Raw genomic sequence first — 134653 nt, forward strand, 5'->3', positions numbered from 1 at the left:
GACCTCTGGAGACTGCTGCTTCAGAGTGCCGGGTCTCGATACACGGTGTGCTCAGCGTCCAGAACGCTTTACCTATTTCACTTAGTGTATGGAACTAGCCAATAGGACCCCACTTCAAACAAACCGAACTATCCCTTTAACAGCTCTCTGGTAGACAGAAAAACATTCACGTAAACTTTCTGGGAGACGTGGAGCCTGTCTTTTTTCTATATAACGGATAGTTCCGGTCCTTGATTATAATTGGCTGAGCCGCGTTGGAAGCCGTTGTAAAATACTCTATATACGATACGGTAAACACACACTAGTGACTGCATCACATACTTCAGTATTACTGCGCCATTCTCAAACTCTGGCTGTGTTGCTTGGCGACCATTCTGCTAAATGGCGCTGAAGAGAACTACATTGCTTGGTGGTAGAATGATTATTTGTTATCAATAAATTATTGCATATTTTGTTGCTGTGTGTTTATTTTATGAAATCTTCCCAGGTATGTAGTAACCGTTTTATTAAAGCTTTGCATTGTGCCTAAGAACGTCCCTTAGCTCTTGTAAAACCACTGTAAACCACGGCCTCTTAGGGGCTTATTGCTTTAGTTACACCAAACTCTCTAGTATGAGAGTTAATATTTTATCGTTTAAGTAATCATGTTTCAGCGCTGCAACCTGCATTCAAATTATAATTCGGGTCGAAAATGGAGTCTTAACTAAAACGCCAAAAGCATCACGGGCACAGCTACACAAAGCAGAAGAAACACTCTCACATACAGTACAGAGACAATTTCGAGGGAATGGAGTGATATATCTACCTGTATTGTTATTGTTATGAGTGTTGCTGTCAGGAGCTGAAGCAGCTGTGTCTCTCTCTGTCAGGAGGAGGCTCGCAGACATTTTAACTGTCCGATCCTGGAGGGGATGGAGCTGGAGAACCAGGGAGGGATGGGAACCCAACTCAACCACTGGGAGAAGAGATTGCTGGAGGTAAACACACCCTGTGTGTGTGTGTGTGTGTGTGTGTGTGTGTGTGTATGTGTATGTGTGTGTGTGTGTCTGTGTCTGTGTCTGTGTCTGTGTCTGTGTCTGTGTCTGTGTGTGTGTGTGTGGGTGTGGGTGTGGGTGTGTGTGTGTGTGTGTGGTTCACTGTGTTAGTGTGGTTCACTGTGCGTGTGTGGTTCACTGTGCGTGTGTGTGTGGTTCACTGTGTGTGTGTGTGTGGTTCACTGTGTGTGTGTGGTTCACTGTGCGTGTGTGGTTCACTGTGTGTGTGTGGTTCACTGTGTGTGTGTGGTTCACTGTGTGTGTGGTTCACCCAAAAATGAAACTTCTGTCCTAACCTCTCATGCGGCAGAAACACAGGTGAAATGTGTTAGTCCAAATAACATACAGGGAGGTAGGACTGTGACTTTTTCTTCGAAATTCAAAAGTCACTTCGAACATGGGGGAAAAAAACATTTGGGCTGGTACTTGCCTGTTCGAATAAAACAATTGCAAATTGAATAATAAAAAGGCCAACTCCACTCAACCACTATATATATACTGTGTATATACTATATATATATATATATATATATATATATATATATATATATATATATATATATATATAATGTATATATATATATAGTATATATATATACATATATATACAGTATATACGACATTATGATGATACAAAGTGGGTTGATAATCGGCAAAGCCATCCTTTAAGTAGTTTTGACTCAGTTAACTGAGTTATCAATATAATGTGATGCTATTACACTGGTAATACACTGGTGGTACACAGCAAGTTGTATTATCAGCTCTATTTTTAGGTTTTCAGTAAATTATGTAGTGTATTGCAATATGTTTCGTATCGCAATATATCATAATACAGTCATATGTATTGTATTGTGAGGTCCTCCTTGCCAATACCCAGCCCTAGTCCGCAAGGCTGCTATGGAGTTGTCCCTGTGTGTTATATGGACAAACTTCACCTGTGTTTCAACTGGCATAATATGTTCTGTTATCACCATATTATGGTGATAACAGAATTTTCATTTTGGGTGAACTATTCCTTTAGCATGTGATTCAACGTGTTAAATAAAATCTTATTTTTAACATGTGTATCCTATGCATTAGCCAATAAATAATAAAGGGTTTGTGCCTTGGATACATTCTTTCTGCTGAATCATATTCTCATCCTGAGCTGTGATGGAACAAAATCCTGAAAATCGAATAATAATATGGGAGCTTTTGTGTGTCAGAACGAGGCCATGACGGGCTCCCACACGCAGAACCGCGTGTTCTCCCGCCTGACGCTGGCCATCATGGAGGACAGCGGCTGGTACCGAGCCAACTACAGCCTGGCCCAGCGGCTGGCCTGGGGCCAAGGCCTGGGCTGTGACTTCGTCATGAAGAGCTGCAAGTTCTGGATGGACAGACAGAGGCAGAGGTCTCACCCTGTTTGTTAGCCTCCATGCTCACCAAGCTAGTTGCACTAAGCAGACACTTGTGGGACGTTGGCCATGGCTTCTGTTGTTACTGTTAAATTGAATGGGCTTTTACTGGCATGACATGCATGTGTACATATTGCCAAGCATACAACAACAAATACAACAAATGTAGGACAAGATACAAGACTTTTTTTTTTATAAATTATACTACAGAATAGAGTCTTCTTTATACTATAGAACTATAGAAAATGTATGTAGAAGTGCGGCTCTCTTTCGCGTAAACTTTAAATTCTTGTAATTTCTCTGAGTTCCACAAATCTGCTGAGGTTTCAGCTGAGCCAAATGTGATATGAAGTGAAATAAAATCACTGCTGGTCTGATTTTGACAAAACTTTGCATCTTTGCAGTGTATTGCGGTGTTTAAAAAAAGTGACACAGATTGTTCTAGAGGGGGTGCTACAATTCAAGGCATAAGTGTGATTTTGATGATAGGGATGATGCACCTTTTTACTGATTGGCTCAAGGGGAGCCTGCATTATTCGTGTGGGACAACATGTTTACTTGTTTCACTTGAGTAGTTTTAGAAGTTCAGAGAGATGATATAGAAAGACAAAAGTGCAGTGAAGTACATTAATGTTCCTAAAATATTTGTGATCATTCTCATTTGAGAATTGAGCATTGTTTTCAGGACGCTGAGTTCAGTTGTGTGTGTCTGTGCGTGCGTGCGTGTGTGTGTGTGCGTGTGTGTGTGTGTGTGTGCGTGCAGACGGCATGCGGTGACACCGTACTGTGACACGGTGAGAGCCTCTCCGCTGCAGCTCACCTGCAGACAGGACCAGCTGGCTGTGGCTGTCTGCAACCTGCAGAGATACCAGCAAGAGCTGCCACTGGAGTACCAGGTACACACACACACACAGTCAATTAAAGACTTGTTTTTATATAATTGTTTTTCTTGTTCCTTTGAATGTTTGCGCTTCACTGTGCAGATTGATAGCCTGGTAAACTGCCCGTCACGTGAACTCACATTTCATTTGGTTCTCCGTGACGGTCTGGACCCGCACAGGCAGTTAAGATGATTGGTCGAGCCATGCCGGCCCGACGAATCAGCGGCAGCCGTAGGCGGGCTCAGGCTCGTCTGGGCAAGTAGTGGGTACATGGTCTTTGTAGTTCTTTTCACTCGTCAACATGGCTGCCGCCGCGGAAGCGACAGGCAGTCTGAATGAAATTGAATGTAACGTTCCCAATTCTATGTATTCAATTCTAAAAAACGACCCTCAACATTTGGGAAGGCTAAGCCACACAACTAGTTCGTTATAATCTAACTAAATGCTTCGAAGGTGACTTTACGACCGTGAGGACTCAATCAATGAATACCACGGAGATCATCCACAGGCACCTTCGGCGATCTGATTGGTTGAAGTTAACACCCACCAGCAGTGATAGACAGATGGGTCATCCAATCACCTGCCAAGTAGCTTGGAAAAAGTGACCGCCTCCGTCAGCGGGTCTGGTTACTTCATTCCCAGATCGACTGGTTTAGTGAAACCTATGTGGAGCTATACCGTCCATCTGGCAGCGTCAGGTTAGCAGATTGATGTCTGTGCAGAGTTTGACACTAGAAGGCTGTTTTCACAATCGTCTGCTGAAAGTGGAAGGTTTATCTGTTCACTGAAAAGGCGATTTCCTACAAGCGTGATTTATGACATCACAAATACATGGAGCCAATCCCTGTCCAGTATTCAGCAGTTAAACTTTAAAAATCAACAATATTTGCATCTTTACAGATTCTGGCATTTTTAATGCGGGAGGAGGAGGGGAAGTAATTTTAAGGATTTTAAAGAAGTACGGAAGTATGACACTCGAGCAAGCCAACTCTCGCCCACGATACGGTACCCTTGATATAGGGCTGGGAGATATGATGATATATTTCATCTGGACGATAGAAAATTTATTCCGTCTGATATGATGCTCTATCGTTTATATCGTTGTGTTGTAAATCACACTCTTTACGGCAATATTGTCCGTCATTTGGATGACGCTGTGCTTTCTTCATTCTGTTTTATTTTTTACTCACGTCCACAGTCCACACACGCAGCAGACTCTGTGTCAACAAGCCCCTTGCGTCCCTTTATAAGTGGCACAAATCAGCCGGTGAGTAGGCTAAAGAGCAGGGAGATGTTACCTCCACTCCGTCCGCCTAGCCTACCCAGGCATTTGCGCTGTGTTAAGTCCGCGTTTGATCCATATTTGCGTGTGTCCTCCTAACATTAAACCTGGCAAAACATCTCCTCTCATCCCAAGGGCCGACAACAACAAAACGTCTATGGTTAGCTTTAGCTTTTAGCTTTCCCTGGGTGAGTTGTGTTGGTTAACGTTGTTCTTCTTCTACCATTTTATTCTGCTTCTAGTGAACATGTAGGTATTTTGACATTGACTAAAGAAATACTGCCGCCTAGTGGCCGCTTTTAGATATGATTCCAAATTAGTGCTTAAATCAAACACATCAATAGCAAATGCTAGTGTCCTCTTTGAAAATCGAACTGGTGGTGTGGTTCAGTTTGTGTTTCATTCTACTGCCCTGCAACTAATTATTATTATTTGTGTTGTAAAGAATAGCCATGCTTATCTGTATTCTGAATGCATGTATCCTTTGTGAGGTTTGACAACATTTTAACTGGTTTAACTGCTACATAAATAAATGGCCATGTGGTCATTTTATATAAACTATAAATAGAATTTACAGAAAATATGCTATATCGTGATATATCTCGGTATCGGGATATGAAATTACCTATATCGGGATATGAGATTTTGGTCATATCGCCCAGCCCTACCATGATACGGTACCCACGATACGGTACCCACGGTCAAAACACAATCAAGATCTCTGGTGCCCTTTTGTGGAATGCCCTGCCAGCGAGCATTCACTCGCTGTCAACTTTTAGAATAAAAGTTTTTTAAAAATTGCTCAACCAGACTGTCCTATAAGATAGGACTTTTGCCTTCCAGCTGCTAGAAATTATCATTTTGTGTTTGTGTATTGTTATTAATATTTGTAGTGGCTGCCATGCAGCTTCCTATCTTTAAACGTATTTGTTACAGATGACTTGTTTTTATGTTTTTATGTTTCTATGTATACACTGTGCTCCCCTTCCCCCTCCCCTCAACACACACCCAACTGCCCACGGCACATGCACACATGCACTTACGCTGCACGCACACACGCACCTTACCACACACCAGCACACTTTTAAGGACCACAATGGAAATAAGTCCTCGGGCTTTTTTGTGTTTTTATCCTTTTGATTCTATTACTGAATCTTGTACGAATGTACCTGTACTTGTACTGTGTAAATGAGTCAATATATGTCATCAATCAATCAATCAATAAGATAATAAAAAAAAGTGGGGAAAATTCAGACAAAAAATTATTAGTCAAAGTGGAGTATATTTATATATATATATCTTAACACATGACTTTAGGAGGCTCTGCATGGTTTGAAATAGAAGCCTCTGACAGTATCGTGTGTGTGTGTGTGTGTGTGTGTGTGTGTGTGTGTGTGTGTGTGTCAGTATTTTGACCAGATCCCAGGCGTGGCTGCAGATCAGCTGTCATCGTACGGCGGTGCAGTGGAGATTGCTGACTACTGTCCCTTCAGCCAGGAGTTCAGCTGGCACCTGAGTGGAGAATATCAGAGAAACTCCTACTGCAGAGTGTCTGAGAACCAACCAGGTAGCAATGCTACTAATACTACTACTACTACTACTACTACTACTTATATTACTGTTTAAGTGGGGTTCTATATGAGGTACTAATCAATAGACAGTGTATAGAGACAGTCGGCATGTGTGGAAACGCCCACAAAATGTTATACGGCTGGCGCGGGAGTGGGGTAAAACCGCCCATATATCTCAATGGGGCTGACTCACCAAAGGAGGGTGCTGCGGCACTAACTACAGTTTTGGGGATTCTAGAGCAGAACACAAGACGTCTATTCAGATGTGCGTTTACTGCGGTGGTTGAATCCCTGAGTGTGTCTGCCTTTCTAACTTCTTTCTAACTTTGCTGACTGGATCGAATGGGGGATTTACCCCACCCTGACCACGCCCCCAGCCAGGCTGAGCCAGCTAACCCAGCGTCTATGACGAGACATCGCCTCAACCTATTGCATGCAGTAGATGGGTAGACCATAGAACTTCCCAAACAGCTGCTCTGCAGCGTAATACAGTGATGGCACAGTTGCGCTTATGTGTAGGAATACAGAAGTTCTACGGTTGAGAAAATGTAGTGCCAATGGAAAGAGCTGTCTGACGGCAAGGTAAAGCGCTGGAAGATTCTAAATATAGCATATACTTAAACTGATATTTATTTGCTTAGGTGGGCCTTCTTTAGGTGGCTAATTATATGTTTTGCTGCTGACCCCTTCACGTCCATCCATATTTGTATACAGTCTATGCTTCTAGTATCCACCTTATTCCAAGCTGCCATGATGCCTTATGTGAAATATGGGCGCTTCTTCCGGTGTAATCCTCCCAGGCCCCTCCGCCCGTTACGTTGCTGACATGGACACAACATAGCCCATCTGCATCTGTAAACGATGTTTCAAAGCTGCAGGCAAAGGGAGCAAATTATGTCCAGCTTGGCCAAACATCTCGCCGATAAATATCCCGAGTTGTTCAAAGAGCAACAGGTTAGCCGATGTGATAGATAACATTATTACATTCCCTCAAATAAGTCGTCAAACGAGTGTTATTTCTTTGTGACAAGCGACTTTTTTTTCAGCGTCGGTAGTTTGATGAGGACATTCGACAGCTGCAACAATCAGTCACGTTCTAGACTGGACCTTGCACCCATGATCATTTTACAGCGGGGCATTCAAAAATAAGGTGGATAAAGTCTCTCTGTCTGTGTATCTAGAGGGCTGGAGGAACTACGGAGCAGAGCAGTACGGACCGGACTCTGTGTGTCTGTATCAGAAGTCCGCCTTCGTTATGGAGCAGTGCACCAAGAAGATGACCTATCCTGACTGGGGCTCCGGCTGCTACAAGGTTACAGACGCACGCACGCATGCACACTCACTCACTCACTCACTCACTGTTGGAGAGATCTGACTGGGCGATGTGGAGCCCGGAGCGAGTTGGAGAACCAATCGTCTCCTCTTGTAGGAATGAGCTTTGCTCGTTGTCTCTAGCTTGCATTGTCTCAGGCATGCCAATTTACGGCACGTTGGAGGTCCCACCACCTAGCCCGCTCATGACCTGGATGGTCTTGTCTGTGAGCACCTCCTGCGGTCTCTTCATCTTGGCCTGGACATCAGCCTGGAGTATCACCTCGGTGGGGGGGGGGGGCGATATAGATCTTGGCCTGGACATCAGCCTGGGGTATCATTACACCATGTGGGACTCCGTGTTTGTGACATTGAACTGGTTCTCCTCAACAGAGATCGCTGGGATGCGTATCTCGTTGATAGAGTCCATAGAGAGTGGATCGTATCGTGAGTCGTATCGTATCGTATCGTATCATGGCTTGTGCTGTCATACGCTCTTGATATAGCCTCATCGTTTGCGGCGTATGACATCACCGCTGATGATATAACACGTCGGCACTGATTATGTCATATTGCCGTCTGGATGGTTATGACATACATCATTGGTCATCATTGAAACGTCACATCTGATGATGTTGTAGGTCACATTGTGATGTCATCGGTGATGATGGCATCACTCTCGATAGATCCAGGAATAGTTTCCAGGGAGCTGGCTGGGCCCGGAGACCCAGAATAGACCCCCGGGGCGGTCATCCGGCCTCGAATTGACATCGGCGCGGGAACCTTTCTAACACTCACTCACTCTCTCTCTCTCAAGCCTTCAAAAACATGAAATGTGTACTTGTGTCAGTTGTGTGTAGGGTAGTGATATAAAATATGGACAAATATGGACAAAATTAAATATCACAATATGTTTGACCAAATACATCGATATCTATATTGCGACAATATTGTAGGGATGACTATTGGTGCTTTCACAAAATATTTACACAATGAGATTTTTGATAAATATCACTAATGTGGATAATATAATAGAACAGTCTGGTAAGTTCAGAAAATGACATCACTTTACTGTAATGTAGCCTTTAAAACCAGGAAAATAACCTTCCACTTATGCCATATTAAAATATCCTAAATCTAAGATGATATCTAGTCTCATATCACGATATGGATATAATATCGTTATATTGGCCAGCTCTACTTGTGTGTGTAAACCGGTGTGTGTTGTAGGTGTGGTGCTCGGCTCAGGGCCTGACGGTGTACGTTCAGGATCGTTGGTTCCACTGCGCTCGTAAAGGCCAGCTGCTGAGCGTGAGTGTCCAGATCAACGACTGGGTCTACAACGGCGTCCTGGTCTGCCCCTCCTGCGATGACTTCTGCCATGACTGCCCGCCCCCACACCAGCTCCCGCCCCTCAACACCTCCAGGAGTGCTCCCATTGGTCAGTGTCTCCTCTCATCCTTTTTACATTTACATTACGTTTAACTGAGGCTCTGCGTCCATCTCATATGGGAAAGATGGGAGATAGTACCTGAAATTGCTGTTCATTTTGGCTGTCAGTTGGTAAGAATTAAGTGGGTTGTGTTGTTGGAACCTAGCGGAGCTGTGTCCTGAGTCAAACTCTATTGGGCACACTATGGGAACACTATTGAGTCCGCCACATCCGGTCTGACACATTTTCCGGTCTTTTCATGGGGATTTTCATTTCAGTGAACCAGCGTCCTGGTGTTATGGAATTCATTTAGACATATCTAAGAATCTACACGTCAAATTTCATATGAATACTGGACATTTAAATGTCCAATTACTTTAACAAAGTGACTTTGATGAGAGAAAGCCATAGGATGCACTTGGGCGACGTTCGACAAGCGATTGTTAATGCCTTAACTTAGTTAGTGTATCGTTAGCGTGAACAGAGTTTTCTCACTCTGGTGATGACAAATCTAAAGTAAATGATTAAACGATATATCGCTAGAAAGTAGGGGTGTCACGATACACTCAGTTCACGATACGATACGTATCACGATACTGGGTTCACGATAACGATACGATACGATACGATTTTAACAATATTTTTTTTAACTTGAATAATGACAATATATGACTGGAAAAGTAGTATTTTATTTGAAATGCACAAATACAAAACATGCTGTTGTGGGAAATTGTTATTACAATAACAACTAGAAAAAACATGAGATTGGAGATAAGGCTTATCTTGAAATAGAATGAGTTACACCGTCACTTAGATTTACTTTGAACTAAAAGGTTTCTCAGCAGTATAAATTCTCATTATGCATCTTCAGTTTTTCTTCAAACTCAAACAACAAGACTTTTCTTAGTCTATTTTTTATGCATCTTCAGTTTTTCCTGTCAAGTAAACAGTTTTGCCAGAAACTCAATTGAATGGTTTCTCTCCTGTATAACTTCTCATGTGTCTCTTCAGAGACTTGTTCAACTGAACTACTTTCCACACATTGAACTTCAACAAACAAAGAAGTTTCTTTGTCTACTTTTGGAAAAAAGAAAAAAAGATTTTTTTTTTTTTTTTTTTTTTTTTCCACGATATGAGATTTCATCTCAACGATACATATCGTGACGTTTTACTATCGCGAAATTTCGTGGGACGATATATTGTGACACCCCTACTAGAAAGATAAGAAGTTATACTTGACTTTTACGTCATGAAACTAGTTGCAAACATTATACTGTATGGTCATGTTTAACACATTGAGTGCCAAGGACGTCTGTGGACGTCCTAAAAAAAAGTAACGAGAAGTGCCAAGGACGTCTGTGGACGTCCTAAAATCATAATTCATATTATTCCATAATTCTGCTGTTTAAGGTCGTACCCAGCCAGTGAGCATGAATCCCTTCAAGGGATCACACGGCGCCACCTTAAACATCTACACGGGAGCTGCGCCACCCACCTCAGATCCTTTGTGCAGGAGAAAGCGGAGAAAGCCGTGATCAAAGCGAAACCGATGCATGCTGCAGCCAGAGCCATATAGATTGCTCTGTCTGCAGCTGACAGTTGGCTGCGATCCGCGCCCACAACTGAGCTCTTCTGCTTCTGTCTATCTGTCTGCATATAGTTTATCCACACGATTCCCTGCCAGAAAGGCAGCACCCGAAGCCGAACGGCCAAACCTTTTCCTTCAGTCCCGTTTGCCATTTCCTTGTTGCGCTGGGATCCGCCCGGGGCAAAAACGAGGCTGCGAAAACAGACTGTGTGCGTGTGGGGAGGAGCCCGCAGCTCAGGGGTGGAGAGGGGGGGAGAGGGGGGTGGGGCACGCAGGCTGCACAGAACTACACCATGTCACTACATCAGAAAATAGTAGCTAGAGTCAGTGAATGTGCTTGAAATTAGAGTGCAAAAAGTATTCATAAAAGTGACTTTATCTTGAAAAGTAAAAAAAGACAGCAGAAAACCCTTGAAAGTGCTCTTCTTTCAGAGGCTGTCATTTCATAATGGAACTGTCTAGAAACAAAATTTCTTCTTTGAAAGAAGCAGGAGTGTCCAATGTTTCATTAGAGTCCAGTCCTGTCCATATAGCCCTAATAGAAAAAATTCTATAGCTGTTTTCAACTGAATGGAAGTGAATCTGGCACAGGCTCCAGACAATTTTACTGAAGCGCTGTGGCACTCAATGTGTTAACAGTAACTAAAGTTGTCCGAGTTAGGACAAGAGCAGCAAAAGTGTCACAATGACGGTTAATTCTTCTGACGTACTGATTTCTGACATTAGCAGCAATGAAATACCTGCAGTCAAGTGTAGGGAAAGATATATTCAATGTAGAAGGAATCTCTTTGTGCTTCAGACCCTCCACAAAGGGAGGTTGGTGCTCTCAGAATAGGACAAAATATTGAATAACAGTTCAATGGGCCACTTCTCAGTGACTGAAACCAAAGAGAAGACTGAGGAGACATCTTATTTAATAAGGTTACTAAGTTGCCAGTGAATCGTGCGCTCCAGTCTTCTCTTTGGGTTCAGTCACTGAGAAGTGGCCATTGAACTGTTTTTCAATGATATATTAATTTCAAATAAAACAAAACATATTTTGTGATCACAACTCCCAATGGGCAGGAAACAAATACTCGCTGTATTTTTATTTTGTGCATGTTACTGACATTGCTGTAAAACATGAAGTCAAATGCAGAATTTCCTGATCATCCTTCTGGACGTGTTGTATCTAAGTTATTCAAACATCAGTGATGGGAGGTGATTATACCCCCCAATGACATACCTGTCAGATAAAACATCACATAGTTTTTGAATAGTCCATCAAATAAAACTGCCTTAGTCTACCTGACTGATTTTCTATTGGGTTGAATGATCCCTCCGTGGCTTATCTCCTGTCCCAACATCCTGTTTCAGCGTGAAAAACCTCAAATGAAGGAAGTAAAAATGTCTTAAACGTGTGAGTCATTTTGTGTTTTGCTTTCAGACCCCTGCTCCAGTTCTCCAAGCCTGGCCGTCACTCTGTGGCTCCTGCTGCTCAACCTGCTCCCCCTAGTGGTTGGAATACTGCTGTGCCACTGCAGCTGATGAAGTGCATGTGTGTGTGTGTGTGTGTGTGCGCGCACACACACATGCACTCACACACACACACACACACACACACTCACACACTGGAAGCACACAGACACACACACAGGTATATGCAAACACAACGCACATACACACAGCTTAGTGGTGGGTTGGAAGCGTGGACCATAAGGAAAAAATAGAGATAATTTACTGGCTGAATTTACTGACTGAATTTACTGACTGCTCTCAGTTTAAAACTCTAATCTGTAGCCCACCATGTGGGTTTGAGCTCCAGGCTTCTCCTTCCTTCCTTCCTTCTTTCCCTCCATCCTTTCTTCTTTTGTCTTAACTTCATCATCATTTCTTCCTCAGGACCTTACAGCATAAGTTGTTTTATTCCTCTGTTCATCAGTTCATCCATTCCTTCCAGAAACTTTCCTCCTCTCCCACCACTGTCACCTTTGTGCTAAAACTCATTTAAATTCAGTCAATGCAGTGGTACATTTGTAGTGGTGGAACCAACATTATGGGCTGGGCGATATGGACAAAATCAAATATAGCAATATTTTTGACCAAATCCCTCGATATTGATAATGCGACAGTATTGTAGGGATAACTATTGGTGCTTTCACAAAAGAGATTTTTGATAAATAATCAGTCATGTGGATATAATGACTAGGTGTTTAAAGGCAAAAAATAGAGCAGCTAGAACAGTCTGGTAGCTTCACAAAATTGCATCACTTTATTGTAGTTCAGCCTTTAAAACCAGGGAAAGACAACACTTATGCCATATCATATCTTGTGCATTTCTTGATCTAACATCCTTCTTCTTCCTCTTAGAAAAAAACTACTTTCTACAAATGCTTAGCTGACATAGACTGTGTTGCACAGTTGATCTCACTACTGTTGACAACATGTGCTATTGTAAGTCGCTTTGGATAAAAGCGTCTGCTAAATGACAAAATGTAATTTGATGTCACAATATTACAATATCCCAAATGTAAGAAGATATCTAGTCTCATATCACCATATCGATATAATATCGTTATATTGCCCAGCCCTAACAAACATATTTTGGAACAACAAAAACAAATCCGATAATTTCACCAGAACCATATATACAATCTCTCCCCAAAGACAACAAACCTGATACCTGTCGATGTTGGACCATGATGAAGCACAAAGCCTAATGGTCTTGAGTAGCAATCCAGAGACACGTCACATGACTTCATGGGGAAAGAGAAGATTTCTGTCAGTGGGATTTACCCGAGCATCTTCTTGCCAGAGTGCCCAACTTATGCAGTCATATTTTACTTTAACTCAGGATCATTCTGTATCCTCAAATTTTACTTTTTTGCTGATGATCCAAGAGGGGGGATTTGTCTTTTCGCCCACACAACGCGACAGGCGGGATGGAGTGAATCCTTGTCACCCTTGATTGCTCAAAGACACTGTAGCAGGACAGAGACTTCAGGACATGAGGGATTGACCGAGGGACATTCCAGTCAACACTGCTCCTCCCTGCCATCTCCAACTAACACAAACACTAACCAGGATGGGGGCAGAAGAGTTGCTGCTGGCTGAAACTGTAACATCCGATGGGAATGCGGAGGATTTAGGATTGACGATTTAGTTACTAATAAGTCATAAAAGTCTGTGACTGCTCTGCATGGGCCAAAATGTTTTCTTCTTAATGTCTGGTTGATATTCCACCAGGGACCGGACACCTGAAATTAATTTGGGCAAATGGAGTAAAACATCTCCGTTAGTGGGGAAGGGATGCTGTTCATTTTGCAGTCCCCGATTGTGATTCAGGCTTATCAGACAAGTGGATTTTCATGTAAAAATCTTGTCCAGTTCAACTATTAAGTATTCCTGTCAATAAGTGTATTGCCCTGCAAAGGCAAGCAGCAGCACTTGTGTGTTTTGAGGGCCAACAGTCATACTGTAGCTAGAGTTTAGCTTTAATACTGACTAGAATTATGCCAATAAATGGTGTTAAATGTTTTTTTTTTTTTTTTATCCAGGGAAGGTCCCATTGCATGCATGTATATATATATATATATATATATATATATACTGTATATATAGATAGAGTACTTTATTCATCCCCGTAGGGAAATTCTGGCATTACAGCAGCAGTAGCATCAATGGCATCAACAACTAATTAAATAATAAAAAGTTACACAAATTCCCGTAGGTAAGGTGCAGAGCAAAAACAGCAGTATCAACATATTGCTATAAAAAAGCAAGAAACAATACAATACGTAAATATGCAAACTACAAAACAACTTTACTTCCACCGCGGTTACATCTTTCGTTTCCTGGAAACTAAGTATATTAAATAATACTATTATTTATATGACTAAAGCTGTACACTGTTTGATTATTTATATTATAATTGCAATGACTATGCCGTACCCTGTATGGCGTATTGTATTACATGGTAATATAGCTATGACTATGCATTGTGAGTGTGCAAAGTGCAACGTGTGCATGAGTGTGCACTGTGCATGTGCAGTATGGATTCAACATTCAGGAGGGTCATTATAGGAGGAGGAGGGGTAGGGAGAGGAGGGCCCTCCTCTCTCGGCATGTCCAGGATATATATACTGTATATATATATATATACACACACATACAGTACATACATACATACACACACACATTATATACATATATAGTACATATACTGTATATGCAATGGGATATATATATTGCATTGCATATATATGTATATATACATAGATATGCAATGCAATATATATCCCATTGCATATACAGTGTATATATATATACTGTATGTATATACCGTATGTATATATATATACTGTATGTATATACCGTATGTATATATATATACTGTATGTATATATATATATATATACTGTATGTATATGTATATATATATATATATATATATACATACAGTGTATATATATATATAGAGAGAGAGAGAGAGCACTTCTGCACCAACACCACTTGTCAGACTGAACTGAAGCAAACTTCAGCAAACTGAAGCAATTTTTCTCAGTTTGCCTAAGAGCACACTTACTGCTGCTTGGCTTTGTAGAGCAGTGTAGGTTTCTGGGACTGAGGAAGCAGACTCTTTAGATTTTAATAAGTGAAAACAGGAAACAGACTGCTGTTAGAGAAAAGGAAGAACAAGCCATCTACATCTGTAGGGAAGACATTACAAGTTTTCCTGCTAGCTGCCAATCAAACAACAATGAAATGAAACTGAACAAGCCATACTTTAATGATGATGATGGTGTTGTCACGATAACTGATTTTTTTATTATTATTATTTTTTCTCCGTTTTTCTCCCCAATTGTATTTGGCCAAGTCCCCTTGTGGTCCCGGTCATTGCTCCACCCCCTCTGCTGATCTGGGGAGAGTTGTAGACTAGCACATGCTTCCTCCGATACATGTGCAGTCGCCAGCCACTTCTTTCACCTGAACGCGAGGCGTTTCACCAGCAGGATGCATTGCGTGGGGGGATCACGCTATTCTCCCCATGAGCAGGTGTCCCAACCGACCAGAGGAGGTACTAGTGCAGCGACCAGGACACATACCCTTATTCTGGCTTCCCACCCGCAGACATGGCCAATTGGCCAATCCAGAAAGCCTCCAGGCTTTCCGGACCTGCGACCCTCGCGGTGGTAGGCAGGGAATCTACTGCTGCACTACCCGGATGCTTTGTCCACCACATCTTGAACTGGATCCCAGTCCACCTAAACTGGTAGACAAAGGAGAGACATATCGAAACATTTTACTCGTGGAGCGGACAAACGTGAACATCCAACAGACATCAAAACCCGTCGACAAAAGTTGCTGCAAAGCTGACCAGGTCAGGTTTTCAAGTCAAAATTCTGGTATCGTGACAACACTAGGTGATAGCGATGATTATATGAATACGATTGATTTAATGAGGATAATCTGTAAGGAGGTACTAACCTTTCTGTCTGCTGTCACCCTCCTCTTCATCTTCCTCTAGGGTTGTGGGATTGTCTGCAGCTCTTGTCCAGGTGGCAGAGGTTTGGCTCGTTTTCCAATATTCATTGTAGTGTGTACTTACTGTACTGCAAACCAGCGGGATCATCATCTGCTCCTTTTCAGTGCAACACCACGTCAGTGCCACAGTGTTGTTGGGAATGCTTTGGAGGAGGCTGTATTTTGAAGGGGACATGGCACAGTAGGCATACTGGCAGGATCCCAATGGTGCTTAATATTGAGTAGGCCATTTTAAAGGCATACTATGCAAGAATTGTCCGATGCTGTTTGTAAACACACAGCATTCAAAGTTGGCCCTGGCTCCACGAGCGGGGGAGGAGCGGACTGCTTTTTTTGAATGCAGTCCGCTGCGGCTCTGCTCTGCAGACACACCAACAGCAACATGCTATTGTGGTTCAACTGCCCAAAGGCTGCTGCCCAGAACAGTCCCTAGAGTAGACCACCAAAACAATACGAAAATACAGGCTGAGGCCAGGGTCTCTGTAGACCACCCAAACAATACGAAAATACAGGCTGAGGGCAGGGTCTCTGTAGACCACCCAAACAATATGAAAATACAGGCAGAGGGCAGGGTCTCTGTAGACCACCCAAACAATATGAAAATACAGGCAGAGGGCAGGGTCTCTGTAGACCACCAAAACAATATGAAAATACAGGCAGAGGGCAGGGTCTCTGTAGACCACCATAACAATACGAAAATACAGGCAGAGGGCAGGGTCTCTGTAGACCACCCAAACAATACGAAAATACAGGCAGAGCGCAGGGTCTCTGTAGACCACCAAAACAATACGAAAATACAGGCAGAGGGCAGGGTCTCTGTAGACCACCAAAACAATACGAAAATACAGGCTGAGGGCAGGGTCTCTGTAGACCACCCAAACAATACGAAAATACAGGCAGAGGGCAGGGTCTCTGTAGACCACCAAAACAATACGAAAATACAGGCAGAGGGCAGGGTCTCTGTAGACCACCAAAACAATACGAAAATACAGGCAGAGGGCAGGGTCTCTGTAGACCACCAAAACAATACGAAAATACAGGCTGAGGGCAGGGTCTCTGTAGACCACCCAAACAATACGAAAATACAGGCAGAGGGCAGGGTCTCTGTAGACCACCCAAACAATATGAAAATACAGGCAGAGGGCAGGGTCTCTGTAGACCACCATAACAATAAGGAGATGCAGGCAGAGGGCAGGGTCTCTGTAGACCACCATAACAATAAGGAGATGCAGGCAGAGGGCAGGGTCTCTGTAGACCACCATAACAATAAGGAGATACAGGCAGAGGGCAGGGTCTCTGTAGACCACCCAAACAATATGAAAATACAGGCAGAGGGCAGGGTCTCTGTAGACCACCATAACAATAAGGAGATGCAGGCAGAGGGCAGGGTCTCTGTAGACCACCATAACAATACAAAAATACAGGCAGAGGGCAGGGTCTCTGTAGACCACCATAACAATACAAAAATACAGGCAGAGGGCAGGGTCTCTGTAGACCACCATAACAATACAAAAATACAGGCAGAGGGCAGGGTCTCTGTAGATCACCATAACAATAAGGAAATACAGGCAGAGGGCAGGCTCTCTGTAGATCACCAAAACAATACGAAAATACAGGCAGAGGGCAGGCTCCCTGGAGAGAAATACACTGCCACACACTTCTGGGGTCATAAGTGATGATCGAGAGGGATTCTTTTTTATGAGTCTATACATTGTTTTTTAGGAAAAAGCTGCATAGTGCGCCTTTAAACAGTTCAAATATATTATTTGAAAGTTTTTTTTAATAGTGTTTAAACTGATGTAGTATTTAAGAAAAATATTTTATTGGTCATTTTTACGATGTAGGAAGTCTCTGATTCCCACAATGTTCATTGTGTTCATGAGCTCCGAGTGCTGCTCGGAGCCAGTATTTTCTGTCCCATTTGCACCTTGGCAACATACATATTGCATCAAATTTGTTTGGTTTTACAGCGCAGTGACATTTTTGATGTCCCCCTCCCAGTGTGGTCTCTTGTCTAAATTTAAGGCCTTAAAAAGTAATGTATGAAAATGTAAGTCCAGTTATGAGAAGTCTTATTTTTCTCCCTCACTATGAAATTAAGGGAGGGGTTATGGATCGGCCTTGGTCTTGTCCGTTGTGTCACACCCTTTATTTCGGATGCCTCTGATTGGATTTTTGGGGAATGGCTTGTGTCATGGAATTTTCAAAATTGCATTGGTTGGCCTGAGGGGACACTAGAACATCTGTTTACTTGTTGGTCCATGTGTCACAGCTACAGGTCAACACAAGGAGACATTGGTCCCTGATTGGTATATCATGAGGGTCAAGATTCACTGCTGCCTTGTTTGTGGTCTCTCACCCAGAACTTATTCAAATAGATTGCTACTCTTGTCGTGTGGTGACTAAATGTAGTCTTACAGTGGAACTCTGAGTCATTAGGAGTTGCCAGTGTAGTGCGGGAACAGGCCCCATACTACTGATGTTTTAATAATTTAACAGACATATTTCCTTCCATTGTGGATGAGAGGTAGAAACAGATTTTCCTATTGATGTCCATGCTGTTTTTGTTTATTTATTGTAGCGCACTCAGGCTCAGCTCCTCAGTGATGATACATTTTAATATTAGGCAACATTTAAATATGTTGATAGTGATACAGTATAAATATATATTTCACTTTATACATTATTCAATAGTTGAAAAATATTAATAAACTACGTTGGTGTGTCTTGTTCCAGATGCTGGATTTCTGGTTTTGGGTTGAAACTTTCTTCTTCATCATTTTTATCCTTTTGCAGCAGTAATTTAGGTCTTCATTCATATTGAAGTGCAGCTAGATATCGGCTAGTGAAATTATTTTGGAGTAAAACACTTTCCACTTCTGTCCAATGTTTGCACTAAACCAATCGAATTGGCCTTAATGTTGTAGAAGGTTTCTGTTTGGTTGCATTGAAAGGAAGAAGTGACTGAATGCAAGAGGTGTTATTTTATTTTATGTTGTTTTATTGAAACACTTGGATCTTTGATGGGTTTTCTAGTGTGTGAGTTTGAACAGTTCTCTCATGACTACTAGATCTGTATCTGTTTTCACATTTTCCAAAAGTTTTATTTTTTCTCAAACCAATATTTATGGACAGTAGCCTATATAGTGACAGATTGTGCAAGACGACTGGAGCATTCATGAATTGCCTGCCTTCAGTTCGTTTGGAGTTGAGTAGTGAACATTTTTTATTAATAGAAAAATTATATTGTAAGGTTTCGGTTGGACAAATGGAATCATTATTATTATATTACTACTGTTTGATTCCTTTTTGAGAGCATTGTACTGCATGGTTTATGCTCTGTAGAGCTGTGTTAGGTAGACAGTCTGTGGAGGCAGAGAGCAGAGTCTGACTTCTGTCCCTGTTGTGAACATGTTAAGAGGGGATTCCACCAAAATTGACTATTCGGTTCTTATTCTACATTGGTTTTTTCGCATTTTAGATGTTGAATTTAGGTGTAAGGAAGCTTAACTCCCCATAAAATTCCCTTTCAACATTCTGATGCAAGCTAATGTCATTGCGTTTTGCTTCATCTTGACAACTTGATGCAAGCTAATGTCATTGCATTTTGCTTCATCTTGACAACTTAAGACATTTGAGCAAAATGGCTGTTTTTTTGCAGAGTAACAATTTGTAAGCCTTATATATATTACACATTGCTCTTTCTCCCAGCACCCATGTCTGCATTTGTCAGGTGTCTATTGCAGAGTAACAAGCTAAAAGATCATCTTGATGGAATTCTGTGATATGTGTAAATATGAATGGACACCAAAGATATTTCTATACAGAAATATTCAAGGCTTTCCTGTTCTGTTCAGCAACACGACCGGCTCATTCAGTGAAATACTCTCCTGGACCCAACTTTGTCTTGATTTTATTTTGTTTTTAGAAGAAGGGCTGCTTTTTAAGACCAATCAAGAAGACTCAAATACATTTGTGTATCAAAATAAATGCTGCCTGTAACCCGGATGTACTGTATCTCAACTTTATCTTGTTCAAAAACTGAACTTGACTGTAGGGCTGCCTCTACTGTCTTTACTGACACATATTAGATTTATACTGGAGCATTTCACCAAATCTGACCTATAAACTGTTCTCACGGAATTGTGTTGCTATAGGGAACAGTTTGGAACCTATAGCTTATGTACTGTCAGTGTCAGTTATTATACTAGCAAACCCTGTAACAGGAGGTAAGCTGGGGCAATTTAGAATGTTTATGTTGTCGAGTTAAAACCATCTATAGAATGTAAATCTGCAAAAGTAGACCTTTTCCTAATTGTTTTATGAATTCACAATGTATGAAAATGTAATGCTTTGACATCATTAAATTATATTTCCTAAGATTCTCATATTATGTTTAATATAGCCTACTGTACAGGCATCCCCCCCTAACTGCAATTTGACTGTTATTTCCTGCCAAAATCTGTTGGTTGGTTTTCAGTGAAATATGAATATTAATAAAATTGTATTGGTTATTCTACTGTATGACTGAAATTAAACTTTGCAACAGAAAAGAAAACAGGGTAACACTTTACAATAACGTACACAAATACTATAGTAGTTACTAATAAACTAACCATTAACTAATAGCCAGTTAATGAGTAGCTAATGAAAAATTTGGCATTAGTCAATCACTAGTTAATCATAGTTAATGAGTAGGTAGTCATTAGTTAATGATTAGTATCTAATTTCCTGAGTAGAGTAGTTAATCATTACCTAATGATTACTAAATGTCAGCTTGTGAATAGAGTAGTTAATCATTACTTAATGATTCCAAAATGTCAGTGCGTGAATGTATTAGTTAATCATTAGTTAAGGTCACATTGTGAGTATAGTAGTTAATCATTAGTTCATGATTAGTTGTTAGTTCCTTAGTAGAGTAATTACTCATTAGTTAATGGTTAGTCAATGGTCAGTTTGGGAGTATATAGTTAATTGTTAGTTATTCATTACTTAATTACTTAATTATTACCTGTCCATTAGTTACTCTTTTTGTGTACCCTATTGTAAAGTGGTGCATCATACTCAGTAGTTTATGAATACTGAATCATTACTTAATTATTACCTGTCCATTAGTTACTCTTTTTGTGTACCCTATTGTAAAGTGGTACATCATACTCTGTAGTTTATGAGTACTGAATGATTACCTGTCCATTTGTTACTCTTTTCGCACCCTAATATAAAGTGAAAGATATCCTTATCAAATAAACACTCGCTCCAGGTGAGATTCGAACCCTGAACCCCAAGATTGTTAAATTGTAAGTGTGGTTCGCTACCATCTGAGCTAACCAGCCTCTTATTTGGTAGAGCCATACTATAGGTCTGTAGAGTCAGAGACTAAGTATTATGTCCTATCCACATACTACTTTCTGTTCAAGTACTTATAGTTTTTAAGATATATTCCACCCAAATACTACCTTCTCTCCAAATACTTATAGTTTTAAAGGTATATTCCATCCAAATACTACTTCATGTCCAAGTACTTAGGTATGTTTCAGCCAAATACTACTTATGTCTAAGTAATTGTAAGTACTTGGAGAGAAAGTAGTATTTGGGTGGAATATACCTTTAAACTATAATACTTGGTCTCCTGCTCTACATTCAATAGTATGGCTCCAACAAGCAACAGGCTGGTTAGCTCAGATGGTAGAGAACCAGACTTACAATTTAACAATCTTGGGGTTCAGGGTTCGAATCTCACCTGGAGGGAGTGTTTATTTGATAAGGATATCTTTCACTTTATATTAGGGTGCAAAAAGAGTAACAAATGGACAGGTAATGATTCAGTACTCATAAACTACAGAGTATGATGCACCACTTTATAATAGGGTACACAAAAAGATTAACTAATGGACAGGTAATAATTAAGTAATGATTAAGTATTCATAAACTACTGAGTATGATGCACCACTTTACAATAGGGTACACAAAAAGACTAACTAATAGACAGATAATAATTAAGTAATGATTCAGTATTCATAAACTACTGAGTATGATGCACCACTTTACAATAGGGTACACAAAAAGAGTAACTAATGGACAAGTAATAATTAAGTAATTAAGTAATGAATAACTAACAATTAACTACTGTATATACTCCCAAACTGACCATTGACTAACCATTAACTAAGGAGTAATTACTCTACTAAGGAACTAACAACTAATCATGAACTAAAGATTAACTACTATACTCACAATGTGACCTTAACTAATGATTAACTAATGATTAACTAATACATTCACGCACTGACATTTTGGAATCATTAAGTAATGATTAACTACTCTATTCACGAGCTGACATTTAGTAATCATTAGGTAATGATTAACTACTCTACTCAGGAAATTAGATACTAATCATTAACTAATGACTACCTACTCATTAACTATGATTAACTAGTGATTGACTAATGCCAAATTTTTCATTAGCTACTCATTAACTGGCTATTAGTTAATGGTTAGTTTACTAGTAACTACTATAGTATTTGTGTACGTTATTGTAAAGTGTTACCGAAAACAGTCCTAACTGTCCTCCAAAAATAAAGACTTATCAAACTGCTGAATTACAAATATATATAGTGTAGCTATGTAATACACTCATCCATTAATACATCCATGCTCCCACCACCCACACCCTTTAGCCACTCCCCCCTCAAATCCCGACTGTCTACGACCATCCTATCACTAGCTATGGCCCCTTTTACCTAGCGCTGCCCCCTTCCTTGATGGAACGGACGTGAAGTCACAGTGACCTTGAACTTTGACTACAAAATCGAATCAGTTCAAGTCCAAGTGGATGTTTGAGCCAAATTTGAAGAAATTCCCTCGATGCATTCCTGAGATATCGCGTTAACGAGAATGGAGCTCTGAGCGATCCCCCGCTGGTTGAATGCCATTATTGACTGCCTGCTATGCTCCCGCAGCCGTACCGCACATGCACCTCAGAGGCAAAGCAAATACATTTAGTGCCAGATCTCCATGTACGTATGGACGGACGGACGAACAACCCAAAGACATAATGCCTCCGGCCACGGCTATCGCCGGCCTAGGCATAATAAACAGAGACACAAGTAGAGTCTGTTAAAACATTTACTTAGTAATTTCACTTATTTCCTTCTTACAAAAAGGACAATGTGCTTTCAATCCTGGGAAAAGTAGAAAGCTTCGTCAGACAGGAAGCCACTGCAGATGGAGAGCAGAGTAAAGGGTTCGAACCCCACTTAGAAACTGACTGTTTCCACTATTTCTGTTGTGAGATCAGACAAAGAGTATAGTGAAGACAAGAGGAGACGCTCTTCTGCTTCTTTTACAACAGCGCCTGCAGTCAAATTGTGTTGCATTGGAACAAACTAGCAGCTGGGATCTGCTTTTTTTTATCAAGCAGCAGCCGTTTTTGCCAGAATTCTGGGGATCTAGTCCCCCTTAAGGCCCAATTATGCTCAACGTTAAATACGGATATGCATACGGACGGAGCTTTCTGTCCGTACGCTGCGTTCATTTTGTGTTTTCTGAAAGCTTACGGATACGGATGAAACGGAGCAGTACCACACACACTCACACATTTGACTCTCTACTGCCCACTAGTGGATGTATTTCTTAACATGATACCAACGTGAAAGACGCACAGAGGTATGTGGCCACTGGGCAGTTTAAATCATTTGAAATGGATGCATTTATATTCGTATGAAAATGGAGCATAATTTGGCCATTAACAGTTAACATTGACCCCACCCACCAGGCTCCTGCAAGTCACAGAGACATGAGAGTGGGAGGATTTTCACTCTCTTACCTCGTTTTTCTCACGGAGCTTCAGTCTGATGTTACTGAGACAGAAAACTGTGGTTCTTTGGCTCTGCCCACTGAATATTTGTTTCAGAGAAATATTGTAAAACTAAAACTACAACCTGCATCAAGTGTCAGGTGACGCTGTTATCTAGCCGACCCTGACCTCAAAAACGCTAACTTTCTTCTCTGGGATCAACAGAGAATCATGAAATATTAAGCTCAGAAAACAGACATTGTACTGCTATACAGCCCCAGCGCCACGAGCGGGCACTAGGGGGCAGTGCCCGCTCACTTCTCCACTGTGCCTGCCCACTTCCATGAGAGGGAATTCGCATATTTCTCCCAGCATGCCTTGTTGCTTCCAAACTTTTGACATGAAAGTAACTAACCAAATTAAATTAGTGGTGGGTGGAAATAATCATTAGCCTATTCTTAGTTAAACATGCAGTTTTGAAGCATTCAATAAAGACTAATTAAAAATAGACTATGACTCGACACCCTAAGTGATACACACATGTTATGAGAGTGGTATATATACCCATTACATCAATATCCGTGTTAGTGTAGAATGGTTAGTTCCTTGGTCTGCTCTCCCCTAGGAGTGCTGGCTCCGTATCGCGCAGTAAAGCTGTTTTCTTTCTTTTTTTACATCAATTTATTGGGAAGGGGGGGGGGACACATTTTATCAGTGCTCCCCTGCTTAAGGCTTGTGCCCCCTCTGGATATCTGGTCTGGCACCGGGACTGCTGCTATATCAAAATAACCACAATGTGCAGGGTTATACATCACACCAGTGGTGTCAATCTGGCATACTCTGATTTTAGGGTGAAATGCTTCTTTAATAACACTCGGAAACACAAGGAAACACTGTTTTCAGGTCCACGGTCACTTCAGCCAGCAATGAAACAGAGGCAACCAAAGGGAAAGGTTTGGTTCATCCTGGGTTTGCTTTGCATAATAAAATATACTACACAACACACACACACACACACACACACACACACACACACACACACACACACACACACAACGTATGGCACAAAATATCCATCGACCATCTGAGTTCACACAGGACCTCTGTTAAAGGGCTAATACAACCAAAAACCACTAAATAAAACATCACACCTCTGTAATGGTCAAATATAGAGTAAAGCAAGACGTGAAATAACAAATACAAAAATAATACTAAAACATTGTGTAATAAAAACATCAGTTATATCAAGCATGCAGTCAAAGTTTCAGCAATGTAAACTCAAACAAAATCTCCACCAGGTGGTTGGGTTAGGTCCACTTCACTTCACAATACTGAGGCAGCAAAACCACTAAGAAATGAAAATGCTCAAAGATAGATACTGTATATTAGGGTTAGACTGATATTTCAGCTTGCCGATACCTGGTGCCGATATCAGTCTTTTATTTAAAATGTGATGTAGCCCAGCCTGATATGATGGAGTTTGGTTGATTACATATTTATGGTGGAATTACTCAAAATTACACTGGTTGTCTATGGGAAGAGCTGAACCTGAATTGATTCTCAAGAGGCATTTTGTATATATCAATGTATGTATCAATCCTAATATTAATATTGTGGGTTTCAATGCAGAGTTTTTGTGTCCCATGAGGGTCTAAAAGTTGTTTCAGACTCCTCCCCCCTGACAAGAAGAAACTTCTGGTCAAATTTAAAGACAGTGGATATCGGCACAAAATATCGGCTATCAGCAGCTTCAGTCCCAAAACCAGCCTTCAAACCAACATCAGCCGAACCATCATTTATATCACTGCAAATTTCATTGTGATGACAGCCATGGTGACGAGGTTTGATGGCCTCTTGTGAGCTTACCAGTCTACGGGAAACTTATTTTTTTATTTGCACTCCAGAACTCATAAAATGGCACAAAGTAAAGCATAAAAAAATAGAATGGTTTTTGCGACTGTAATATATATATATATATATATATATATATATACCCACACACATATCTATATCTATATCTTGCAGTAACGTGTCATCACAACTAATTTCACAGTTAAATACAGTATGTATAAGAATATCCTACATGTAGATGCGGAAACATTAAGGTTATATTTGCTTCATTCCTGCAGCCACCAGCAAACAAGAGTCGACTTAGAAACTTCACAAGCGATGCATGAAGTCAGTAAAACCGTTCAGCCGTCAATGCTGAACATTTCTACCGTTACCGTCCATCACAGCGGTACGACATCCTCTTTATAGTCTTTCTGTAGTTCTTTCATCTATTGTACTTCTTTAGTGTTGATGTGACGAGACATTGCGAGCTCTTCCTTTCACGTCTCCTTTGTTTTACAGAGTGCTCAGTCCTTCCTGTTTCTCTTTATTCCTTCCATCCACAGATCCGAGGAAGATGAGGCTCTTGAAGGAGGAAGGTGGCTGGACTTTTACTTCATAGTTAACTGTAGGGCATTGAAGGGCAGTGATGAGGGCCGGGAGTCTTTGTTAAGGCAGGGAAATGCTAATACTCTGACATGGTAGTGGGTAGATGTAGCGGACTAGCGGTCACCTGGGTCACAAATTCCAAATGGCCACAGCAGCTGGTTACATCCCAAAATTCCCCAGCCATGTTCACTATTTCAGCAGCAATTGAGCTGGTTAAACTAGTTTAGGACTCAAAATGACTGGCTGCTTACCTGTAGAGCAGACTAACTCACTAGCCACTTTCATTATCAGCCCACTAGATTCTGAAAATAGCACTCCAAATGATGGCTAGTTACCAAATATACCAGCATTTGGTTGTTCCCACACTTCATAAGATGAGAAAGGGGAGATTGGGGGGGGTTAAGAGCAGGAGGGGAGAGATGAGGCAAAACAACTTGTCTTCAAACAGTAGGAGAAAGAAGAGATAGCAGGCAGGGAGGGAGGGTATCTCTTTGGTTTCAGGTAGGAGAGGAGGTCAAGAGGATTGAAAACAAACTTTACCCTTGAAGGTGCCTACTACCGTACTTACTTACTGCTGGTTCATGTTTCATGGGTTAGTGCCCGGTTAAGATGATGTAACTGCGGACAAAGCGACTGGTCCGTTTGGGTGTTGCGTTGTGTGCAAAGTCATGACCATCGGAAATAGGGATGTGCGCGACTAGTCGGTTAAACGTTTAAACGGTAACAAAACGCTAGTCGACAGCAGAAAACACTAGTCAGTTAAACTAATAATTAAATGAACAATGTAAAACACCGGTAACTATTGCGTCTTTACGCAGCCACCAGCCACTACGGTAGGCGAGAAGCCCTTCCCCGCTAATGCCCGGATGTAAACAAACCAGCGATAATGTGAATAGGTCGCTTTCACATAATATAAGCTGTTTAGTCCGCTTTAAACGCGCCAGAGTTTGTTTCCTCGGACAGTGCGGTTCGTTTGGGATGGTGTGAAAGCGCAAACAAACTCTGTGGCGGAACAAACAAACAAACTCTGGTCCGCTTGAAAACGTGGGTCTCGGTTCGCTTCCAAGTGAACCCTGGCGCAGTTCGTTTGTTGTGTGAAAGCAAAACAGACTAAACACAAGAGTGCCAGTGCATCTGATGCACTCATGCAGTGCATCATGAGTAGAAGACGGTAGAAGGGAGCAAAACAAACACTGCGGCGTGCACACGTGTACAGTACCTGCACGCTGCGTCGTGACGTACGTCGTCATAACAACATCACATTTCTCAGCAGCTGGCCAGCTTGCCTATCTCCTTTGGTACGTAGGCTACTCTCATCTGCAGAATGAAATGTTCAACAGCTTGCTGCCTCATCTGTTGCTCATATTGGGCACATTCTTGTTAAATAATTATTTGATATTAACAACCAAAGTAAAACCAGAAATCCCAATATCGCAGGTGGTGTTGCTCCATGGTTTGTGTTTTGCGGATTCACTTGTGTTGTTCAGTCAGCCCTCAGCCAGTCAAGAAGCCTGCTGAAGAGAGGAGAGATTTCCCTTCTCTATTCTGTCCAATAGACGAGTGACCGTTTCGACCACGTGACATTGTTTAGAAAGTTTGGTGCCCTTGTGACAAATTGCTGTGTGAAAGAGAACCAGACCAAATGAAAATCGCAACAATGTTGCAACTTCACCCCCCCGAATCGCACCGAGTCCACCAGCGAGTTCACCATGTGAAAGCGACCTTAGTGGAAGTGGACCATTGACTGTAGTCAATGGAGTGGTCAATGACATGTTGTAAAACCAGTGCAGTTTGGCAGTATTTAAATGAAAATAAGGTTATATGTAGGCTCTGTCTGAATAAACTGGCATAACAACTCAACCATAGCTATAGCAATGCGTAACTACATTCAGCACATCCACAGACATGTGGATGTAACCTGCAAGGGCAGCAGGGCCTGATGCTAGCTATGCTAACGTGTTAGCCACACAAGATACTAGCAACTCATCACGGCAAAGACTGGCAAAATATGCTTCCATTAAACTTTGTTGAAGGCAAAGGCTTCCAAAAGTGAATGGGCTATTGAGCCTGAATACACGGTGATTTGTAATGTGCAGTGTTCATAATAAAGGCCACAAAGTGCCACACACGATTTAGAGTGTAATTAACGGTTTCAAATGGCTCTTAAAGGCTCTTAAATCAGTAAGATTTTTGACATTTTTTACTGTAATATAAGAGCTTTTTAGTCTTAGGACATGGTAGATTGACTTGTAATAGGGAGACTCTCGGCTTTATTTATCCCACACCGCCCTCCATTGGCCAGCACTGGGACTAAGCAGTTTGCTGCCAGCGTCCCGTGTCAATAAAAAAGAAAAAAGAAAAGGATGCGCGCATGTGCTGTACAGCGTAAGCGCTGTCTGCATGAAAGCAAGGAAGTAACTCGATTCGGATTTGCTACGAAAATGATGTTTCACGGAACTATGGATTATTATTTCATCACGTGGTGAGTACCCGATGTCACAACATGTACATAGAGCTTTCTGGCGCTGTGTTTTGTTGACTTTGAACGGCGATATCGTTACCGATACTAATGCACGCAGAGGGCGCAGTTGGAAAACTTACTGAATGGGGCTTTAAACCTTGTAGATTAAATTGTGCTCAATTTTGACTGTTTTCTGAGTGTTTTCTTACTTATAGACTAGCCGATTAGTCTATAATAAATTGAAACTAGTTGACAGGGAAATTAGCGGCTTTTGGAACATCCCTGTTGAGGGATTTTGGAGAGCTGAACTTTCCTGCAACGCCACTGAAGTACTGAATAGAGGGTATGCACACCCACTGGAACACGCCCCCTCAATCGGGAACGAGTGTCAAAATGAGTGTCAAATTCCTCCCTGAGCAGCAGGTGTCAGTTATCTAGGCTGATTACTGCATTCAAGCTCAGTCTTGCTGTGACTCAGTGGGCGTGACCCCACAGTGACTTCTGCCTCTGTGACATCACATGCATACCCTCTATAGACCCTTTTCACGGGGGCCATTTTGTGTCGAAATGGCAGGGTAAACACAGGTGCAAGCAAAACAGTAACGAGGGTTTCCAACTTCCATGATTGGAAGCTGGAAACCCTCATTACTGTTTTGCTTGCACATGTGTTTACCCTGCCTTTTCGACACAAAATATCCCCAGTGAAAAGGGTCTATTGTTTTTAAGTCATGGATGCCATGAGGAGGTTGTCGTGACAACGAGGAATGCCAAGGACGGTGTGCGAGCTTCAATCCAAACAGAAACCATGAACCAGTCAGTAAAATGAGAGAGGATGGAAGGGAGGGGGCGTTCTATGGCTTGGCTTAGTGTTTAGTGCACAACTGACTCTTGCATAGCTTCCATTGAATCTGGTTGATTAAAATATGGGATTGAACCCAAAACCTGTCATAAGATGGCGACTGTACGAGGGGGGAGAGGGTAAACGATCAGAAATTTCACACCCTACTCTGAACTCTGTAGTGTTTCCTGCTTCAGTTCAGTTGGTTTGTCCAGATGAGAACAATGACCTGATGCTCATAATCAGCTCTTTCTCCACGTGTTCTCAACTGGTATGAACACCACAGGAGAAGAGACAGACAAGTCTGTCATATTCTATAAAGTTACAGGAGCTGGACTCAGATTTGTTTCGTCTCGCTGCCAAAATTTCAAAAGAAAACGAGCTGCAGAGACACAAGGGGCCACGGACAAAGAGATGGAAAACTGAAACTAAAACTAAAAGGCAGACTCTTGTTCTTGCGGTCAGTCGGCATAGTGCATGATGGACTCGACATAGTTCCCGGGGAAGAGGCCGGTGGTGGTGTTCATCACTCCTTCATACCAGCCGTCTTCGTTCTTCTTGATGACGTAGATGATCGCCCCCTCCTGGAAGGACAGCTCATCCTCCTTATCGGCTGCATAGTCGTAGATGGCAACCACTAGAGGGAGACAACACACCTACATATTAATGAGGGTTTGGTTTTTGGAAAAGCTTCTGTACCAATTAATAAGAATATATCATTATTATCATTAATAATAACATGCTTTCAAAAAACAAATACATATATAACAATTCTAATCAGATTTGATCATTGAGTATAAGTGAAAGCTTCCCTGACACCACTGGTAAAATTGTGTGAAAACAAATTAAAATCTTTATGCTACAAATTCTGAAAACTCACTTAAAGCAGCTATGACTGAGGAACTTTCATTTTGTGTTGATTTTAGCAGGCCCTGTGGACAAAAGTGGTAGTGTGACTACAATTCCTGAACACCGAGTCTCCTCCTGCAGTGACCAGCGGGTCGGCCGAGCTGCAACAGTCCAGCCAGGGCTTCTTGAACATCGAGTTTTATTTACTGCATAAGGTTGATGTTATTGGTTCATTTGCCGGCCGGAAAACAAAAGTTACAACCAGTTTCACACGGTCGTGAACACAGGAAGTACAGGCATTTAAAATAACTACATTATGTATACATCACCAATGATGTACGTAGGTAAGATGTGAGGCATCAGTATTACATTTAGACTTTCATAAAAGTTCTCGTAGCTGCTTTAAATGTGATTAAACATCATGGATATATGTTATATATGAAGGGCTTCAATCCAAAACACTAGACATCCTTTTTGGAAAAACCTTACTACAAGAAATCTATCAGTCACAACACACAAAGCAGCATTCCTTTTCCTCTATACCATTTCTATTCACCAGTCAGTGTTTCAGACCCACAGAAAACATCTTCAAAAACAGCTCTTGGCAGAAAAGATGTGGACTTGATCATCAATAACTCATATTAGCCTTTATGTTCATGCCAGCAATCATTTTGGACTGTAACTAATTTTCCCAAAATGGTGCACATCTGGTTTTGGATTATGTATTCACCTTTCTCCCGGTAGGTCCTCGGGGCCCAGGGTGGGTCTTCCTCAGCGTACGGGTCGTTGTACTCTACCACCGATGACTCCTCTTCTTCCTGTCCATCCTCCAATGGCTGAGCAGCAGGCTGGGGCTCCTCAGGCTCTGATTGGCTCTCGACAGCTGGGGGAGGAGCATCTGAGACTGGGGGTGGGTGAAGAAGATAAAAGGTAAAAACAGACAGGCACATGTAATGTTGTAATGTACACATTACAGTACATGCAAGGTGTACAGTACACACGTCCTGTACACACGACACATGTAATAAACTTTATTTGCATAGCCCTAGAGTTGACAAAGTGCTATACACGCACGCACACACACACTAATGTAGAGGAAGCCAGGTGCAGACATACACACGCAATTACAAAAGAAAAAACAACACAAGCAAACGTTCATAATGGTGCCTGCAAAAATAAAATAAAAAATCACACCAACAGGTGTTGAAGTAAGCAGTGCAGGTTTTTGCACAGGTCGGGCTCTTCTCCCCCACCCCTCTCTTTGGCACTGTGTGCGTGCACACACGTGTGTGTGTGTGTGTGTGTGTGTGTGTGTGTGTGTGTGTGTGTGTGTGTGTGTGTGTGTGTGCGTGCGCGTGCGTGCATGCATGCATGCGTGTTTCACCGGCTTTGAGCCATGGCGCTTTCTGTGTCCACTCTCGCTTCCTTGTAGAGCCAGGGGGAGGGGCCTAGTCTACATCTTTTGCGCACATCTCAGCTCAAACGGACAGAAGGACACACATGTCACTTATAGAAGTGGCTGCACCACTTAAAAACATGTTGCCAACTGAACCCACAGACAATACCTATATCAGCAACATGCACAAACACACACAATATCTATGGCACTACTTACTGGACTCTTGAACTCGAGCAACGAAGCCCATCAGAGGAAGCTGGGGAGTGAACTGGAGGAGGGAGGGCGGAGGGGGGGAGGCTGTGCACACACAAACACACACACAAACAGAGAATGAGACAGACTGAAATAGAGAGATAAAATGTCATCTATGCTGCACTCAGCAACTTTGCGCGTTGGCAGCTCCAAGTGGCAGCAAGAAGACGTAACAGTTTGAAAGATGTTTGAACTTTAAAATCCTGCACAGTGAGGTCAGTTAACCGTGCACTGTAGCCAGTCTGTGATGCGTTATATGGAAGGAAACCAAAAGAGAGTGTTAACCTGTACAGTTGAGTCTGTCTCTGCTGCTGCAAGACCTACTTTAGTAATTTAGAACGAGAAGACTCGATCTTATTATGAAAATCTTACCTAGTAAAGTTTTTAAGAAAATCAAGCAGATCCTGTCTTCCTCTAGTGCAACACTGGACCTTTTGGTAAATGGTAAATGGTCTGCATTTATATAGCGCTTTTATCCAAAGTGCTTTACAATGTGCCTACATTCACCCATCGAGGGTGGCAGGCTGCCACGCAGGGTGCTGGCACAGCCATCGGGAGCAATTTGGGGTTCAGTGTCTTGGCCAAGGACACTTTGACATGCGGACTGGAGGAGCCGGGGATCGAACCACCAACCTTCTGATTAGTGGATGACCCGCTCTACCTCCTGAGCCACAGCCGCCCCTTTTATGTATCGTCAAATATCCAGACCATGATCTTTTAGGATTCAGAGGCCTGATTTCACAAAAGCTTCTTAAAGAAAGGGGGGTGGGTTGATCAAGTGACATTTTTTCATAACTTTAGTCTCTTTAGTTAAAATTGGGTCTTCTTCTTTTTGGTGTTTTATGGCAGTTGGCATCCTTGATGTCATCAGTGATCGAACTGTGATGTCACTCAGGCAGTTGTGATGTCATCAGTCATGTCACTTGAGCAACTTGCACGATGGCGCCTAGGTGGGTGGACGGTGTCTGTCTGTCTGTCTGTCATGATTTTGGGAGCCCGCGGAGTGGGAGATATCCATAACTGCAGCCATGACGCATCAGCTCCAGAGTCTCCACCCTAGGAATCGAGCGCGCGTAACACGCGAGATTCCTAGTAAGAGAAAAAATATGAAATAATGCTATTCTCAAAAACAGTTCTTATGTATTTTCTTAAAGGAGAATTTCGGTTTTTTACACCACGGTCCTCATTTCCAGCTTAAAATATTATGTTTTACTCACCAAAATAGTTTGGCTTCATTCGGATGCCCACGGAAGATTTTAGCTCCGAGTAGTCTCCTCAAACAGGCTATAACGAGAGCCTGCGGCGAGTGCGGGGCATGCTGCACACGCTCTCTAAATGACACTTTTTCTGTCAGATCACGGTTCATTATGGTTGTAAATATAATTATTTAGCTAATAGCTAGAAGCTAAGCTAACATCAACACAACAGTCAACGTTGATCTGCCCCGGATGGAGTTACAGTGCCCATCTTCCCCCTGTGAAACCACACTTCTTCAGAAGAACCACAGAAGGGGGAAGATACGCACTGTAACCCCATCCGGGGCAGATCAACGCCGACTGCTGTGTTGATGTTAGCTTAGCTTCTAGCTATTAGCTAAATAATTATATTTACAACCATAATGAACCGTGATCTGACAGAAAAAGTGTCATTTAGAGAGCGTGTGCAGCATGCCCCGCACTGGCCGCAGGCTCTCGTTATAGCCTGTTTGAGGAGACTACTCGGAGCTAAAATCTTCCGTGGGCATCCGAATGAAGCCAAACTATTTTGGTGAGTAAAACATAATATTTTAAGCTGGAAATGAGGACCGTGGTGTAAAAAACCGAAATTCTCCTTTAACCTTCGTATGTCTTCCCAAGAAAAAACTTGAAATGAAAGTTCTCAAAATTTGAGGGGAAAAAAATCAATAACTAATTTAATTTGTTATAGATTTTTTTTTTTAACCACACCCCTTCTTCATCTGTTATGTCTTCAAGAAGATTCAAGATTCACTTTAATAGCCACAGTAAGTAATTAGATTACAAATGAGGAATTCAACTTAGTGCAAGTATGCATCTTGGGGGTGTTTACACCTGTAGTTTCAAGTGGTCAAGCACTATCCAATTGCAATCTGATCACAGAAAAAATGCATGTTAGTGCCAAGTGTAAATGGCCTCCAAGTCTCATCATATGGTGGTCCGTGGCTCCAATGTGGACTAGATTAGGGTTCTTGATGTAAAAAAAACATTGGGAATACATACTGTACACTACCAGTCCAGTCTCGACCACCTGACTGAATGTTCTGTGTTTCTCAATCTCTTAAAGCCATTTGTCTATTGTTAGTGTTATAGTAGGTACCTGGGCTTTGGTTGTAGTAAGGCCCACCGTTGATCTGGTTCTGCGGTGTGATTGGCTGCCCGGTCACAGAAGGGGGGCGGCGGTATGGCAGGGACCCGCCCACCTGGGGAGCCTGCAGTCTGGGCTGAGGCCGGTTCATACTGTAGAACTGAGAGACCATACCACCTAGGACAGAACCGGGGGTTGGTCTAATTGTAACACAATTTTGATGAGTTTTATATTTTAAGATTCTTTTATAGGCACTTTGCATTTGACAGTTACAAGTAGAGAGAGACAGGAAAGAGAGACAGGGAAGACAGGAGAGAGAGAGCGATAGACAGAGAGAATGGGATGAGGGGATGAGGTGCACATTTAGTCACAGACTTATTCCCCTCAACACACCATAAAGCACTTGGGACAGTCCTTTGTGCCAGTAGCCATCAGGCTTTACAACAAGAACTGACCTGTATGGGCTGTATGCACTTTTGCACATGCATTCTTGCACATGGTTCTGTCAGCTATATTATTCTAGCACATTCAGAAAGCTACAAACTACAACTGGAAAAAACGATAAATGAGTAAATATACCATTTACCCACAGTGAGAAGAGCACAAGTTCTACAGTTCAGAGGCGAAATTGTAGGTTTGGTGTGAGGGGAAAGGTGAAAGGAAGGCTTGGTGGAGTTGGTGATTGATGGAGGTGATGGAGGCGGAGTTACTGGACGGAAGGGAGGAGACACTCACCTTCAGCGGGGGAGGAGGAGGAGGAAGAGGAGGAGAGAGGAGGGGAGGGAAGGAGCGGCGATGACTCCCCGGAAGAGGTGGCCGATTGGACCGCAGACGTGTCGGGGGCAGGGTTAAGCGGCGGGGAGGTGTCGACGGGTGCATTTGGTTGAGTGGGTGGAGGGGGAGAGGAGCCGGGGGGTGAGGGGGAGTTTGGTTGAGTGGGTGGAGGGGGAGAGGAGCCGGGGGGTGAGGGGGAGTTTGGTTGCGTTAAGGTCGCGCTGGACGAGGAGGTGGAGGGAGGGGAGGGGGAAGAGTTAGGAGCAGAGGAGGAGGAGCCAGCTGGTCCAGCAGTTGGAGAAACTGCTTGAGGGAGGGAGGGAGGGAGGAAGGAAAGAAGGAAGGAAGGAGTGAAAGAAAGAAGGAAAAAGCAGGCAAGTTTCCACTGCTAATCATAAATATTTCAAGTAAAATAATTACTTGGAACATCCTCAAATATCTGACAGACAAAATGATGTATATTTACGTACATGCATGTTTGTTCATGTATGTGTGTGTGTGTGTGTGTGTGTGTGTGTGTGTGTGTGTGTGTGTGTGTGTGTGTGTGTGTGTGTGTGTGTGTAGGTGTGTGTGTATGTATGTTTGTGTATGTGGAGGGGGAAGGAAAGATGGAAGGAAGCACATAGGGAAGGAAGGTAAGGTGGAAAGAAAAGACAGCAGATGGGAAGGAGAAAAGAAAGGAAAAGGGGAGGGACCATAGACTGTATAAAATATATGGACGTACAGTAGCCACCATGACACCATGTTTTTGTTTGTTTTTGTTAGCCATAGTACAGAACTGCCTGCTAATTGGTCTGTGAATGGTGAGCTGTCAATCATGCCCCCAAAGCATAGTCTGCTTTATTATCTAATTACTCTAAATGGGACCATCATTTACCAAATGAACATCATGGTGTACTGAAGAAGACTTGAAACTAGTGATTGAGACCATAGACTCATTAGGAAAGTGTTTACTGATGTCATAAATCAAGTAAGAAGTAGGGTCATTTCCCCATTGACTTCCATACAATCAGACTTCTTTTTGCAGCCATAGACTTTATAAATGCGAGTTATTTAAAAATTCACCCCCGTACATTTGTCATAAATGGTGAAATTAGCTATAGACACCAAAACTTTTTGTTTGTTTGTACCAGGCTGTAAACATGTTTATTTCTGCTGTAACGTTGGGCATTTTTGCAGCCAGCCTCAACTGGCCATTCAAGGAACTGCAGCTTTTGGCACTTCTGCGTTGACTTCATTTTTCCAAGATGGAGGTTGCCGCTTGGGAGCAAGTGAACGGAAAGGGAGGAGACAAGGAAGGGAGGAAGGGATGAACAGATGAAGGAGGGAAATTAAGAGGAAAGAAAAGAAGTGTGTGTGTGTGTGTGTGTGTGTGTGTGTGTGTGTGTGTGTGTGTGTGTCACCTGGGAAGGCTGCGGGTGGCGAGGGCGTCGGCACAGCGATGGGAACGCCCACGCTGCCGCTCCCGCTGTTCTCCCTGCTGCTGCTGCGGCTGCTGCTGCTGAGGTGACTGCCTCCACTGCTGCCACTGCAGTGCACACACACACGCACGCACGCACGCACGCACGCACACACACACACACACACACACACACACACACACACACACACACACACACACACACACACACACACATATGCAAACATGCATGCACACACACAGCAGGATGATCAACGCACTGTCAGTGACGATAAAGTTTAGACATCAACTGGAAGTCAAGGCTTTGACTTTGAGAGACGGGAGAGAGAAAAATGACAGTAACACAACTAATAGTAGAGGAGAGAGAGAGAGACAGACAGACGGAGAGAGAAAGAGACAGAGAGAGACAGACAGACAGACGGAGAGAGAGAGAGAGACAGACAGACAGACAGACGGAGAGAGAGAGAGAGACAGACAGACAGACAGACAGACGGAGAGAGAGACAGACAGACAGACAGACAGACAGACAGAGAGAGAGAGAGACAGACAGACAGACAGACAGACAGACGGAGAGAGAGAGAGAGACAGACAGACAGACAGATGGAGAGAGAGAGACAGACAGACAGACAGACAGACAGATGGAGAGAGAGACAGACAGACAGACAGACGGAGAGAGAGAGACAGACAGACAGACAGACGGAGAGAGAGACAGACAGACAGACAGACAGACAGACGGAGAGAGAGACAGACAGACAGACAGACAGACAGACAGACAGACAGACAGACAGACAGACAGACGGAGAGACAGACAGATAGTCAGACAGCTGGGTATGAATTCCCTACTGAGTGGCAGCAGTGAGTCGGTTAGTAGGAAGCTGGATGGAAAAAGCAGAACACAAAATCTGATTGGCCAGAGATTCCAGAGTGGCAGAAGCGAAGCTGGTGATTGGATAGAATGGTTCTAGAACCTTCTGCAGCAGAGCTGTGATTGGACAGTGGAGGTGATCTTTGCTACCACACGTTCTGGGTTTCAGGGTTTTTACATATGTTTTTTTTCTCCCTCCAATCAAGCACAAAATATATTACAGACTGATTTTTTTTGTGTTATTTTTAAAGCTTTAAACTTAAAATGAAAATAATGACATGTACAGTGTAATGCAAAACTCAAAATTATTAATAGCTGATTTCAAAATGTTTCTTCTTTTCTCATCCAGAGTGCAACAAAACCCAGAAGCTGGGCTTAGGAGGAGAGAAGCAACAAAACCCAGAAGCTGGGCTTAGGAGGAGAGAAGCAACAAAACCCAGAAGCTGGGCTTAGGAGGAGAGAAGCAACAAAACCCAGAAGCTGGGCTTAGGAAGAGAGAAGCAACAAAACCCAGAAGCTGGGCTTAGGAGGAGAGAAGCAACAAAACCCAGAAGCTGGGCTTTGGAGGAGAGAAGCAACAAAACCCAGAAGCTGGGCTTAGGAGGAGAGAAGCAACAAAACCCAGAAGCTGGGCTTTGGAGGAGAGAAGCAACAAAACCCAGAAGCTGGGCTTAGGAGGAGAGAAGCAACAAAACCCAGAAGCTGGGCTTTGGAGGAGAGAAGCAACAAAACCCAGAAGCTGGGCTTAGGAGGAGAGAAGCAACAAAACCCAGAAGCTGGGCTTTGGAGGAGAGAAGCAACAAAACCCAGAAGCTGGGCTTTGGAGGAGAGAAGCAACAAAACCCAGAAGCTGGGCTTTGGAGGAGAGAAGCAAAGCAATGACTGAGAAAAATGAGAGAATGAGGAGAAAACTGGTCAGTCAATGCTGTGAGGATGGGAGGATGTTACTGAGGAGACACAGGCAGTCTGTCCCTGCTTTCATCCAGCAGTGTTTGGACCTGAACCCGGCTACCTGTATGTTCGGGGCCGGTGGTTCAGAGTGGCCGTGCGTGCCGGACTGGGAAGCTGCCCGGCGGCCATATTGTTTCTGGTTGGGCTGGAGACATAGTCGTTGGGCACGACAGGTGGGCGCACCGGCTCCAGTGTCCTGTAGGGGGAGTTCTTCCTGCACATGCAAGAAGTGAGGGTGGGAAGAGGGTTATGTTACAGTTACAGGGAGACATGTCTGTTTCTGGTGTCTGTGTCATTAAGCAGCGCCTCCAGTGTCCTGCAGGGGGAGCGCATCCTGTAAGGGACATGGTTCACATAGTCTCGCTGCTCAGCCTCCCCTCACTTCAGTGAGAGTCTGGCCCTCACCTGCTCTACAGCTGTAGAGCAATATAGAAAAAACAAACATTACAGTATGTTTCGCTCTAACCAAACAGAATGTGACTTCACCTGATCACATGGTTTACCAGGCTACAAATAATGGGCAGTACGGTATGTGTATGTGTTGGTGCTTAGTGCCAGCAGCCACCAGAGGGTGCTCTGCTGCTGCCCACAGCCTCCTGACTGCCTGCCCTACAGCAAGCACAACAGTTGGTGTATTTTTAGTACTGTATCAACTGTTCTGCTGTTCTGTTCTGTGAGGCCATAGGGAATTAAAATCGAATTAAATTACTTGTGACATGAGAAGGTCATGAGTTTCAAAGGAGCACGGCACACAAATATAATTCCATTATTACTTCTTCATATAAAAGGGAGTAAGTAGGTTGTGTCTGTTTGTCTGTCTGCGATTTTTGTCCCACATTTCACACTTTTTTTCTGTTTTCAACATTCAAATCGTGGAAATATGACAGAATCGGGTAAAACCTTGAAAACGTGTTTACAAGAGCGAAAAACACAAATGAGTGACACAACACCACAGTCACCTCAAAAACAGCTGATTAGGATAACAAAGAAAGCACATTTTACTGTGTGTGTGTGTGTGTGTGTGTGTGTGTGTGTGTGTGTATGGCTTCAACCCACCACTAAGCTGTGTATGTGCGTGCGTTGTGTTTGCATATACCTGTGTGTGTCTGTGTGCTTCCTGTGTGTGTGTGTGTGTGTGTGTGTGTGTGTGTGTGTGTGTGTGTGTGTGTGTGTGTGTGTGTGTGTGTGTGTGTAATGACAGAAGGACTTGGTCTTTTGACCACAGCTTGGTTCCAACTCATTGCTAAGCTGCTTGTTATGGAGCCCAGCTGGAGTGTCAACTTGGAGGGAAAAGTGTTATATTGAGTCCACGATTTACTGTAATATGCACATGTTTTAGTCCATTCGTGCACAAGATCAAATTTGTTCCCTCAATTTTGTTTAACTGTGCAGTTAAGGAAAAATGCAACTTAAAATGTATTGCAGATAGACCTAGTAAGTATTTGGTATGTTAATATCCATTGTCTGTTTATGCTATAGGTATAGCCGTCAAATATTGCAACATATTTATTTAGCCACATTGTAAACACAAGCAGGTGGCGGCAACACACAATATCACTATTTCGAGATTTTGGCAATTTGTATTCTCTTCTGCTGTCTGTTGCACCTCCTCTTTATGTTGTAATCCAGACTTTTCCACACTTTCACACATCTACTTGAAATTGTCATTGGAGTATCTGCTCACAAAGCACCCACTGACTCTACTCTTACTAATATTCTATATTTCATTATCCTTTTGGTATTTGCTGCTGCCCAGTTGCCCCATGGGGAGGATTACGTTTAATTTAATTCAACGTTATCTTAATCTGCATTTTGTGGTGTTTTTATGAGTTTTAGTTTGTAGCATTTTCAGCATCTTCTCCGCTGTTGGAGAGCAATATGTCACCCAATGAAAATGTCAAGTCAAGTCAAGTCAAGTTTATTTGTATAGCCCTAATTCACAAGCATGTCCCAGAGGGCTGCAGTGTGTTGGAACAGCCGAGCGGTCAGCAGGTAGCACAGCGTGAGAGTTCCTGAACACACGGCAAGCAGAACACAATGCTGGCACAGCCAATAGGGGAGCTTGGTGTTCAGCCAATAGAAACACAAAACACAGCCAGCTGGCTCAAACAAGCGACACACACACACACACACACACACACACACACACACACACACACACACACACACACACACACACACACATACCAGTACATGCACACAAACACACCATTAGACACATGTACACAATTGCCCCAACTTGGATAGGAGATAGCTGCGTCTGTGTGAGTCCTGGGCTTGTAACTACACACTAACCCACCAACAGTTATCTATTGAATTATGAGGTGCCAAACTGAACAAAAGCCAAAGTAAAGATTGCAAGAGGAAACAAATGTACACAAGGGATGTTGAAGGACTGTTAAAGTGCGCGAGAGAGAAGGAGTTCCATGCGAGAGAGAAGGAGTTCCATGCGAGAGAGAAGGAGTTCCATGCGAGAGAGAAGGAGTTCCATGCGAGAGAGGAGTTCCATGCGAGAGAGGTTGAAGACCGTTGACTTCTTGTGACGGGTGGAACAGCTGAACCTAAATCCTGGGACACAGCGGGACACACACGGTTGCGTGGTCTCATGTCTCCTGTGTCGGGGCCAAAAAGTTGTACTTGATGACACCGCAAAGACTACAGCCTACAGTCAACTAGCACATACAGTACGTTCTGCGCCTGTGTGAGACCTACTGTAGGAGGACTGCCGATATACACAAACCAGATACATGAAACAAAGCAACAGTTGCCTACCATTTTCACACCACTCTCGCTCAGGACTTAAACGGTTTCGTAATACAGCTAAGTTCTAATCGAGAATACTGTAGGTCTGATAAAAACTTGCAAATGGCACTGGCGTTGTCAACCCTTGTCTTGTCTTTTGCTTGTGGAAGCAGAAAGGAAGAGGCGGAGGTGAAAAATAAGGGGAAATGTCACTAAATGGGTGATATCATGCAGAGACAGGCTCAAGGAGCTTTCCTGAAGGCCACAACGTTGTTGTGAAAATATGTGTGTATTGAAATAATAAGAGAGGATCAAGTTGAAAAATGCTAAGAACATTTTGTGTTTTTCTCCTGCACCGCTTTGCGAACAGTTGACCAGTCAATCAGAGTGATTTCTCTCACCGACGCCGATTCAACGTGTAGAATCGGCCGAAAAGCCACCGTCAAGGCCGACTAGAGCCAACGGTGCGGCACACACCACAAAGACTGGCCGACAGACACTCACCAACGGCCCAGACACTGCTGACAGCCATCTGTCGGCTTGCTGCGTCTGGCCCCCCGTCTGTCTTAGCCATGAAGTGCCTCTGTTTAGCCTCCTCATTCTTCTACAGTATTTCACAGGATACAGTGCAATGATTTACAGCAGTATTTCATTGAAATTAAAAGCCGTTTGCTGAAGAGAAACACGCAATTACACTATAATGATCTTATAATGATCACTTTTAGTAAGTATCGTTTTTGATGGTATATCATCTATTCCCATTCCACTGTTCTGAACTCTCCATTTGCACTGTCCATACTGTTAATGAGGATAAACCGAGCTTATTCTCAGAATTTTGATAATAGATAAATTATTATGCTTTATGGTAAGTCAACTTTATGATTTTATTTGAAGTTTGGTAAATTTTTTCATAACTGATGACGACTCGAGGTTGTCAACCTGCTGGCAAAGAGGGAAGAAGGCGGCACAGCAGAAAAGTAATTGACAGAGCTCAGTAACCAATCAGGAGCAAGCCTGCCCACAGGTGGAATAGTAATGGTACTAGTAACTAGTAACAGTACAGTAAATACTGTACTGTAAACCATTGGTTTTTTATACTCCTCCGCTTAGGTGCTTCAAGGAGGAAATCACAATCTGGTGAAGTCACTGCGCGCGTGTGTGTGTGTGGGGGGGGGGGGGTTTAACTGACCCTGTGCTTGGTAAGGCAGGATGTAGCTGTATATATGCTGGGTAACTGAGTGACCCTGTGCTTAGTAAGGCAGGATGTAGCTGTATATATGCTGGGTAACTGACCCTGTGCTTGGTAAGGCAGGATGTAGCTGTATATATGCTGGGTAACTGAGTGACCCTGTGCTTAGTAAGGCAGGATGTAGCTGTATATATGCTGGGTAACTGACCCTGTGCTTAGTAAGGCAGGATGTAACTGTATATATGCTGGGTAACTGACCCTGTGCTTAGTAAGGCAGGATGTAGCTGTATATATGCTGGGTAACTGACCCTGTGCTTAGTAAGACAGGATGTAGCTGTATATATGCTGGGTAACTGAGTGACCCTGTGCTTAGTAAGGCAGGATGTAGCTGCCTATATGCTGGGTAACTGACCCTGTGCTTAGTAAGGCAGGATGTAGCTGTCTATATGCTGGGTAACTGACCCTGTGCTTAGTAAGGCAGGATGTAGCTGTCTATATGCTGGGTAACCGAGTGACCCTGTGCTTAGTAAGGCAGGATGTAGCTGTATATATGCTGGGTAACTGAGTGACCCTGTGCTTAGTAAGGCAGGATGTAGCTGTATATATGCTGGGTAACTGAGTGACCCTGTGCTTAGTAAGGCAGGATGTAGCTGCCTATATGCTGGGTAACTGACCCTGTGCTTAGTAAGGCAGGATGTAGCTGTCTATATGCTGGGTAACTGACCCTGTGCTTAGTAAGGCAGGATGTAGCTGTCTATATGCTGGGTAACCGAGTGACCCTGTGCTTAGTAAGGCAGGATGTAGCTGTATATATGCTGGGTAACTGAGTGACCCTGTGCTTAGTAAGGCAGGATTTAGCTGTATATATGCTGGGTAACTGAGTGACCCTGTGCTTAGTAAGGCAGGATGTAGCTGTATATATGCTGGGTAACTGACCCTGTGCTTAGTAAGGCAGGATAGCTGTCTATATGCTGGGTAACTGAGTGACCCTGTGCTTAGTAAGGCAGGATGTAGCTGCCTATATGCTGGGTAACTGACCCTGTGCTTAGTAAGGCGGGATGTAGCTGCCTATATGCTTGGTAACTGAGTGACCCTGTGCTTAGTAAGGCAGGATGTAGCTGTATATATGCTGGGTAACTGAGTGACCCTGTGCTTAGTAAGGCAGGATGTAGCTGTATATATGCTGGGTAACTGAGTGACCCTGTGCTTAGTAAGGCAGGATGTAACTGTATATATGCTGGGTAACTGAGTGACCCTGTGCTTAGTAAGGCAGGATGTAACTGTCTATATGCTGGGTAACTGAGTGACCCTGTGCTTAGTAAGGCAGGATGTAGCTGTATATATGCTGGGTAACTGAGTGACCCTGTGCTTAGTAAGGCAGGATGTAGCTGTATATATGCTGGGTAACTGAGTGACCCTGTGCTTAGTAAGGCAGGATGTAGCTGTATATATGCTGGGTAACTGAGTGACCCTGTGCTTAGTAAGGCAGGATGTAGCTGCCTATATGCTGGGTAACTGAGTGACCCTGTGCTTAGTAAGGCAGGATGTAGCTGCCTATATGCTGGGTAACTGAGTGACCCTGTGCTTAGTAAGGCAGGATGTAGCTGCCTATATGCTGGGTAACTGAGTGACCCTGTGCTTAGTAAGGCAGGATGTAGCTGTATATATGCTGGGTAACTGAGTGACCCTGTGCTTAGTAAGGCAGGATGTAGCTGCCTATATGCTGGGTAACTGAGTAACCCTGTGCTTAGTAAGGCAGGATGTAGCTGTATATATGCTGGGTAACTGAGTGACCCTGTGCTTAGTAAGGCAGGATGTAGCTGCCTATATGCTGGGTAACTGACCCTGTGCTTAGTAAGGCAGGATGTAGCTGTCTATATGCTGGGTAACTGACCCTGTGCTTAGTAAGGCAGGACGTAGCTGTCTATATGCTGGGTAACTGAGTGACCATGTGCTTAGTAAGGCAGGATGTAACTGTCTATATGCTGGGTAACTGAGTGACCCTGTGCTTAGTAAGGCAGGATGTAGCTGCCTATATGCTGGGTAACTGACCCTGTGCTTAGTAAGGCAGGATGTAGCTGTCTATATGCTGGGTAACTGACCCTGTGCTTAGTAAGGCAGGATGTAGCTGTATATATGCTGGGTAACTGAGTGACCCTGTGCTTAGTAAGGCAGGATGTAGCTGTATATATGCTGGGTAACTGACCCTGTGCTTAGTAAGGCAGGATAGCTGTCTATATGCTGGGTAACTGAGTGACCCTGTGCTTAGTAAGGCAGGATGTAGCTGCCTATATGCTGGGTAACTGACCCTGTGCTTAGTAAGGCAGGATGTAGCTGCCTATATGCTGGGTAACTGTGTGACCCTGTGCTTAGTAAGGCAGGATGTAGCTGTATATATGCTGGGTAACTGAGTGACCCTGTGCTTAGTAAGGCAGGATGTAGCTGTATATATGCTGGGTAACTGAGTGACCCTGTGCTTAGTAAGGCAGGATGTAGCTGCCTATATGCTGGGTAACTGAGTGACCCTGTGCTTAGTAAGGCAGGATGTAGCTGTATATATGCTGGGTAACTGAGTGACCCTGTGCTTAGTAAGGCAGGATGTAGCTGCCTATATGCTGGGTAACTGACCCTGTGCTTAGTAAGGCAGGATGTAGCTGTCTATATGCTGGGTAACTGACCCTGTGCTTAGTAAGGCAGGATGTAGCTGTCTATATGCTGGGTAACTGAGTGACCCTGTGCTTAGTAAGGCAGGATGTAGCTGCCTATATGCTGGGTAACTGACCCTGTGCTTAGTAAGGCAGGATGTAGCTGTCTATATGCTGGGTAACTGACCCTGTGCTTAGTAAGGCAGGATGTAACTGTCTATATGCTGGGTAACTGAGTGACCCTGTGCTTAGTAAGGCAGGATATAGCTGTCTATATGCTGGGTAACTGAGTGACCCTGTGCTTAGTAAGGCAGGATGTAACTGTCTATATGCTGGGTAACTGAGTGACCCTGTGCTTAGTAAGGCAGGATGTAGCTGTATATATGCTGGGTAACTGAGTGACCCTGTGCTTAGTAAGGCAGGATGTAGCTGTCTATATGCTGGGTAACTGAGTGACCCTGTGCTTAGTAAGGCAGGATGTAGCTTTCTATATGCTGGGTAACTGAGTGACCCTGTGCTTAGTAAGGCAGGATGTAACTGTATATATGCTGGGTAACTGAGTGACCCTGTGCTTAGTAAGGCAGGATGTAACTGTCCATATGCTGGGTAACTGAGTGACCCTGTGCTTAGTAAGGCAGGATGTAGCTGTATATATGCTGGGTAACTGAGTGACCCTGTGCTTAGTAAGGCAGGATGTAGCTGTCTATATGCTGGGTAACTGAGTGACCCTGTGCTTAGTAAGGCAGGATGTAGCTGTATATATGCTGGGTAACTGAGTGACCCTGTGCTTAGTAAGGCAGGATGTAACTGTATATGCTGGTTAACTGAGTGACCCTGTGCTTAGTAAGGCAGGATGTAGCTGTATATATGCTGGTTAACTGAGTTACCCTGTGCTTAGTAAGGCAGGATAGCTGTCTATATGTTGGGTAACTGACCCTGTGCTTAGTAAGGCAGGATGTAGCTGTCTATATGCTGGGTAACTGAGTGACCCTGTGCTTAGTAAGGCAGGATGTAGCTGTATATATGCTGGGTAACTGAGTGACCCTGTGCTTAGTAAGGCAGGATGTAACTGTCTATATGCTGGGTAACTGAGTGACCCTGTGCTTAGTAAGGCAGGATGTAACTGTATATATGCTGGGTAACTGAGTGACCCTGTGCTTAGTAAGGCAGGATGTAACTGTATATATGCTGGGTAACTGAGTGACCCTGTGCTTAGTAAGGCAGGATGTAGCTGTATATATGCTGGGTAACTGAGTGACCCTGTGCTTAGTAAGGCAGGATGTAACTGTCTATATGCTGGGTAACTGAGTGACCCTGTGCTTAGTAAGGCAGGATGTAACTGTCTATATGCTGGGTAACTGAGTGACCCTGTGCTTAGTAAGGCAGGATGTAGCTGTATATATGCTGGGTAACTGACCCTGTGCTTAGTAAGGCAGGATGTAGCTGTATATATGCTGGGTAACTGAGTGACCCTGTGCTTAGTAAGGCAGGATGTAGCTGTCTATATGCTGGGTAACTGAGTGACCCTGTGCTTAGTAAGGCAGGATGTAGCTGTATATGTAAGGGTTAATGCCCGACGAGGTGTACATTATCACTTTTTAAGGGACGACGCGAGAGGCGTGAACCGTCCGAGGCGAAGCCGAGGATGGTTGCCTCCGCGAAGTCCCTTAAAAAGTGATAATGTACACCTCGAAGGGCATTAACCCGCTTATACCATGGTCACTTGCCAACAAAACAATAAGACCAGTCATTTATATTTCCATGTGTAATAAATAAAGCAATCTAAATGGCTAAATGTCTGTTATTCATACTGTAAATCAGTCTTCCACGAAATAAAATAGTCCCTCCCACTTCCACCACCCTCCGTTTTAAAGCCGACTCAAACGTTAATTTTATCACAGGAATGCGGGTTTAACGATGTTTTGCGTTCTACATTAAATGAAGACATTACCGTTTGGCAGCTTGCTTTATTTTGTATGATAGATACGTATTGGCCAAGTATATTAACATTTAAGAGCGAAGAGTTTCAGGAAGTGACAAAGCAGCGGGGGCTCGCACTGCGTGTGCTGTTGTGGTGACATGCAGAGAGAGTTGTCTCTCTCTCTCTCGCTCTCTCTCCCTCTCCCTCTCCCTCTCTCTCTCTCTCTCTCTCTCTCTCTGTCAAAGGCCCCCGCTCGTGCACGAGCCGAGGGAAATCTCCTTTGTCGCCGAGAAGAGCCTGGTGACGCGAGGTTAGAAATGTCCGAAACGAAAATCAAAATTGTAAATAAGAGTTATTTTTGATAAACTGAGCACACAGGGGTGATTTAAATACTTACTTTGACCGAGTCAATTTTTTTGTCAAAATTGTCATATTAACCCTTAACGGGGGTATAGAGCTCAAACTGCTCTCCTGATAACACTGATGAAACTATGGCGCATTGATATGAACGGTGAACAGACCATTTAGCTAGGTGTCCATTATCACTGTACAATATCACAAAATAATGGACACCTTGCAGCCAATCAGAATCGAGTATTCACCCAGACCATGGTATAAATGCTGGGTAACTGAGTGACCCTGTGCTTAGTAAGGCAGGATGTAGCTGTATATATGCTGGGTAACTGAGTGACCCTGTGCTTAGTAAGGCAGGATGTAGCTGTATATATGCTGGGTAACTGAGTGACCCTGTGCTTGGTAAGGCAGGATGTAACTGTCTATATGCTGGGTAACTGAGTGACCCTGTGCTTAGTAAGGCAGGATGTAGCTGTATATATGCTGGGTAACTGACCCTGTGCTTAGTAAGGCAGGATGTAGCTGTATATATGCTGGGTAACTGAGTGACCCTGTGCTTGGTAAGGCAGGATGTAACTGTCTATATGCTGGGTACCTGAGTGACCCTGTGCTTAGTAAGGCAGGATGTAGCTGTACATATGCTGGGTCAAATGGAAAGGTAGGTAGGAGTCTAGAAGAGGAGCTGCTGCAGCGCATTGCTGCTTTACTTGAGCTTTACTTCAGCTCACAACATTTGGATACTGCAGTACAACACTTTGGCTATAAATACACTATCTTAATTCATTAAGAAATCACTACAGAGAGAGAGAGCAAGAGAGAATTTAACAAAGAGAGACAGAAGGGAAGAGAGAGAGATGGAGAGAGAGACGGAAAGAGAGAAAGAGAGAATTTTACAGAGGCCAAAGGGAAGAGGGAGATGGAGAACAGAGAGAGAGAGAGAGGGAGAGGGAGAGGGAGACAGCTGGGTGACCTAGATCTAGAGAGTGAGTAAACGCAACAAGCTTTCACAACACATGACGTTATTCCTTTTCAGCACAGTGTGTTTCACACACGCACGCGCACACACACACACACACACACACACACACGCACACACACACACACACACACACACACAGAAACGCACTGTGCTCACACACCCTCCAGGTCCAGTGTGCCTCAGGGATCTCTGTTCTTCCAGAGGAGACGAGAGTCAGTTACCTCCCCCTCCATGATGCAGATGTGCTGTGGTCTCTGCCTGGGCTGGGCTCGGGTCAGAGAATGATGGGGGACAGCAACAACATGGAAGTCTCATGTGGCCCCCCTCTGCAAATACTCCTTAACACAGCACTTCCCAACCTTCTCCCACTCATGGCCCACTTGAAAATCTCAAAAACATGTGTGGCCCACATCTGACCGTAAACAGTCCGGAGGCAAAATAATACGTTCCTTGAGCACTTCTTATTTAAAAAAAAAAAAAAAAAAAAAAGGAGCTGTCCATCAGCACCACATAAGAAACAAGAAACTAAAAGGGAGGGGCTGTCTTCAATAGACTAATTAATGAAGAATTGATTACAAATTAAATAACAGTATCATTCAACAATGGAAAAATGCATTCTCATAATAATAATAATAATGATAATGATAATAATCATCATCATCATCATCATAATAATCATAATCATAATCATAATAATCATACTCGTGATAATCATAATCATAATAATAACAATAAATCACAAAAATATTTATGTTTTGCAAATGATTTGACGGCCCACTTGCAATATCTTTGCGGCCCACAGGTTGGGAATGGCTGCCTTAACATTGACACTTTTCCGGCTTGGGCAGACATTCCTACAGACACAATTTGCCTGTTTAGGCAGAGGGGGTGGAGCAACAACCGAGACAGCAGGGGGAATTGCCCAAGTACAAGTGGGAAGAAAGTGTGAGGGGAGGAAATCCATTAAGAAAATACACTTGGAACGCAATTTCAGTTTGACCAGCTCCCATGAGTTACTCTCTCTACTGTGACGTCATTTGGTGTGCCGTGTTTATTTGATCGTGTGGATTGTTTCACAGTAAGTCCATTCATACTTTGGCTTTTCAGACATGAATGAGAACCACTGACAAAAAAACATGCTCAAGCCTCAATAGAGGGTATGCATGTGATGTCACAGAGGCAGAAGTCACTGTGGGGTCACGCCCACTGAGTCACAGCAAGACTGAGCTTGAATGCAGTAATCAGCCTACAGTAGATAACTGACACCTGCTGCTCAGGGAGGAATTTGACACTCAATTTGACACTCATTCCTGATTGAGGGGGCGTGTTCCAGTGGGTGTGCATACCCTCTATACTGAGACTGCAAACATTGAACCTGGAACATTACATTACATTACGTCATTTTGAAGAGATACAGTATAGATTATCTGGAACATCAATTTAGACATTGGAAGTGCTTTGTGTTTCTGGAAAAGGTGTAGATGCCTGTCCATCTGTGAATGTGTGTGTTTCATAGCAGATTCAATGTTTGTTTCTTTAACCCTGCAACATAATGAGTGACACATTAACAAGAGTGGACATGAAACATTTTAGACACGGAGAATACGTCAGATATTCCCAATGGAATCAAATAAAAATGGCAACAAAAGATGACAAATCTAACAAATACAGTAAGCAAAACATTTACTCACATAATGCATCTTAACACATTGACTGCCAGACGTTTTTTTTTGCTGTAGGTAGCTTCTGCCAAGCCGTTTTTTGAGGATTATGGCTCATTTTATAAGAGCCGAGGATTCGTTTCAGCTTGGAGTTTGTGAACATACAATATCTCAAAAGTACTAATAGAATGTGTACTTTCTCTGTCTAAAAGAGTTAGTTTGTAGAGTTAGTAGTTATGTAAGCATTAGCAGTTGAATACAGCATGGTTTTAGCGTGAAAAAGAATATTCAGAGATAAACGGCTTTTTGTGAAATTGGATGGAACTGTCACTTTAACCATTCATTTTTGGCTCTCTCTCTCTCTCTCTCCCTCCCCCTCTCGCTCTCTCTCTCTCTCTCCCTCCCTCTCGCTCTCCCTCCCTCTCTCTCTCTCTCTCTCTCTCTCTCTCTCTCTCTCCCTCCCTCTCGAGTTGCTTCAACTCCGCCCTCCGTGGGCGGACAAGCTTGTCACCAGTCAGTGCTTTGCTGCTCTCCTGTGCCTGCATGTCTGGGCCGCTGTTTGAGGAAGTCGGGATGGACTCGCTCGTTTGGAGTTTTGGTTGAGAGAAGCTTTTGCGATTCTGGTCATATTTATGCTGCGTGTTTCAAAGTGTGTTCCTCCACCTGTAATCTATCACCCGATCATAGTAGATCGGCTGAATCTATTATGTAAATTTGCAATCCCGCATCGCCAGCAATCAGCGCGAAAAGGAGAATGGCTGGGCTGAGAATGGCTTGACAAGTTAAAAAAATGCTTTCCTTTCTCTAGCCAGGAGAGCACTGTTGCCACTTAGTGGGTCGGTGGAATGGGTTGTAAACGTTCGGTGGCTCCAATAATTATATAAGAGATGTAAAAGGCTTAGATGCACAACCCACCGTCAAAAAAAAAAAATCGATGCCAAAAACGTGTAAACACGTTGTTGGCAGGGAACAGCTGGATTCTGAAAACGTGTTCATACGTTGTTGGCAGTGAATGTGTTAACATGAGAGAAACACAAAAACAACACAGGATGGAGGTGTGTGTCAGAGATAGTATGTGTGTGTGTGTGTGTGTGTGTGTGTGTGTGTGTGTGTGTGTGTGTGTGTGTGTCTCTGTCTGTCTGTCTGTCTGTCTGTCTGTCTGTCTGTCTGTCTGTGTGTGTGTGTGTGTGTGTCTCTGTCTGTCTGTCTGTCTGTCTGTCTGTCTGTCTGTCTGTCTGTGTGTGTGTGTGTGTCTCTGTCTGTCTGTCTGTCTGTCTGTCTGTGTGTGTGTGTGTGTGTGTCTCTGTCTGTCTGTCTGTCTGTCTGTCTGTGTGTGTGTGTGTGTCTCTGTCTGTCTGTCTGTCTGTCTGTCTGTCTGTCTGTCTGTGTGTGTGTGTGTGTCTCTGTCTGTCTGTCTGTCTGTCTGTCTGTCTGTGTGTGTGTGTGTGTGTGTGTCTCTGTCTGTCTGTCTGTCTGTCTGTCTGTCTGTGTGTGTGTGTGTGTCTCTGTCTGTCTGTCTGTCTGTCTGTCTGTCTGTCTGTGTGTGTGTGTGTGTGTGTGTGTGTGTGTGTGTGTGTGTGTGTGTGTGTGTGTGTGTGTGTGTGTGTGTGTGTGTGTGTGTGTGTCGCTTTTTTGAGCCAGCTGGCTGTGTTTCGTGTTTCTATTGGCTGATCACCAAGCTCCCCTATTGGCTGTGACTGTGTTAGACCAGGTACATACCCTAAGATGCCCTTGCCCGTCTTGGGAGGGCTGGGGGGTTTCTGGGTGGGGGGGTTGGATCGGGGCAGACTGCCTCCTAGCTTCATATTCTGCTGCCCATTTACCTATGGAGCACATGCACGCACGCACGCACACGCACACACACACACACACACACACACACACACACACACACACACACACACACACACACACACACTCAATCAATGTTTAGTCCTACGCTAGGTCTGAATACTTATTAACTATCGAGACCATCTTGTTGTCAAACTCCGTAACAAGTATTTGGAACCTTTTTAGACTGTTAATCACTTTCTCTGAAGTAGAACTTAAAATAAAAGTTGAAAATCCAGGCCTGGAATTAAGTCATTTTTAGGGCAAGGCCACTTTGGCCTTTGATAAATACAAATCTATTTGGGTATCATGGCCAAAATGTAATATATGTGCCATGAAATATATGTGACATGAGAGATGCGATCACAAGTGTGGAGACGCACTCTAAAGCCAGATGTGAACAGACGAGCTGTCCACTTGTGATCGGATCACCCAGGATGCATGTTAATACCAGGTGTGAACAGGGCCTCTGTCTCTTTGCCCAATGTGGTGGTTTGACACAGGAGAAGACACTGTTGTGCGGCCTTACCTTGAACCTCAACAACCACTTAACACGTCAACGAAAGCCAGAGGAGGGGCAGAAGAAGAGAGGAGCTATTGTGAGTGCCAACAACAACATCAGCCATTAGTAGACACACTAGGCCAGGGATGGGCAACTTTGATGATAGAGAGGGCCACATTTCTTCCCCTCGCCTCAATTTGATGAAAAGAACAAAATATATATTGGTAATCAACGTTTATTATACCAACATTTTAATTTTTCATACTAAAATGCATTTATTAAGGGTTGGGCTACGCTACCCTATCAATAAACGCTACCTTATCTATAAAGGGGAGACTCGTGGATACCCATAGAACCCATTCAGATACTGTATTTTGAGGTGAGAGGTCAAGGGACGCCTTTGAAAATGGCCTAATTTGCCCAAATTTGTAGCGTTATTTATCCCCCTTTCTGACAAGCTAGCATGACATGGTTGGTACCAATGGCTGACGTAGGTCTTCTAGTTTTATATGATACCAGAGATTTCGCTCTGGCTTTAAAACTACTGTGCTGTAAGCCTGTTACACCCATTTGTTTTGTATTTCTACTGTGTAAAGCTGCGTTCACACCGACCTATTAAAGTTTTTCGCTGGCATCGAGTTTACATACAAAGTCAATGCAAACGAGCGATTGAGCGTATATTCGCCCGGGAGAAAAATCGCTGGCCATCCGAGCGACAGAGACAGAGCGATAAGGAGAAAATACGCTCGTCGCCCGAGATGAAATATCCCAAATCGAGCGAAAATACGCTGGCATCAGTCGCTCGCTATTCAACGCTGATTGGCTGCCGTGTGAGAGTGAGTCAAGGATCACAATGGCTTGGAACAAACCGCTGGTTTATTGTGTGGCAACAAACCGCATTGACAGGCTGACAGCTGACATGAATTGAAGTCTGTACTACCGGTATGGAGCTCGCATTAGGAGCAAGCTGATAGGCTTAGCTTGTAAACATCTACGGTGGCTCGTAGTGGACAAACATCATGACATTGCGTAACGTTATAGCCCCCACATGTCCGTCAATTCGTGTGCCTGTTGATGAGCGATTTAAACAGAGCGACAGAGCGATTCCAAAGGGTTGACAGAGCGAAAAATAAATATCTCGGTGTGAACACAGCTTAAGTCTGCTACAGCCATTTGATTTGTATCACTATGAAAGGGAGAAATGACTGGGAGCACAGCGGGAGAAAGGGTTAAAAAATAGTGATAGCCTACTCCTGGGAAAATCGGAACTGTTGGCAGATATGTGACATGCTTTCTGTGTTTTCCCCCTGACCCCCATAAAAAAAAGAAAAAAGAGAAAGAAATTGAGTGGAGGACCGCACTGAGTGAGGGCGGGGGGCCGCATGCGGGCCGCCAGTTGCCCATCCCTACACTAGACAGACAGAGAAAGCACAAGATACTGAATGATGGACAGAAATAGAGACAGAGAGCACTTGTATGGAAGCATGCCATGGATTATTCAGCTCTGCTTTATAATGTCAGGTCAGTGAGGACCTGCTTACATAAAACCTCTAGCAGCAACGTTCAAAAACAATCTGAATTTCTAAAATGCTGACTAAATACATGACCAATGCTACTTGGCCTACTTGAGCATCTTACACTGCTGTGAGTGCACACATGCATTTAGTATCTCTATCTCACACACACATACATACACACGCACGCGCACACACAGATACGCCCGCGCGCGCGCACGCATGCACAAACACACACACACACGCACGCGCACACACGCACACGCACACACACACACACACACACACACACACACACACACACACACACACACACACACACACACAGAGGTTACATAACTGAGTCTGTGATATACTTGTATTTCTTGTTATTCCTTGTTTTATTATCTTTTTGTATATCTGTATTTTTCTGTATTTATCCTTTATCTTCTGTATATTGTCTGTATCTGTTGTCAGGGCACTGTGACCTCTGTAGAGCTGCAATGATTAGTCGACAGAAAATCAACAGAAAATTACTCTAACTTTTTTATAATCGATTCATCGTTTCGACAAATTTTTAAAGCCCCATTCAGCAACTTTTCCAAGTTTTGCTAGAGAAACTGCGCCCTCTGGGTGCAACAGTATCGGTATCGATATCGCCGTTCAAAGTCAACAAAACACAGCGCGAGAAAGCGCTGCACATGTTGTGACATCAGGTACTCACCACACGATTAAATAATAATCCATAGTTATGTGAAATGTTCATTTTCGTAGCAAATCCGCACCGAGTTACTTCCTTGTTTTCCTGAACACAACGCTTCCGCTGTACAGCGCATGCGCACGCAGGCACAACACTGCTTAGTCCCAGGCAGAGGCACAGCTTGTGAACAGGCAAAGCAGGCAACTGCTTGGGGCCCCCAGGCCATTAGGCCCCCCCCCTAACACCCCCCCCCCGCCCCCGAGGGCTAACAAACTTTCCTCCACAGCAGTGACTACAACCCCCTCCCCATTAAACAACCAATGGACGATTTGTAGTCTCTCCCCAGACTCAAATATTATGTTTGCTCTGCATACTACATAATGAGTGTGTGCCACTTCACAGCCACTGCTGGTTTTTGATGGCGGGTTGAAATTGAATGAGTGACAGGTCGTAGCACCGGCGATGAGAGAGCTGTTCGAAAAATGGGCTGCACCTCCCGTGTCGTTGGGGAAGACTGAATCCACCACTGGCCAATCACTGGTCAAGTGAACGGTTCCCTCCCATAACCAGCCAGACACAGAGAGAGCTCTGCAGCATGCAGTAAGAACTCTTATGGGTCTGGTGTTGAGACTAGACGATTTGCAATGACATTGAACCCTCCCTAAAGGGACCCCATGTCATATGGACGATTTGCTCACGTAGTGAAACCTACATTCAAGAGAATGTACGTGAATCATGTAAGTCTGACGGGAATGCTTCAGTGTGTGACTGTGAAGTCTGAACCATTCCCGTCAAACACATGATTCACCTACATTCTCTTAAATTGACAGTGACAGTGAATGAAGAAGTTATCTAGAAGTCAAAAAGGGATGAGGAAAAAGGAAGCAAGACAGTGGAGCAGATGCCGATTAAACACATAACTGAAATCTTGAATAACTTCAGCGAGCAATGGTATCAATTTTTTTTTGTTTTTTTTTACCATGGCTAGCTAAGCTAACACTTGACTTGAGCTATGAATGAGCAGGGCACAAAATTAGTACCAGCCACCACCCAAATGCTGGTAAAATATGAAAATGCAAGTGGCTGGTAGAGTTGCTTCACTCAAACTTCCTAACGTTAACGTTACGAGACGAGAGGACAGCACAACAGAAACCGGAAAACTGTTAAAATACAGAGATAACGTAAAAACTCACAAGCTGGTGGACATCAAACATTGCTGTTATTATTGTCAGGTTAATGTTAATGTTGCAGAGCTAACGTTATTTGTGACACAAACTTGTTACGCAAAGATGTAGTCTATACGTATTGAGTTTGCATTGGCAGTGCATACTGCATTCTATAAAACAGAAGCTGTTTAAAAGATTGCATCTTGTCATCACTTTGAGCCAGGTGTGCTCTTCATCAAGCATCTCTGTAGGAAGCTGTGCTCTGGCAAAGTGATTAGTTTAAATGGAACGGCACATAATAGACCTAGTTCACACATTCGCACTGCAAAGTCTGCATTTTGATGAGAAAAACACTATGGGCCTTTTGAACAACGGCCATTTGTGTCTAGAAGACAGAGTATACACAGGTGCAACCAACTAACTAATTAGGGCTCCGGCACTGGAACACCTAAATGGACTGGAAGTTGGAAGCCCTAATTAACATCTTGGTGTACCTGTGTTACCTCCTGCCTTTTAGACACAAAATCGCTGCAGTGAAAAAGGCCTATTGCCATTTGTGTGGAATGTAACGGAAAAGTAATATAAGGAGTATGTAACGAATTACTTTTGGCATGGAGTAATAAGTAAAGTAATAATATTACTTTTGAAAATAGTAACAAGTAATATGTAATATATTACTTTTTTAAAGTAACGTGCCCAACACTGGTTACAAGGCACTGTACCATCTTCAATGACTAAAAAGCTGTTATATTAAGGTGAAAAAGTTACTGATTGGGGCTTTAAGAAAATAAATTCCAAAATTATCTCGTTCCAGCTTCATAAATGTGAGTATTTTCTGGTTTCTTTAGTCTTCTATGACAGTAAACTGATTATCTTTGGGTTGTGGATGATTGCTCAAAATTGATCCTAAACATGATATTTTGCTGCTGAGTCTTATTTTTTAACATTATTGCCTTTTTTTTTTTACAAAGAAAATCTACATTTTATTATTAGTATAACTAATATTATTGCCACCTTGACTCCATGTCCGATGTCATCCAGGACGCCATAGTCGATGGGCTTCCTGATGTAGCGCACCGGCCTCTCCGGATTGGCTGGAGCGATTATTTTATGCGAGCGGGAAGTGTTCTTATTGGTCGTCAGGATGCCAATCTCCCGCCTCGCTACCTTCTCCTTGTGTATGTCCACCGTCTGAAAGGAGAGAGAAAGAGAGAGAGAGGGACAGAGATCATTTTAACTACGATAGAGACACTGCATGAGATAGAGACACTGCATGAAATAAGCCACGGCCATCATGGGGGAAAGCTCTCCATTCACTTCCATACACCAGTGTCATTTTCCTTGAATTAAACATAGCTAAAAGCTGTTGTGTGGTGGGCTGTGCATACAACAAATGTAAAAAATCGCCAATTTTGTACTCCTGAGCAAAACAAGGAAGCCATTGAGAATTGGCAAGAAGAAAAATGTGGATCTAGCTGCCAAGGAAGTAAGTTGGAGTGTTCATCTTCTGTACCGGTATATATGATCTTTGTGTGCAACACGTGACATAGGAGAACTGATTGGGGGGAGTTTTTGTTTTCCCCCGTTTTGGGCGTGGTTTCTGAATGATGACGCGCTCTGCAGTGTCTCTATTATGTGTTCAGCTGATTAATTTATCTATACTAATAAGAATGAGAAGTGTCCATGTGTGTGTGAGCAGAATTTTGTCCGGCCACAGCCGTTTTAGGTGCGATCGGGCTGAAACTTTCAGGAAGTGTAAAGAGCACCCATGCGGGTGAACTGATGGAGCCAGAGTTTTTAATTATTAGGTAATTGCCCTAATTACCTAATGATGTGATGTCACTCGAGCAAAGATGTCAGTGATGTCATCCTTCCTGGCTGAGCAGACTGGGTGGGTCTAACTCCCTGCGGGGGGTGGACATATGAATGAGTGTAATATGATATTGTGTACATAATATTTGTGTGTGTGTGTGTGTGTGTGTGTGTGTGTGTGTGTGTGTGTGTGTGTGTGTGTGTGTGTGTGTGTGTGTGTGTGTGTGCGTGCGTGCGTTCGGACGTCCGCCCTACACCAGAAACCCTGAAATATCAGCCATCTATCTGAGAGTCTTCTATCTAGCCATCTATCTAGACTCTGAGTGCCCAGATTGTGAGCTATACAATGAAGGTCTAAGTCCACAGACACAGAGAATCCTGTCAGAGAGACAAACTACATCAGAATTGTGAATAGTTTCATTTACATCCGAAGAGTTTAAGTGAATAGACAGCCGTCATGATGACATTTTATTATGAATGGCTTTCTGAAAGCTTCTGTGTGTGAGTGAGTGTGAGTGTGAGTGTGAGTGTGAGTGTGAGTGTAAGTGTGTGTGTGTGTGTGTGTGTGTGTGTGTGTGTGTGTGTGTGTGTGTGTGTGTGTGTGTGTGTGTTGAAACAGTGCCATAGCGCTTTAAGCTCTGATTCCCTCTTGTCTGTTGTGATAAAGCCTTCTTGTGAGGTCCATGTCAGCGCTAGGCTTCACTACATGTTCTCACAAAAAGGCCGGCCATGGTCAAACAATAGATTTTTATATTTGACCCTTACACTCAGTTCTTACTTCAACACTAATCTATCACAATACAACATTCTTCAGAGAAACCCTCCTTGCACTCACACACTGAGCTTTTCAGGACTGATGCCTTTAATACAGTAAGGATTACTGCAGTCCAAAAAAAAGTCTTCATAAAAGTCCCTTCTTACGGCTGGGACACACCAGAAGCATCTCCGAAGCAGCGCGTCACAGAAGTGTCGATCAGGAGCCTTGTCATTCACATCAGAAGCGCGTCACGCATCAAAAATAGGCCCGACGCCAAAACTCTCACTTCAGCGTCGCGAGGCGCTGCGGCCGGTGTGATCGATCTCCCCGGTTAACAAGGACGCCGAAATGAAACTTCCTCCTCAGCATCGGCTATGCTTCTGGTGTGTTTTTGGGGTGTTAACTTAACTTATACCATGGTCTGGGTGAATACTCGATTCTGATTGGCTGCAAGGTGTCCATTATTTTGTGATAATGTACAGTGATAATGTACACCTAGCTAAATGGTCTGTTCACCGTTCATATCAATGCGCCATAGTTTCAACAGTGGTATCAAGAGAGCTGTTTGAGCTCTATACCCCCGTTAAGGGTTAATATGCCAATTTTGGAAGTTGAGAAAAAAATTGAGTCGGTCAAAGTAAGTATTTAAATCACCCCTGTGTGCTCAGTTTATCAAAAATAACTCTTATTTACAATTTTGATTTTCGTTTCGGAGATTTCTAACCTCGCGTCACCAGGCTCTTCTCGGCGAGAAAAGAGGAGATTTCCCTCGGCTCGTGCACGAGCGGGGGCGAGCCTGGCGCGAGCCGGGCCTTTGACAGAGAGAGAGAGAGAGAGAGAGAGAGAGAGCGAGAGAGAGAGAGAGAGAGAGAGAGAGAGAGAGAGAGAGAGAGCGAGAGAGAGAGAGAGCGAGACAACTCTCTCTGCATTTCACCACATACAGCACATGCAGGGCGAGCCCCCGCTGCTCTGTGTCACTTCCTGAAACTCTTCGCTCTTAAATGTTAATATACTTGGCCAATATGTATCTATCATACAAAATAAAGCAAGCGGCCAAACGGTAATGTCTTCATTTAATGTAGAACGCAAAACATCGTTAAACCCGCATTCCTGTGATAAAGTTAACGTTTGAGTCGGCTTTAAAACGGAGGGTGGTGGAGGTGGGAGGGACTATTTTATTTCATGGAAGACTGATTTACAGTATGAATAACAGACATTTAGCCATTTAGATTGCTTTATTTATTACACATGGAAATATAAATGACTGGTCTTATTGTTTTGTTGGCAAGTGACCATGGTATAAGCGGGTTAATGCACTTCGAGGTGTACATTAGGGATGTTCATCAATTATCGAAAATCGATAATCGATCGTTAAGGATTGGAATCGATCCTGTGGCATTTGGATCGATTTTTTAATTATTAAAAAAAATTTTTTTTTTTTTTTTTTTTTTTTTTTTTGGACTAGGTTGGTGGAATTCGTTCCTCCTCGCCCCACTCCATTGCACAGCCGACTAACGTGAGGTGGAGCTTCATATAGTCTCTAGTTTTCTGGCTGGGCACGGGCCTTTGTGCCAACAAAACTGTTTTAAACATGGGAAATTCACACCGGCATGCGCCGGGGACAGCAGTGTTGGAGAGGAGACACATTGAAATAAAGAGTTCATTGAGGAGAACACGTTGTCTTTCGTATTTTCTGCCATAGGCATTCATTTTGTAAAAAAAAAAAAAAAATGGAAAATATTGAAAATTTTCTAAGTATTAATAAAATCGATGATCGATAATTGATCGTTAATATTAACCGATTATCGATTTTGGAAAATTTTCAAAATGAACATCCCTAGTGTACATTATCACTTTTTAAGGGACTTCGCGGAGGCAAACCATCCTCGGCTTCACCTCGGACGGTTCACGCCTCTCGCGTCGTCCCTTAATAAGTGATAATGTACACCTCGTCGTGCATTAACCCTTACAGAACACACACGTTTCTTACAAAACATACATGTCAATGCTTCAATATAAAAGGGTCGAACTGCCACTTTCACAGTCATTTATCTTAAACAATAGCCTTTAGAGAACACACATTTCTTAAAAAAAAAAGGCTGAATGTATGACGTAACCTGATTAGGGCTGACTGATGAGTCCATTAATCATTTCGTTGATCAATATAGCCTTAATCAAATAGAATTTTGATAATCGATGTATCGTTTTAGTCATTTATCAAGTAAAAATCCCAAACATTTCCTGGTTGCAACTTCACAAATGTTCAGATTTGCTGCTTTTTTCTGTTTCATCTCATTATTAACTCATTCACCGCCAGTTTAGGACTGCCAATATTTAGCACAGGCCAAAGATTTTCATAATTGTTGGTCATCTTTCAAGACCCACAGTAAATTATCTATTAGCACCAGAGTGATTTGCAATACCTCAAAATGAAGATGTACGTCTCTGGGTTCACCAGGAAAAAAAAAGTGAGCTTTTAGCATGTTCTGTACTCTACTTATAGCCATTTATATACACCCTGTTTTCACGCAAAAAGTCTCTGTGAGAAAAGAAATTGCAGAAAATGGCATTTATGTACACAGCACACAATATCAGGCAGAACTCGCTCTCAATTCTTTTATTTTGAACTGTATTGACATCAGACATGTAAATATTATTCATTATGACACAAATGACAAAAAAAAAAATATATATATATATATATATATATATATATATATGAAGTGCTTTTTTTACATTCAACAATACAGTTTGCTCAGTGTGAGTGAGTGTACAGACAGACACACAGACAGACAGACAGACAGACAGACAGACAGACAGACAGACAGACACACCGACAGACAGACAGACAGACAGACAGACAGACAGACAGACACACACACACACACACACACACACACACACACACACACACACACACACACACGATCCCCCTTTTAGATTTCTAACCCCACTTAGGATAACCACGCCCTGTGGCGCTGGGATTGGCCAGGAGCAACACTGGAGGGCACGCAGCCCTCTGTGTGAAAGCCATTTATGTGGCGAGGCTGTGTGGAGGAGGAGAACAGCTTCTCCTCCTCGAACAGCTTCTCCTCCACACAGTTGTGACTCCGTCTCGTCTCTTTCGGGCTGGCACATAGGAACGGGGTCCAGGGACCAGGATCGATCATGTTGGTCACGGGTTTGACTACTGCGGTTTCGATGTCCGCTGCTCTGAAGCAAGTCGATCAGCTCTGCAGCGCGGCGAGGGGGCATTTCAATGGCGTTTCTCCTCTGCAACAAGGAAGCGCGTTTCCTTTCCACCTTCTTCCTAATTTCAAACAACAGCTGCGGTATGTGTTTGATAACGTGCTGTCGGCTTGAGTTTGAGGTTAGGGACCCGAAACTATGTCACAGGCTGGGTAAGTGTTTCAACTATGCGCTGCACTCGTAAAAACAAAAACACGTCAAACACGTCATTGGCGGGGAGGGCTATTTCTGATAACACGTCAAAGACGTCATTGGCGGTGAATGAGTTAAACAAATCCTTTGTGTTTTTTTGGTTGCCCGTCAGAATCATGAATCAAAAGAATTATTGATAGATGAATCGATAATAAACCTGAACCTGATGACATAACAGACTTGACTTGTACAATAAAATACCCGCTTAACTCATACTGGTGATACAATAAAGTACTGATTTAGATTGTGCCTTCTTCTAATATATAGCATATAAACTCTTCAACTAATGCCATATTCTGTACTGTATTTGTACTTACTAAATGTGTTTGAACAAGCCAGACGGATGCATTGTTTATTTCATTTTAACAGTCTCTGACCTTTTAACTGTATGTTACATGGTCATGAAATGCAAGATGGAATTATATAGAATTATCTCATTTTTATTCCTTGCAGGAAAAGGCTCGCTGAACGAAGCAGCGGCCTGCGTGACGGAGTCTTGCTGAACAGAGCGAGCGGCAATTATGCCGCGCAATCACAGGCTCCGTCTAATTGGATGCAAACATCTGTGACATGCAGCCATTTGCTCTGAGCAGACTCAGCAGAGCCGACATAACAGCGCAGTGATGATTCAGAGAGAGAGGGGCTTGTTAGACAGAACGCACTCTTAACACTGAGAAGAACTGGCATTTATTCCGTTAAAGGAAAACTTCACCGAAAACAATGCTGGTTTATTTCGCACATGATGATCATCTCCCACATAGCCATACATATTCATGCACAAATGACATCACTGGTCCACAACTTAACTCAAATCAACTCTCAATAACTGTCAAACTAAATTAATGCCTGCAAAACTGTTAACAGTGTTTGGATATGTGTGAGATCGTGTGCAAAATAAATCGGCATTGTTTTTGGGTGAAGTTATCCTTTAAGTCCACAGCGCTGTGGAAGTGTCCGCTCAGTGAATGATGTTCTTTCAAATGATGAACTAGAGCACAGTTCATCCTCCGTACCTCATATACACTCACCCAGCACTTTACTAGGAACACAGTGTTTCTTAATAAAGTGCTCGGTACTAATAGAGTACCGCAGGGATCACGTATTTTTGTAGGCTTACCCAGAAGTCCCTGCACTTCCTGGTTCTTAGGTATAGAAGTCAATGGGATTTTTGTATGGGAATTTCGGTTAAATGCATGAATTAAGGTCTGTGGTTAACAAAAGTTTATGAAACCGCAACGTTTGTGTTCAGCAAGATAATCTTCACAAATGAGGACCACTTTTGTGATTTTTGAAGCGTAAATGCGTTTTTTTTAACGTGATTTTCAGAAAACGCTTCAAAAGTCATAAAAGTGGTTGTCGTTTGTGAAGATTATCTGGCTGAAGACAAACTTCACTTATTTCATGCATTTAACCGAAATTCCCATACAAAAATCCCATTGACTTTTACACGCAAGAGTCTTCTGGACTCATTCCTGCTGTACTCTACAGTATACTGGGAAGGTATCAGTTAGCAAAGTGCCATCCGCCTCCAGGTTGGACGTGTTGCATGCTGAGATGCTGTGAGATCCTATGTGTATTCTCAGCAAACCAATGAGTAAATAGTGATATGCGCCTACTCACAGATGGATCGTGAGATGCAGGTGGTGTGTGGGTGCAGTGTTTCCTCTCAGGCCACGATCTCACCAGTCGCTTTTCTCTGGTCTGAACCAGAGTGGAAAAACTGACTTTGTTATATTTTTGTATTTGGCTCGTTTAGATACAAACTGACCGGTTACAAGCCAGCCAGCGTGTGTAAAGAAGAGTCACATGACTCTCACGACTCTCACAAGCAGCTTGTTTGAACCTGTCATCCTACAGGTTTGAGACAAGACTTCCTGTAACTTTATCTAACATGAGGGACTTGTCTGTTTCTTCTTCTGTGGTGTTCACACCAGTTTAGAACAGCTGAATATGAACATCAGTCCAGACTCCATTTTGTTCTGCTAGGCTTTCCTTCTGCTTCTACCCCAATCTGGGAACCCAGAGTCTATTCCGGCATGTAAATAGACTCTGGGACAGCCGTACCTTTTTTTGAGGCTTCTTGTACACTGTGGATCTTCTGCCCGGGACTTCCACTTCCGCGCAGCGGTGCCTTTTAAAAACATACATTGTGTCGCTTTTATTTTGAATGCTAAACGTCAAAATTCATATACAGTATATTCACTAGCGTTCACTATATATATATATATTATATATATATATATTCACTAGCGTTCGGGACCGGGAACTCTTATATTCACCGGTACAACAACAGAGCGTCACTGCGCGGAGGCGGAAGTCCCGGGCGGAAGATTTGCGCTGTTCAGGAAGCCTAAAAAAAAGGCACGGCTGTCCCACAGTCTATTTACGTGCCGAAATACACTGTGGGTTCCCAGATTGCTTCTACCCATAATCCCCTGCGTTTTGGGGTGGTTTCATGTAGTTGGAGTTCCCGGGTTAGAGAACTGAGACTCTCGCTGTGTTATTTGGTGCCACCAATGACCTTTGAACTCCAGTCCAAAGGTCATTGTTGTCACATGGAGAAACCAACTGAACTAAAAGAGGAAAAACTGCATAGTTCAGACAAACCCCAAATACAAAAAATGGATATGTCAATTTAAGAATACATGGACATCAAGACAAGCTCTTGCTGGTTACGTTACGTGGCAACGTTTGCCATCTTTTTAAGTGGAAAATCCTTTGAACATGAATTGTGGGCTGTCGCGGTGATCAGAGAGAAGAAGGAGCCTGCATGCATGATTACCGTGAGCTTCCACCCACAAGCTGCTCACTATAACTAACAGCTCTATGTATGTATGCAACATACTGACAGCCTGTGCAGAAACCTGGCTCTGCTCACTATGACTAACAGCTCTATGTATGTATGCAACATACTGACAGCCTGTGCAGAAACCTGGCTCGGATGCATGAGGAAAGGTGGGTAGGTGATGACATCATGTCTATAAATTGCCGTCTTTTGTTCGGTGAAAACCAACAGTGATCGCCCACATTTTCTCCGCTCCGGTTCATCAGAGAATTCCCCATTCACTTCCTCCATAGATGTTTCGAAGAATCCTTATATAAAGAGTTATATAAAGACTGGAACCAAGCCAACCAGCCAGCTACACACTGATACAACATTTCACTTGGAGCTTTTTGTGTGGGTAGCATGTAATCCTTCACCCATGAAAAGAGATAGGAGGAGATACAAGGTTTGCAGCCGACAGCGGCGGTGTGCAGCGACCTGTGATATGTGGTTGATGGAGCTCTCCATACGGCGGAGCTGCGAGGCCTGGATGTCCAACATCTGCAGCACGTTGTTGGCCAGCGTGTTGATGAGGTAGGCCACGCTGGCCACAGACTGGCTGGTGTAGCTCTTGGTCTCCTCCAGCGCCCGCTCCTTGTCGCCTGCCTGCAGGGACACACAATTAACCAATCAGCCTCGGAACTGACTGTAACCATGAATTTGCCTTCAAATGTTGAAGTCTCATAGGAACCTTTAACTGAATAAAAAAAAAGGAACGAAAAACACTCGTTGCAAAATGTTTATATTAATTAATTATTATATATTAATTAATTGATGAAATATCTTCATATCTATTGTTTATTGTTACTGCCATGTGGTGAAGTTTGGTGTCATCTGATCTGAAATTGTTGACTTGGCAAATTTGGCAAAAAGGATGTTTGTATTTCATGCCAATAAAGCTCCTTTGAATTGAAAACTGAATTGAAATTGAAAGGCTGCAGATAAACACAGACATACAGCAGATACTACTGACATCAACAGACACCATACATATATACAGGGGCGGCTTTAGCTCAGGAGGTAGAGCGGGTCGGCCAATGACGCAGGGGTTGGCGGTTCGATCCCCGCTCCCTCCCAGCTGCTGTCGCTGTGTCCTTGGGCAAGACACTTAACCCTCCTTGCTCCCGATGGTGTGTAGGCACCCTGCGCGGCAGCCTGCCGCCATTGGTGTATGAATGGGTGAATGTAGACTATCTACTCATTGTAAAGCGCTTTGGATAAAAGCGCTATATAAATGCAGACCATTTACCATTTACCATATACATACATACATACATACATACATACATACATACGACCTCATTACATTCTTCCACCTATTGGTCTGTAATACAAAGTGATGCTAATAAGTAGAAACTCCTCTCGAAGGAAAGAACTTGCCCTCAGTACAGTACTGTACTCTCTGTGTGTGTGTGTGTGTGTGTGTGTGTGTGTGTGTGTGTGTGTTCATTCCCACCTGTACTATAGGGTCAATCACAGGTCGACTCCACATTATACATACAGTACAAACTTATAGTTTACAGCTACAAGATATTCAATGGTTACACACACACACACACACACACACACACATGCACGTGCACGCACACACGCATACACACACAGAAAGGGAGAGATTCCTGCCATTCTATGGTGGAATGTCACATTCAGCATTTCCTGAGAGAGACTGTGTGTGTGTGTGTGTGTGTGTGTGTGTGTGTGTGTGTGTGTGTGTGTGTGTGTGTGTGTGTGTGTGTGTGTGTGTGTGTGTGTGTGGTATATGTGTGTGTGTGTGTGTGTGTGTGTGTGTGTGTGTGTGTGTGTCATTGTGACTGCGTGATTGCTTTTCTACATTGCTTTGTCTTCTACTAGTACTTGATGTGACCGCTGCGCTGCATACTTGCACTAAGTCAAATTCCTCATTTGTACCGTAATCTGATTACTTACTGAGGCTATTAAAATGAATCAGAATCAGAATGTGTATGTGTATGCGTGTGCATACAATCATTCATCTCTGGGTGTGTATATATACAGTGTGTGTGTGTGTGTGTGTGTGTGTGTGTGTGTGTGTGTGTGTGTGTGTGTGTGTGTGTGTGTGTCTGTGGGTGTGTGTGTGTGCGCGCGTGCATGTGTGTGTGTGTGTGTGTGTGTGTGTGTGTGTGTGTGTGTGTTGAAGCGTGATGTAGGTCAGTGTAAACTCATTCATGCCTGAGGATGATGAGAACCACACCGACACCAATGTGTCTCTCACACACACACACACACACACACACACACACACACACACACACACACACACACACAGACTTCCACATAAACACGAATAATATATGAACACACACACACAAACAAAAACATACAACACAAATGTGCCCCCCCCTTTGCCTGCCACACTGTATTAGGGCTGTTGAAACGAGTTTTGATATTCGAATATTATTCGAATTTAATAATTATGAACGAAATTCGATTATTATTATTTTTTTAAAACGAATATTATTTTTTTTAATATTTTTTTTTTTTTTTTAGAACACTAGAACAGTGACAAGTTCTGACAACATACTTGAAGAAAAGAGTGTTAACTGAAGTTGACTGTTGAAGCTGCTATACTGATGTAAACCTACCTGTAGCTCTTAAAATGTATGTTCATTCATTGTTAACTGAAGTTGACTGTTGAAGCTGCTATACTGAATGTAAACCTATAGCTCTTAAGTGCAATACGTGACTGATTTTTTGGTTGTTCATGGCTCATTGTTGTTTTGGCAAAGTTTACTTATTTGTTTATTGATAAGGAGCTCAAACAAAGGCTGTGTCTTTTTTTATTATCAATTATTTTATTTTAGCATTTCAGACAGCACCAATACATCACTGATGAATATTAACTACGCTCTGGTTATCTGACCTATTTTCTAATGCAATGAATGTATGTACATTGTACAAGGAACATGTTTTCTTAAATAAACATCATTGCTGGACTATTTGTGATAAGCCTAATATTATTTTGAATATTCATCCACCATTCACTTTTCCATCTACATTTGGTAAAATGCTTAGAAAAAGTTTTACTTGGTCAAACCCAAAGATTCAGCTATATTTAGAATCAGAACACAACATAAGAGAAGACAACAATTCACTCAGACAAAAAAAAAAAAAAAAAAAATTTTTTAAATTCAATTAAAAATTAATTAAAATATTCGAATATAATTCGAATATTAAAATGTATAAAGCACTGAAATTCGAATTTGATTATAGAGGGAGATTGACAGCCCTACACTGTATTACACACAAACGCACACAATACTGATATTATATACACACATCCATGTATGAATGATATGAGAACAAGCACACACACACACACACACACACACACACACACTCACGCACGCACGCACGCACACACCAGGCACACGCACTTCTAACAGGTCTAACTGACCCACAGCCCTACACGCAGTCAAAACACTGTACAGTCTGTCTGGGTCTCTGTGGCGGGAGGACTGATTGGACCGAGCAGACGGGTGGATTTGGATTTTTAGTGTCTGGGATATGTCAATGTAATCATTGTGATGATCAGAAAAAAGAGAGAGATCGATAATGCATGAAATGACATTAGCAAAGTCCCTAGTGGAGACCAGGGAAATATCATGCATTTGTTCTTCAGGGCGAACAGGAGAAAATAGCTCAATCAGCTGGAAAACTGTAAAAAATTAAAACTAAAATTTTTAAGCCAACGATCGAGGGCTGCTTTTCAGAGCCGCCATTTTGCACCCAGAGACGTTCAACATTCACACAGGGAGAAATCCATGGTAGAAGAGGAGACAGTTTCTCCACCCACAGGAGTAGGGCTGGGTATTGCCACTGATTTCCCACTTCGATATGATTCCAATACACAAGGTCCCGATTCGTTTCGATTTCCGATTTGATACGATTCGATATCGATATTTCAGTTACAATACCAATCTTACTTGGATATGAAACAACTAATGCTGTAAATTGCACAAGGAACCTCTAACCTGGTGCATTATTACAAATATTGTAATGTTTACACAGATCTTTACGAGATCTCATTATGCTAAGTAAGAACCAAACCACGCGAGTCTAACGGGGTTAAAGCTTCAAGCATCCACAGGAAAACGCATGATATTAACACATTAAGTGCCATAGACGACCTAACTCGTCTTACATAATCCAGCGCTTGAGTGCCAAGGACGAGCTAACTCGTCTTACATAAACATTTTTTTTTTTTGACGGTGGGACATCAATCAACCCCTTTTACATCTTCGAGATAACTATTGGAGCAAGAGAATGTGTATAATCTATTTTACCGACCACTAAGTGGCGACAGAGACAGAGAGAAAGCCACAGCCACGGGACCCGTCGACCAAAAGCAGCCGCCTCCCGCGGAAATGGCTTGGCGATTTTACAGTCAGAAACGAAGGAGCCTCATTCTCATACTGTAGGCGGGGACGCTTCGCGCTGCTGCGGTGGGGGGTTCCAGAAATGGACTGGGTGAGCAGCATAAAGCCTAGAGTCGCACGGGGCTTAATCGGGGCTCTCAAACCCAAGAGACAGTGAGACCTATCCACACTCGCTGCCAGGGAGAGGCTGCTCAACTCGCTGGAAACTCCCAGCAGCACAGACGGAGGGAGGAGCCCGGAGACACACACACAGAACGGACAGAGATCCCCTCCCCCCAGAGCCGCGGAGCAACGCGCGAACACACACACACACACACACACACACACACACACACACACACACACACACACACACACACACACACACACACACACACACACACAATACAGTATACAGACTCGCCCAAAGGCACCCACAATCACAGGCAGGTGACTGTTCTGCTGAATTTCACAAAACTGCGATTATCTCAGCTTGCTGTCTCATACGCTAAAACCATGCTGTACTCAACGGCTAATATCTACATAACTACTAACTCTGCAAACTAACTCTTTTAGACAGAGAAAGCACACATTCTATTAGTTATTTTTAGATGATTGGTGTTCACGAAGTCTTAACAGAAAACAGATCCTCGGCTGTTGTAAAATGAGCCAGAATCCTCAAAAAAAAACCTGGCACAACTTACCTACAGGATTGAAAAAATGGCTGGCACTCAATGTGTTAAAAGATCGATATTGGGATTTATCAATAACAGTTTCTTCAAATGAATATCGATTCAATATTGATAGAGATTTGTTTAAACCCAGCCCTCCACAGGAACAGGAGAGAGACCAGAATGTCCAGAATGTACTGCAGTGGGGGTTGAGAAACGAGTGTGACTTTTTATCGACTGGGAAGAAAAACTCACTCACTACTAGGGATGTCACGATACCAAAATTATGAGTTCGATACCGATACCTGCCTAAGTATCTCGATACCGATACTGAAACGATACCACGGCAAAAAACTAAAACATCAGGAAAAGTATTGGAATAAATAGAGGGGACAAAACATGGAACTTAAAACTTATTTTATTGATTTAACAAGGTAATGCACAGCCATGTAGTCATTTTACTACATGCTGGTAGTACTGCCACCACGTGTGGCGCTGAACATGCTAGAACTTTTATTATCTAGTGTAAAATTAACATAATCTCTCCTGTAAACATATTTTAAAGGAATGTCAACCGTTTAAACTTATAAATAATATAAATAAAATATATTTTCACACAGCTGCTACACTATTATAGCTATTTGTTTTATCCAAAAAAAGTACTCTGTACTTGCAGCTCCTAAGCTTCATTAACATGAAGTGCCTGATTTATGGTTAATCTAGTAATATATATTATTTTCACACATAAATGTAGGCTTATTATGTGGTGTATTCCCAGCCCCCCCCCCCCCATACGTGTAGGCTAGGTGTTTTTTACAATGAATTCGTATATCATTAATAATTGGGATTATTGTAAATATTAGGATAGGTGAGATCAGATGACTGCTTACCATGTAAAAGCTTTAATAACACTGGCATTGAGGACCATAGTGTTATTAAATATTGTACATGGTATGCAGTCATCTGATGTCCCCTCCCCTAAACGTTACATGTCATGACTTTCTCCTTGGCAGAGATCTGTGCTCCAGCACATTGCCTCGTGTTTCACTGTAAACGAGTAGGCTATTGTGACAAGCGAACTTTTTCAGTGAAACAAGTTCGCTTGTCACACAATACTCGTTGGACTTATTTGAGGGCATGTATGTTTATCGTTCACGTTCGCTAACCTGTCGGTCTTTAAACTCTTTGAACAGGTCGGGGTGCCTGTCGGCAAGATGTTTAGCCAGGTTCGATGTGTTTGATCCTTTCGCTTGCGTCACGTTGAAGCACCTTTTACACACTGGTTTGGATGTGTCCACGGGCTTGCCTTCGCTGTCGGCAACGTAAGCAAAATATTTCCATATTTCGCTTCGTGCATCTGCTTTTTCTACAAGCGTTGGTCGGCTTGCAAGACTAGAAGAAGCCGCTGCCATTTTCGCTGCGTCTGTCCTGTGTGTCGGGGTGCTGTAGTGAGGACTGAACGACTGTGGCCAGAGAGCGAGCAGAGAGGGAAGAGAGGAAAGTCGACACGCCCCCACATGAAGCAGACAGAGTCAGAGACGAGCTTTTTTTCACTTTTCACGAGTCACCATTGGTTCAAGGCAAGGCTGTGTTGCCTTCACGTGAGGTGGGAGACAGGCTCTCAACTGTAATGCCGCTGTGTCTCTCTCCTCCGCTAACAAACACCACGGTCGCACACTGACGCAACCCATGACATTTTTTTAAGTATCGGTACTAAATTAACGTGGTATAGTATCCTTTTTAACGGCAGGGAACCGCGGTACCATACTAATACCGGTATACCGTGCAACCCTACTCACTACGCTATCACTATCTGTCTCTCCACCTACACACATATCACCCACAGCTGAAGCCTATAGGGTCACTTCAGACTCCTTCTCTGAGGGTTGTTGAAAGGCATTCTGGGAAACATACTGTACATCAGTGGCTGCAGTAGAAGCAGACAAGGCGGGCTGAAGGAAAGTGTGTTCACCAGAAAAGACAACGATCACTAAATAACTGCTGGGATGTGTTAACAATAACATCACAGACGGCTGAGAAATAAAGTTCTGTGGAAGAGGATCAGAGGAAGAGTCTGACATTAGGAGATACGATTATTATACACAACTAACTGAGCTGTCTGGGTTTCGAACTGCCAACCCTCTCGTCTTGTGCTAAACGATATGGACAAAAAAAAGCAAACTGTGATTATTTGTCTTATTATTAGTATTCTTAGTATTGCAATTGTGATTTAAAACTGCAAATTAAATCATCACAAGTTATTCTGGTCAATAGGTTTTTAGAACTTAAATGTGGAGCAGTCGTAGCGCTGTCGCCTCACAGCGAGAAGGTCCTGGGTTTGATTCTCACCTGGGACGCTGTTGGCAGTGGAGGGTATGTCTCCCCATGTATTCAGTGCCCAGGTGGGCTATCTTGTGAAAAAAGCCTTTCTGTGTGGACTTTTCATGTCCTCCTCATGCTCCGCTGGGGTTTCCTCCATCATGACATCAATATGGATCCCCACTAAAAACATAGACATTGTGACATCATCACTGATGTCATGATGGGGTTTCCTCCATCATGACATCAATATGGATCCCCACTAAAAACATGCAGAAGATCGTCATCTGACCAGCGGCGGTTGGAAACGTTGAAAAAGTGTACTCGCTCGTTTCATCGATTCGCCATTACTCAGGCCAACTGACAACAAGCTTTAGAAAAAGAGATGAAAACAACAACACAGCTGCTGCTGCTGTGTGGCTGTTTGTTTACATCATCACGTCTCATGGAAATCTCCACATTAGTTACTAGGGATGGCCCTGGGTGTACTCCAGTTTGAACAGCTTCATCCATACACAGCAGATTACCCCTGATCCGTCATTAGATAGATAGATAGATAGATAGATATTCTTACAGGCATATGGCTATTGGCTAATGCAAAATTAACTACTTAACATAGCCAAATTGCGGTTCCGCTTGTGTTTCCAAATGGAGCCCCCCCCCACTCCCCGAGCGAGTACCCGATTACTCATTCATGATAGGAGAGTACTCGAGTATTTAAAATACTTAAAATGCCCATCCCTATTAGTTACAGGGTCTGGAATCACTTATTGCAGGTTTAAAGAATAAAAAAAAATAGATGTGAGTGTGTAGAATTTACTGAGTTCGAGTCTGATGAAAAGTTTTGATTCTAAAACTCCTTGTGCACAAATCCAGTTTGGACCAAACTATCTGTGGAAAATCACTGCAGCCTCTGGGGTTTGGAAGTTGCAGTAGATTCAGACTTTATTATTATCAATGTATATATATACAGTGTTTCCCCTAGAAATATGTTCAGGCCTGGAGGGATTTCGAAATGTAACCCGACCGCAATGGTGGGCCCTCACAGTGGTGACGCTAAACTTTTAGCCAATCTGTTCGCATCTATGTTCGCAACGGCATCCCAGGTATCATCATACTATTATGGGATGCGATGCGAACAGTTGTATTATGGGATGTGCGTTTCCCTGGCAACGACACACGTTGACACGTTTTGGAACAGCGCTCCACGCTGGCACGATGCTCCTAAAAGCAAAATGCTTATTGTTTTGAATGATTTGGCATCTTCTATTACTGTCAACACTGTCAACAACAGTATTGTTGTATTGTAATAATATGCCATAAAGTTTTATTGAAATGTTTGGGGAAGCAGAAATATATATATATATATATATATTTTTTCTGGTCTGGCCCGCCACTGGCCGCCAGGCCTGTAGAATGGTAGGGGTAACATTGATATATATATATAGATATATAGATGTATATAGACATATAGATATAGATATATTCCAATTAATTGTTCAGCCTCTCCGTCTCCGTCTCCATGACTGAGACTGACTGAGTCAGCTGATAGGATAGCTGTGCCTTAGTTACGTCACACGTAATGTGCAATTTGATTTAATTTAATTCCAGTGTGCAATAACTGCAATTTGACACGTACTGTACATAGATTGTAACTGTAACTACTTATTGAATGCTATTCTACAATTCTTACTTTTACTATCCCATTGACCCTATTTTATTTTATTCTATTTTATTCTATTCTATTTTATTCTATTTTCTTTTATTGCATTTTATTGCATTGACTGTTTTTACGTTTAGGGAGATACTGTGTGATACTGTGTTATGCTATGTTGTGTTATGTGGATATTTCATGCCTGAGTGCGAGCAACTGTAACTTGTCCCAATTTCCCCCCGGGGATCATTAAGGTCTTTCTGATTCTGATTCTGATTCTGATACCTGATCCTGCTGCATCGCCCCAGCAGTCCAGAGACTGAAACCAAGTGTCATGGTTTCCAACTCAAAACAGTAACACACACACACGCATGCACGTACACACACACATACGCACAATGCACACGCACACGCAAACACACACACAGGCACATGTGTTTGCACTGAAGCAGGAGGCGGAGTTATCTGTCAGCTAACCAGGACCAGCTGTGACAGCCGGGACGGGACGCTGCTGTGGGGGTTCTGAGCATGCTCAGTAGAGCCCAGCGAGGAGGCCCAAATGTTGTTGCATTTGAAACCTGAGATGTCATCCCCCTTTATATAAAAGGGAGTAAGTGGGTTCTGCGATTCTGGTCATGTTTTTGGTTATATTCGAGCAATTGTGATGTCACTGATGATGTCATAGACATTGTGACATCATCACTGATGATGTCAGACATTGTGACATCATCAGTGATATCATCATCTATGACATGATTAGTGATGTTACTCAAGCAATTGTGGTTTTTGGTTACACTCAAGCAATTATGATGATTTCACAATGTCTGACATCATCAGTGATGTCATAATTGCTTGAGTGGAACCAAAAACCAGTGAGTGACCAGTGAGTGATGTCATCAGTGATGCAAAGTTGAGCAATTGTGCTTGCGCTGCAGGGCGGGCGAGCCCGTGCAGCAGGCGAGCAGCGTACGCACACACACACAGCCAAATTCAACTTGCTTATATACCGTAAATTCCGGACTATAAGCCACGGCTTTTTCCCCGTTTTTTGGCCCTGCGGCTTATATAACGGTGCGGCTTATCTATGGATTTTTTCAGAAAAAAAATAAAAATAAAAATAAAAATCTCTCTTCTTTAGCACTCTTTCTAACTATAAATCCACTTCTGTTTTAATTTCCTCTCTTGCCCTCTTTTCACCACACCGCGGACACTGTGTGCACTGTAAAAAAAAACAAAGGTGGTGTTGTGTTATGTTGTTTTGTTGAAATGTTAATACGGTAAATGGGAGCTTCCTCAAACAGCCATCTCTTTCCCGACAATCCCCTCTGTGCATGAACCCTTACATATGGTAATTACGGTAAGCAAACGGCCACTCGGTGACCTCCAAAATCGATGGATTTTACAGGTTACACAGCTTCATCAGCACATTTTATGTGCATTGCTTTGCTGCTTGTTTTTTCGATTATTTTTTTGTAAAGCACCTTGAATTGCCTTTGTGTATGAAAGGTGCTATATAAATAAAATTTGACTTGATTTGACATCATTTGGTGGAAATCAACCGGTTACTCCTACCGGTTCAAAGTTCATTACAGTAGCAGACCGGAATCACAACAAGAGGAGCAGTAGCAGCAAAGGGTCGTGCACTACCGGTAACTCTCTCTCACTCACCATGGGGAAGAAACGCAGAAATTCACACGACGCAGCTTTCAAGTTGAAAGCAGTCAATCTCGCATTAAAAGACGGAAATCGAGCAGCAGCACGTAACCTTTGCATCAACGAGTCAATGGTGAGGCGTTGGAAGGGGCAGCAGGAGGAACTGTCTCAGTGCAAAAAGACCAAAAAGTCCTTAGTTCAGAGGTCATAAAAGCAGATGGCCCGAACTTGAAGATTCCCTTGAAGATTGGGTGTTGACCCAGAGAGCAGACGGCCGAGGTGTTTCCACCGTGCAGATCCGACTGAAGGCCAAAACAGTCGCCACCGAAATGAAAATTGAACATTTCAGAGGTGGCCCATCTTGGTGCTTCCGATTCATGAGACGAAAGGGACTGTCCGTCAGGGCGAGAACTACTGTGTGCCAACAACTCCCTCCCGACTACCAGGAGAAAATCACAAACTTCGGCGAATTCACACAAAGGAAGATCACGGAATATTATAGGAGTGTGAAAACATCCACAATCACCAACGGGTTCCGAAAGGCTGGACTGCTGCGGGATGAAGAGGATGACGCCGCCACAGCTGGCGCTGAGGGCCGTCAGAGGCTTCAGAGGCTGTTCGATGCCGACACCGACAGTGACGAAGAGGAGTTCGTTGGTTTTGAGAGTGACAATGAAGGAGAGAGGAGAGTGGTTGACGAAGCCACCCTGAACCTGTTCGTTTCCGACACTGAAGATGAGGACTTTGGTGGTTTCAGTACGCAGGAAGAAGAGGAAGACGAGGATTAGTGACTTGACTTCTCTGGTTACAGCCGTTTGCTGCACCTTCACCTAAAAGATGAAGACAAGGATTAATGACTTTTCTGGTAGGCTCACTACTGTTGACTGATTGTTTTATTATTGTTTTACAGTTATTTTGTTTACAGCCATGACTGCACCTTATCCTGTGTGATATAGCCTATTGTTGTGTGATTTTGTCTGGGGATTAGTGACCTGACTTTTGTTTTGTTTTGTTGAAATGTTAATAAATGGGAGCTTCCCCAAACAGCCATCTCTTTCCCGACAATCCCCTCTGTGCACGAACCCTTACATATGGTAATTAAACATTAAAACACAAAAAAAAAAAAAAAACATTAAAACACCCGCGGCTTATAGTCCGGTGCGGCTTATATATGTAACAAACAGGCAATTTTGCTGCTGCGGCTTATACACCGGTGCGCCTTATAGTCCGGAATTTACGGTAGATTTTTTTTTGACATCTTGGACATACTAACTGGATGACAGGAATTAATCTACAGTACCGTATATATTTGCAACAACAACGCTGTCTAAATATGACGGTGTTTCCCCCCAAACAAGAAGACGGCAGTTAACCTGACGCTGCCAGATGGTTTGTTACACAGAACCATCTGGGAACTCTATCTTGGAAACCTGTTAAAAAGGGCAGCCAGGCACTTTCAAAACATACTTGGCAAGCAGGTGATTGGATGAACCACCGTCTATCACCATGTATCACAGGCTAACTTCAACCACTTAGGACCGCCTCCTCCTTCCTCTGACTTCAAACATAATATGTCAATGCTTCAAACCAATTTATTGGAGCGTGGTCGTGACTCGTGAGGTTAGATGGCAGTAGCTTTAAGATGGAATTGCTTTGCCTTGGACAGCTGACACTGAACACCGGCTGTGACATCACTGATGGGGGCGTGGCCAGCAGGGTCCCCTGCTGGAACTACTGTACCTCCACGACTCGAGCCCGGATAAGTGGTTGAAGATGGATGGAAGATGGATGGAGCCGGTTGTAAACACGCTTTCCATCTCAGCAAAGTAGTTAGTTGGTAATTAACTGCAACAGCCAGCTCTTCAAGGTTTTTAGCTTACAATTGGAATGACCAACCACGTTGAAGGCTATAAAGGGAAATGTGGGGAAGTTGGAAAGTAACAGGAGAGTAAACACATTGCTGATTTAGCCATCCAGCGTTATCCTTTACCAGTGACAATTCAATTCATAAAAATTCAACCAATAAAACCATCTCTCTTTCTCTCACAGTCTGTCATTATGTAACCGTTCTCTCTGTACTGAGAGCAGTTCTGTTGTGAGGTCTCCCCACACACACACACACACACACACACACACACACACACACACACACACACACACACACATGCTTGTACTACTACACTTGTGAGGGCTTACATTAATTCTCACACCACTAACACTATTCCAGAGCTGTGTTCATGTCTTGTTGCATCCATCTCGCTCTGTTTGCCTCCTTCCATTGACTTTGCATGCATGTGCACTAGAGATTCCTGGACCGCAGTTATAGCCACGCTGACCACATATACCGCCCCACGGATCATAAGAACATTCTGATTAATAGTGGATGGGTTGCGGGTGGGTGAAATTATGTATCATTAATGGGGAACATTAATATTAATTATGCTATCTAGTCCATGAACGTAATTTAAGCTTCATTTTTCGTCAGGCACATGTTAGCCGACTATTGTGGGTAGCAAGTACCCCCAAAGGACCCAAGGCAATGGTAAACAATAGCCATGCATAGACGTCGATGGGATAGGCCTCCTTTCTTACTCCTTATGGTCAATGTCACCACTCACCAGAACCTCAAACAGGAGTCTCCACTGAAGACACGTTGGAAGAGAAGATACATAGCCGGAAGTACTGATGACGTTCTGTTAGAAGTACTGATGACGTTAGTTTCGCCACGTTAGTTCCGGCTATGTATTTGCTTCGAAAATGACCTTTTCTCGTAATTTTGGATTATTATTTCATAGCGTGGTGAGTACACGAGTCAAACAAAACAAACAAAGAAATGATAAATGTAGCTTCCAGTACATTTTACGAAAAAAACAATTTGGAAATAGGTATTTTATCTATTCTAAAATGATTATGATTATTATTAGTAGTAGTAGCACTAGTAGGGCTGGGCATCAATATCACGATTATTATTTTTTTTTACCTAGATTCCGATTAATGAACGATTATTTCATATGCTTTTTTTAACACTGCCCTCATAGTTCTTGGCCAAGCCGGTCTGTACTGTACTGTTTGTTGGCTCTGTGTTTTGGCTCGTGTCATCCTCCATGTCGACAGCTTGGCTTTGAGTGAACGCCTGAACGCAGACTAGCGTTAGTTGGATGGGGCGGAAGCACGTGACTGAACATGACGTAGTATTTTTTAAGGGAACAGTTCATGAACGCAATGCACTGGGGAAAGGATTAACCAATTAACATTCATTAATTGAATTAATCAATTAATGTAATTGACATAAGCAAGATTAAGTCGGTTAGAGATTCTAAACGTTGGTTTTGATACATTTACGGTTAATTGCCCAGCCCTAAGCACTAGAGTTATCTTCAAGCAAATATCTGAGCCATGGCTGTGATGAGAGTCTCACATTACAACTGTGCAATATGGACAAAATAATAACCATAAAAAATATCAATATAACAATGTATACTAACATGCAAGATTGATGTTCATCTGACTGAACTGCATGGTCATATAATTTTGCTGTTGCTATAATTTTTTTTAACAGGTGTGTGTTGTGTGTTCAGAGAGCCAAGTGAGGATGAACAGTTGTTCATCAGTTCACAACAGCTTCGCCTGCCATCCTTCCCCCCCCCCCATACACACACACAGAGAGCTCTGCTGGCATCCCTCAGCACACACACATGGTCGTCAAGCTGGGTGGAACAAGGCCAGCTCAGTACACGGTCTGTCCAATGACAAGGATGGTGATGATAAAGATGATGATGAGGAAGTTGGTGATGAGGAAGCAGTGTAGGAAATTAGGCAGGGGAAGTGGCTGTTGGTGTCATTTAATTACAAACACCTTGTTATTACAATAATGTAATTAATTGGCATATGGTGATGTAACAATAAGAAAAATAAATACACCAAAATGGAGAAATGTAAGGTAAGCAGTTAATCTGGCAGGTGTTTTCTAAATAAAATGTTTTTTTTTTTTTTTAATGATCCTCCGTAAGTTTTTCCAATGCCCACTTTCTGTATTGAAAAATCTGTTCTATTAGGTTAGGTAAGGTAAGGTACAAAGTAAACCCCGTATTTATTTGCCACAATGCACCGATGCATGCACATATGCATTAAACAAACACACACACACATACACACACACACACACACACACACACACACACACACACACACACACACACACACACACACACACACACACACACAATTATTAGGAATTTCACTCCTATAATATAGGAGTATAGGATATATAGGACCTATATATATATATATATATATATATATATATAATACATACAATTTTCTTTAATGGTCATTCCTTTCCACATGGAAGCTATCCTCTGTTTTGCTTTGTTTTTCTTACATTTAATGTTAAAGCCCACAGATAACAACACTAATATCAGGCTAATTCTTATCTTATGTGTGGCGGTTTTGTGGGCTTATAAAATCTATTTTCTGGAATTTTTAACACAGCTCTGAGCTCCGCACAGCCTGGCCCCCGATATGTGCAGCTCTCGTGTAGGCTCTATGGGAGAGTTCCACGCGAGATTCCAGTCAAAACTTTGCAATTTAATGATTCCTTGCTTATCGACAAACGTTATAACGTTACATGTTGCAAAACACAATTTAAGATTTATTGCAAATGAGTAGGAACCTCTCTTCAATTCGGCATAGCAGGAATAGATCAATCACCACTTATTTCAGGAAAATGTCAACTTATATAACGTTAACTGATGCGCAGTCCTGCTTCACCAAAACATAAGATAAACATATCGTGAACACTTTACCATCTTTTTATTTATAAAAATTGGTTGTTGTTGTTTTTACTTGAATAAAACGTTGGGGGTTGCTTGGTGGATTAATTTGCATCTACACCGAATTGACCATGAGGTCATATCAACGATTAGCTGCAAAGTTAGTTTTTGTAAAGGAATTGGGCATGACTTTCTCCACAAGAGCCAGGGGTACGTAACGTACAGGGATGCCATCAGTCCACTCACTCCTTGCGTAACATCATGTCACTTTTAAACGTGCAGAGACTAGTAAATATTTAGCGCGTACCTGAACATAGTTGCTTTCGCAGTACTCAGCTACTCTCTCCAGGTTGCTGAAACTGTCCAGTAAAGCTCTCCGACCTGCAGGAATTTCCTCCTCCAAAAGCATTTGTAACTCCGCCATCTTTACATTACACTGCTGCGTTCATGTGCTGTCGGAAATGGCTTAATTCTCACATGAGAGAGCGCATGAATCCCAAAAGTGGTATGACTGTGAAAGAGAATTTTCCAAGCTGCAACCTCCAGCGCTGAAGAATGAAGGATGAAGCAAACGCGGAAGTGCGAAAAATTGCAGTTCCTCTAATGGCCACTTGAGGCTGATCCTGGCTCCAAAAGCGAGTCAATCCCCTATGTTAATGTCCATCTTTACAGCAGAAATAAACATGTTAAGAGAGCATGGTACCGGAAAAAATAAAAAATGGTTTTGTTCTCTATAGCTAATTTCCTGTATGTATATAACTCACCCTTTACGGTATACAGATGCCTGCAAAGAGAAGTCCGATTGTATATAAGTCTATTGGGAAATTAAATTACCCTAGTTCTCAATTGATGTATTACCTCAGTAAACACGTTCCTAATGAGTCTATGATCTCAATCGCTAGTTTCAAGTCTTCTTCAATACAGCGTGATGTTCATTTTGTAAATTATGGTCACATTTAGAGTAAAATAGACGATAAAGAAGACTATGCTTTGGGGCAAGAATGCCTGTCCAGTGATCCAATCACGGACCAATTCTCGTCCAATTATGGTCACTTCTGGCTAAAAAAATAGAGGCCATCTTGGATGGAATCAGGGGCGTAAAGTAGGGGGGCCGGCCCCCTTGCTCAGATCGGGAGTCCACAAACCAATGGGTGATATCACAGTGGCTACGTCCATATTTTGACAGTCTATCAATATGATTAAATTTTCTAGTGAAGTTCCTGAGATGTGATGTTTAGGGGAGCATGGAAGCGGCATCAACTCTATTGATGACAAAAGTGATGTAACTAAACCCCACACTGTGGTGAAGCCTGACACCTAATCGTGAAAAGTAGGGTACTGAACTGGCCATCTGCTATTGGCTGGTCTTTGTGACAGCCAGGTGATGTCACCTTCTAGAGTAGGCATAGGTGGTGCAGTGACCATCATTGAGACCTTAGAGCTTGTGATCTGAAGGTCAGAACAAATATTGACCAGTAAATTCAGCTCTCTCTTCACCACCACAATCTGATACGACACCCACATTAGGTGGTCAATTCCATGACCATTGTTTCTATTCTCATGACTCCTCATTATTGGTGAGAGACTAAAAACCGAGTCAGAGGCTTTCAGGGAGGCTGAGTGATTCTACAATATAATGCATATTTATATATTTATGTGCTTAATTTTAGAATGGTATTTTATTGTGTGCGTTCTTCTTGATTTTATTATTGCTATATGAACTGGGACCTACTTCATTTCCTACTTCATTTCGTTCCCAACATGTTTGCAAATGACAATAACATCCTTATCATTCAGAAGGTCAAATGTCTGAACCATAAAAAAAAATACAACCATTTTTATATACTGCATAAGTACAGTATAAATATTGAAATCCTCATGAATAATGTTCACTTCAGAAAGTCTGTGTCTCCCTCTGTTGTTAATTGTCAGTACTTACATCTAGAATATAATCTGCCATCCTTGCATTGTTCATGTTGTGGCCTTGACATGTATGTAAACAAATTAGACCTTTGGCTGACTGATTGACTGTCCTTTTCAAGGTCACTTCAACAGGACATGTGGCTTTAGATGAATACCTTGGCTGTTAAAGGGATTTAACCTGTGATATTTCAGTTACACAGTCTCTCTTACACTGCCTTGGATTTGATGTACTGTACATAATCTTCAGTTGTAGCCAAGCCCAGGATGATTTCATTCTATTTTTAGATGTTCTTTAATTGTATTTTCCTCTGTGTTTCTGTTCAGATACTCCCAGTTCCAGTCATAGCACTAAGAAATGTTTCAGTTTCATGTAATATGCAATTTGGTAACATAAAATATTGTTAATTGCAAAGACACAGATTTAGTCTTTTTTTTTTACACCAGAATATTTCCCTGGTTGAAAGCATTTAAATTTTATTTTATTTCAGACACATGAGTCAATATCAGTATTAAGGAAAGAGAAAAATATAAAGTACATTACGAGGACAAAACAGCACAGAAATATCTACGAGATCATGGTAGTTCACAGTGATTAAAACACATACAGACATTTGTTCCAATGTTTAAAAAAACAAGATGAATATCTTGTGTCACTGTGTGTAGGCTCAGTTAAAGCCATTGTGATTCAAGCCCACACATAAAATCTATATAGGCCCAATTCTGAATAACCAACAAATGTCTGCATCTCTCCAACAATTGCTCTAGGGGCGGTCAGACTGTAGTGATGGTTGTGTTATGCAGAAATACATGCATGGATCTCAAATTAATATCACTGTTGTTGAATAATATTATAATATCTCAAACGTTTTGGGGTTTCACCTGGTATAATCAGTGGTTTATGTTTAGGGTATACAAGTATGCTGAATCCAATTACAATATGTTATACACATGATCAATTCACAGCTGATTTTAACCTAAGTGTCATGCAGCTAGGAATTTGGTTTTGTCCTTGGCTGGGGTCCTATAGAGATGCCGCCTTCAAAAACTGTCGGAAATATTGCAAAACCGAGGTGAGTGCTCGTGAACGCCTGACCAAAGCCCCTTTCAGACATGCCTTGGAACTCTGCAGTTAAGGGGACTCGGGTGGCGGTGACATATAAATGAACACAATTTTGAGAGCTATGCGCGCTCCCGAGAATCTCCCACGATCCGCCTCTGACACCACATCGTAGGCTAGTATCAGGGGCGAGTCGGTCCCCCTCCCCTCCAGAGTGCTGTAGTAGCTGAGCTAAGCGGCTGAAACCCACACAGCGCAGAGTCCCCCAGAAGTCAGGTTTGTTGTCGCCGTGATGTCACGTGGATTCCTCGTCGTATAGGACAAATCAGCGTGACGTCACTGCCACCCAAAATTGCATAACCCCACGGCAGTTAACTATGAGCTGTGCCAATTCCAAACAAAAGTTAATATCTCAAAAAGTATACATCATATCGCTTATTTTGGCATCCTGAGTGAGAGCAGAATTACCTCAAGAGTTTGATGTATAATAGGCTATATGCATGTCGTGTTAAAAGTTGTGTGAACTGTCACAGTTTTTAAATTGTAAACACGGTCAACCGGCTAGTAACCTGACAGATGGATGTAGGTTGGTTCACATTTGTTTCTTGTGAATTTGTGAACAATACCGCCCCCATCTGGCGGAGTCAGGTTAGCCGGCTAGAGTCAGACACTCAAACTCAGGCTCCATAGGGTCCCATTGCCGTTTCCACCCAATGACGTGGCTTCTTTACCAAAATGCTGCTCGGCTGATCCCTTGTATATGATATAATAAGGATCTGAGCCGCTGCGTGGGAAAAAATAAGCTATTTACAGGACGTAATGCACACTTTGCAATTGCCCCGATGGCCTCTGTCCCGCATGATTTCTAACCCCACATAGGATAAGCAATAACCACGCCCTGTGGCGCCGGGATTGGCCAGGAGCATTGAAGCTTGGGACTAAAGCACCTGGGGGTTTTCATCTTTTAAAATAAAGATGTTTAAAAAACTATTGCTTGTTACATTTTCAGTGCTGTAGGCTACCTTTTCTCTGGGTAAGAATTGAGCTTGAAATTAACGATATGATACATTATATTATATGAGCTATGAACGTGAACACAACACCGTTTATATTATTGCATGTTTTTGTAGATTGTGTACATTGTGTAGATTACAATTATTATGCTTATTATTATTATTACTATGCTAAGGAAGGTAGGTGACCATAATTCATCTCAATACTCTCAATGTCCGCTCTCGAAATCGCTGTCCGTTCTCAAGAGCTATTCAGTTGGTTCATGAAATCGCTGGGCTGCGTGCCCTCCAGTGTTGCTCCTGGCCAATCCCGGTGCCACAGGGCGTGGTTATTGCTTATCCTATGTGGGGTTAGAAATCACGCCTCTGTCCCATATACAGGGCTCTGTCCCAGGCCATTGCCTGGCGCGTTCTAGCTTCATGGTGAATCTTTGTGAAACAGAAATACAGCTGTAAATAAGGTCCAGGTTGTGTAAAAATAAAAAATTAAAAAATAAGGGGGGGGGGAATTATCCTTTAAACATAATTGAGCTCGAGTGTCTACTGGCTTGCTAGTATGGTGACTGAGAATGCGGCCTTCAGCTAGACTCTTGTCATCATCAATACCTTGAATGAGTGGAATTTTACGACTGCCTGATCTCGGAAGGCGGAGCTTACGCAGAGCACTTGAAGGCAACATTAGGCTGGTCCTGCCCCTCTCTCCTGCTCCAGATCAGCTGCAAAGCTCGGCTCCATCCACGGCAGTTGATGGCAAACGATCCAAGGAGAAAACACTGTCAGTTAACATGAGATACCAGCGAACATTTGAGGACATCCTGCTAGTAAAACGTTGGCTAACGTTAGCCATAAGGCAAGCACAGTTGATTTTCTGAATCCCCCCCCCCTGACCCGCAAAGGAAGAAAGGATTTTATGTCAGATTTCTGTTTAACCGTTATAGTTACAGCAGCAACGGGTTCACGTTACACTTCGTAGGATCCTGGTCAGGTGAGTAGGCTACCTTCACTTAACTTGACTTTACCTTATGTAATTTTGTATTGACCTTACTTTGCCTTATGTCAATCTTATGTCTGTTTCTCCTGCAATGGGCGAGTTATCGATGCAGTGTGTAAAACAACATACACATTACCGGACAATCAGCGGCCAGCATACTTAACGTTAATTACCGACACCTCTTCTCTTTCCTCCACGTTTTAATAAGATGGGGATTGGCTAACAGTAACACCGTTACCCAGGCTATGAGGAATCAGCGTGACGTCACAACAACAACAAATCACCGCAAAACACGCGGAACCGCAGCAGTTAATTATGAGTTGTGCCAAACAAACGTTAATATCTCAAAAATCTATAGGCTACATGACACTTATATTTTGACATTCTAAGTGAGAGCAGAAGTAGCTCAAGAGTTTGATGTATAATATGCATGTCGTGTTAAAGTTGTGTGAACTGTTGCAGTTTTTATAATGTACACCGGCACAGCTGGGGCTAGAGTGAGCACTCAAAGCTGGCTCCATAGAGTCCCATTGCAGTTTCCATCCGGAAACGTCGTTTGTTTACCAAAATGCTGCTTGGCTGATCCCTTAAACAAGCCAGAGAGGGAAACAGCTGGAGTCATGCAGTCTGTATAGCAGAGATGTCTGTTTTATAGTAGCCAGTATTGCCTATGTATCGCTCAAATATCCATTATATTAAGTATGGTTTTTCTGTGGTATATGGTTTAATCTGGGTCAGTAGGGGAAATGACCAGTAGCAGAAAATGACTTTTCGATTCCTTACTATGTGTCAGATCATCCAAGGTGTGCTTTGTGGAATCGGCTGGCTGGCTTCCAAGAGCATCAGCACTCCAGAAAGGGTAATGGCCCCAGCCCTGACCAAAATCCTGAAGGACGGCCATGGCATCCACCTGTCCTGGCCGCTGGCCTCTGTGGGCGTGGCCTGTGACGGGGGAGCCCTGCTCAGCATGGAGCTTCTGGAGCCGCCGGTGAAACTGACAGAGGACGCTTACGCCCAGAGGATGTGGCTGAACCTCCCCTCGCTGCCCTTTCTGGACCCCTGCCTCCCCGAGGGCCCCCTGGAGTTCCCCGCCAGCTCCGTCCGTCTGTCCCCATTCCTCCAGGCGGCGGCCGGCCAGTGTAAGACGGTGCTCCTCCCCGGGCCTGGCTCCCTCCTCAGCCTCCTGTCGCTCAGCAAAAGCCTGAAAGACGCCCGTCATGTGACCACGGCCGTCCCAGGTGTACCAGACATGTTTTTCCTCCCTGTCCCTGAGCACAATAGCCAAGATGCGTGTTTGCTGCGCAGACACAGTGTCCCCCGTGGCTGTGGGCCAGATGGTGGTGATGTCCCTTGCTCTCCTCCTCATTTTACTAGTCCTCCTCCTCCATTTTCCCATGGGGCGATTCAGCCCCGGTGCCATGCTGCTCTCCTCGCACCCCCCTCTTCACTGAGCCAGGGGGAAGTGGCTGGGGCTCCGGTGCAGCCTTGGGGTGGCAGGGCAGACTGTGACCAGCCTGAGTCTGAAGCCGTGCTGTCCAGGCAGGCAGGGCTGCTGTGCCGGGCGGGGAAGCTCCAGAGGAGACTGCAGGCTCTGCTAGGAAAGCATGCGGTGCTGCACTGCAGCCAGCAGCTCCAGGGGCTGAAGAGTCTGCATCAAACTGGAAGCGCATCCTCCGATAAGCCTCCTCCGCGTCGGACTCCAGGTGCGGTCGGCAAACCCTGCTTCCCTTGGCTAGAGTGGTCCGAAGCCTTGTCCTCCTCCGCCGAGCTTCAGGAGCTCAGTCGCTCGGGCTGCGCGGTGCTGACAGGCCTGCAGGAGGCACTGGACTCCGAGGCCACGGCCAGCAGCAGCTCAGACGACGAGCCCGACAACAACAGCATCCACCCAGGAACCAAGACTTTGCCTGTGTGAGTAGTCACCTAGTGGCAGTAGTTCATTTGTAGTTGTCTCATAACGTGTCATGTGTTTTCTTCCCTTCAGGAATCAGGATCAGTCAGTATCTTCTCTTGTGAATGATCAGAAAAGCAAACAGCCTTGATGTTCAATGTTCTTGTTGGGGATGAAATCAGTAGCAGGAATACTTCCACCAGGACAAAGTGAAATATCTTTCATCTAGGCTAGCTCATACAGGTCGGGCTAGCTCAGGACAAGCCTGTGTCAAAGAGGGAGACAAATTGTTATGGGAAAGACAAACTGAGAGATGGGGATGTGGTATGGGCTTGGATAATACAACTTAAAGCCCTTCTCCAGTGTATTTTTGCCATTCTTAAGATATTTCATGTGTTACTGTGTTTTTCCCTAGCTGCTCTACTGATTAGCCACAGTGTTCGCCAGTGTATTTTGTTAACAAATAAGCTTATTTTGGGCTCAAAGTCCTACAACTAATGTGTTAGTAAAAACGGGTGATGACGTCAGACATTATGTTGTCTAACGAGTGAGGTGTCATAGACAAATACAATATATGCAGTAAATAGTACCATCTACCGTTAGCTAGGTGTTAGCCGTTAGCCTCTATGTTTGCTAACTAAGTGTTCACCAGGCTCAAAATGCCGCGATATCAGTTTTAACCTTTTTTTTCCCCATAAAGTCCATCAGCTTTGATATCTGTTGGCCGGTTTGTTGACAATGAGTGATATTTCGGCTTCTAAAATAATGTTTTTCACAGAGATAGGTGTATGACCGGAACCAGTATGGCCGCTGGAGTATACATATACAAAGAGTATACTGAAGACAAGATGAGTCGCTGCTTCTTTTACAACAGCGCCTGCTGCAGTCTTATTATGTTGCAGTGGAAAGTGGAACAAACTATCTTTGGTTCTTATCAATCTCAGCTCTTTGGGACAAATGGTGATGTGGGTTGTTACAGCGTGTGCTCATATACATATACATATTCATATACATATACATATACATATACTACATATACATTTTCATAGAACATCAGCGTGAAACAGGTAGGACAAACTGACTGGAGGGTGGCTTTAAATTTGATGTTTAGAGGGGCTGATAACAAAACAAAAAAGTAATTTGATTGATAAATGTGATATAATCACTGAAACGGTTGTATTGCTAGTTGAAAATAATAATTGTAATACATTACTGAGGAATGATTTACCACTCATAAAGGCAGATTATGGTTGGGGCTGTTATTCCTTTACAAATACTTTACAAACAATAGTTTACAAACTGTAATTTGTATATGCCGAGATGTGGTGATGCAACGTATAGCAAATAGAACGGGTGTTTTTACAAGGAGCTTTTTAGGCAAATGTGGCATCGGTTTCCTTGTCTGGTGAGTTTCTGTGTCCCTTTGAATTTGAGGTCTGTTCCTCATTTTTAGCTGGGCGTATGTTGAAGAGCTGCCACAGCAGGTTATTACAGCTAAATAAACGACTACAAAGGAGAGGCTTACAGATCACATGAACCACATTCCTAGCTTATGAATTTGAGGCAAATCATACAGTATCATTGCACTTTATGGTTAAATATGCCTTCTAGTGTTTACAAAACAGTAATAAGAAGAACTCAAGCGCAGACTTGACTTTTGGCCCGTCGGCATCGCCATAGCTTTTGTTCTGCTGCTCCAGGATTGATTCGAGCCTGAAACCCACTGCAGTGACCTCAACTGGAACTTTTGGCCTTGTTTCTATTCGGACCAGAAGGAGAGCAGGGTAGACTCTCACTCACACACTCTTAGCCGACCAGAGAGAGACAGAGAGAGAGAGAGAGAGAGAGAGACAGAGACAGAGAGAGAGAGAGAGAGACAGAGAGACAGAGAGAGAGAGAGAGAGAGAGAGAGAGAGAGAGAGAAAATATGGTTTAAATGGAGAGGATGAGTCTATGATGAGAGTTTTGGAAAAGCAGTTCTCTCTCTCTCTCTCTCTCTCTCTCTCTCTCTCTCTGTGTGTATGAGGTCTACCTCAGTGCTGCTCCACCCTCCTCAGTGCTGCTCCACCCTCTGCAGCATTACACTCAGACTATTGGTGCTTGTTTGGCCTTCAGGGCCGAGTTTACAGGGTGGTGCTTATAAGATCCCAGTGTTGTTGTCCTCCCAGCTGTGGAGAGTGTGACGTTCCAATGCTGACATATTCCAACCACACACGCACAGGCACGCACACGCGCACGCGCACACACACACACACACACACACACACACACACACACACTCCTCACAGCAGTCATAACAGATTTCAACTGACTCGCCAGCTCTCCTTACCCACAGGCTAGGAAATAAACAGACTTGCCAGTAAGCCTACAACATGCCAGCCATTCTGTGCCATCCTGCCCGGCTCCGCCTCTTTCCATGGGGGAATGCGTGGGGAATGCCTTTGGTGTGTGTGTGTGTGTGTGTGTGTGTGTGTGTGTGTGTGTGTGTGTGTGTGTGTGTGTGTAGGGGAGTTGTACTGACCCATGTGAAGGAAAAGGATGTTGTAAGTCTTGTGCTATGCTTCAGTCTGGCTGGCATGCAGCACACTGTAACAGCTTCACATGTTTGTTGTCAGGTTCTGGTCCGCACAGTGTTTATCACAAAGGTTATTTGTGACAAGACACAACAAGACACAGCATGTGCACATTCCATGCAAGAATGTTCATTATTATAATAAGTAGAATTTCAACATTTGTGTCACTTTAGAAAATCTGTTTGTGGTTGATATATTGTCACAAATAAATGTGTATGGGAAACACTCCGGTTTGTATAGAGCTCAGCTGCAGTGATTAATCGATTAGTTGTCAACTATTCAATTAATCGCGAGCGATTTTGATAATCGATTGGTTTGAGTAATTTGTTAAGAGAACAAAAGTCAAAATTCTTTGATTCCAGCTTCTTATGAATATTTTGTGTTTTTTTTTACTCCTCTGAAAATTGAATCTTTGGGTTTTGGACTTTGGAGTGGACAAAACAAAACATTTCAGGAGGTCATCTGGGGCTTTGGGAAACACTGATCGACATTTTTCACCATTTTCTGACATTTTATAGACCAAAACAACTAATCGATTAATTGAGAAAATAATCTAAAATAATGGACAGATTAATCGACAATGAAAATAATCGTTAGTTGCAGGCAGCCTAATGTTCTATCAGTCAGTCACAACAAGTGCCTCACTCCTCTCTGTTTGTACACTAATCAAATTTCATTTTTAGCAGCATTTTCTACAAGTTGTGTCTGTTCTTTGCTGAGCAGTATCTGCTGAATAAAAGCAAGTTAACGTTTTGTTATTGTGAGAATTACAAATTTGCTCTAAATCTTGACACCTTATCTGCATATTTTCACCTACCGCAAATTATCCTCTTTGCACATTTAGAGAGTAGGCTACTATGTGTTAGCACTGCATAGAAACGGAGGGGAGTTTCAACCTCAATACAAGGGGAAGGGAGTTTTTCAATGGTCATGAATTTGTTTCTCAGAAGTATGAAACACATCATATTTATTCTCATATTTAATACAGGAAAAGTTATGACAACTTCAGGAAGAAATGGCTATACGGATTTTCCTTATAGACGGTTTTCACCAGAGCGCAACCCCACAGCACTTCCTTTTTCTCAGCATTCGGCAAAATATTCACTCGACATCGTTACTTTTGTTTTCGCCGCTCAGCTGTATAGACGGTTTTCACAAAATGGTCAGTCCTGCTCTTGAATGTTTTTTTTTCTTTTATGTCCATAGCAAACACTGCAACAGGAAGTGAGGGTTCAATTTAGAATGTTTTTGTTGTCAAGTTAAAACCGTCTATATGAGGTCTGCCTTCCCCTTCTTTCTGGATGCGCCCGTCTTTTCTATCGCTACATGCGTTGTGGGACTGGTCCGTCCAAATCTATTCTTCTGGCTGTGTGGATGGCCAAGGTTTACTTGGCCCTAGTGCCAGCATGTTACCAGGCAAACACACACCCTGGGCCCTAGTGCCAGCATGTTACCAGGCAAACACACCCTGGGCCCTAGTGCCAGCATGTTACCAGCATGTTACCAGGCACACACACCCTGGGCCCTAGTGCCAGCATGTTACCAGGCAAACACACACCCTGGGCCCTAGTGCCAGCATGTTACCAGGCAAACACACACCCTGGTCAGGAATGTGGGGCCGGGGACGTCAGTGTAACGTCAATGCCGGGACGGGACGGGAGGGGCGATGTCCGGGCCCCCCTGTCAACTCAACAAGGCTCTAAACACATCATCACAGTGTGCTGGGCTTCAGTCCAACTCACCACCTTTGTTCTAAGGTTAGACCCATATATCAGACCTCGAATGGCCTTTTATTACAAATTGGATATTGGCCAGGCTCATTCAACTCTGATATGATGCAGTTACTTCGTTTGATGTGATTTATTGAATGCTTGATCAATGCTACACTGGTTGTCTATGGGAAGCCCTTAAACTGAATTTATTCTATTGCAAAAAATCTTGATCAGATTTCAAGAGTACTTTGTTTTAAGCTGTTGAATATCACCACAAAATATCGGCAATAAAATATTGGTATTAAGCCTTCAAAAATCTGCATTGGTCAAAACCTACTTTGTTGCACGTCACCGCTTTCATTGCTTGTCTTTCCTGGCACCCGTCACTAAATCGATGCTGTAACCAAAGACAAAAACCAAACAGGAGATGTATGATGATGCAATGTTTCCTCTGACATTTGTATGGAGCATAAATGTTGGACGATATTGGAGTGTTTGTTTTCACACTGGTCCCACTTCTGCCTCTAGAGAAGGTCACAACTCATCTAAAGTGGTGGTCTGCTGATTGAGTGTAGAGGCAACAGCAGGACACTTCTGCCTGTCTTCCTGCATCTGCCCAGTAAACAGGTGCCAGTGACAAAGGAGGACATGTTTATTAGCACTGGGAACAGGAATGGGGAATGCTGTGTGTTAGGAATGGGGAATGTGTGTGTGTGTGTGTGTGTGTGTGTGTGTGTGTGTGTGTGTGTGTGTGTGTGTGTGTGTGTGTGTGTGTGTGTGTGTGTGTGTGTGTGTGTGTGTGTGTGTGTGTGTGTGTGTGTGTGTGTGTGTGTGTGTGTGTGTGCGCGTGCGCGTGCGCGTGTGCGTGTGTACGTGCGTGCGTCTTTATTTGTTTGGCCAGGATCTGTCAGCCTCCTGGAAGTGTCAGCTTGCCTATTGTGAGTGTGTCCTCTCCTCCTGTTGGGAACAATAGATCCCCATGGGACGATTTGATGGCGAGAGCCTCCTTGAATAGCATCTCTCCTGGCTGGACAGGGGGCAGGTCTTACCCCTCTTTAGAAAATGTGGAAATAGTTCGCCTTTTACGTTGCAATCCTTGAGGGTAGTCTAGATAAACTGTGAATTTGTAGCACTAAAACAGCCTGAGCGGCCTGACCTTCATTTGAAACCGTCTATCCACATTGCTCACTTTCTGCACCGGCAGCAGTCCTTAACAACTTTGGCTCCTGTCAATTTCCCACTCCCCATATGTTCTCAATTTGAGATCTATGGGAGTAGTTGAGGAAGGGCTGGCTAACTTCTGGAAAGTTAAACTGCAGGGCTGGGCACACCCTGGAAACCTAATGCCCCTGAAAGAGCAAGAACAGCATTTCTAACTGTTGAATGTGGAGGCTAGGCCTAGGCCTAGAGCTACTTGTTGCAGCTGGTTTTTTACTAAACCAGGATTTGGCTGAGAAAAGCCAGGTAATGACTCTCCCATGTAGAGGGGGAGGACAGTAGCTACACAGAGGATGCCTAGGACCCACATTTGATCCACTTCATAGAGGAATGTCAATATCCTCAGGATAAAGTCTGCACGTGTTAACATGCGTATGTTATTTGTGGACAGCCCCACTGTCCAATTATATTAAGCCAATGTTTTGGTCTGGTTTTGAGCCGCCTCTCCTCTCATCTCTCCTTTCCTCTCCTCCTCTACTCTCCTCCCCTCCTCTCCTCTCCTCGCCTGCTGCTCCACTGCTTAGTAAATATTCCTGGAATTTTCCCGTTAGCCAGATGGAGAGAGCTGTGTGGCAGCCAGGTCTGCCCACTGTGTCTGGAGGAAGGGACAATCTGGATATGAGTTTAGGGTTCAGTGGTACTCAATGAGAGGGGGCCATCATCATTAGCCAATTATAGGCCTTTCTATTCACTGGTTTTTCATCAGTTTTCCTTCATATGTTTGGCACGATCATGCTAACCAACAGTCTCAGGCAGTCACACCTGCAAGTCTGTTGCTATTTGGACAAACAGGCAGCCATTAAAGTAGCCTGATAGTCATAACACCAAAGCTATAGCTCTGTGTGTGTGTGTGTGTGTGTGTGTGTGTGTGTGTGTGTGTGTGTGTGTGTGTGTGTGTGTGTGTGTGTGTGTGTGTGTGTGTGTGTGTGTGTGTGTGTGTGTGTGTGTGTGTGTGTGTGTGTGTGTGTGTGTGTGTGTGTGTGCGCGCGCGCGCGTGCGTGCGCGTGCGTGTGTTGGTTCAGCCAGGCCTAACCTTTCCCTCCGGCAGCAGAGTGTTTGAAGTGTCCCTCCCTGGTGTAGCCAAGGTCCAAGAGCACTGCCATGGTAACTATGGCCCTGCTGAAGACAGCGAGACACACACACACACACACACACACACACACACACACACACACACATACACACACACACACTAGTGCCATGGAAACATAGAGACAATGATTTATTCTGTGGCCTTAGATAGGCTTTTTGTGGTTCAGCAGTTGACATGGCTGACTGTGTAACTAGGTCATAATATACAGTATGTTGTTGACAATGCAGCGTGCAAACATACGGCTCAATGCTCTCAGCTTATCTTTTGCTCTAGGTTTTCAAGGTGTCTTTGCGTAGGCTATAGTATAGGTAGAGTGAGAGGTCTTTAAATCTCTTCTTCTCTAACCTCTTCATGCACTCTCTGGGGTACTGTCACCTCGGGTTCCATTGGTATTGGTTGTTGAAGGCTGAAGTCAATCTGTCGGTTGCTTATATTTTATGCCAATATTCAATATCTAGACCACATTCATGACACACATTTCAAAGCGTTACAAGTGTTTCCACGGTCCTCCCAAAATGTTATTCTTGTCAGGGTGGACCAGTTTCTGAAACACATTTACCATACTATTCACCTTATGTAGCCCCGCCCACTTGACCCGTTTCTGTTACGACTTCCTATTCAAAACGCCGGCTGTTTTACATGGTCAGGCTGCGAGGATAAGCTCTGCCACAGGAAGTGTAAACACAATCTGTTCCAATTGTCTTGCTCTGCTGATCTGGGGAGAGTTGTAGACTAGCACTTCCTCTGAAACGACAGCGAGGAGTTTCACGCGATAGACCTTTTTCACGGGGGCCATTTTGTGTCAAGCAAAACACTAATGAGGGTTTCCAAATTCTAATCATGGAAGTTTGAAACCCTCATTAGTGTTTTGCTTGCACCTGTGTTTACCCTGCCTTTTTGACACAAAATGCCCCCCGTGAGAAGGGTCTATTCCCCTCCCACCGAACAGGTGCCCCGACCCCTGCCGACCAAGGAAGGCACCAGTGCAGCGACCAGGACGCATACCCCTAATTCGGCTTTACACCCGCTGACACGGCCAATTGTGCCTGTATTGACGCCCGACCAAGCCGGAGGTAACACGGGGTTTCAAACCTGCGAGCCTCGTGTTGGTATGTAGGCATGCTATCTACCACTGCACTTCCCAGACACCCCAGGACACTAAAACGTGACGCAGGTTTTCATTACAGGTTTTATAGACTGACACCCCTGAAGCTAATGAAGAAAAAAGGGATTGAACCTCCATCATATTGAAGGTCGACGACACTGACTGGTTGCTGTTCAATCTTTAATAAAAGACCAATATCCAAAAACCAATGCATCAGTCTGACCCTCCTCACCTGTCTCTTGTCCATCACCCTGTCCCTTGGCCAAGCAGGGGGAGCAGCAGCACGGGGAGTGAGAGGAGGTGGCTGGAGCAACGAGCGGAGATGGCCAGCAGGGGGAGTGAGAGCAGGTGGCTGGAGCAGCGAGCGGAGGTGGCCAGCAGGTGGAGCTGGTTGCGGCTGCGTCTGGCTGAGCTGGAGGGGAGGATCCATCAGCTCAGGGAGCTCCACCAGCACATTCGCTCCGCCAAGGTAAGACCAGCATCCTCTGCATCCACCTCCATAGAGAGCAACCCTGGTGATGTAGCGCCCCCTGTGGCAGCCATAGAGGGCGTTCCAGGTGACATAGTTTTGACGTCGGTTTACGGTCTTGGTAGCATACATTTGGAAACAAATCTACCTTATCAGCCTGGTTGCTATATTTAGCCATTATTTTTGCGCACAGCTAATTCATCAATTGACCCCCTTGATGGCACCAGCTGAGAATGGTGGGAGCTATGTGATGCAGCTGCAAGGCCTCTGCACACACACACACACACACACACACACAAGAGAAGAATGTGCCAGAAAAATAGTCTGAGAAAGAGACACGGGACTTTTCCTCATGAATAGTCTCCCATGGAGCTAAATTTCACTAAACTAGTTTAACTGTACTGTAGTATTTAAACATGAATTATGCAAGGGCGTGTTTACACTGCATTTTGTTGTTGTAAGCTTTATGTCAGCTGCACCTTGTCGTGAACTCCATTCACCAAAAGTAACACCACCTTTTCCTTGCGAGTTTGCTGCACAAACCATTATCACCCACGTATTATCTGCCGTCTCAGTTGAGCTACATGTAACTGACTAAGACTAGCTCGGTAGCCTGATATTCACACTGAACTGTCAACTCGTACACTCATTTCCATCTTCTAGTTATTTCTATGACGGGATCCCTCCAGGGGAATTCCAACCGATCACTACAGGCCAAGCCCAATGTATACCGGCCTGAATCTTACGTTAGTTACTGCAGTCGGGCAAACGTAAAAAAAAAAAAAAAAGTCCTCGACACAGTTTTGACAACCGGACTGACAGCAGCTTTGTCCCGCCCATTGGGCTGTTTATTGGGCTGACAGTGATTGGCCAATCGTTAGTCCCTCCTCACTGATTGGTGAATCGCTGATGAAACCAGAGAAAAGTAATTTGCATAATGACGATGCCAGAACTAAAGCAGCCAAACTCAACTCCGTGGAGTGGGCAGATTCGAAGGTCTGGACCCAGGCAACTAGCTCGCTGTAGTGCCAGTCGATGTTGCAGCAGTATTCTGCTTGTACCATCATGTAACATTTGCAATTTTTGGACTAAACACTAAAGCAGGGATACTCAACTTGCTTTGCCCGGGGGACACTTTCGTGAAATGATAGAAGGCCAGGGGCCAGTTAATAAACAAGCAATATACATTTTTCTGTAGCGGATTGTAGGTTTTTGGGGTGTCAGCCGGAGTTTAGTCTGACAATGTTGTGCACACCGGATAGTTAGTTAGGTTAAGTTAGGTTAAGTACATACATAAGTGCCTGGGTAGAGAGCAGACGGCGGTATTTGACAATTTAGCAGCTAAATCATAGATTATTGAAAGATATTCCATATTCCAGACTGAAATGCTATAACAGAAGTGGAGTATTGGCCAGAATGATATGAACATTTGGTCACTTATTCAGCGGGTATCTTGCATGTTGCGTTCAGGTGCACTGTAATTATTATTATTTATTTATTTTGCAATTCCATCGCGGGCCACACAGGGGGCGGGCCGCAAGTTGAGTATCACTGCACTAAAATAACCGATAGCAGCTAGTCCCTGGAAACCAAAATCCACAAAAACCTTCTAACTATTAAATTTAGGGTCTTATGTGAGTAATTGTGTGCCTCAGAAATTAATTGACGTTACTTTCAACCCTAACCCGACACTTTTCTACAAGGTCTGGATTTCCACTTCCTCATTGAAGAGAGCGGTGCGCGCGGTGCTAAAATGCATGATCTTATCACGTCATAAGATTCACGCACGCGCGCACACACACACTGACACACACACAGTAGCGCAGCGGCAGAGATCACCATTTTATGTGAAGCACTTCGAATTGCCTCTGTGTATGAAATGTGCTATACAAATAAACTTGACTTGACTTGACTTGACTTTAAATAAATTGAACACAGTGTGTGTGTGTGTGTGTGTGTGTGTGTGTGTGTGTGTGTGTGTGTGTGTGTGTGTGTGTGTGTGCGTGCGTGCGTGTGTGGGTGCGTGTGCGTGTGCGTGTGTGTGCGTGCGTGTGTGTGTGTGTGCATGCGTGTGTGTGTGTGTGTGTGTGTGTGCATGTGCATGCGTGTGTGTGTGTCAGGGTGGTGTGGTGCTCGCAGAGTCCCAGCCCCTGACGGACAGACAGATCCAGCAGACACTGCTGAGGAAGACGGCCGGGCTGTGCTGCACGGTCGGGGACTTGGACGCCGACACCGAGCCCAGCAGCCCCACACGCCTCCTCCGCAACATAGAGACACAGGTAGGAGGGAGGAGCCACATGGCACACGCCTCCTCCGCAACATAGAGACACAGGTAGGAGGGAGGAGCCACATGGCACACGCCTCCTCCGCAACATAGAGACACAGGTAGGAGGGAGGAGCCACACGGCACACGCCTCCTCCGCAACATAGAGACACAGGTAGGAGGGAGGAGCCACACGGCACACGCCTCCTCCGCAACATAGAGACACAGTTAGGAGGGAGGGGCCACACGGCACACGCCTCCTCCGCAACATAGAGACACAGGTAGGAGGGAGGAGCCACACGGCACACGCCTCCTCCGCAACATAGAGACACAGGTAGGAGGGAGGAGCCACACGGCACACGCCTCCTCCGCAACATAGAGACACAGGTAGGAGGGAGGAGCCACACGGCACACGCCTCCTCCGCAACATAGAGAGACAGGTAGGAGGGAGGAGCCACATGCCTCCTCCGCAACATAGAGACAGGTAGGAGGGAGGAGCCACACGTCTCCTCCGCAACATAGAGACAGGTAGGAGGGAGGAGCCACACACCTCCTCCGCAACATAGAGAGACAGGTAGGAGGGAGGAGCCACACACCTCCGCAACATAGAGACAGGTAGGAGGGAGGAGCCACACGTCTCCTCCGCAAGATAGAGACAGGTAGGAGGGAGGAGCCACACGCCTCCTCCGCATCATAGAGAGACAGGTAGGAGGGAGGAGCCACACACCTCCTCTGCAACATAGAGAGACAGGTAGGAGGGAGGAGCCACACACCTCCTCTGCAACATAGAGACACAGGTAGGAGGGAGGAGCCACACGCCTCCTCCGCAACATAGGCTACGTTCACACAGCAAACCTGTGCAATATGGTATTACCGTTAATTGCTGTCATCGTAGAGTGACCTAGTTTATCTATTATGTGATAACAACTCAGGTAGGAGCAATAACGTTATCTGCATGGTGCGCCTCCGCCAGTAACATTACATTCCCACAGATATTGCTTGCAGACTACAACCAATCTAGTTCAAAATCACTAAAATAAAGTTACATATTGCTTCAGCCTACGTGGATAGCAACATGACTCTGCACTGTGACGCTGTTTCTATTTTTTTTTGGCGCTGGTTGCTATGGTTTCCATATTTCTGATCATCCCGACACTACAAGCACATAAACACCCGCGCGTCGGAAGAACGACTGGCCAACTCGGAAAATTGAACCATCTGAGGAGCACATGAACGCACGATCACATTAGCAAAAATCTGCTATGAACGAACGTAGTTCTGATCTGGAGGACCACATCTAGTCATATCAATCCAGGAAAGAAGTCCACTAGTCCAGTAAATTGAATGGTTGCTTCGGTTGGTCCTGCATCACCCTGTTTATTTTACGGTAATGACCGGCTCGCTGAAACAAACTGTAACAGGTGATCTCATGGTGGTTGGCAAACCAGCTGATCAGTAGTCTGTTTACATGTTTTGTTGCTCTGATTGGATGAGGCATTTTTGACTGTGCCGGTTGGTAACGCCCCCTGGAAATAGAAATTGACCTGAGACATTCCAGACTGTGTCAGGTTAATAATATACATGAATGGCAAAAATAGGGCAGGCTGACAAAACAGAACATACACAAGACTCTGGCATAACAGTTGCAGGAAGAGTATTTCACTCCCGACTCACACAGGGTCTTCATGGGCCAGCTGAAGGCTTGGCGTCGAGTCATGACCTCCACGGTACAATGGAGGAAAATATAAACCCTTGAGCCTTAGTGGTCTGGTGGGGCTCGCTGCCAACTGAGTCATAGTCAAATCCTTGTCCTGATCCTGATGCATCTTGGCAATGATGGTCTCCATTAACTTTAAATTAAGTCTGTGAGAGCCTTCCTCAAGGTCACTTACTTTAGCCCACAGAAACTTGACGCTCTCCTCTGGATCACGGCCTGATCTTTCCAGGGACTCTAAGCGGTATTTGCGTCAAGGTCGAGACCATCGAATCCAAACTAGTAGTAATGGCCTTTTAACGTCCTTGCCCTGCAATTCGGTAGCAGCTAAGATCTATTTGCAGTGGCAGATGATAGATCTTCACCAGTTCACCTAGAGTTCTCCCTCTTCTTCTAAGGCCATGGTGGCAGATGAGGAGGATTGTCCATAGCAGTTTATGACACAAAAATAAATAAACAGATTGCAAGAAACTAACCAAATAAACGGTATAAATCGGTATATAAAAGGGAGTAAGTGGGTTCTGTGATTTTGGTCACACTTGATGATGTCACAATGTCTATGACATCATCAGTGATGTCACTCGAGCAATTGTGATGTCATAATTTCTATGACATCATCAGTTATGTCACTCGAACACTCGATGATGTCATTAGTGATGGTAAGCGGGCTCTGTCTGCGATCCAAGCAAAGTGATGTCACTGATGATGTCACAATGTCTGGTCACTCGAGCAATTGTGATGGCATCAGTGAGTGATGTCTTCAGTGATTAAGTTAAGTTAAGTTATCCTTTATTTATCCCCATGGGGAAATTCATCCTCTGCATTTGACCCAACTCCACACAGAAAGAACCTGGGACAGACCGGGGTTCGAACCCGGGACCTTTTTTGCTGTGATGCAACAGGATTAACCACTGCCATCACTGTGCCATGATGCGAAGTTGTGCAATTGTGCACTGTGCATGCCAATAGCGCAGGCGAGGCAGCCGAGCTGCGGCCAAGGCCGCGCAGCTGCTGAGCTGCGTATGCGAGCTGCAGGGCCTGCTCAGCGAGCTAGTGAGCCTGCGCAGTGGGCGAGCCTAGGAATCGAGCGCACGAGATGCCTAGTAATACAAAATTTAGTGGAGCCTCGGCATGGAAATTATACCCATGGACACATTTTCTCAGCCATTTTTCAACAGCCACTATTAGCAGTAATTGCTTGTTTTACTTTTCCACACTGTGGGGATTTTCCATGCCATATGGCTCCTCCTGCATTCAAATAGAACAGTTCCCCAAAATAGTGCCAACTCAACAAAAGCATACTAGTTCTGCAACAACACTTTTTGATGTCACACAGTCATGTTGAGGCCACCATGTGTGACTTCTGTGGCAAATGACACACACACACACACACACACACACACACACACACACACACACACACACATATATATATATATATATATATATACACACACACACACACACACACACACACACACACACACACACACACACACACACACACACACACACACACACACACTGTAGAATCTAGAATCAGGCCATGATTAATTACTTTTTCCCCAATTTTCTTGTTGAAAATGTGACAAGCTTGATTACCCAGCTTTGAACATTTATACATTATTATTTGTGTGATGTGTTTACTGCAGAGTGCTCAGCTCAGCCAGATCATCAACAGCCTGATGCCTCCTCTCACGCCCATCTCCAAACAACCCCAGGCCTGGAAGGGCAAGAGAGACTGGTGCAGGTAGAGGACCACACACACACACACACACACACACACACACACACACACACATACACACACACACACATACACTCTAGGATCAAGCCGATCAACATCTTTTCATGAGTTGGACGGTTAATGGGCGCTTTGAGCTCAAGTGCTGACATAACCTAATAAATACAGATTATAGTTAATATGTGACAGCAGGTCAAGGTGGTCTCTGGTAGGTCACAGTGATCGACAACAGACACACTGAAATAAGCTTAAGTAACAACAGGCAGCTAAGTGGTGGCAGTTTCTTAAGGACTAACACTGAGGAAGGCCGTTTGGCTGAAACATGTCAGTTTTTCTGCTGCTGTGCTGGATTAAATGTATTGAAACTTTATTGTGAGCACTGCCATTTCGTCTGAGACTTCATGCTCTGTTGGGCCGGCACCCGATACATTTTAAGACTGAGTTCAGCACACCAGTTCTATTGACTTGAGTTTTTTAAGGCCACCACTAGATGGATAAGTTCTATATATTGGGTTTGGCGCTAATGAGAACATTTTGGAGGACAATGGTCCATTTATTGTGCATGCTCATTCACTGTCATTCATTTAGGCTATAGCCGCTTTCACAACGGCCTTGAAAGCCGCAAAATGCACGGAAAATAGGATCCGCGCCGCCGATGTGAAAGTTGTGAACGCGCGTTGGTGGGTAATTGTTGTACGCCTTTTGTCCGGCCAGCCGACCTAGTCACAGTGCCGGGTTACCAGGCAACCCGCCTCCACTTGAAAGCGTAGGGGCTGCAACCCGGAACAGTGCGAATGCTCAGCTCATTCATAAAAAAAATTACAGGGGAAATCACCTCATGCAGCAAGAAAGACATCAGTGAAAGTAAAAAAAGTAGCCTGTTTGATATGCGGGCGTCGTCTTTCAGAACGGAGTACGGACGCTAATTAGGCTACTTCATGGGAATAATTTGCTTTACACAAAACTGGAACCAAAAGATAAGAATTAGCCTTGTACCTAATAGGCTACATGATGGTGCATCCATAAAGTCGATCACATGAATATTGAAAGCGTTGTTACCATGCTGCATGTGGACAACACTTTCGTGTTTTATCACTTTGATCCTTACCGACCGCAGCTGCACGTCGTTTTATCAGTTTGATCCGGGGTTCCTCTGCCTTTCCGAAGCCCTGCCACTCCGAACGTTAACTTCCATTATTCGGACTGGCGGTCGTTCACCTTAGAAGCCGCAATGCCGACCTTAGGTTTAGGCGTGGGGGTGGGAGAGGTTAGGTTTTGGGTTAGGGTCTGGGGGAGGTTAGGTTTAGGCATGGGGGGAGGTTAGGTTTGGCGTGGGGGCTGGGAGAGGTTAGTGAAAAACGGGGAATATAGACCCCCTTTCTGAGTGCCGATATTTCGGAGTGGCAGAACGTCGGAGTGGCAGCACGTCGGAGTGGCAGCATGTAACCGGTTGATCCTTAACAACCCGCAGCTGCATGTCGTTGGCTGGCTCGTTGGCTGGCATACATCGGCGATGTTTGGTTGTTGAATGAATTTGTTCATCATACAGTAGCCTAGGCTACACTAACCTATGGAAATATTAATTTGGGCTAGGAGGAGCTGGGTGGAAATACCTCCGCTTGCCTTTCAATCCAGGAGCGCTGGCTGTCGCCTGAAAGCACATCCCAGGATGGGAATGTGGCGGTGCTGCTTGGCTGTGTGTGAAAGCAATTTCTGCAGTTACCACTACTAGCCAGTAGGTGACTGTATGTTCTGCCCTGAGTGGTAAATATGCCAGATCAAAGGGGGAGAAATGTCATCCTTTCTCCAGCAAGCATGTCGTCTCAGCAGGGACGGATTTATTTCTTGTTTTTACACAGAAACTGTTACTGCTGTGTTCAATAGCTGGTGGGAAGGCTGTGAAACAGCATTACATTCAAGTGCTATTTTCAAGTACTCCGGGGAAATCAAACCTGGAAGAGAAATGCTAAACAAACCGTTGCGGATGCAGCTTTGCAAGTTATTCAGCATTGGATGTCATGTCTGTGCCTTGGTGATTACTGGTTACATACTGATTTGGGGCGGCTGTAGCTCAGGAGGTAGAGTGGGTCGTCCACTAATCGCTTTGGATAAAAGAGGTCGGTGGTTCGATTCCTGGCTCCTCCAGTCTGCATGTCAAAGTGTCCTTGGGCAAGACACTGAACCCCAAATTGCTCCCGTTGGTGTGCCAGCACCCTGCGTGGTAACCTGCCACCATCGGTGTGTGAATGGGTGAATGTACCTACTGACTGTAAAGCGCTTAGGATAAAAGCGCTATATAAATGCAGGCCATTTACCATCTAGTAAAACTCAAATATGAAATATACATGCTTGTACAGAACTTTGGAGCATGCTCTGTCTTGAATATTACATTATCTATACTGGGCTAGTAGTAATTTGTCTCGGAGTAGATTAGAAATTTCTTTCTACTAGCCCAGTGCGCTTGTGTCACAAGCCCCCCCCTGTCAGTCTAACTAAGCTCGCGGTATGCAACCTTACTGTACTCAGGAGCCACACTGACTAAAAACATTATTTGCAAGGGCCACGATCACCCACAAAAATCGGGTTGAGTATCACTGTAAAATGACAGTAGTTGCTACTGTATGTTTTTAATGGTTCTTTTTCAAACATTCTATGGGGACGTGGGTAATAGTCTGTATTGGGTAATAGTCTGACTATTACCCACGTCCCCAATACAGACTATTACCCACGTCCCCAATACAGACTATTACCCACGTCCCCAATACAGACTATTACCCACGTCCCCAATACAGACTATTACCCACGTCCCCAATACAGACCATTACCCACGTCCCCAATACAGACTATTACCCACGTCCCCAATACAGACTATTACCCACATCCCCAATACAGACTATTACCCACGTCCCCAATACAGACTATTACCCACGTCCCCAATACAGACCATTACCCACGTCCCCAATACAGACTATTACCCACGTCCCCAATACAGACTATTACCCACATCCCCAATACAGACTATTACCCACGTCCCCAATACAGACTATTACCCACGTCCCCAATACAGACTATTACCCACGTCCCCAATACAGACTATTAACCACATAAGCTAAACCAGCCGGTGCGTGTGAAACGGTATTCACAGAAGTTCCACCCCAGCTTAGCCACAAGGCATAGCCGCATTGCTAATGCGGAATACACAATTTTTCCGATGACCGAGCAAGGAGTGCTGTTGCATTCGCATCCCTGACTTTTCCACGACCACGTCTGCTCTCGTCCCCGCAGCGGCCAGAGAGGAGAAGAGGTTTTCTGCCTGGACGGCCCCAAGAGAAGGAGGATGGGGCCCCGAAGGAGGCAGCAGGCTGATGCGTCGTGTGTGTGTGCCCGGACCCGACCCCTGGTCACCTACCACAAGCCCAGACTCTTCACCTTCCACACCCGCAGCACCAGTAGTCCACTGGTAAATTGCCATGCAGTCTGTCGGTTTATTCACTCATGGTTTAAAATGGTCATGCACTGTCTTGTATAGCTTTGTTGTACTACATTTATATTATGCTCTCGGGCCTACAAGATTTTCCAATTGGGGGGAATGTCACATATCACTTAAATAGTCCCACAAATTAAATTAGTGTTTAAAGCGAGACACCTGTTTTAATTGTGCATACTTTTCTCTTTAACCAAATCAATAAGACTGCCATACAAATATGATCTATTCATGTATCATTCAAAAAGAAAATCATGAGTAGTATTATTAACTTCAGTCCTCACCATGAATACCAAATATTCATTCCTTTTCAGAATTGTCACCCTTTAAATGCCAGTTTTTGTGATTAGACCGTGATTCCTATTCAAAACGCACAGCACGCGCGCACGCGCGTGCACGCGCTCACACACACACACACACACACACACACACACACACACACACACACACACACACACACACACACAAAGTGAATCATTTTGTTTGTGTTTTTCCAACATTTTGAGATGTTTTGGTTAGGATACCTTATGATGCCTTACAATCGATATCAGTACCTTTAGAGATTCAACATTGGTCTAGCTGAGTGCTACTATTCCAGTCACTGTAGAGCCCAGGGTAATTATAGCAGCTATAATAAGAAGCGTCGGCGTGCCAGCTCCACTGTGATATAACCAGAAGACAGAATCAGTGTGTTCAGGCTGAGAGCAGCTTCTCCAAGGCTTTGAGAAAGCCAAACTGCGCTAGTAGCTCAGAGTCTTCTGCTATCCACTTGTTCACCATGCTCCCTTCATCTTTTAGCACCCACATGGTATATCCTTATATCATGTTGTCTCCCTCTCTATCTCTCTCCTCCTCCCTCTCCCTCAGGTCTTGGAGAGCTCCACCTCCAACCTCTCCTCCACCCTCTCGCCCTCCTCCTGTCATCCCTTGGTCCTGTGCTCTGAACCTGCCTGCAGCTCCAGCAGTCCCCTGACCTCCAGGACCTCCCACTGCAGACCCCACCCTGTGTTGTCTCTTTCCTTTGGTAGGAGAAGTACCAATACTTCCACTACAAAGATTACTGATCATATTACTTATACTCAAAACGTTAAAAAAAAAGAAAAAAAGACTAGGCTTTTATTTGCTTCAATCACTGAACTCAACCGGGACAGGCCTCTATAGTATATAGTAGTATAATTCCTTTCACACCAAACTCTTGCTCAGCAAAGATGGGAAATACTATCAAAATGTTTATATAAACCAGTATGAATAGTACCCTTATAAAAATTTGACTATTGAATAATATATCACTTCCTGGTACAAATCGTTCATTTGCCCTCGCTCTGTGAGATACCGCATCTGGCCAATATGTGCATACCGGTAATTATGAACAGACCTCTGTCATTCAAACCTCTCTACTACCCATAATTCATTGCTGTCATTAACATTTCTCTGCAATAGGTTGAGGCGATGTCTCATCATAGACGCTGGGTTAGCTGGCTGGGGGCGTGGTCAGGGTGGGGTAAGGTAAATCCCCCTGTTCTCTCCATACAGCATAATTCGCATTTAGCTGCTAGCCCAGCCCATGCAGACACGATCGGGGATTTAACCCCCGCAGTAAAAGCTATCTGAACAGACGTCTATGTACCTGCTCTAGAATCCCCAATCCTGTAGTGTAGAGCCGCAGCACCGTCCTTTGGTGAGTGAGCCCATTGAGATATATGGGGGGTTTTACCCCACTCGCGCGCCAGCCGTATAACATTTTGTGGGCGTTCCCACACAGACCGACTGTCTCTATCCGCAAAGTCCGACCGTCTATTCTCCGTGCCAAACACGTTTCTATCACCAGTTGATCAAAGTCCACAACCCGAAATGCAAGCGCCGGCTGCCTGCCACACGGCACTCTGTCTCCCTCTCCTGTCCGTCGTTTGAACAGCATGCGTCAGCGTCTTCCTCGGACAGACGTTGAAGTTCGTCTTTCTTTTTTCGTCATTCTCTCACTCTCTTGGGGTGAAGGGAGAAATGTCTTGCTGTTGCTTCTAAAGAGTTTTGTTCTACAAATTTGACAACTGACAGCTTGCATTTCAGGTCGTACTTTTTTCTCTGTGCTGCTGCCATGGCGTTCAGCAAATGTGATGTTTGAATGCAAGTTAAAAATAATAATAATAATAATAATTGTAACCGGCTTCTGATTGAGACCTGCCTTCTATTTGTCAAAACGTGTCGCCTCACCTCACCCAGCCAGTAAAAGGGACTCAGAGCTCTAATAGACGTTTTCCAGTAAGCACTAAAGCTGCTGTCTCAGATGCATTGTATAAATGTAGTTGCTGTAAGTGGTTATTTGCCTTTGACTCCTCAAAGAAACCATCTAAGTCTAATTTTGGAGTTTGACTCTCATATGAAGAGGTATGTGGAACAAAAGTTTTAATGTTGCAAACTGTTGTCGAATGAAAGCAGCCAGTCTTGAAACAATCATTGATGATGTATCAAGTTGATGATTAAAGTGCTGTTTTTATGTGCATTTATGATGTATTAGCTGAATAGACGTGTCCTCAATATTGCAAAAGCATTTTCACATTTGCTTCAGTTGGTAGCGTTTTTACCAATGAAGAAATTATGTGATAAATAGCAATTAAAATATATTGCAAAATAAATGACCTAAGTTTGGCATGATCAGCCTGAGAAATGGTTCAGACTAATTGGAGCAATTCAAAAGTGGTTTTGGACTTGTCCACCATGACTTTCCAGAAATGTATATGCATATGCTGTTTCTTCCATATAATATTGCCAAGTGTATTTCTATGTTTTCATGTTCAGACAGGATGAAATAACACTAAAGAACAACTTTCTCAATACTAATCAATTCTTGATCCATTTTCAGCTTCATTCTACCTTCAGGAAGCCTATTTAGTCTCTCTTCATACTCTCTATAACTCTTCATAAAGTTTGTGACCTTTGGGCGGAAACATCTTCCTACATCTCCTGCCTGCCTCTCTCTCACAGTGTAGATCTACTGTAGTCTGTGGGCTTGCATTTAGAGATATCCTAAGATATTTGACTATCAAAACTGTTATGGTATTCTGACCACATAGATTCACTAGTGGAGTATGCAACAGTGTGATTTGCTCTCATGTCCTCTCCTCCCAGACACGCCTTTGTCCCACCACTTGCAGAGGGCCCTGGCCCAAGAACAGTCCAGTCCAGGCCGCTACAACAGACTGACTCACAGCTCCACACCGCTGCACAACAGTAAGCTACTGCTACACACCAGTACTGCTAACATGCTCTCTTCTCTTCTCTTCTCTTCTCTTCTCTTCTCTTCTCTTCTCTTCTCTTCTCTTCTCTTCTCTTCTCTTCTCTTCTCTTCTCTTCTCTTCTCTTCTCTTCTGGTCTGGCTACTTGTTCTTCCTGTGGAGCATCATAATTAGTTCCGGCCATGTCAGAGGCTTCCCACTGAATTGTAGATGGGAACTAGAGAACACTTTGTGATGAGATCACACCAGCCGCGACGTGAAACAAATGTGGACCAGGGGCATAAAGTTTTGGGGGGGGGGGGGCGGGGGGGGGGGGGGCAATGTGTGTGTGTGGGGGGGGGGGGGGGGTGATCGAGGCGGCCTGGAACCCTTGCTTGGATCATGCCCATTTTCGAACTCGACCTTCATTTTTATGTCAACTGCACACCTGTACAGTTTCATGACTGCATCTTGCATGGTTTTGACGCTATCACATTCACAAAATCCGTCCACAGACAGATAGTAGACAGACAGACATGAACACCTGGACACTGGACAGTATTCAAAACGGCTTCTGTGGTAGTTACTTGAATGAATGAATGAATTTGAATGAATGAATTTTATTTTACTTAGGTGTCTCCAGGACCACATTTTGCCATGATGACACACACACACACACACACACACACACACACACACACACAGACTCACAACTTAATGTGAAAACAGTACCAGCCCCGCTGTCACGGCTGGTAATAAAATCAACTTGGCGTCTCACGTTACGTGTGTGTGTGTGTGTGTGTGTGTGTGTGTGTGTATTCACGTGCGCGTATTTGCGTGCGCGTGTGTGTACATTATTGTGAGTTGGTTAAGTGCGTTGGTTAATCATCGATCCACCCCTGCATGCATCTACTTACCTGTGAGTTCAGGGCTGTGATTGGCTCTTGCTCACATGGTTTGGCGCTATCATCCACAGTGGAGCTTAATGATCCAGAACAACTAAAGATTGGTTGATCCTAGGAGGGAAGAGAGGGAGGGAAGGTGAAATGAACCATGGGGGCTTTCTTTTTAAACTTGTATTTATATCCAGAGAAGGCTGACTCAGCACCATGCTCTGTTCCAGCAACACCCTGCTTCACATTCACACAGTACAACCACGGTTTTCTGCTGAGACAAGCACATAATTGATAAGCTCTGACAATATTTGGCTGAATAAAACCAACTACAAAATCCTAATACAGTTTATTGGCTACTCAAAACAATGCAGTGCAGTTTTCTTTTTGTTTTTCTTCTTCTTTTTTTCCCCCCCTTTTTGTTCACTGTCTAAGTGGTCCCGGGCGTTGCTCCACCCCCTCTGCTGATCTGGGGAGGCTGTAGACTCTCACATGCCTCCTCCGATTTATGTGCAGTCGCCAGCCACTTCTTTTTACCTGACAGCGAGGAGTTTTGTGTCTGTAGGGATGCCTGACGAAGCCAGTGGTAACAACAAGATTTTTTTATTTTTTATTGTTAAATCGGTCTTGCATTCAATATAGCCATCATAGCATTACAAGGTATTAAAACATCTTAATTTTGGCTTTCTGGCAGATACCCTGATTAGGATTCAGCCCAGGCAAGCTGAGGCTGGCATCTACCTCACTCTCATAATGAAGATTACCCACTCCATTGTGTGATAAGACCAGGGTTCAGGACAAGCAGTCATCCGCCTAGCGTAATGAGACTATTGTACACTTTAACCAAACGCATAATCCCCCAGGGATTGGGTGGCAGTTTTGAATGTAAGGGGAAGTTCCTGTGGTGTAATAAATATGTTGTGTGTGCATGTGCGTGTGCATGTGTGTGTGTGTGTGTGTGTGTGTGCGTGTGCGTGTGTGTCACTCTAGGTCACAACTACAAGCATCATGCAAGGCACCAGCGGGGCGGTGTTAGGGGTGTGTCACCTGCCGGGTGGGCGGGATCTGCGCAGATGCCACACAGGAGAGCCTATCAGAGGAAGAGGAAGAAAAGGCACAGTCACAGGGTGATGGAAGGTGTGCGTGTGAAAAGAAACCACTCAGACTTTTATGGGTTTAAAGGAATCCACCAAGTCTTTGGGCGAGTGATCAACTTAACTGTCTTTATGCCACCTCCGGCGACAGCCCTGGCTGTCTGTCTGTACATTCGTACGTCCGTCTGTCCGTATGTACGTACGTATGTACGTCCCATGCTCGTTAACACGATATCTCAGGAACGCCTTGAGGGAATTCTTCAAATTTGGCTCAAACATCCACTTGGGCTCAAGGATAAACTGATTGGATTTTGGTGGTCAAAGTTCAAGGTCACTGTGACCTCACATCCCTCTGTTCCATGCTCTTTAGCGTGATATCTCAGGAACGCCTTGAGATAATTTATTCAAATTTGGCAGAAACGTCCACTTGGACTCAAGGATGAACTCATTAGATTTTGATGGTGGTAAAGGTTCAAGGTCACTCCGTTCCATGCTCGTGAAGGCGATATCTCGGGAACGCCTTGAGGAAATGTCTTCAAATTTGGTACCAGGTCTTTTTATTTATATAGTAATGATTGTTACAGCTGCAATACAATCCATTGTGTGTGTGTGTGTGTGTGTGTGTGTGTGTGTGTGTGTGTGTGTGTGTGTGTGTGTGTGTGTGTGTGTGTGTGTGTGCGCGTGCGTGCGTGTGTGATGCATAGATGAAGAGGATGTCCTGTACCATCTCTGTGACCTTGAGGAGAGCTCAGAGGAGGCGCTGGAGGAGACCTACACACGGACCTCACAAACACACAAGCAGGCCTTGCAGGTAACACAAATATACACACACCTCCAAATAGCTCAGATAGTGTCAAATGTGAAGTGTAAATGTATTTGTTTGCTTTTACACATGCAATCTCTTAAATAAATCATATTCATAAATAGTCAAATAGTGATTTTAGCTTCAAATTTGATTGTTGAGCATGTCTTTGTTATGCTACATTCATGGCATATAGATACAAGGTTCCAACTTGAAAATGCTGTTCACCTCAGCTTTCATCTGGTAAATATTACTGTACTTGGGAACTCGGTTTGACTCTGATTTCTCTGACTTCCTGAATTCTGACATTACCAACATGAAAACATACCTGCAGTTGACCAAATTCTGGTGTAGGCAATGACTTCAAATAAAACAAACTCTTAACAATGCCATGGCAAGATTTTTCATTGGTAGTTCACATTGCAATGTTTGTATTGCTGCAAAACATGAACTCACATGCTTCATTTACAAAGTGTACATGTGTTCTGAATGGTAAAAAAGCCTCAGTCTACAGAAAACTTCAGTTATGGCATCCTAACGACTCAAAACGACTTTGAATATGTGTGAACACTTTTAAGTTGCAAACTGTCGACTAAAATGTTATCAATGCAACATTACAACATAACGTTTCCTGGCTGCCAGGGCCTTGTTCGCAGACGGCAAGGGGAGAATGTGTACAGCATCGACAACATCGTCATGTCGCCCATGTCGCTGGCTGCTACCGCCAAAGGGGAGAAGCTGCAGTACAAAGACATCCTCACACCCAGGTATGGGACACCACCAGATCCAATGAGAATCAAGGTGTAGGTGGGGCCTCTGGCACAAATTCACATGTCAGCAGGTGTTGTAGGGGCTGGGGTCAATCATGAGTCATGATTGACTCACCAAAAAAAATCAGTTCCTCTCAAAGTGCTTTACAATTATTTATGAATGACTTCATCAAACCATGACGAGTACTTGATTTATTTAGCTCGCAAGTGACCTTCCCACTTTTCAGGCTGTTTGAGTCCCGTGTCTGCTATGTAGCGATCTGGGCACCCAGAGTCTATCAGTCTAATGACTAATATGACTCTAATATGTCTATCAGTCTGATGACTAATATGACTCTGGGACAGACGGACGATATGTCATGATTTCCACTGTAGAGCGGACGTCCCGCCCCTTCCGTCATTGTTTACAGTCCGACAGCATCTCATATGCAGCTATTTTTTATTATTATTAGCTGAAATGTCGTCTGGACTAAACCACCTACAATCAATCAGCTCCAACTCCATTCTTGCGTCAATTAGACTGCAAACAATAACTGCGGCGCACGGAAGTGGAGGTCTTGGCACACACATCCACTATACAGCGCAAACCCGACATATCGGCCGTCTGTCCCAGAGTCATATCAGTCATCAGACTGATAGACTCTGGGTTCCCAGATTGGCTATGTAGCAAACACTGCTATACATTATTTAATATAATAGACAGAGAGTTGTTATCCACATAGTCCATGTTTTGTCATTCATCTCACAAAGTCTGTATTTTCCACAGTTGGAGGGCGGTGAACTCCCAGTCCCTAATGAAGAAGGAGGAAGTGGAGTCGCAGGTACAGTCCCAGGAGCAGCTGTTTAGCCAGGAGCAGCTCTTTTGATATTTTTGGAGAAAATATCATCTTCGTGTGTGTGTGTGTGTGTGTGTGTGTGTGTGTGTGTGTGTGTGTGTGTGTGTGTGTTTCTCAGGTTGAGGTCATCACTGATGAAGATTTTGCCCAGAGACACTTGGCATCAGAGCAGAGAGAGAAGTTGCGCTGGTCGTCCTGGGGAAAGAGACGACGCTGCCCACGCCCCACCAGGTGGAACACACACACACACACACACACACACACACACACACACACACACACACACACACACACACATGCAGATACAAAGACTGTTGCAGCATAGGGATGCACACACTTGACGAGCAGTTGGATTTAGGGAACAAACATGACCCCAGTACCAGAGGTGGGGGACCCGAGTAACATGACTTGACTTATATTATATATATAATTAAATATCAAATTTAATAATATATATTGTAAGATTATTTCAGCACAGTAATGGAATGGGTTTTTTCAACAGACATCTGGGTTTCTTATAATCAAAAGATCAGCATCAACCCAAAATCTGGTACCTTGAGCAGCTGGGTTAGGAGTGTGATTTCCCTATGCACGTAAGCACAACTGGACTACTAAGACACTGACGTTCCATGTGGGGTATGCTTGTTTTTCATGGCAGATCTGGCAGCCGGTCGTCAGGCGGCGGGGAGGGGGTGTGCGCCTCAGGAGAGGAGAGCTCTATGGAGTGGAGCTGCTCTCAGCTGGACACCGACGAAGCGCCAAGCGGGGAGGAGTGGCAGGTCAGACCCAAAGCAACACAGCTTAAACCACCCGGGAGTATCACAGCGATTCCTAACTCGCCGTGTTGCGGACGAGCAAGTGAGCATCGCTTGATTGAAAAATCACCCACCTCGGCTCTATTTCTGCTAAGCTTTGCGAACCACACCACCTTCAACATAGGGGCATTTTAGGACGTGAGGGTCGTCCTGCTTATATCTGGACAATTATTCACGCTCCATAAGCCAGGGCTCGCTTGCTCGGGATGTTAGGAAGAGGTGTCAGGGTGTGCTGGCCCCAGTCCTGTAGGGGGCAGTAACTTCACAAGGAATGTCCTGTGGGCTGTCACGTCATCAAAAAGGCCATGTTTCCTCTCTGTGTCCAACACTGCAGAAAACATGATCCTTCTGACACAGAGCAACATGTATTGTAATACAAAGTCATACAGTAGTGCCCATAATGTACCTCTATGAAGCCTGGATGTGTCCTTGAGAGCCCACACAGATGCTTGTCTCCTCTCCACTCCCGCTGATGATGCTGTGATTGCAGTGCTCTGCTCCACTTTCCTCTGATTGAAGATTGCAGATATCTCCCACATCGCTCCAGCGCCCCTACAAGATGCTGATTAAAGCACATTTTGTGTTCCAGCCGGCCACGCAGGGATCCAGCTTCCCGGGCCGACAAAAATAGGATCGGAGGGGATGTAAATTAATTTTGGGACAAATTTGGAACGGGGGTTGAGGGGGGACTGCAAACTTAACAATGAAAATGACGACTGCAATGAAAATGAAACTGACTGCATGTTTTGTGTAGCACACACAGTTCTTATTAAACCTCCTTGATGTTGACACACACACACACACACACACACACACACACACACACACGTTACTATGGCTGCGTTCACATACTGTAGCATTTTTTGACCAGTCCTGGTAAAGCCCTTTGACACTTGGCTGTGATAAAGCGCTAAATAAATAAACAAGACTAGACATACTGTACACATGTACAGACTAGACATGTACAGACTAGACATACTGTACACATGTGCAGACTAGACTTGTACAGACTAGACATACTGTACACATGTACAGACTAGACATGTACAGACTAGACATACTGTACACATGTACAGACTAGACATGTACAGACTAGACATACTGTACACATGTACAGACTAGACATGTACAGACCAGACATGTACAGACTAGACATACTGTACACATGTACAGACTAGACATGTACAGACTAGACATATTGTACACATGTACAGACTAGACATGTACAGACTAGACACACTGTACATATGTACAGACTAGACATGTACAGACTAGACATGTATCCTACAGACTAGACATGTACAGACCAGACATGTACAGACTAGACATGTACAGACTAGACATACTGTACACATGTACAGACTAGACATGTACAGACTAGACATGTAGCCTACAGACTAGACATGTACAGACCAGACATGTACAGACCAGACATGTACAGACTAGACATACTGTACACATGTACAGACTAGACATGTACAGACCAGACATGTACAGACTAGACATACTGTACACATGTACAGACTAGACATGTACAGACTAGACATACTGTACACATGTACAGACTAGACTTGTACAGACTAGACATGTACAGACCAGACATGTACAGACTAGACATACTGTACACATGTACAGACTAGACATACTGTACACATGTACAGAGTAGACTAGACATACTGTACAGTACACATGTACAGACTAGACATGTACAGACTAGACATACTGTACACATGTACAGAGAGAGGAGTGCAGACTGTGCATTAGCGGCTGTAAAGCCTATGTGTGTATGTTCCTTGCAGCCCGTTCACACCATACGCCGAAGCAACGCTCAACCTAAGCTCAACCTACTCTGAACCCACAAGTTTCATTTCGGTGTCCTTGTTAACAGGCGATGCCGTTCACACCAGCCACGCGCGTGCTCAACGCACGCTCAAGCAATCGTTCAGGATTCAGTCCTATTTTCCATGCGTGACGCGTGAAGCTGCCAAGCATGAAGTCAATGGGAGTTGTGGGCGGGTTCAAGGCGCGCCGAGCGAGGCACTGAGGAAAAGAGAAGGCTTCTTGTGTGACCGGTTAAGCGTCAGCTCAGCTTGAGCCTGCCTCAAGCTTCAGTTCTGCCTATGTTAAGCGTCAGGTGTGAACACACGCTTACATGTCTATGATGTGTGTATGTTCCTTACATGTGTATAATGTGTGTATGTTCTTGACATGTGTATGTGTGTATGTTCCTTACATGTGTATGATGTGTGTATGTTCCTTACATGTGTATATGTTCTTGACATGTGTATGTGTGTATGTTCCTTACATGTGTATGATGTGTGTATGTTCCTTACATGTGTATGATGTGTGTATGTTCCTTACATGTGTATGATGTGTGTATGTTCCTTACATGTGTATGATGTGTGTATGTTCTTAACATGTGTATGATGTGTGTATGTTCCTTACATGTGTATGATGTGTGTATGTTGCTTACATGTGTATGATGTGTGTATGTTCCTTACATGTGTATGATGTGTGTATGTTCCTTACATGTGTATGATGTGTGTATGTTCCTTACATGTGTATGATGTGTGTATGTTCCTTACATGTGTATGATGTGTGTATGTTCCTTACATGTGTATGATGTGTGTATGTTCCTTACATGTGTATGATGTGTGCATGTTCTTAACATGTGTATGATGTGTGTATGTTCCTTACATGTGTATGATGTGTGTATGTTCTTTACATGTGTATGATGTGTGTATGTTCCTTACATGTGTATGATGTGTGTATGTTCCTTACATGTGTATGATGTGTGCATGTTCTTAACATGTGTATGATGTGTGTATGTTCTTTACATGTGTATGATGTGTGTATGTTCCTTACATGTCTATGATGTGTGTATGTTCCTTACATGTGTATGATGTGTGCATGTTCTTAACATGTGTATGATGTGTGTATGTTGCTTACATGTTTATGATGTGTGTATGTTCCTTACATGTGTATGATGTGTGTATGTTCCTTACATGTGTATGATGTGTGTATGTTCTTAACATGTGTATGATGTGTGTATGTTCTTTACATGTGTATGATGTGTGTATGTTCCTTACATGTGTATGATGTGTGCATGTTCTTAACATGTGTATGATGTGTGTATGTTCCTTACATGTCTATGATGTGTGTATGTTCCTTACATGTGTATGATGTGTGTATGTTCTTTACATGTGTATGATGTGTGTATGTTCCTTACATGTGTATGATGTGTGTATGTTCCTTACATGTGTATGATGTGTGTATGTTCCTTACATGTGTATGATGTGTGTATGTTCCTTACATGTGTATGATGTGTGTATGTTCCTTACATGTGTATGATGTGTGCATGTTCTTTACATGTGTATGATGTGTGTATGTTCCTTACATGTGTATGATGTGTGTATGTTCCTTACATGTGTATGATGTGTGTATGTTCCTTACATGTGTATGATGTGTGCATGTTCTTAACATGTGTATGATGTGTGTATGTTCCTTACATGTGTATGATGTGTGTATGTTCTTTACATGTGTATGATGTGTGTATGTTCCTTACATGTGTATGATGTGTGTATGTTCCTTACATGTGTATGATGTGTGCATGTTCTTAACATGTGTATGATGTGTGTATGTTCTTTACATGTGTATGATGTGTGTATGTTCCTTACATGTCTATGATGTGTGTATGTTCCTTACATGTGTATGATGTGTGCATGTTCTTAACATGTGTATGATGTGTGTATGTTGCTTACATGTTTATGATGTGTGTATGTTCCTTACATGTGTATGATGTGTGTATGTTCCTTACATGTGTATGATGTGTGTATGTTCTTTACATGTGTATGATGTGTGTATGTTCCTTACATGTGTATGATGTGTGTATGTTCCTTACATATGTATGATGTGTGTATGTTCCTTACATGTCTATGATGTGTGTATGTTCTTTACATGTGTATGATGTGTGTATGTTCCTTACATGTGTATGATGTGTGTATGTTCCTTACATATGTATGATGTGTGTATGTTCCTTACATGTCTATGATGTGTGTATGTTCTTTACATGTGTATGATGTGTGTATGTTCCTTACATATGTATGATGTGTGTATGTTCCTTACATGTGTATGATGTGTGTATGTTCTTTACATGTGTATGATGTGTGTATGTTCCTTACATGTGTATGATGTGTGTATGTTCCTTACATGTGTATGATGTGTGTATGTTCCTTACATGTGTATGATGTGTGTATGTTCTTTACATGTGTATGATGTGTGTATGTTCCTTACATGTCTATGATGTGTATATTCCTTACCTGTGTATGTTGTGTGTATGTTCCTTACATGTGTATGTTGTGTGTATGTTCCTTACCTGTGTATGATGTGTGTATGTTCCTTACATGTGTATGATGTGTGTATGTTCCTTACATGTGTATGTTGTGTGTATGTTCCTTACCTGTGTATGATGTGTGTATGTTCCTTACCTGTGTATGATGTGTGTATGTTCCTTACCTATGTATGATGTGTGTATGATCCTTACATGTCTATGATGTGTATGTTCCTTACCTGTGTATGTTGTGTGTATGTTCCTTACCTGTGTATGTTGTGTGTATGTTCTAGCGGTGGGAATCGTGGAGTAACTCACGATACGATACGGTCACGATACTTGGCCCTCGATAACGATATTATCACGATACAGCGATTCTGCGATAATCGATATATTGGAAGAAATTTAACCTACGATACATCATGATATCTGTGTAACTGAAGAGAAAAAAATACCCCTAAAAGGCAAGAAGCAGGTATTATGTATTTATTAGCAGAATTGACATGAACTCTCTCAGAGTTCACTCACTCACTCATACCATTTTCGATACCACGGAGGAAAAGTTACACATTGTCTTTTTATTATTATTATTAAAACAAGAAAACCTATATAACCTACCTACCTATATAATTTCTAAAAGTAGATATTAATGATCAAACATTTCCATTCATGTAGCCTACAGTATTTATGTTTTTGTTTCAACTACAAACATAAATAAACGTCAACTTGAAACTATGTTTCAACTACCACACACAGCATAATATTTTAGCCTGTTTATTAAAAAAAAAAAAAAAAAAAAATTTTAGATAAATATATCGATACTTGGTGCCAGTGTATCGATAACGTATCGCAAGTGAAAATATCGCGATACCGTGAGTATCGATATTTTGTCCCACCCCTAGTATGTTCCTTACCTGTGTATGATGTGTGTATGTTCCTTACATGTGTATGATGTGTGCATGTTCTTAACATGTGTATGATGTGTGTATGTTCCTTACATGTGTATGATGTGTGTATGTTCCTTACATGTGTATGATGTGTGTATGTTCCTTACATGTGTATGATGTGTGCATGTTCTTAACATGTGTATGATGTGTGTATGTTCCTTACATGTGTATGATGTGTGTATGTTCCTTACATGTGTATGATGTGTGTATGTTCCTTACATGTGTATGATGTGTGTATGTTCCTTACATGTGTATGATGTGTGTATGTTCCTTACATGTGTATGATGTGTGTATGTTCCTTACATGTGTATGATGTGTGTATGTTCCTTACATGTGTATGATGTGTGTATGTTCCTTACATGTGTATGATGTGTGTATGTTCCTTACATGTGTATGATGTGTGCATGTTCTTAACATGTGTATGATGTGTGTATGTTCCTTACATGTGTATGATGTGTGTATGTTCCTTACATGTGTATGATGTGTGTATGTTCCTTACATGTGTATGATGTGTGTATGTTCCTTACATGTGTATGATGTGTGTATGTTCCTTACATGTGTATGATGTGTGCATGTTCTTAACATGTGTATGATGTGTGTATGTTCCTTACATGTGTATGATGTGTGTATGTTCCTTACATGTGTATGATGTGTGTATGTTCCTTACATGTGTATGATGTGTGCATATTCTTAACATGTGTATGATGTGTGTATGTTCCTTACATGTGTATGATGTGTGTATGTTCCTTACATGTGTATGATGTGTGTATGTTCCTTACATGTGTATGATGTGTCGTCTGCAGCCGCGGGCCCCCTGGGAGCCGCGGGTGTTTCCTCTGCATGGGGAGGAGGAGGAGGCCCTGTGCTGTGATGAAGAGCAACATGCCCCATCCAAGTGCTTCTCCGCCTACACAGCAGCAAACGACTCCAACGCCCATCTCTCCTCCAGTGCTATACCGCCCTCTGCTGGACAGAGCAGGAACGACAGCCTCGGAGGCTGCTGAAGGGAGCACGCAGTGCCTTGCCTCTACTGTACGTACGTGTAAGTGGAAAAACACCACAGAGCGCACAGTGGATTCACCCTGCTTTTATAGTAGTTGACACAGAAGGTGTCTGCTCTATGGCTCTGATGGTATCAATTTCATCCAGACATGGAACATCTCCTGAGGTACCAACCACGTCAACCTAGCTTGTCGAGAAGGGGGGCTAAATAATCCTCCAAATTCAGGCTACATTTTGGCTATAGGGAAAAACTAGCATGGCCATTCTCAATGGGGTCCCTTGACCTCACCTCAAGATATCTGAATGAGAATGGGTTCTATGGTAGGGTGAGGGCTATGCACCTTGAGTTACATGCACTTTCTGTCAGAAAGGTGTCTTTTCCCTTTTATTTTATTTTATTTTATTTTATTGTATTTTTATTTTTACAATCAACTCTAAATATACCTAATACAATAACTGTTAAAGAGATACAAGAGTAGTGTTTTTATTATTTTTGAAAAATTATTTTAGATTTAGAATGTAAATTGTCTATCAAATATAATACATTTTAATGTAATGTAATTTCACACAATATCAACATTTATTTTTGGCTCACGGCCCTCCATACAAATTATTCTTTGGTCCTTCATAGGAGAGAATTTTGGCACCTCTGATCTAGGGTGCGTTCGGAAATATCACCCAGAGCGCACACTGGACTGTTCGTAAATTGGGAGCACCGTTGTAATGTACCGTACCTTCGCTCTCTCATTTCAGTGTAGAGCATCAGAGTGGATTTACGAACGTACCCCTAGTCACAGATCAAAAGCACAAAGGAGGAGTGTCCCTGTATCCCCAGAGATGTTGAACACATAGAGAAGACAGGCAGGAATATGACCGTAATGTTTGTGAATGTGTTTGTGTCTCTGCAGATCTCCTCAGACGTCTGGGCCCAGCAGGAAAAACTTGTCCGGGATACTTTCTACATTCCTTGAATATAGTGATTTCATGTTTTTTGCATAATCCTTTGCAGAGAACATCTTTATTTTGTGAGTATTGTGTAATGTGTCACAATGGTTAGAAATGAATAGCTCCCACTACACTTTCAGCTGCTCATGTACTGTATGTAAATTGTAGTCTCAGGTCCACATATTGTTTGTAGCTGTCACATGCTATTTATTTCTATTCACATTTGTCTCCGAGAAGTCTTTATATATAAACAAACAGTGTATTATTAGACCATATTTATGTAACCTGCATTTGATTTGTGCTTTTTGATTTCACAGCTTTTTCTTGTTTGTTGACTGTAATTTTGATATACTCTACTGTACTGTACTGATTTTTATGATGAAAGAAAAACAAGGTGTTAGAAGGCTTTTTGGCTAGTGCACTGCTTATTTGGACTACTTGTTTGTTTGGTTGGTTGGTTGTTTTTTCTCTAGCTTTCCGAATTGTTTTGGGTTTCTCTAACTACCTTTGTGGGAAATGGCTGGACAATCAATCAGTATGATTTGACAGGCCTGTGTTGATAGAGCACCGTATGACACTGTTTATCTCAATAATTACAGAATTTATCACTGAATAATATCCAATTAAATATCCAATGAGGTATGTACTTTTTGTTACAATACAGTAAGACAAGCCAATGAAGCTAGTAATCACATGGGAGATTGTCACGCAAATAGTAATAAGATACAGCAAAAAAATTATCTACAAATATAGCAAATGAGACCCACAACTGACAATTACAACACGACTAATGCAACAAATGAAACGTGGGAATTACAGCATACAGTATGTATGCAGGGTGTAACAGTCGTATGAAATGATTGAAGCTTTTATTTCAGACATGCAAAATGCATCTGCTACCTCACCCGAGCCTACTTCCCAGATGTTTTCAGTGGGACTTGGCACTGGAAGGACCAACCTTGTGCAAGGTCACGTTAGTGATTTTGGAGGAATAACATGTGGAGTGGAGGCCAGGCCACCCTCACTTCTGAAGGCCAGAGGTCTCACTGAAACCACTGGTGCTTTGATAGCACATATGCGGAGCACCTGTCTATAATCAGGGCAGCAGTGCTACCAGGAGGCCTAGTTGGCAGATGGTGGTCAAGGTCAACCTTCTCATTGTGTGGCCCACTGTGAAATCCTGAGGAGCTTGTTCATACTAAGCTTGAGTCAAAAGATTGCATGCCCAGTTAGAAACTCATTGAGATAAATTATAAAATAGTAATCTGATTCTGGAATGCCCCTAAAATAATTTTAGTTATTTTTTAATTTAAAATTTTTAAGTTATTTTTCAGTCCATTGCAAGTGTCTGCTGAAGCAAATTGGTTATTACTTCACTGTAAAAAAAAAGAAAGAAAAGCTCTACATCGGTTTAAGCAAGAACAAAAAATTCCCAGAATGTTTTATGGTCACTCACGATTCAGTAGGTCACGGCTTGGCTTGGTTCGAGCCTTAAAACTTGTTATATAAGGATTTTTTCGAAATGTCTGTGGAGAAAATGAATGCAGAACTTACTTCCGGGGCAAATTACATCACGAAAAGTCACGTGCCTGTTGAGCTCTTATTGGCAACATGAGTTTCAGCTCTGCAGCAGCCAGGACATCCATTCAAAACTCTGCTGGCCACACGGGGCTGCTATAACTCCTTGAAGAGTAGACCATGGTGGCCAGCTTCAAGCAACATCAAAGCAGAACTACTCCTGGAATCATCAATATCTTCCTCAGCCCCCACAGATTATTATTATTATTATATCTTCCTCAGCCCCCACAGATTATTATTATTATTATTAAAACTTGGTTGGGGGAAAGTGTTGCAGTGGGGGGCACATGCTTGTGGCCCAAAAGGCTCAAAATTTTGACATTTCAGAATCATCATTTGTGACCGTCTCCTAGCTTGGATAAACCCAGCCTCCACGTGATCTCTATGTACTATCAGTCACGAAGTCACATTACAGGCATAGTCTGTGACTGGGTTCACCCAGGCTAATCGTCTCCCTCTTGCTCATGCTCAGCTGATGCCGCCTCGCCACCTCTAAACTCTCAGTAACACAAATTAGACATAAACAAAGTCCGTTTTTAGTTTTTATCATTTCAGAAACCAAAAAAGAATCTGATGAAAGTCTGTGTCCCGAAACATTATTATTATTATTTATTTTTTTCTGATTCCCCTCCATTTTCTCCCCAATAAACTTGGCCAATTTATCCCCATGCTGCCCTATTGGCTGCCCCGGTCACTGCTCCACCCTCTGCCGATCTCGGGAGAGCCGAGACTAGCACCATGCTTCCTCTGACATGTGCAGTTGCCAGCCGCTTCTTTTCACCTGACGGGGAGCTTCACCGGTAGGACGTAGCATGTGTATTTACTACTATACTATTAAACCTTTTTTTATATATTTTATTTTAAATTCTTTCAGAACGATACACAAACAAGACAAACGAACAGGCTCAGACACAGGAAAAGAAAAGGAAAGAAAAAAGCATATATATATTATCGACATTCAATATTGCAACGTGGTGGTGCTACATACACACATAGAGTAAGCACATAGAGTTATGTGCTTGTGAGAGATATTGTGCATGGGATCCCATGCAAGGGGCCCATGAGAAAGCAGCCAGGCGAGGTAGGCTAGAAACGGGTCCCAGATAGATGGAAATGTTTTAAGTGAATTGGTCCTCAGGAACCTAAATCTCTCCATCCGTATAACAGAGGTCATGTCTATCAACCACAATTGAAAAGACGGTGAAGAGGAGGACTTTCATTCCTTCAGAATGAGTTTTTTGGCAACAGTTGTCCCCAGTGTCAGAGATTGTTGCACGGCTGTAGGGAAGTTCAGAGAGGACTCTGAGCAGCCGAAGATGGCGAGTTCTGCCTCCGGCTGAAGGCTTCTTTTGTAGGCCTTATAGTACCAGTCAAATATTTTGGTCCAGAATCTCGTTAGTGAAGGGCAGAACCAGAAGGCATGAGATAGTGTGCCCTCTGACACTTGACACCTGTCACACACTGGTGAGACAGAAGGGAAGTTCCTGTGTAATTTGTGCTTGGAATAATGAAGATGGTGATCGGCTTTAAATTGGATCAGCTGGTGTCTGCTATTAACTGAGTAGAGTTGTACCACAGACAGACTCCTTTCCCATATAATGTCAGATAAATCAATACCAAGTTCCCCCTGCCACGCTTCTCTAATCCTCTCAGTAAAGGCTGTGGTGCAGTTGTCAAACAAACATACAAATCTAGAGATAAGGTGCTTGGAGTGAGGAGGGCTCAACAAAACATCGAAAAAGCATATATCTGAGCCAATCCATGCTGGGCAACTCAACCTTCTTCAGTAGATCAAAGGATGCAAAATACCATCTCTGATGGAAACGAGACCCATCTCACTCCAGGCATGGTCGTTTTTGTCTGACCAAGTGACCATGGAGGCAAAAAAAAGTGATTGACACAAATTTATGTGTGGACAGAAACATCTGGTAGACTCAAAACACTCCTAACCTGGTTTAGAATTCTGACAGTTTTTCATAACAGGCCTCTCTAGCTCAGAAAATAACATGGCTGGCAGAGAGGAGTTGGCAATAGAGTTGGCCTCCATTTTCAGCCACAGGGGCCCCCCGTGAGTTAAACTGCCACAAGTCCCTTTCCGCCAAAACATTGGAGCCCTAGCATTGGCAGCCCAGTAGTAGTGCTTAAACACTGGGCCAGCCGTCCTACAGACTTGGGTTTTTTTCAACTGAATTTTCAAAATTCTAGGATTCTTATAATTCCAGATGTAGGACAGAATTATTGAGTCCAGTTCTTTGAAAAAAGCCGATGTAAGGAAGATGGGAAGGTTTTGACACAGATAGAGGAACCTGGGAAGTGAAATCATCTTAACTGAGTTTATACGGCCAATCATGGACAAAGGCAGGATTTTCCAGTGTTCTATACATTGTTTAACTCTTAAAACAAACTCACCAAAATTCAACTTCAATATTAGTTTAGGATCTCTGGATATGGTCAAGCCAAGATAGATAAGGCGATCCTTTGCCAATTTGAATGGGAGATTTTCCAGGAAACCGGGAGTGAAGACATTAGAGAGAGGCATCAAGTCACTTTGTCCAGTTAATTGTGTATCTGGATAGCTTATCGAAGGAAGTGATTAATTCTAGGAGAGGGGGGATCGATTGTTCTGAATTATGTAGGAATAATATTACGTCGTCGGCATACAAACTGATAAGCATCTCAATACCTCCGACCTTCAGGCCTGCAATACCTAGGTGACCACATATTTTTAAGGCAAGAGGCTCGAGCGCAACGGCAAAGAGGGCCGGCGAGAGAGGGCAATCCTGCTGGACCGAGTGAAATAATGGAAACCTGGTTGACATATCAACATTGGTTCTAACTGAACATGTCGGACTAGCATAGTTTACCCAGGATATGAGTGAATCGCCAAATCCGAACCTGTGCAGTGACTCGAACATATAAGGCCACTCAACCTGATCGAACGCCTTCTGTGTATAAAGTCGCTGCACCACTGGTCTTACTGTGATCTGCGTATATGGTGTTGAGGAGGCGTCTGACATTGAAGAGAACGTATTCGGGATGAACCCTGTCTGGGCAGGATGAATGATGGATGACAAGTGTTTATTTAGCTGGGTAGCCAGCGTTTTAGTGATTACCTTTCTGTCAAAATTCTGGAGCGCTATGGGTTTGTAACTGGTCTAGCCTACTTTTTCCTTCCCATTTTTTAAAATGAGGGAGATGTTAGCTTCATACAGTGTTTTAGGCAAGCCTTGTCCTTAGAGTTAGAGTTAGATGTCATTCTGAGGAGGAGTGGGTTGAGAATGTCACAGAATTTCTTGTAAAATTCAGCACTGAATCCATCCGCTGCTTTGCCTGATGGGAATGATTTAATGGCAGGCCAATGGCAAGTTATTTCTTCCGATGTGATATCAGAGTCTAAGTAAGTCCTCTCTGGCAGTGTTACGGCCGTAACAGGCAGCATCACTAAGTTTGGGTGTTTCAAGAGTGTCAAAAAAGTAATTCAAATCAGATGGAGTGGCATCATCATTTCAGAAACTGGAATTAAACTTAAATTGACTTTTTTTAAAGGATTACCTTATAAGATGATGTCATCAGTGATGGTCACTCGAGTAATTGTGATATCACTGATGATGTCACAGTGTCTATGACATCATCAGTCAATGTGCAAACTACTTTTCTTTCACTACTGACATCATCAGTGATGCAAAGTTGTGCAATTGTGTGCTGAGGGATGTCACTCGAGCACTCCATGATGTGATCCGTGATGGTCACTCAAGCAATTGTGATGTCATCAGTGAGTGATGTCATCAGTGATTGTGCGATTTTCACAAGGTTCCAGAAAAATCCTCAAACAAATGAAACAGCTTTGGAAACAACAGAATAAAATCTCATCCTGATGACAGAATATTTTACTTATTTTCAGAAACTATACATCTGAATCTATGACTTCCTGGTGGACATTTTCTGCAGTGAAAGGAATCTTGCTTACAGTAGGCTACTCTTAATTTCATCACAGTTCCTTGTGTTTGGTGTTTTTTATCTTTCACTGACTGTGTTAATAGCTTAAGTTACAAAGTCCTTTACAGTTAACAATTAAAACAATATTTTTATTTAATTTGTTTGGCTATAAAGCAATATGACTTTGTAAAAAAAAAACTATAGCCTAGGTCTAAATCAAGATAACATTCTCTTATCATCATGATCATGATCGTAATCATCGTATTCATCATCATCATCATGATCATCATCATCATCGCTCGAGAAAGTGAAACGCAATACCGTATTTACTAGAATACTATAATGTAACGGCGCTGCTAATACGATCATTACGGTAATTGCAGTCTGCGGAGCCGCTCTGTCCCACCGACCGCCTGGGAGTTTGCTGCACTGGAAGACACTGCGAGCACCGAACAGGTAAAATATTAAAATAACATATTTTATCTGTATAAGCACCCTGTAGTAAGAGTACTGTGTGAACGGGAATGAGTGAAGAAAAACGTCTTGGATAGAGTGTCAGAGCCAGAGGGAGTTTTTCTTTTACTGCACCGTGCTGTAGGAGCGATGATGCACTGAGGCTGAAATGATGATCTGCCCCTCTCTCTATGGACAGAGAAAAGGACGCATTGTTCGCCTGGTATTGGAGAACTGGCTCTGTTTTTAGCCATAGTGTTATGCCGAAATTCTGCATCCCCGCCGAGAATTGCATCCCCATTCCCCACCATATCTTGGGCTGTCTCGAATTCCAGGTTTGATGTGAAAGCACGACTGAGCAACAGATCGATAGGAATCAGATCTCACTCTGATGTAAGAGAGTAGGCTACTTCATTGACCTAATTGTCTTGGCTATAAATCGAGCCAATTAATCTCCTGTTTGTGGTTGGCTTATATGGCGAGGCTATGTTTTAATAGGCTACTTAATGTGCAATGTAATGTCTGCATTGTGTTAATAGGCTTTACCTATGGCGGTCACTGCGGGGAGCTTGCCTTGCTGCGGTGACAATGCAAGATAATCCCTCATAGGCTATACATTGTAGAAGGGCCTACTATAGGAATACCATAGGAAACCATGACAGCAAAACATTTAGCCACATATGGGAATATAAGAGTGATGCCATAAGAGATAATAGGATAAAGTCACATTAAACTCAGTAGTGAGCAGCACAGACACACCAAGTCCCCATGGGAATACGGTACAATGGTGATGTTCTATTGTGGTGAAAAACACTGACACACTGATCAGATCGTATTTGATAAGTGGGGAAAACCTGCAAAGCAATGGGCATGATGCAGGAGAAATACATGGCTCAGAGCCTTTTCCTAGAGAGAGAGAGAGAGAGAGGTGTAAGGTGCTGAGTCATATTGCTGGTGGTCTTCGGTCAATCATACAGATGACAGCTAATATACCTGATTGATTGTCATTATTACTGTATAATGTGGCATTATGTTGCATTCCTCTTTGGAAAGGTTGCAGCCCTTTGTGAATTTACATCGCGGTGCTGATTGGATTGCACTCAATTGAATTGTGCAATTGCCTCCAGTTTAAAATCAAGAGTGTTGATGGCTGCTCACATTCAGAGCCCCTCTCCTCTCTCAATGCACGCTCGACGGCTGATGCAGTTGGGGCCTGTCTGTAAAATCACGCTCCCATCATCCAGTGCCATTTACATGAAGGGCCGGCTATCGATTCCTCCTGTGTCGTGTCCGCTGCCTCGCCGGACCGTGGGCGCAGGTACATGCCTGCTGCATTCATGATGAGGCTGGAGGATGGAGTGAGTAATGGATGGTCAGGCAGGCAGCTCGGCGCTCCACGTTGGCTCGTGTTGCTGGAGGACCGAGCTTGGCTCCTATTCTCTCCTTTTCTCCTACCCCTCTGCCCTTACTGTATCTGCTTCCTTCCCTGTACCGTTCCCAGTAAGGGAAGCTTACTGGGAACCGGGTGCTGGATGCTTCTAGAATGATCTTTAGATGGTGATGTGATCTTCTGCATTTCCTGGTCTGACATCATCTCTCTGTGATCGTACCTGTGCTCCCAAAGTCTCTTTTTCCCCCTTCCAGGCTCAGCAGCAACACACTTGACTCTCGTCGCCTTTGTGACTGTCTGTCAAGAACAGAAGGCTTTTGTGTTGCAAGCTGTCATACAGAGACACTTCTGGTTTAATGTGGTGCTAGTAACAGCTTTTCTACGCACATCTACAGTGTGTGTGAATGAGTGACTGATGTGTGTCTTAAGGGACTGGATGGATTCCGCTAAATGGAAAGATTGCGCACCTGCCTGCTGTGTGGTCTATGTAGTCAAACAGGGACGTTTTGAATTTGCTCTAGTAAAGCTGTACCGCAGTGTAGGGGACTGTGGCAGAGCTCCACACACCTCAGGTCCAGCTTTGAGCTGTGGTTTGTACCTGATGTGCAAAGTGTCACATCCACATGCTCGTTTACCATTGAAAATTGCCTGGTTTATTTGTTTCAGCTGCCGCCCGTATTACATTTGTGTGTGTTTTCAGAAATGTAATGGTGCGCAGCCGTCTGGGTAGTGCAATGGTAGATTCCCTGCGTACCAACACAAGGGTGGCAGGTTCAAGCCCCCATGTAACTGTACCTCCGGCTTGTTCGGGCGTCCATACAGGCACAATTGGCCATGTCTGTGGGTGGGAAGCCGGATTAAGGGTATGTGTCCTGGCTACACTAGCGCCTCCTCTGGTCGGTCGGGCCACGATGGGGGAACTGAGAGGAATAGCACGATCCTCCCACACGCTACGTCCTGCCGGTGAAACTCCTCACTGTCAGGTGAAAAGAGGCGACTGGCGACTGCACATGTATCAGAGGAAGCATGTGCTAGTCTACTCTACAGCTCTGCCCAGATCGGCAGAGGGGGTTCTGCAACGAGCAGGACAATAGGGGGAATTGACACTTCCTGTGACAGTACAGTACTAGTGAGCAGGTAAAACAGAACACTTCCTGTGACAGTACAGTACTAGTGAGCAGGTAAAACAGACGCTGTTTTGAACAGGAAGTCATAACACAACTGGGTCAAGTGGGCGGGGCTACATAAGGTGAATAAAGTGAGGTGAGCTTACCCTCCACTACATCCTTGTGTGTTTGTGTGTGTGTGTGTGTGTGTGTGTGTGTGTGTGTGTGTGTGTGTGTGTGTGTGTGTGTGTGTGTGTGTGTGTGTGCGTGTGCATCTGCGAGTGCGTGCATGTGTGTGTGTTGCTGGTGAGGGCATCAAGGGGAAGGGGACCTCTGACATGGGAGGGGCCGGGTGTTTGGCACAACGACCTGTCTGTTCTCTGCCAGCTGAGGGGAGCAGCCCAGTTAGAGGAGGGCAGAGAACACTGGCCTGCTTAACACTTTGTTCACACCTGGCGGTTAACATAAGCACAGCTCACGCTGAAGTTGAGCTCACGCTTAACCGGTCACACAAGAAGGACTCAGCGCCTCGCTCTGTGCGCCTTGACCCCGCCCACAACTTCCGTTGACTTCATGCCTGGCAGATTCACGCTTCGAAAAGAGGACTGAATCCTGAACGGCTTCACCTGTTAGCAAGGACGCCGAAATGAAACTTGTGGGTTCAGCGTAGGTTGAGCTTAGGTTGAGCGTTGCTTCGGCGTATGGTGTGAACGTGCCCTTAGATCCAGTGCTCACTGCTGGCCAGCAGATTACAATCAGGTAGCACAAAGGCATTTCTGGAATATCATGGGGTCTTCTTAGAAGTGTATTGCACACTGCAAAATTCTCTGGGAATGGCTCAGATTGCAGGAATATGCCAGTATGTGATTTATGACTTGTTTCACATGTATTGCATCAGATGATGCTTACAGTGGATTTCCCTCCAGTAGCCCGACTGAGAGACTGTTCACTCTTTTCTGCACTGTAAAATAACATTAACAAACCAGGAAGGAGAAGGGAAAAAAACTATTTTAAGTTTTTGATGGAAGTACTTATTTAAGGAAAGTCATGGGAAAAGTGATAGAATCTTACATCAGGGCCATGGGGGGAATTGTGGATATGCGAGTTTCCTATCAAATGGAAAGTGATGTGAACTCATACATATTTGAGACACTGAATATGAAATTCATATAAAAATGTGTATTCAGATTTAGCCACTCTTACTTTTTTGGTAACACTGTTTTGATACAGTAAGTGCTCCATAAATAAAAGTTCTTATTCTCATACATACATTGGCATTAGTTGAAAGTGCACGGGTCAGTTAGTGTATTTCAAAGAATTGAGTCCATTAGATGTACTGTTGTATTAGAGTTAGGCCTGTGAATCTTCACTGGCCTCACGATTCGATTCGATTACGATTCATCTGTCAACGATTCGATTCGATTCCACGATGCATCTCGATGCATTCTCGATACAGCTCCAACAGTATAGCAGCTCTAAGTATTAAATCCTCAATTTTCTGTACTATTACTGCACGTGGCTACTTTTTCATCAATTATTACAACAAGCAGTCAGATAAATATCAAGTCCCCTTTTTACTTTAAAGTGCTTTAAAATCTGAATGTCAACAGAAATTTAAACATAAACGATTCAACGATTCATCTGTCAACGATTGGATTCGATTCAATTCACATGTCCGCATCGCGATACATCGATTACACGATTAATTTTGACACCCCTAATTAGAGTGGATTGATCTATTATTAGGTGAAGTAAATGTTGAGTGAAAAGCGGCCCCCCTATGTCTGTAAACATGTGCAGGGCAGAGGGGTGGGTGGTCTGTGCCTGAGTCAATGCCTGTGCTGTGTGTGATCCATGCATTGACTGTCTGTCAGTGAATAGTTAGGCAGCAGTTAGGAACCACTCACAGCACTGAAGTGTATTTGATGAGAGTCTTTTTCATATTCTCCCTTCTTTCTTTCAGTTCCTTCTCTTTCTAATATTCCCAAATCAATTCAGCTTTTGCAATAAGGATTTGTAATTAGTGGTGTGAGAGGCAAAGGTTGAGGTGTTTTTGTGACTGAATGAAAGATCAGTTGGAATGTTGTAGCCGATTGTAGCCGAGTGTAGCCGATGTTAGAGATGGTAAGGGGACTACTCAGTGCCAGCCAGCTAATAACATGGTCCAGTAGTCTGGTATATGGGGGTGTAGGATGGGGCTAGTGTGGTGGTACGGTGGATCAGTGGTTAGCACTGTCGCCTCACACAAGAAGGTTGTGGGATCGAACCCCGGTCCGTCCCTGCTCCCCTCTGTGTAGACTTTGCATGTTCTCCCCGTGTTCGTGTCGGTTTCCTCCCACCACCATCAAAGGCACGTATGTTAGGGTTAATGGGCGTGAGGTATTTTAAAGTCCCTACTTTTAGTTTTAATACCATTTTTCACCAATTCGACTGTGAACTAATTTTGATTATATTAAATAATTTCCTTGGGACAAATGGAGCAATTCCTGATGACAAAAAAGAAGATATTTGTTATATATGATTAATTCATACCGCCATCGGCTTAGAGGAAACATTGTTCCTACAGGATTCCTGCATTGTCTTTTTAAATATGTCTTCTTTATCAGAGTTGTGTGTGATCTGTGTGCTCCGTTATAATGAGAGAAAAAAACTACAAGATTACATTTGGATGAAGTAGGTGAAGGTGCGTCCTTGCCATACCCAGTGGACACAAAGCCTGCGTATCACTCAATTAGCCCCACAGGCCAGGTTATGTAATGCAAAAGAAGGCCAGTTCACATTTGTGTGGTACTAGGTCAGCTTTACATAAGCTCTGTGTGTCAGTGAGACATATCTAATCCTGATTCAGACAAAGATACTTCAAACACACACGCACACACACGCACACACACACACACACACACACACACACACACACACACACACACACACACACACACACACACACACACACGCACACACGTGCGTGCGCACACACACACACACACACACACACACACACACAGGGCATTACACCGTCAAGCCTGGGATGTGACAAGGTGTGTGTGTGTGTGTGTGTGTGTGTGTGTGAGAGAGAGAGATAGAGAGAGAGAGCGTGAGAGAGAAAGGCCCTACTGCATGAACACGGAGGGACACTTGGTAGTAGCAGCCAACTTTTCCAGCTAGTTGTCAATGTCTCTCCCCCTTTCTCTCTCTCTCTCTCTCTCTCTCTCTCTGATTGGCCTATAAGGAATCGAAAGTTGTTAGTGTTTTTCTTGAATCAGTATAGTTGATTCAGACAAGTATTATTTTTGGAAATATTTCAGATGAGCAACAATGCAATCAGTGATTTTAGCTGTACACACTACACAGTCTCCCATCATCCACCACCTTCCTCCTGTAGTAGTTCAAAGCAGCACGTTATTCTGATATATTTCATGCACAACTTTCCAATCAATTTGGGTCACATTGCATTTAAGGGTAATGTTGTTCTCATTTTCATTTTCATACTTTTGAGGTAATGCTATTGCCTACAATCACTCAACATAGTGCACAAAGCACTGGAGCCAATTAATCTAGTGACGTATGGGTGATTTTGGTTCCTACTGGATTATGTTCTCATCACTTGCAATTATTTTGACCAATGGGAAAATCTCCCCAAACTAAGACACAATCCACTAGGGCTCAAACAGGGCTATGTGTCTAGAAATCCACCACTTTCTTGACATTGCAGATTGTCCTCATTGATTCCAATTAAGAACTCAACAACTGGGTGTGTGTGATTGGCTATCACTCGAGTGTTACAGTATACCCATTTCAACCCAAGCTACTGAGTTTTGCCCTGAGTTTTTAGCTCTATTGCTCATACAGTAGGTGTGCGAAGACACCGGTGGTCAATGTGTTTTGGGGGTGGCATGCATTTTGTGGTCATGCCAGCTTTTTCACCACACCACCAAGTCAGCATGCCAGTCAGCTGACACTCATTACGCTAGCCTGGCCAGACATCTTCCCCGCTGGCCTGCTGGCACTGCAGCACCCACAACCTGCCTGCCAGTCTCCTCACCAGAAGTGCAAAATAGAATACTGTATATGCCCTGTTGACAATTTCGGAAATTACTTAAAAAACTAGTTCACGTTCCCCCATGACCCCTTTACAATCCCTGTGATAGACAAACTAATAGACAAGTAAAATACTTACAGTACTATGTAGGGGTGGGAATCGTGGAGTAACTCACGATACGATACGGTCACGATACTTGGCCCTCGATAACGATATTATCACGATACAGCGATTCTGCAATAATCGATATATTGGAAGAAATTTAACCTATGATACATCACGATATCTGTGTAACTGAAGAGAAAAAAATACCCCTAAAAGGCAAGAAGCAGGTATTATGTATTTATTAGCAGAATTGACATGAACTCTCTCAGAGTTCACTCACTCACTCATACCATTTTCGATACCACGGAGGAAAAGTTACACATTAAGTCTTTTTATTATTATTATTAAAACAAGAAAACAATGGCATATATTCACAATATATTTTTAAGTTGTCTTAAGTAGTTAATGGGGGGTGGGGATTAGAGCTGGGTATTGGTTCAAATTTCAAGAATCGATTCGATTCCGATTCACAAGGTTGCGAATCGATTAATTTCGATTCGATTCGATTCCGATTCGATCAATTTCAATATTGATTTGGTTAGTGATACCAAAACGTGTTTTTTGAGCTGTAACCTGAATTACATGACTGTCCAGTTATGTAACACAGGGGTTCCCAACCAGCCAAGTAGATACATGGGGAAAAAAGTTGCAGACCTGTTGTCAATTTTAATGGTTTTAGTTACACATATATTTACTCACCAGGTGGTGACAAAGGGTAAATAACAGCCTTTTCATCTGTCAATAAAGACACTTTCACAATTATGCACAGTGATTTGATTTCAGCCTACCTATATAATTTCTAAAAGTAGATATTAATGATCAAACATTTCCATTCATGTCGCCTACAGTATTTATATTTTATATATATATATTTTATATATAACTACAAACATAAATAAACGTCAACTTGAAACTATGTTTCAACTACCACACACAGCATAATATTTTAGCCTGTTTATTAAAAAAAGAAAAAGAAAAAGAAAAAGTTAAATAAACACATCGATACTTGGTGCCAGTGAATCGATAATGTATCGCAAGTGGAAATATCACGATACCGTGAGTATCGATATTTTGTCCCACCCCTAGTACTATGGCAACAGTATATTGATTGCTTGGAGGCATCCAGTGTCTGCAAATGGCCTCTGTTGAAACATCAGCCAGTGCTGGTATTGAGATCCAGGATTGCCTCTCTTATTGCTGTACTCTAAGCTGACCTCTCCTGTTTTCCAGGCAAGAGAAAGGAGAAGCAAGGTAAAAACACCTAGCTTAATACTGAGCCTATAAACAGCTAGCTTAATACTGAGCCTATAAACAGCTAGCTTAATACTGAGCTCATGAACAGCTAGCTTAATACTGAGCTCATGAACAGCTAGCTTGTCTATGATGAAGCGCTGGGCATTCTACATTAGCCCATGAACAGCACAAAACCCAGATTGGAATTTTTCAACAAGATCACATTTGCTCATGAAGTCAGTTTGTTGTTTGTCCACACATAACTTTTTCTAAGTTTTTTTTTAACATAAATGTTAATTTAGAGATGGGTCTATATATACATGTAGTTGCTGAGTTATAGTTAGGAATTATCACGGCCAGGCTTTTTCAACGGAGGACCAACAAGGGCCTGTTACTAGACTCAGCTCTCAGTCTTAATCCGTTTCACTACACGTCTGGAAACCGAGACTAGCCTGTTACAAGTGTGAAGGGACAGAGGCAGAAGTTAACTACCCATTTGTGATAGAGAGGATATGAGGGCAGATGGTTGCCATTAGCTCATTTAGGAGTCTAGTAGGAATAATATCCAGAGGACAAGACGCACACTTCATTTGAGATACAACCTCCATTCTCCATAGAGTAAGTGATTGTACAGAAGTTAAGTCAAAGGACTAAAGTGAGGCACTAGGTTGGTGGAAGATTCATTTCGATTTTTTTCAATGTTCTCTCAATGGCATGAACATGGTCATTCAGCCATATGGATGAGTTAGCTGTAGGAATGGACCTGATTTGAACAGGAGTAACAGCATTCAGTGCTGTAAACATGGCTCATAGAAGCTGTTAGCCAAATCATCCATGTCATGTATTTGTGTTACAGAAATTAAAAATTCTTCCATGCTAATGGAACTTAGGGTCAGGTGTCTAAGGATGCACCGATATGAAAATTTTGGCCGTTACGATAACTAATATTAACATTGCTGTTATGACCCGATAACCGATATTTACCGATGTTGATATGATCTGTATAAAAACACATTTCTATGATAATACAATTTTGTATACTGAAAAACACATGTAGACACTCTGAATTTGGAAAATG

The 134653-nt window shown here is 43.3% G+C and overlaps 3 protein-coding genes across 7 annotated transcripts in view; 2 read left to right on the top strand and 1 right to left on the bottom strand.

Moving 5' to 3' along the window:
- Positions 1 to 12023, top strand: part of lmln (leishmanolysin-like (metallopeptidase M8 family)) — a gene marked incomplete at its 3' end in the record, with an annotated part of 25522 nt that extends 13499 nt beyond the window's left edge. Inside the window, exons 10-16 of the mRNA XM_083639052.1 lie at positions 870 to 977; positions 2240 to 2427; positions 3195 to 3327; positions 6002 to 6161; positions 7347 to 7477; positions 8707 to 8917; positions 11923 to 12023. Coding sequence (XP_083495178.1) covers positions 870 to 977; positions 2240 to 2427; positions 3195 to 3327; positions 6002 to 6161; positions 7347 to 7477; positions 8707 to 8917; positions 11923 to 12023 — 1032 coding nt within the window. The remainder of the gene's footprint in view (positions 1 to 869; positions 978 to 2239; positions 2428 to 3194; positions 3328 to 6001; positions 6162 to 7346; positions 7478 to 8706; positions 8918 to 11922) is intronic.
- A 17990-nt stretch (positions 12024 to 30013) lies between these two features.
- Positions 30014 to 80266, bottom strand: LOC310778154 (abl interactor 2-like; the record flags this gene model as incomplete). Of its 5 annotated transcripts, XM_083638505.1 has the most annotated exons (10): positions 30014 to 30189; positions 31132 to 31305; positions 32017 to 32097; positions 34387 to 34551; positions 36552 to 36676; positions 38446 to 38598; positions 51595 to 51698; positions 56581 to 56757; positions 64839 to 65006; positions 80150 to 80266. In XM_083638505.1, 10 exons carry the CDS (start codon positions 80264 to 80266, stop codon positions 30014 to 30016), a joined length of 1440 nt encoding a protein of 479 aa, XP_083494631.1. The 5 variants fall into 5 exon arrangements, with proteins under 5 accessions (XP_083494631.1, XP_083494634.1, XP_083494633.1 ...); XM_083638508.1 differs by lacking the exon at positions 64839 to 65006; XM_083638507.1 differs by lacking the exon at positions 38446 to 38598.
- Positions 80267 to 84620: 4354 nt separating this feature from the next.
- On the top strand, positions 84621 to 120093 carry kansl1l (KAT8 regulatory NSL complex subunit 1-like). Its single transcript, XM_083638158.1, has 16 exons — positions 84621 to 84820; positions 85620 to 86734; positions 94686 to 94884; positions 97005 to 97163; positions 100514 to 100611; positions 103891 to 104065; positions 104957 to 105113; positions 107216 to 107317; positions 109185 to 109331; positions 109993 to 110099; positions 110733 to 110857; positions 111627 to 111681; positions 111815 to 111927; positions 112355 to 112475; positions 118592 to 118830; positions 119699 to 120093. The coding sequence occupies exons 2-15, from the start codon at positions 85689 to 85691 to the stop codon at positions 118790 to 118792; spliced, it is 2805 nt and encodes a 934-aa protein (XP_083494284.1). The 5' UTR covers positions 84621 to 84820; positions 85620 to 85688; the 3' UTR covers positions 118793 to 118830; positions 119699 to 120093.
- The last annotated feature ends 14560 nt before the right edge of the window (positions 120094 to 134653 follow it).

The sequence above is a fragment of the Poromitra crassiceps genome, assembly GCF_964638095.1.
Source record: "Poromitra crassiceps genome assembly, chromosome: 6".
NCBI classification, from domain to species: domain Eukaryota; kingdom Metazoa; phylum Chordata; class Actinopteri; order Beryciformes; family Melamphaidae; genus Poromitra; species Poromitra crassiceps.

Excerpts from the sequence above, each read along its gene's own strand:
- kansl1l (XM_083638158.1), top strand. The coding sequence starts at position 85,689 with ATGGCCCCAGCCCTGACCAAAATCCTGAAGGACGGCCATGGCATCCAC. Across the intron at positions 94,885-97,004 it reads AGCACATTCGCTCCGCCAAG|GGTGGTGTGGTGCTCGCAGA; the intron begins GTAAGACCAGCA and ends TGTGTGTGTCAG. Across the intron at positions 109,332-109,992 it reads CAGTCACAGGGTGATGGAAG|ATGAAGAGGATGTCCTGTAC; the intron begins GTGTGCGTGTGA and ends TGTGATGCATAG.